The 108,067-nt window shown below is 41.9% G+C and overlaps 5 protein-coding genes across 7 annotated transcripts; 3 read left to right on the top strand and 2 right to left on the bottom strand.

The window, feature by feature from the left end:
* Nucleotides 1–19,383: 19,383 nt before the first annotated feature.
* Nucleotides 19,384–38,153, bottom strand: LOC142107735 (uncharacterized). 2 transcript variants are annotated; one of them, XM_075191323.1, is made up of 3 exons: nucleotides 38,069–38,153; nucleotides 23,217–23,322; nucleotides 19,384–20,980 (listed from the first exon to the last, which is right to left on the bottom strand). In XM_075191323.1, exons 2-3 carry the CDS (start codon nucleotides 23,290–23,292, stop codon nucleotides 20,010–20,012), a joined length of 1,047 nt encoding a protein of 348 aa, XP_075047424.1. In that variant the 5' UTR covers nucleotides 23,293–23,322; nucleotides 38,069–38,153; the 3' UTR covers nucleotides 19,384–20,009. The 2 variants fall into 2 exon arrangements, with proteins under 2 accessions (XP_075047424.1, XP_075047423.1); XM_075191322.1 differs by lacking the exon at nucleotides 38,069–38,153 and adding an exon at nucleotides 37,890–38,052.
* Nucleotides 38,154–40,764: 2,611 nt separating this feature from the next.
* LOC142107344 (uncharacterized) lies at nucleotides 40,765–45,617 on the bottom strand. Its single transcript, XM_075190728.1, has 3 exons — nucleotides 45,491–45,617; nucleotides 43,911–44,565; nucleotides 40,765–43,106 (listed from the first exon to the last, which is right to left on the bottom strand). Exons 2-3 carry the CDS (start codon nucleotides 44,555–44,557, stop codon nucleotides 42,062–42,064), a joined length of 1,692 nt encoding a protein of 563 aa, XP_075046829.1. The 5' UTR covers nucleotides 44,558–44,565; nucleotides 45,491–45,617; the 3' UTR covers nucleotides 40,765–42,061.
* On the top strand, nucleotides 45,073–51,870 carry LOC142107343 (interferon-inducible GTPase 5-like). 2 transcript variants are annotated; one of them, XM_075190726.1, is made up of 3 exons: nucleotides 45,073–45,141; nucleotides 47,848–48,503; nucleotides 49,135–51,870. In XM_075190726.1, the coding sequence occupies exons 1-3, from the start codon at nucleotides 45,088–45,090 to the stop codon at nucleotides 50,246–50,248; spliced, it is 1,824 nt and encodes a 607-aa protein (XP_075046827.1). In that variant the 5' UTR covers nucleotides 45,073–45,087; the 3' UTR covers nucleotides 50,249–51,870. The 2 variants fall into 2 exon arrangements, with proteins under 2 accessions (XP_075046827.1, XP_075046828.1); XM_075190727.1 differs by lacking the exon at nucleotides 45,073–45,141 and adding an exon at nucleotides 45,632–45,717.
* A 9,528-nt stretch (nucleotides 51,871–61,398) lies between these two features.
* Nucleotides 61,399–79,086, top strand: LOC142106941 (urokinase plasminogen activator surface receptor-like). Its single transcript, XM_075190002.1, has 7 exons — nucleotides 61,399–61,514; nucleotides 70,761–70,880; nucleotides 72,162–72,308; nucleotides 72,587–72,730; nucleotides 76,089–76,238; nucleotides 78,069–78,179; nucleotides 78,696–79,086. The coding sequence occupies exons 1-7, from the start codon at nucleotides 61,466–61,468 to the stop codon at nucleotides 78,881–78,883; spliced, it is 909 nt and encodes a 302-aa protein (XP_075046103.1). The 5' UTR covers nucleotides 61,399–61,465; the 3' UTR covers nucleotides 78,884–79,086.
* Nucleotides 79,087–90,040: 10,954 nt separating this feature from the next.
* Nucleotides 90,041–103,793, top strand: LOC142107068 (phospholipase A2 inhibitor NAI-like). The gene is made up of 7 exons (XM_075190209.1): nucleotides 90,041–90,118; nucleotides 96,174–96,287; nucleotides 98,970–99,119; nucleotides 99,582–99,719; nucleotides 99,816–99,959; nucleotides 101,108–101,233; nucleotides 103,243–103,793. The coding sequence occupies exons 1-7, from the start codon at nucleotides 90,064–90,066 to the stop codon at nucleotides 103,479–103,481; spliced, it is 966 nt and encodes a 321-aa protein (XP_075046310.1). The 5' UTR covers nucleotides 90,041–90,063; the 3' UTR covers nucleotides 103,482–103,793.
* The last annotated feature ends 4,274 nt before the right edge of the window (nucleotides 103,794–108,067 follow it).

The following is a 108,067-nucleotide window of genomic DNA, read 5'->3' as shown; positions in this document are numbered from 1 at the left end:
TGGGCAGAACTGGGCAAGGCTTATTTTGTCCCACTTTTGGGATTCTAAATGTTGGTATATATGCAAGAGTCCTAAACATTAAGTAAATGGGAGAGCAGGGTTAATTCTAACATCTAACGTCCCCTTGTGGGACAATAATACATTATAGAAATAATCTCACAAGCTGACGTGTAATTAAAGAACAGCCTTACCGAAAAGAATTGCAATAACATAGAATAGCATTGAATCATAAACAATAATGTAAGCCTATCCTATTAATGACACCCCTCCAGTGTGGCCTGGGGTCACTCCTGACCAGATTTGACACCTCTCTGAATTGTCTGGGAGACATCCGAAAATAGTTGATGAATTCCTGGACTCCTGAGAGTCTGGCGATCTCCCTGTCGCCTGTGCCTACCTATGCAGATGGCATCTGGAGTTATCTGAGTGCGATTCCAGCACCAAATCTACACTACTGGGTTTAATATATAAACCCAATAGTGTCATCCCTTCTATCAATCGATACCACTAACATGGGACAATATTCACACCTTGGCAAATATCTTAAAACAGAACACAGGCTTTGATTTATAAAATAATCATGAAAGTGGCTATAAATCTATTATGAATATATAACATGGAGCTACACACGGAATACAAACTGTAATGTCCGATACTTAGTCCACCAGCCTGGAGCTTCAATAGCCGGCCCTCCAGGTCTACTTCAAAGTCCTGATGGTTCCGGCTGACAGCAATACATTTATCAAGCTCGAATGCCACCCCACTTTTGGCAGGCACAAATTAAAGAAAGACGAACAGAACTGGGGAGCCACAATTTGGACCAGTTGGGTTGATGGCCCTAATCTCCTAAGGTGTGTTTTAAGGTTTGCGAATGGCCCCTAGATTGTCTAAGCCACCTACTGTGGATGGCTTTCTGTTAGCGGGAGACAAGGACATTGTACTTGTTCCCAAAGGGATCATGATTTCTCCCGATAACAATGAGTGAGGGCTCCTTCCCTTATTTTAGCCTGTTCAGTACTTTTTGGGCTGGTTGGACTTTTGGTGGGTAATAGTCACCTGATACTGACATCACGGCTTCTGTAAAAGTAGAGACTGGCAGTGGTTGGAAGTAAATAACAATACCCATAGATCACAGTGTTTGGCTGGTTAGAGCTCTGTGTAAGATACAGTATACACATACAGTAATATGGCAATGTTTAAGAAACTTCTGTGTGCCACCCAGCGCCTGATTTTTCAATAGGCCGACTAGGCTGCCATCAAGGGTAGATGGTTTTTGGGGACAAGATAAGGGTAGGTATGAGTATGAGTAGGATGGTGGCCTGATCAGATGCTTGTCTACCAGCTCCCCTTACCCAACGTCTGTCCTCAACTGCCTGTCTGTAGCCCAATGCTCACAAGGCTCTCTCTCCGAGTCAAACATCACCCTCCAAACTGCCCCCAGACCTTCCTAGCGGACTGTTCCAGCCACAGGATTTGTGGCCTACCCGCCTGGTTCGCCATCCCCACGGTACTGGCAGAATTATTCCCAGCCAGGATCTCTGTACCAAGGCTGGCGATACTTTGCATCTGGATCAGAACCACTACCTGCTGACCACATTCTGTGGTTGGTGCTGCGTTGCCTTTCCGGTGTGTCCTTCTGCCCCAATAACCAACTCCCCCCGATCCTGCTAGGAAACTAGTGGAAAGATAGCATGATTTACACTTTCTAAATGACCACCAATTGAACTTCATTCTTTGCTTGACTTCTAGGATTGATTGACATATCCTTTACACAAAATCTTTTTAGTGGATTACTCTAGCTAATCTATAAGCAAAATCCATCATGTTAAACCCCTTAATAATTTGATGCACAAAACTGATTACTAGTGAACAGATCTGAATTTATAGGACACTGCTATGCATCGGGTAAAAAGTGAGTCTATAATGTATATTATAGCCACAATTATTTTATGTTACAAAATGAATTTTTATTACAAAACAGTGCTTTATAATTCACGTGGTACTTCTGTTTGACACAACTGGGTTTAGTGGATTCATAATTGATTTTGTGCTAGAATATATGTTTGTTTGTTTTTTAATTTATTATTGTACAACATTTGCTTGATGAAATTGATTTTGTGGCCAAACTCCAAATGTTTGTGTATCCAACAAAATTATTTATGACAGCATACAAACTGAATTGTATTCCCCAGTATTATTTTTGTATTGTTGACAGAGAACATACTAATGTCCACTACACAATGCCAACCTCCAATTCCTAAGACCACTATATAATGCAGACCCACAAGTCTCTGTTGGCTTTATAATGCAGAACCCATATCCCTTCTTGCTTTACAATGCAGACCCTATAATCTTTAGAAAAGGGCTATGTAAGCTCAACAAAGTAGGCTGTTAGTGGAGAAATGTATATTTGCTGAGATGGAACATGCTACTCTGAAAAGAGATCCACCAAAAGCTTGTACTGTCAGACAAATTGGGCTTAACAAGCGTTACACAAATATTTAATGGCTTATTTGTACACTGAAATTTAAAGTTGATATATGTGTGCTACATGAAAAAACAGTCAGTATTTAACTTATGTGCAAAACAGAATACCAATTTGCACCCCTTGCATTGTAACATGGTTTTGTCCAGGAGACTGAAAAACGAAGTTTCTCAAGTTAAGATCCTTAATGAATCAGGCCTCTTGTGGAGTTCCTGCCCCAAAGAATTGAGGTTGTTCTGAGCTAAACAAATGGGAACGAATAGCTGTTACGTACATACACCTAATAAGTCACTCAGTGTATTCTTTTCCAATGTAAACAATGGTAATAGTAGTTGTTTTCATGTACACACTTTAAAACACTGTATTTTGCTAATAGTTCTCCATTAAACAGAATTTGTCCCCTACACATTGCCACAGCAACCATTGGGTCCAACCCATAATCGGCCCATCCATTCAAGGAAATTAGTGCATCCTATCTCAGTGATGTCAATAGTCCTTAGTGAATTGATAGGCTACATTCTCGTGAAAGAACAGGTGAAATGGGAAATTCGCCATACACAAAAGTTCAAGCCCCAGTAATGATTCCTTCTATAGTCCTGTCACGCGATTACATAATTATATGGCGGCTCATGCAATTGTTTCAATGATTAAGACTTTCTGTTTTTCGGTTAAGGAATATTACATGAATACGCACATTATTTGGCTAAGATATCAGCTAGAAAAAAAAAAAGGTGATTAATGTGATGCAAAGTCCAGGTAGCGGAAAGGCCAAAGCATTAGTTTTGGTACCATAAACACCCCTCTTTCTCCCTCCACCAGACATACATTTAAGTCACTCATGCTTCTCCTTACATGAATGGTACTCGCAACAAATTATCTAGATGTCTAATGAGACAATAAATTCTCATTATAATATAATTTAACGAAATGCATGAGCAGTAAACAGGAAATTAATAGGCACTATCTCATTAGCCATCATTTGGATTAGCGGTGGTGATAGCAATGTTTGTAGATGTGTCTCTTCCTGTGCTGGGAAGGGGTTGAGTTGACAAATGATTGGAATCTTGTCCTCTGCTTCCTCCATTGCACCTTCTTTTCTCTTAATTAGCGGCCTGCCCTGCTGGATTCCAAATTCTATATTGTAATGGTCTGTCTGGAATTGAACCCGTGAACTCTGTATTACAGGGCTTGGTTAGTCATTAGCCTCTAGCAGGGGGGTTTTATGAATAATGTGGGCCTGTGTGCAAGAGGAAAAAAGCCATATAACACGTCTAAAGATAAAGCTATCAAAACTTCTGAAAAGGAAAAGTGGAGGTGTTTCCCATAGCAACCAATCAGATTATAGCTATTATGTTCTAGAGTGTACTAGATATATGATAGCTAGAATCTGATTGGTTGCTATGGGCAACACCTCCACTTTTCCTTTCTAAAAGGTTTGATACATTTACCCCCTGGAATCCAGAACTCAACAATGTTGATTTCGGATGCTGGGACCACAAGTTAAGGGCCCATGTTCACTGTACACCCTTGGTAAAATACACTAGTGGTCTCCCGGCTATCTGGCCATATCCTGTGTGATCTGTTAGTATTTTCTGTCTGTCGTTCCCTGTTAACAAGCATAGGAGTAGCCTTCAGTTTTATATATGAATATTTCCTAAGCACTGTGGCTCGCTGGTACATTTTCAGGCTCTTTACTGTCTATAGCCCATTTTGCATAGAAACATAGAATTTGACGGCAGATAAGAACCGCTTGGCCCATCTAGTCTGTCCATTTTTTAACCTATGGTAACCTCAAACCCTATTTGCTCCTTAGTTCTTTGTAAGGATATCCATATCTCTTTCCCATGCTTGTTTAAATTGCTCTACTGTATTAGCCTCTACCACCTCTGATGGGAGCCTATTCCACTTATCCACTACCCTTTCTGTGAAGTAGTTTTTCCTCACATTTCCTCTGAACCCCCTTCCCCCCAGTGTCAGTGCATGTCCTCGTGTTCTAATACTTCTCTTCCCCCTCAGTGTCAGTACATGTCCTCGTGTTCTAATACTTCTCTTCCCCTCAGTGTCAGTACATGTCCTCGTGTTCTAATACTTCTCTTCCCCTCAGTGTCAGTACATGTCCTTGTGTTCTAATACTTCTCTTCCCCTCAGTGTCAGTGCATGTCCTCGTGTTCTAATACTTCTCTTCCCCTCAGTGTCAGTGCATGTCCTCGTGTTCTAATACTTCTCTTCCCCCCAGTGTCAGTGCATGTCCTCATGTTCTAATACTTCTCTTCCACCCAGTGTCAGTACATGTCCTCGTGTTCTAATACTTCTCGTCCCATCAGTGTCAGTACATGTCCTCCTGTTCTAATACTTCTCTTCCCCCCAGTGTCAGTACATGTCCTCGTGTTCTAATACTTCTCTTCCCCTCAGTGTCAGTGCATGTCCTCGTGTTCTAATACTTCTCTTCCCCTCAGTGTCAGTACATGTCCTCCTGTTCTAATACTTCTCTTCCCCTCAGTGTCAGTACATGTCCTCGTGTTCTAATACTTCTCGTCCCATCAGTGTCAGTACATGTCCTCCTGTTCTAATACTTCTCTTCCCCCCAGTGTCAGTACATGTCCTCGTGTTCTAATACTTCTCTTCCCCTCAGTGTCAGTGCATGTCCTCGTGTTCTAATACTTCTCTTCCCCTCAGTGTCAGTACATGTCCTCCTGTTCTAATACTTCTCTTCCCCTCAGTGTCAGTGCATGTCCTCGTGTTCTAATACTTCTCTTCCCCTCAGTGTCAGTACATGTCCTCCTGTTCTAATACTTCTCTTCCCCTCAGTGTCAGTACATGTCCTCGTGTTCTAATACTTCTCTTCCCCCCAGTGTGTCCCTGTGTTCTAATATGTCTCTTCCTTTGTAGAATGTTTCCCTCCTGTACCTTGTTATAACCCTGGATATATTTGAAAGGTTCTATCATGTCCCCCCTTTCCCTTCTCTGCTCCAAAACTATACATATTAAGATAGTTTGGTCTTTTTGGGTAAGTTTTGTGCTGTAGGCCATGCACCATTTTAGTTGCCCTTCTTTGTACAGTCTCTAATGTATTAATATCCTTCTGGAGATACGGCCTCCAGAACTGAACACGGTACTCTAGATGAGGCCGTACCAATGACATACACAGTGGCATTATTACTTCTTTATTTCTGCTACTGATTCCTCTCCTTATGCAACAAAGCATCTGACTTGCCTTTCTCATTGCTTTGTTACATTGCTTACCTGCCTATAAGTCACATGAAATAGTGACTCCTAGATCCCTTTCCTCCTCAGTAGTTTTCATTATAGTGCCATTAATGTTATATTTGGGTTTTTGAGACTCAAGTGCATAATTTTGCATTTCTTTGGCATTAAACTGTAGTTGCCACATTCTTGACCATTCCTCTAGTCTACCTAGATCATCAATCACTTGTTTTACCCCTCCTGGTGAGTCTACCCTGTTGCATATCTTTGTGTCATCTGCAAAAAGGCATACTCCCCTTTAATACTATTTGCAATGTCTCCAATAAAGATATTAAAAAGCACTGGTCCAAGTACAGATCCTTGGGGTACTCCTCTGGTAACCTTTCCCTCCTGTGACCGCACTCCATTTACTATAACTGTTTTCTATCCTGCAACCAAGATCTTATCCATTCAACCATCTTAGAATCCAATCCCAAACTTTCATGTTTATTTACCAGTCTGCGATGTGGGACAGTGTCGAAAGCCTTACTGAAATCCAGATAAGCTACAATTACCAGAGCCGTAACTTTAAATGTTAGTGCCTGGGACGAGAAGGAAAATTGCGCCCCCCTAGGCCTCAAATTTAATCAAATGAACCTAAAATATCCATAAAATGCGCCCCCCTTCAGTGTTGCGCCCTAGACAGTCGCCCCTCTCGCACAGCCCTAGTTATGTAATTGTCAATTACGCCCCCCCCCCCCCCCCCCATTGATCTATTACTTTAGTCACCTAGTCAACAAAGTCAAGATCTCATTAGATCGGCACATTGTCCTTGGCCGTTGCCTTGTGTTGCAGTGTCCATTATTTTTTTTTATTCCCTGTTGAGGTATGTCCTGTGTCTGCCTGGTCTCTTTATTGTCTTCTTTGGTACCATTGTTTCCCAGTTCCAGTTCTGGAGAGTGGTTCCGCCATAGCTGGAACGCCAACCATAGCATCTACAGGTTCTTGAAATCTGCTTCAAAGAAGTCACCTGTGTTAGCTGCCCCTGTGCACAAAGACCCCTCTATATATGGGGCTGATACAGGACTTTATCAGGTAAAGAACACCCCCTCATTTTTCTGAGCTTGTCCATAATATTATATAATATTATACTTACCATAATCACCGGCCATGACCTTCTAAGATGTCTGTCAGAGTGACGCGGGATAAGGACATATTACTGCAGTGGAGATTAGGTTTGCAACAGTATACTTTTACCATCCCACATCAACCAGGACGAGAGCACTGGGATAATGATGGACTGTCCTGCCCCAAAAAATGTGGCATATAATATTCATATGATGAGATTGGGATTAATCACTCTGATATTAGAGATCAATCTAGTCTTATGAGACATCGGGGGAGGTGTTTGACATAGGTAATGTATGTGGCGAATGTTTTACGGAAACTAATATATATACATATATATATATATACATATACATATACATATATATATATATCTCTATCATCATCATCATTTATTTATATAGCGCCACTAATTCCGCAGCGCTGTACAGAGAACTCACTCACATCAGTCCCTGCCCCATTGGGGCTTACAGTCTAAATTCCCTAATATAGACACACACAGACAGACCGACTAGGGTCAATTTTGATAGCAGCCAATTAACCTACCAGTATATTTTTGGAGTGTGGGAGGAAAGCGGAGCACTTGGAGGAAACCCACGCAAACACGGGGAGAACATACAAACTCCACACAGATAAGGCCATGGTTGGGAATCGAACTCATGACCCCAGTGCTGTGAGGCAGAAGTGCTAATCATTATATATATTCTAATAGTAATGCTTGTATTGGAGAAGAGTGAGGATAACTATATTGAACCTAGGAAATGTGGTGGAGGGTTTAGTTAGGGGTGCTGTAATTATGGGGAAGATTGAGTTAACTGTGAACCTCTATGGGGTCTATTTATTATAGGGGTGAAAAACCCTAGATCCTGCTTTTGCCAAATTTAGGGCTTCTATCTATTAAACAATAAGACTGACAAGTATTGCTGCTGTTCTCCTATCCTTACCAGGATCTCAGGATGGCAGCAGCTAAGGGTCATCAAAGGAAAAATTGCTTTATTAGTCAAATAAACATAAAAAAAAAAAACTTTAAAGTGCTCGAAACCAGGCTATCAATAACTGCTAATCAGTAAAACACAAAAGGCATAAAAACGGAAGCTGCAAAATAAGTATTATAAAACAAAAATATATCATAAAAGAAAATAAATGTAATAATGATACACTACAAAAACAAAATTAATCGAAAACATATGACCAGCATGTAAAACCATATATTATGTATATTGATAACTTAAATAAAAAATACGGAAGGTGAAGAACAGTCACCATTTATTTTTTTTAACAGAATTCAATTTCTCATAGTAATAGAGATTCTGTTAGGAGGGAGTGAATATAGTCAGATCTCAAATTTTATCATTCCTTTTTAGCTGCAGATAAAAGTTCCATAACGAGGTACCATATACTTTGTAACGATAACCTGTAATCAGGAATTTAGTGTATATAAATTGATAGCGATCGCCTCACTGAAGCATAGTTATAGGAATAAAAAAAGCTTAGTGTGCACATATTTCCTCCAGCGAATCATCATCGTTTATTTATTTATATAGCGCCACTAATTCGCTGTACAGAGAACTCGCTCACATCAGTCCCTGCCCCATTGGAGCTTACAGTCTAATTTCCCTAATAGACAAACACACAGACTAGAGTCAATTTGATAGCAGCCAATTAACCTACTAGTATGTTTTTGGAGTGTGGAGGAAACCAGAGCACCCGGAGGAAACCCACGCAAACACGGGGAGAACATACAAACTCCACACAGAATAAAGCTACTTTCCAATTACCCATATGCTGGGATTGTAGCTCAAACAGGGCAGTACCCAAATCTCTTTATTTGTGGCAACAATATCAGGTGGCCACTTGTAGATCTTTACCTCCGTTCGCAAGATTGCATTCAGAAACCTGACTTCACTGCAGGTAAGTATACTATAACCAATTCTACCGAACAATTAGCGACAACTCCTTCCTTCCCCTTCCAGTGCGAATGTGCGACCTGGCCGGCTGGTGGGCACATGCGCAGATTGAACCTAGACTGTCTGGCAAACAGTTGAGCCCTCTTACCGCTGCCATACCGTATTGCTGGGGAGCTAAGCATCGCTCACCTGCCCTGCAGCATTTTCTTCGTGAATTGAGCGAAAGGAGATTCCGTTACGTGTTTTTAGTTCTGCTTGTTGCAGAGCCTGCGGACAAGTTATCATTGACGCTGCACATATGCGAGGGTTTGTGAGACACTGGGGTCATCTCACTCGGAGAGGTGGTTGATGGGTTATATCACTCACACACACAGCTTGTGACCTTCAACACTGGAAAAACATAATCAAAGAGAAAAAATGAGCAGTACCCTTCCATTACTCACATGCTATATACGTTGAGGACTGCAATGATTACAGTAAGCGATAATAGTACTGAACTACCTTCTATCCTGTATGGCAATGAGCAGAACAGCCGGAAGTATCTCTGATCCACCAAACTGCAAATAAACAGTGATTTCAAGATCCTGCTGCAAATGAATTATTCAGTGGCAGGCAATTAATGTGCAGGTCTGATGTGATATACTTGGACTTCTGGTGTCCTGTGTGCTAGTTCTCATCTTCATTCCTATTCTGTATGTATGTAACAAACTACGCAGTACTTATTCTTCTGCGCTATGTGCCTGATGTCAAACTTTGTATATGTATTTTCTATGCACTGACAACTTTTCTTATTTTCTGTTCTAAATCAATAATGAGGGGAAAACACAGAGTTTATAAGGTGAATTACACATACAAATGTAAGGTAGAACAACGTATTTAATAAGCTACAACTATCACAGAATCAGTTCTAACTGTTTCACCTCACTAGGGGTAAGGAGACAAGTCAACAATGCGCAGAATTCTACATACGGACGTATGCCGATCCTCTGTACGGAAATGAGGACGTGATTTACAAAAAGGCACATCTAACGCTAAATGAGCCCCATAATGTATATTACAGCTATATAAATCTAATTTGGCCCTAACAAATATATCTCAATCCTGTCTTAGTGTAGTCTACAAACTATATTGTATAATAAATATGCAGAGTGTGGATGGGAGGCCTCTGGTGTCCATAAGTGGTACTGCAGATTTTTTTTTTTCTTTTTTAAACTTTATTCCCTTAGCGTCTGATGGTCAATATTTGTTGACTTTAGGAAATTCCCTGCACCCATACCTCTCAGTGGGTACGTAGCCTGTGACTACAGCCCCTGTGAAGAGCTAAGGAAACCAATGGCACTGCCTGAATAATATTTATGAAGCCTGACTTATAATCATGAGGTACTGGCTCCTAATGAATTTAAGAAAAAAGAATAATATAATATAATGTGACCATAACAGCCTGGTATAGCCTAGAGTTAGCGTGGGGACCCCAAGCTCATTAAGCCGCTGCTTTAGTTGTAATCAGCAGTGAGGGCACTTTATTTTTATTTAATTCATCTTTTTTTATACAGTAATAATAAGTGCTGGTGCACCAGTATTTGTACATATTGTTAACGCAATAGATAAGTCCCTTCCTAAGAGATCTGGAAGCGTGGTCAACTCTAGCTAGGCCCCATATCTAGGAGGGGTGCTGCATTTGCACAGTGGCTTAGTGGTTAGCACTTCTGCCTCACAGCACTGGGGTCATGAGTTCAATTCCCGACCATGGCCTTTATCTGTGGGGAGTTTGTATGTTCTCCCCGTGTTTGTGTGGGTTTCCTCCCACACTCCAAAAACATACTAGTAGGTTAATTGGCTGCTATTAAATTGGTGTGTGTGTGTGCGTGTATGCGTGTATGCGTGTGTTAGGGAATTTAGACTGTAAGCTCCAATGGGGCAGGGACTGATGTGAGTTATCTGTACAGCGCTGCGGAATTAGTGGCGCTATATAAATAAATGATGATGATGATTTGCCCCCCCACCCTTCCCAATCCACCTCTGCAGGAGGTAGGGGCAGCTGAATTTGCATTCAGTTTCAGCTGTGTTTACCGACCACTTCTCACCCTCAGTCTCAATGCCCACCTTCCAACAGGAGAGAATCCGGATTAGAGGTGGCCAAGTAAATCCAGGGAAGTGGAGTACTGTGATCCACAATGGGCATGATTTCAGCAGAAAAACATTGAGAGCTCTCCATGCTTAAAAGAATACAACATAACAAGACAAACATTATAATTAAACTTTCATTAAAAAAATTGTCAATTTCCTGCTACATTAGAGGTTTATACCATGTTGGTAGGTACATTATATAAGAATTGTGACAGACAGAATATTTGCAGAATAGAATGCACATGAGCAGAAATCACTATGGTATTTGTTTTATAAATTAAATAGTCCGCTTTTCGGTTACCTCAGGCAGAAGATTAGTAATATCTACCCCTGAACTCTGTGCAATCAGATTTATAACCTTTCTACAACCTCAAGGACGTGTCTGCCTTGTTACCAAATCACATCCACTGGTGCTGTTGTATGCATGCTTTCTGTGGCTTTGTACAATGACCCGAGGTACCGATCCTAATTTGCTTACAGCAAACACTTATTAAAAAGCCTTGCAAACACGTGACCCAAAAGAACTTTCTGTACCTCTGTCGTGTACCATGCAGCTTCATTACATGCAGTGAATCTATTTCGCCCCCTAGTGCTGCACTCTGATATTGCAGCATTAATTAGTAAAACGTTGTTCCTCCTTTACAAGGAACAGGCTGTATAACTAGCTATGTGCCGGATAGCCTGATCCCATAATTCATAAATTATGTATAACCTTCTATGAGACTGGCACCACAAAAAAGAATGTATATTACCATATCCAACCCCCAGTCACACAGCAAAGTGCAATAAAACCAATGTTTGCGTATTTAAAAAAAATACACCTGATCTACAGCAACTTTTGTTTAACATTTTTTATTCTACAGAGATTGAGGACTGCAAACATTGGAATTATTGGAGTTGAGGAACAACCATAGTAATATTCATACTTAAAGTGAACAATACTCATAGGACATTCGTTTTACATACCTTGGTTTGCAAGCTTTGTGGAGGTTTGTCCCACGTATAATATCCAGGCACAGAAGCAAAAACTCTGCTTTTAGGCGATACAGGATTCTGGGGTCAGGGCGTCATCTCCCAGAATCCTTTGCAGCTGGAGCAGGTCAAGGCAGAAAGGTGTACATGGTTCAGCCGTCATTAATTATAGATCAGATAGGAGATTCAGCCCCAGTCCTCCTGACACCGAGTTCTGCCTTCATGGAAGTTTGCTTATTATAAAGCTGAACGCTACGATGAGGGTTTTTATTAGACAAAATGCTTGCACAGGTACTTGGTGCACTGCTGATAATGAGTGAGTCATTGGGTAGCAGAGCGGTTTTGGGTGTGCAGCTGAAGAGGTCAGAGACCAGGGAACACATTAATAGAATGTTAGTTATTTATTGCAATCCTCCCAGGCAGTCGCTTCAGCCCAAATATTACATCTGTTTTAAAAATTCAAAGGTTTATCATGACAACCGTTTTTAAAATGCATGGCAGTGTGTTGTGATCATGTGTATAATGACCTGTAATCCCAAATGTGTATTATGCACCAAGCCGGTTTTTCAACAATCATCTGTTTGTGCATGCCAACAACTGTCCCGATTTTTTCCCACTGCCCTGATTTGAAGATGCAAAGTTGGGCAGTGAGGCCTAAATTAGGCTTAGTTTAGTTTAACAGATAATTTATATCTAAGTTTTTGCTAAAAGGACACAACGGTCCCCACCTATTCAAGCAGTTTGCATTTTTTATGCATGATTAAAAAATAAATGTGGTTCAATAATAATGAATGCGTCGGTACATAGTGTTGATGGCATTTACTACGAAACCTGTTCAAATTGAATATCAAAACGAGTGTAAATGCGTTTAATACTTTATTGTGTTACAGTGAATTACACTTAATGTATGTAAGGACCATTAAACTTTAAAGGTCTCATTTAGAGTAAGGAGCAAAGTCAAAAAAATAAATGGAGTAAACTTGCTCCTGGATAAGCCTTCTTGCAACGCATGAGCTGCAAATAAATTTGTAATTTTCTGCATATAGGGATTTAACAGCTGCTTTGGCATGTAGCAGAAATATTGCACTTTATTTTTTACACTACAATTTAGAGTTGAGCTAGACATGCCCCGTCTCAACTCTAAATCCGCACATTTTAAATTTGCCCCCTTGCAAAGGTGCGGCCTGTTTGTGCACCATTATATGAATCTGGCCTGCAGTACCTCTGTAGTACTCAGTCTATTCTCCTACCTGCAGGAGTTAACATCATTACTTTCCGATGCTTTGTTAGTATAGAGTTGATACTCAAGCACAACTACGTCTGGCATTAAGACCAAGATTTCACACAGACTGAAGGCACATCAATGGGAACCACATTTGTCCCAAGCTATGCCAACTTAATCATGAGTTTCTTGGAGGAACACTCCATATGGACAAACTCCAACTTTGGTAGTGCTACCAAGGCTCAAAAAGGTTGTATCTCGCATGGACAATATGACCGCAGCTTACAGTTCACCATTACAGTCAGTAACAAAGCCATATTTTTAGATTAAGAAACCATTATCCACCACAAATTGGAGAAAAAATATGATCACAAATTGGATTGCAACTGCTTCATCCTCACCACAAGCAACCACCACCAAAACTGGTTAAACCATATTCCAATGGGTAATTCAATAAATTAAGAAGGAAATTCTCGAAGACGCCCATATCTACCACTAGATCAAACTGGTTACCTTAATAAAAATAAAAAAAATTGAAGAATAGTTTGTAAACACATCTACTAAACCCATACAAAGCTTTAAATCCAATGTGGCTCATGAATCCTTCAAAATACATTCTAGGAATTCCTGTGGCTGCTCCTCCCTATATCAACCCTGCTATCATTAACTCAATTGTGTGTTTGCGTGGGTGTCCTCGGGGTGCTCCGGTTTCCTCCCACATTCCAAAACATAATGGTAGGTTAATTTGCTGCTAACAAATTGACCCTAGTCTGTGTGTCGGTCTGTGTTAGGGAATTTAGACTGTAAGCTCCAATGGGGCAGGGACTGATGTGAATGAGTTCTCTGTACAGCACTGCGGAATCAGTGGTGCTATATAAATAAATGATGATGATATTTATACAAATTTACTCCACCATTACAATTTGCACTTAATACTTTTTATTTACTAGAAACAGAATTGGAGAAACCCAAGAAATACAGAGTAAACCACTGAACGCTGAGGCTTCAGAAGTGTTTAACAGTAAATAATGGAAATAAATATATATATATATTATTTAAAAATCACATATTTCTTTAAGCAAAACAGGCTCAGCACTTCAAGTGAACCTGCCATGCAAAACACAATGTTCTGAATCTTTAGAGAACAGAAATGAAAGCCAAATAAAACGGCAATTTTCTTTCCCAAATACAGGAGCACCAGACCAAGATAACTGCAGGCACTGGGAGCTGTTAAGCAACTCACGTATCTGAATTCAAATGAAGGCAACGCAGCAACCAGGAGGGTAGACAAAGGTGGAAAAGTCCCCTTGACTGCTCAACGACAACAAAAATCTTTAATAGGGTTCTCCACTTTAATATTGAACTAATCCGACTCCTCTCTCCTACCTTTAAGGATACTTTGGTGGAGGTACCCCTAGAACTTTCAAGACTTTCCCATGGTGCAATCAAATATTTTTATTCTAAAATTCACTAAATAATCTTTGTACCGTATTATAATCAATAAGAAAATGTAGAGAATATACATTTTAAAAACACTTCAGGGACACCTACTGCCATCATCATCACCACTAATTTATATAGCGCCACTAATTCTGCAGCGCTGTACAGAGAGAACATTTGTCCCTCACATCGGTCCCTGCCCCATTGGGGCTTAAAGTCTAAATTTCCTAATACACACAGAGAAACTAGGGTTAATTTGATAGCAGCCGATTAACCTACCAGTATGTTTATAGAGTGTGGGAGGAAACCGTAGCACCTGGAGGAAACCCACGCAAACACGGGGAGAACATACAAACTCCACACAGATAAGGCCATGGTCTGTTGTATCTCTGTATGAAGAACGCGCACGTTATACCTTTAAATGGTCCCCCCTCAGCCCCTCAAACTACTGTTTTTATGCAAGACTTTTCCTCCCAAAGAAATAATCTCGGACTGAGGATCACCTCTTTACAGAACACAATCTAAAGACCAAGAGGCCGACTGAACAGGTGAATAAAGATAATTGCATCCATCTACTGCCAACTGTTAGATTTGCATATAGTAGCGCCCTTGTTTTATCCAACAAAACCCCTTTTTCCCCACCATGTTGGGGAGCTCCCTTTCCAATCTTTATACCATATGGGCTTCACTTTAATCATCCCTCATGAAACGTCAGACTGACTAAGACAGATCATCTCCTTAACCCTACCAAGGTGGGCATAGGCAAACCAAAGGGGGTGTTCCTAGTGCCTGGAAACCCCCCCCCCCCCAAGCCTGTGGCACTATATAATTGAGGTGGCTGGACCCTGCCCCAGCCTCACACAGCTCTGCTTAAAAAGGGAGAGCTGTGTGCACCTAACAGTAGTACACGCAGCATTGCCCATGTATATTATGGGGATAGGAAGAGTTGGAGAGTAGCCAAGCACTGTCTAATATTATAGCCACGCCCCCATGCATGCTGGTCATGCCCACTGGTGGCGTGGTGTGGAGACCCCCCTCTACAAATTCTGCGTTTGCCCCTGGTGGGGTAGTCAGTCTGACTTTCTACAAAAACTCTTCAAGGCGAGAAGATGTTCTCAAAAGTTGGCCAAACATGTTATGGTGCTTTATTGGATGGTGGCAAAATCTTTCTCATTAACTATCCGACGCTTTTCTGGAGCCTGCTCTACCTGCATTTTCTCAATGTCCTGTGCCCCCCTCCTATGAAAGCCCATAGGCACTAAGAATAAGCAGTGGATAAAATACAAAATTCTAGAATCTAGGATTTCTATATCACATCATTCAATGGAAAAGTTATGGCTGGGAAGAATGTCCTTGTGAGTTGTCTCCGGATGTCCATGTTCCTTGACGGACCTCTTATGCTGTCAGATCCCAGCAATTAGAACTGTCGACTCATCCTTCATCACATCCTACAGATGTGAGAACAGGCGTCCGGGAGTTTCACTATGATATAGAGCAACTTTAACAGCACACTATGACAATGACATTCATAGGACTTGTAATTGCTGGAATCCAGAAGTAAAGGCTCACAGCAAATCCACTGCCAAGGATGGAGATGTTGGAGGTCATTTGGACGCCATGCTATGGCGGGGGCCACATGCTGATGCACAGTGCGATGGAGGGGCGCAGGCTGATATAATAGGCTAATCATAGGCAGGGGCAAATGCAGGATTTGTAGAAGGGGGTTTCTACACCACCAGTGGGCGTGACCAGCATGCATGGGTGCTTGGCTGCTCTCAAACTCTTCCTATCCCTATAATATACATGGGTAATGCTGCCTGCACTACTGTTAGGTGCACGCAGCTCTCCCTTTTCAAGCAGAGCCGTGTGAAGCGGGGGCAGGGTCCAGCCACCTCAATTATACAGTGCCCCAGGCTTGGAGGGGGGGGGGGGGGGGTTTCCAGGCACTAGGAACACCCCCCCCCCTTGGTTTGCCTATGATTGGAGTAGTATAAGAACATAATAAAAAAAATAATTCCTAGCCATTATTAGGATTTAAGCTATGCTTCCTTTCAATATGCATCTACACACAACTTAAAAGTTGTCTGGCTTGCCAAATCTTTGCAAAGTTGCTGGCTCCTAATTTTTGGATCAGTTGTCCAGGCCTGACCTGAGGTCTCCGCTGCTCAGTCATGATAGTACTGAATGATCTGCATACATAAGTAAATGCTTTTAATGTACTTAAATGGGCAGTTTTATCTTTATACTACTACCTGGTGCCAAAGCACCACTATATTCTAATGGAAAACATATTTGGAAGGTCTGGTCACCTTGGTCTAGGACAGTTTAAAACCCTACATGCTAAACAGTGTGCAGCCGTTTCTTCTACTGTCTTAAGTTGTGTTGTGCTAATGTCACAATACAATTATATTCTGTAGTACCAGATCTTCTATGTGGTTGAGCTCGGGCCGCTTGCTTATGACCACTGTTAAATTGCACAAAGGAAGAGTTGAATATACCTTAGTTTTATCATAGTCACTGACTATGCTAGTGGGCTGGAGGACAAAACTGGCCATTATTTCATTTTAATTGTGGGCATTAACCTTTCTTAAGCAATTTCAGTTGGTTAGGAGTATTGTCATTGTGTGTTTTTAGGCTTAGTTCAACCTTTTGAAGTACAGTTCCATTGTTTACCCACTCTTCCCCAGAATCCATTTAACTCCTCACACGTCTCTCCTGTCCATCTAAATGTGTAATAATCCTCATAAGACAACAGTTTGGGGGCATCGACTAAGGTCAAGGGAAGTTTGCCAACATTGGGGGCACGGCCCAGTTCGTAGAGGTTCAAAACAGGCAAAGCTGTGGCAGACACAGCCTATCATTGTCTGATAATCTGCAGGAGGGACAAATTTATGTCTAGCATAGGTCTGGATGATGCCAAAAACATCCCCAGGATAGCGATACTAAGAAATGTATTGCAATAAATATTAATTTAGCACAAAAACATAAAAATACCCTCAAAAATATATCTGGTCTTCATTCAAAGGTAAGGTTTAACCCAGAAAAATCAAGCAGCGCGTGCCAATTTTTCACCTAGCTAGTGACCTTCACCCCAACGGCCTGAAGGCGTCACTAGCTGGCGGAAACACGGGCACTGCCCGCCAATTTTGTAGATTGAAACCAAACTTTTGGATGAAGAGCTGCAAGTTTCTCCATATATTCTACACGGCCAAAAGTGTGTGGACACACATCACATCCATACGTGCTTGTTGGACATCTCATTCCAAAACCATGGGCATTAATTTGGAGCTGGACCCCCTCTGCTGATATAACAGCGCCCGCTCTTCTGGCATGGCTTTCCAGTAGATTTTGCAACGTGGCTGCAGAGATTTGAATCCTTAATTTTCACGTGCCACTTGGCAGTCTTCAAGTGTGAGCTTGTGTGCCCGACCGCTTGTGGGTGAACGTTTGTTGCTCCTAGGTGTTTCACAAGAACAGAACTTAGACTGGGGCAGCTCTAGAAGGGCAGATATTTGACAAACTGCCTTGTTGGAAAGGTGGAATCCTATGACAGTGGCACCACGAAGCTCGCCACTGGTCACACTACCCTCTCCTGCAGTTCCCCCTAATATCTCACCTACCCCGCACTTCACCTCCTCCTATATTCCCCTTTTCAATATTCGTATCTTTGCACCACTGCAGACAGACGTACTCCTAAAGCAACATTACAGAGTTATTACATCCCAGGGAAAAGCGCGGCACTGAAAACTGCAATATCACATTACCGTCATTTACCAACAAATTACCGGTAATCACCCGTTTCTAGATATAAATCCTGTGAAGTTCATTTTCCCTTTGCTTCAAGCAATGGATGAGAAAGTACACGTTTGAAACGTCACTGGATTATATCATCCAGAAAAGGAAGTATTATCATTTCTTGTTACACTCCTAGAATGCTGCGGCGTTCTACTTACTCTGATGACATTCTAGAATGCGCTCACTATATACGCTTTGAAACGGAAAATGTTCGTTCATGGTCAAAGTGTCCTCTCAAGAAGTTTAAACCAATGAATAAAGAGTCCGAACGGACTGTAAATTATATTCGTAGGATTTCTGTCTAAATCCTTCTAGCATATAATGTGGGCATTAGTGGGTGACTGAAGCCAACGCAAGATCTCACAGCGCTACAATATACAGAAGGTAGAATGGCGATTGAATTAAGAGAAAGGTGAACAGTAAAATACAAAACGGTTTTCTTTTTCTCCCCTGAATGTCAGGACATGTTCCTTTTGTAGACACCATTTGCTTTTTAAATAAGGCACCCAATGTTATGGTATCAAATTGCCCATTCTCTCCGTTTCATTAATGTGTAATCACTGTATGCAGTGTTTATGTATCTCACTGGATCCAGTTACCAATGCTTGCGATCCATACTATAGAGAATTAGGTAATTAGTGGTAATAGTAATTACTTAATGTTTACGTTTTATGGAAAAAGTAAAAGCCAGTAGAGACTGAGAAAGATAAGTCCCAGGTAGAAAGGAAGATTGTACTGCTTGTCAGTCAACCTTTGTCTCTCCAGCTGATGTGGGGGTGTAAGAAGCAGCATGACCATCAATGTAACAGATTAGCTAGTAGGTCTAACATCAGAAATGTTCTCTATAGGCTGCAGAGTGGATTCATGCACAAGGCCAGTGATGTCCCACCAAATATAACCGACATGCTGTGCTTTGCATTGTAACTTTTTGTCCTTGATCAGATTCCATTGCCTTAAGTTAGGTGGCTTCAGCTTTCTGATATACCTGTGAAGGAATACTTTCCTTTATGCAGTGGAAGTACAGGATAAGGTTAAACAATGCATTTAGCCTACATGCATGACGTTTTAAATTTGAGGATTAAGTTGCCTTAAAAACAGGTGTTCCCTGCAATAACACAACAGTGAACTTTTTGAAACATTTTATTTTATAGAATATATCCAGTGACTTAGAAATACATACATTAAATGCTGACAACATAGCAAAGCAGTGCAGATTTCCCTCACTGCAGAATGTGTTACCTCTTTATAAAGAGCAAGTGCAATGTGGGCACAGATGTCGGTGCCATTTTAAGAAAGCCTGTTCCTGTGTGGGTCACACCCATTATCATCAATTTAAATGTCCATTGGACCCTGTAGCGTTTGACAGTCAGCTACATAGTAGACACTTGGGAATGAGGTGCAACAGCTCCCCCTAGTGACAGGAACAACATGCTATTGCAAAAATATCTCTTATCTGAGAATAGCTTACACCTTACATGGTCTATAATCACAGTACTGGTGCTGTGTAAGCAGATGAAATGGGCGAAAAAACTGCAGCACTATCAGTCAGTTTCAAAATAAATATTTGGGTGGTCATGGTTCAAGCATATCCCTGTTTGAGCTCAGATAAGCTAGTTGCTGCGTTACCTGAGCTCAGTAGGATAAAGCTAAATAAAACCATGGACCTCTCCATAAACAAAGTGGAAAACAGAGTTGGTTCTTCTCTGAAGCTAAAGGACGGACTTTCTTTGGACCACTGTACAAGTGAAGTTTATAGCTCCCCCCTGGCATGCTGTATATAGTGCGCATGGAGACCACCTTCCTGCGCGAAGCGAACGCCACACTCAATGCACTTGAAGTCTCCCTTGTCCTCCCACCTATCCCGCTCCTTCCGGTGAGTCCGCAGATGCCGCCGGTAGTTGGAAGCTTGGCTGAAACTTTTTTCACAAAGGCTACAGGGGAAAGGTCTCTTGCCAGCATGGATAGCCCCGTGCCGCTGGTAATTAGACCGCTGGTTGAATCTCTTGCCGCACTGTTGGCACTGGAAGGGCCTCTCACCTGTGTGGATGCGTAGATGACGCTTATATCGGGAGGAGAAAAAGAAAGTCTTGCCACACATGGGACAGGCCTGAGGCTTCCGTGAAACATGCAAGCTCCGGTGCTTATCGAAGGTCCGCTGGGTCCGAAACCGCCGGCCACAATCCTGACACTGATACGGTTTGGGATCCTCGTGTACCCACTGATGGACACGAAGGGTTTCTAGTTGCGTGAATGCTTGTGGGCACTCTGGGCATTGGTATGGTCTTTCCCCGGTGTGGATGCGTATGTGCCGGGACAGTTTGGTGGAACAGTTGAACGCTTTCCCACACCAGACACAAACCCTATCTTTGCGATGAGCCTGCTGATGTCTACGGAAAGCCGGCTGGCTGGCCAGTTGCTTGTTGCACTGCGAGCATTGGTAGCTCCGCTTGCCCGTGTGTTGCTGGTGATGACTGTGTAAGGCCAGCAGCCAGCAGAAGCGACGTCCGCAGTCAGAGCAGGCGTAAGGCTTCTCGCTCCCCTCCATGGCTCCGGCCCGAGCCACGTCGCAGTCCTTGCAGGTATACGAGAGATCAACGGCGTGATTGCGCTGGTGCAGGTTGCGCGCACGAAGCGTTTGAAAAGTCCGTCCACAGTCAGGGCACGGCGGCGGTGGGGAGTCCTCACGTGCCAAGCGGGTGTCCGAATTGTCCGCCAACGATTCTGCAGCATGAGTAAAGATCAGGTTTAGAGAAACGTTCCAAAATATAGACTAGGGGCCTGATTCATTAAGGATCTTAACTTAAGAAACTTCTTATTTCAGTCTCATGGACAAAACCATGTTACAATGCAAGGGGTGCAAATTAGTTTTCTGTTTTGCACATAAGTTAAATACTGACTGTTTTTTCATGTAGCACACAAATAATTGATAGCTTATTTGTACACTGCAATTTAAAGTTGATATTTGTGTGCTACATGAAAAAACAGTCAGTATTTAACTTATGTGCAAAACAGAATACTAATTTGCACCCCTTGCATTGTAACATGGTTTTGTCCATGAGACTGAAATAAGAAGTTTCTTAAGTTAAGATCCTTAATGAATCAGGCCCTTATTCATCAATTAAAATATAATTCTCATAAGTTGGATACCGTGTTGCGTTCCAACCAGAATGCAATGCGTGTATATCGCTGGGTAAGAATCGCCAGCGAGGCTTTACTGATCCCTATGCTCTGCCACGTACACTATTCACATGGACAGCAATGAAATACGTGCGCGGAAGTGACCGTAGGATGCTGACATCATAGTCTCACAGTCACTTCCAGCCATGTAGATCAGATCTGTTCATATACACGGCTTACCCGGCACATCATAGAGATCAGTAGAATCCTTGAGGGGGGTATACTTGCGGCACATTTCGTTTGGAAAGCGATGCAAATATTCGGCTGTGTGGACAAGTCTAAGAAGCAATACGGTTATATAAATACTACTGTGCACACGGACACCAGTAAAAGAAGCTCCCCTCAATCCAGTATAATCTCAGCAGTTGCTACAGACATCCAACAAACATTCTCTCCCTCCCAGAACTTCTACATAAGTACTAACGACTCTTGTTTTGTACAATTAAGAGTCTATTTCACTTCACCACATGACAGCTGGATAATTACTTGGCATTCATGGGTACATACAGCGCCTTACACCATAAATGGCAAATTGCTGGGAACGGGAGCTGCAGACAAATTTGGTCAACAAAATCTTACAATCTAGGTAGAGGGAGACAGGCAAATAGGTGAGGAAAACACCTAAAAAAAATAACAAATTAAAAATGAAAATGTAGCAGCTGCAATCCCCATTTGCCCTCTTCTGTCTATAGAATGGAAGCTGTATAGATTTTCTAATGCTTAACAGAACACCATCGCTCCCATTCACATGCTATTAGTTGCTGAACCTCTACATCACCCTCCAAGTGCTACTGTTCAGTATAAAACAGGGTGATCTAAAGCAGTTTCTTAAACCTGGTCCTCAGGACCCCTAACAGTGCATGTTTTCCATCTCTCCTTGCTTTAGCACAGGTGCATTCATTACTGACTGATACTTTGTAACAGATCTACAGGTGGTATAATTTGTAGAATTATTTCACTTGTCACCTGAAAAACCTGCACTGTTGAGGACTGTGTTTCAGAGAACACGGCTCCAACCCACCCTCTACTAGGATCTATCTTGGGTTGGATCATATCTGCATCTCCTCAGATACTAGATTTCGGAATCATCAAGGGGACCAAAGGAGCGCATGAGCTTAAAACAACAATGACTGTCCAGATTTTCTTGTAAAGGTCATATGTAAATATTTGCAAGCTATTATCCAGCTGGCTTTCAGTTTTGTGCGTTACTATACTCTGGATCAAACTGCACAGTCACTCTTACTTTGCACATTACTGCAGCATTCATCATTTAGATTAACAGAAGGCAGGTTTAAAACAACCAGGTTTTACTCCAAATTTACTATGTGTGTTGCTGCTGTATTTCATGTGCCCGTAATTGAGAAACAAAAAACTCTCCGTGATGAAATTTATAAACAAAGACGTCAATTATTGAAAACGACTTCTTTGTTTAAATGTCACTTTGGAATTAACAAGTTCCCTCTGTTGACTTCAGCCGCCAAGTAGAATTTAGCAGCAGATAATATGAACAGATTGCAATTATACTCATCAAAATGTATGACGGCAGTAGACGCGGAATTCATTAATGGTGATTAAAAGGGACTATATATATTTTGTTTTACTCTGTACCCCAGTCCGGTGAAATATCCATCAGTGGAACAGCCAAGATAATCCCACTTCACGCCGAGCTATAGGCAAAAGACTATTTGACTACTGTACATTTGTCGTGTTCATAAGATAGTGAGTGACCCAGTTCAGCAACACAATAAAACAATTCATTATAAATAGAGTGTAAGCTCACCTGGGGTGGTGTCAAGCTGCCCATTTGATTTCTCCTCCCAGTAAGATTCTGCTGTGTCCGCTATGGTAAGTGACATCTCTATGGAGTGACGGCACCGGAAGGGGCTCTAAGAAAAAAATATGGATTTCAACTCTGCTTCATGAATGTTTCTGGAATGGGGGCAAAGAGGTCTCCTCCATAGCAACAGTTAAGCATCATAACAAAGCCGTCTTACCATACTTGCCAACCTTTCACAAGTGAATTCTGGGAGATCCTGGGCAGGGGGCGTGGTTGGAGGGCGGGGCATGGTCAATCGCATCATTTTGGCCCCACCCGGCAACAAAATTACATTTTCGTTGCGGGGCCAAACTGACGCGATTCACAGAGAATCGCGTCATTTTGGCAAGTTAATTCCAGTATGCGGGATACTTGTCTGCTCTCTCGGGAGCCTCGGGAGACGTACCCGGACTTTAGGAGTCTTCCGGACATTCCGGGAGAGTTGGCCTTAACGCATGGGCATGCTGGGTAGTTGCCCAGGGGCACCACGAGTATAGGGGCTCCATAGGCTTAACAACTTTTAGTATATTATTCCGGGAGATTTATTCAGAACATTCAAACACTGTTCATTAAAATGTTAAGATCGACTAATCACATCAGTATCAGCTGTTATCTGTACAGGCAATTTTTCTGTTGCGAACACATATCTTGACTTTGACAAAAACAACGTAGTAACTGTACATAAGCAAAACAAAAATCAACACATAATATTTTGAAGCTATAATAAATTTGTTCAAATATTTTTAACAGTCCATGTCAATTGCCTCCCCCTGCCACCTACTAAACGTAAATAATGAAAAAAATGGAACACAATGAAGTTTGAAGGCTATGACAAGTCTTTTAATGTTTAAACACTGATTTTGTATCAGTATTAATAAATATAATCTCCATTTTATTGATAATTTACATTTTTATTCCTGAGTGGTTGTGTAGGTAGGGCCCAGTGCACTGCTTTGCCCTGGGGCTTATAAAGTTGTTAAGACCATGCCTTGCCAATCTGTGGCTCTCCGAGTGTTGTGAAACTACAAATCCCAGCATGCTTTGCCAGTAGACAGCCAGCCGACAGCTGGCAAGATATGCTGGGACTTGTAGTTCCACAACACCTGGAGAGGGTCTCGACTTTCCAGGAGTCCTCTTGGACCATTGTGAGGGCGGGGATTAATTAGGTGAATTTGCGCTGTTAAGCCCCTCCCCCTACTAGACAATGTCGTTACTTCTGCCATTTCCTCGCAGGGGGCAGGGCCACGGTGACTTAATGGCGTCACCACGCCCCCTAATCATCTGTCACATGACCTCCCCTCTAGGATCTCCGAAGAGGAGGTTTCAAAAGTCGGCAAGTACGATTTTGTGTCTCGTATTACCCTCATTTAATTCACGACGGTCTTCCCAGCTCATAAAATTGCCGTCTCCACTCTGTGTAGGAATCAGCAGCTCTAGAAGCCTCATTTTCATACCAATCACAAATAATATCATCATCATCATTTATTTATATAGCGCCACTGATACCGCAGCGCTGTACAGAGAACTCATTCACATCAGTCTCTGCCCCATTGGAGAGTACAGTCTAAATTCCTTAACACACACACACAGACAGACAGACAATGACTAGGGTCAATTTTGATAGCAGCCAATTAACCTACCAGTATGTTTTTGGAGTGTGGGAGGAAACCGGAGCACCCGGAGGAAACCCACGCAAACACGGGGAGAACATACAAACTCCACACATAATATTAGAATGTGTCATTTTTTGTCTTCATTTAAGATGTTAAAACGACCCCAATACCTGACATGACAGCAGTCTACAATTAAATAGAAGTAACTTTAAAAGAAAAAAGACGAAAAGCTACTACTACTTTCCTTAACGGCGTTCCATCAGGCCTCATACATGTTAGCGCTTTTAATCAGTGACAGGGTAAATTAAAACGTACAGGTGAGCGCACCAAAGAGTAGGGATCATTAACCCCTTCAGTGACTGTGCTCCATACGTGGACATTGACTGTAAACGTTGAGTGGTCTATGGATGTAAGGTCCGGCACCCAAAGACCACCCTGTATGATGCTACACCCTCTTTTCTCATGTAGCTGAAAAATGAGGCACTTACTCATAATGCCCCTGTGTATGGAGGTATTTAAGTACAGAAGAGGTAATGGCAGTGTTTTTTGCTTTATATTGTGTTATACCGGAGCTGATAATCTCAATGCACAGTATGCACCCACTTGTGTGGACGCTAAACGAAGCATTCTGGTCTGCAACACGTTCCTCCAGTCCGTGCTTAATGTGTTTAAACACTCTGTACATGTTGTAGACACAATCACTGCCAATATCACACAGTCACTTCCTCAGCCTCAATTAGTCAGGGATTAATACTCAGGGGAGGAAACAGACTCCACGGGGAGCAGTGAGAGAGCCCCGGCGAGGTGTCAGGAGGCCGGTCTGTAGCCAAGACATTACTAGACCCTCCGTGGCACGGCACAAGGCAGTTGTATATACTTCAGACACACAACACACTCAAATACAAAAAGGTAATAATGGGTTTTCTCCTCAGACTCTTGTGTACCATCAAGTTCATGGCTCTCGCTTGGACTGATGAACGACAACCGTCAGCCAATGTAGAGAAATGATATATAGAGTTTTATATGCAAAATTGTCAACAACTGTTCTGCAAAGTATTCACATCGTCAGACGGCTGCAAAATTTTAAGTGTCCCCATTAATACTCCAACCACACCAAAGAGCAGCAGCAGGAACGCACAGATCTCCTCCCAGCCACGTTCACAGATTAAAATCAGATTGTGAATTTACCAATCTACAGTTCGGAACGACTGCAAGACCGGAACACCGGGATTGTGGCACAACGTACGCACACGGCATTAACCTCACCACTTGTTTAGGGCAGAATGTTAACTCCTTATTTTCCATTTCTCAACCCATCCTAAATAATATCTAATTTTATAAAGAACAGGTCAGTAAAACACACAGAAGTGTTTACTTGCAGGCAATTAAAGTATGTATACGTGGTAATTATAACTAATATATCAGATCGGCAAACTACTTTGTATATATTGTCAGAGCTGGATTATGGGCGGAGCAAGCTGAGGGCTAACACCGTAACACCGGTGCTGAAGAAACTGCAGCAGGATCCCCACCCACAACTCTCAGTCCGGCCCTGCATATGGTTTAGTTTCCTACATGTCGTAAGAGAGCATGAGAACATGAAAGATGAAGCTTCGGCCACTGACACGAGGGAGAATCAGTCAGCAACTCCTTGGGGGGGATTCAATCAGCCGCGAAGTGTCATCATCATCATTTATTTATATAGCGCCACTAATTCCGCAGCGATGTACGGAGAACTCAATCACATCAGTCCCTGCCCCATCGGAGCTTAAAGTCTAAATTCCATAATATAGACACACACACACACACACTCACACTCACACTCACACTCACACTCACAAGACAGACAGAGAGGGAGAGACGAGGGTCAATTTTGAAATTTAGATAGCAGCCAATTAACCTACCAGTATGTTTTTGGAGTGTGGGAGGAAACCGGAGCACCCGAAAGAAACCCACGCAAACACGGGGAGAACACACAAACTCCACACAGATAAGGCCATGGTTGGGAATCGAACTCATGACCCCAGTGCTGTAAGGCAGAAGTGCTAACCACTAGGCCACTGTGCTGTCTCCGTAATGGCCGCGAGTCATCAGCGGTGGAGATTCGACAGAAATCTTCGCTCATTTTTACGCGCCACATCGCCGCCAACTGAATTCCCCCCATATCTGTGTCGCTGTCAGCTGCTGTTCCCCCAAGTCTATAATAGGCTGGGAGTGTGGCGCTTGACTATGATGTCACAAGCCGAGCGTCATATTGCCACTTTGTGGAGCAGAAGATGCTGTTCCCACCTCCAGCCTACTAATGCAAGAAGCAGTGGGGGTTTTGGTGGAAAAACACCCAATGCAGGCGCTTCCAAGGAGAAGTTGGAGCGCCACCTAGGGTACACTCGGTGCTAGCGCGGACCTGCCAAAATGCATATTGTAGTCCATAGAGGTGTAAAACTCCATATTTTACACTGTCAGAGGCTTCTCTTTCCATAACGTCACTGTCTGGACAGTATCTGAAGTGAAATTACAAAAACACAGTACTTGGCTGTTTGCATAAGTGTCTTGGTTGCAGTTTTAATTTAGTAAGTGAAATCTATCATCGCTTGAGATTTGAGAAAACAAAACCAAAACGGACATTGATTCAGGGCGAGTGTACTGTACATGAAATTTTTTTTGAACAGGTTTCGATTATTAAACTGAGAAAAGACTTTGAAGGGAATACATATATTTATGCTAAACGGTCCAGAAATAGGTGCTGCTGATCTGTAATATTTATATATTACTCTGCGTACTTATTCCACTCTGCAGTAAATGGATTAGTCCTGTATCCCTTAGGGACTGTAAGAGAAGAGAACGCTGAGTCACCCTGTTTGCATGTATGACGATTGCTGGAGAGAAGCAATTATTGACTCCTCCCCCCCCCAACTGACAGCATGTGAATGCTGCCGATTCACATGCTGTCGTTTGGATCGCAGACCCCTTTAAATGTGAAATTGCTGTTGTACCAGAAGGGATGGCAGAGGCACTTCTTGAGCTTCGATGCAATAATGAAGCACGTATTGCATTTGAAAACAAAGCAGATCTGTCATATATTTGGATGTTAACAGCTGCAAAGGCATTCAAAACTGCACATGAGGAGGCAGTCAAAAAGTTGCTGCCTTTTGCAACAACCTACCTTTGCGAACAAGGATTTTCCACTCTAACGAACATAAAAACAAAGCAGAGAAATCGATTGGACGCTGAAGACTGTATTCAAATCGCTTTGACATCAAAATGCCCCAATATTAATGCTCTAGTATCAAAAATGAAGCAACGTCATTTCTCCAAAACCTGAAGTTTTGAAGTTGAAGCTTTCAAAGAAATTTTGAATAGATTCAATAAAATTTTGAATTCCAATAATTAATAATAAATAATTTCCTTCCTTTCAAATCAAGGGGGTAACGTTGGCGTATCTAAATTTATTTTGGGGAAAAAAGGTAAACAAGTTCCCTGACCCCTGGCCTACTGGGCCCTATGCAGGAGCCTAGGTTGTCTAATGGTTGATCTGACTCTGGCACAGCCCAAAGCTCACCTACAAAGTAGTATTTCTGCTGTGAGCCCCCTTATATCTGTCCTGTATAGTTCCAGGTGAGGTCACACAGACTAGCAGTGACTCAGAATGAATCAGCTGCACTCTGGTGTGGGGTGTGAAGACATGTCTTATAGGAGAAAGATGAGGATAAGAGGCGTTAGGGGTGAAGGGAGAGGGCCCAAATCCATTACAGGGGAAGGGTATAGCTGTACACCGTATGCAACATGAAACTATCCCCTCCAGAGGTGTTTTGGGGCAACGTACACGCTTATATCCTCACACGGGCGCTTTCAAAATGTTGAGGTATGACACAACGGCAGAGAGGTTCCCATTTCCTATAGTAAAGTCTATGGGCTAGATTTACTCAACTGCGGGTTTGAAGAAGTGGAGATGTTGCCTATAGCAACCAGTCAGATTCTAGGTGTCATTCTGTAGAATGCACTAAATAAATGATAACTAGAATCTGATTGGTTGCTATAGACAACACCTACTTTTTCAAACCCGCAGTTTAGTAAATATACCCCTATGTATTTTAAATGCTAGAGTAAGTTGTTTTGAAGTACAGTCTTCCAATGTGGGCCTCAGACTAAAAAAAATGTATACACCTCTATTGTACATGATAGGTAGCAACATATTGAGAAATTAGTTATTAAACATTAAGGCCCATTCCTTCTAAGGATCCCAGTATAAGCCCAAATATAAAACACAGCTTTCCAGAACAGTGGTCACTGTATTAAGAACCGCTTAAGCTGCCTTCACCTTCTATTGAACACCGCACTAGACGCACCACCATCTGTGTCTACGTACCCTTAAATGGACCCGTCACCTACTCACAACTGCAAAGTAAAGCGATATCTGGAAAGAGTACACGCAACATAGGTTTAACGTGTGTTACAACTGTATATATTCCAATATTCATCTTTTTACATGTCAGCGGAAAATTAGACACCCTATGGGCAGCTATGAATATTCATGAGCATTAATGAGAGTGAACAGCCCATGTGCTGGCAGGAGCATGCTCAGTGTGTCCCTGAGACATCAAGCTGCCAGCTTACCGGTCATTGGTTCTGAAAGATCACATGAGCTCAGTGTGACAGGAGCTTCTGTTCATACCAAGGCCAATTTAAATAGTGTGTGGGGAATTGAGGACAGAGTAAGGGGTGCAGCCCTCTGAGGGTGTGGCCATGCTCCACCGTGATTGGTCACGCCTCCATCGCAAGATGACCACGCCCTTTCCTGCGGCCTGGTACCGAAATATTGGGCGATACGTGACAGGTACACTAAGATTAAATGATCTGTGAAATGCCGCCCAAACAATACCCCGATGTCCGACTGCATGCACTCCTTGTTCATACAGTATTAAAATCTGAGGTGCGAGCAAATACACCCATGGGTATTTTATTAAAAACAAGAACATTGATGCAAAGGCTGTTTTATTGGTTTCCTTATAAAGGATTCATTACTGATATTATAGTTCTTATGTCTTCACATCAAACAAGTCCTTTTAAAAGGAGTGGCACAAGGCATCCAGTGATGTCTAATTACAGCACAGAGATGACACATCACTACTAACTAACATTCCCAGGCTGATCTGCACAGTCGTCTGCCGGGCTGTCAATAAGGCGATAACACGGAAATCCGCTAAGCAAATGTTATCTTAACAAATGGGAAGCCGACTAATTGCTGTCATGAATCCTTTATACAAATACTTTCTGCAAAAAAGGAGCGTTCACAAAAGAAATAAAATATAGAAGTTTTCTGCATCTTTCACCTATAGTTATGTATTAACAGGATCAAGTCTGGCTGGCGCCCATTGTACCGACACTGTATATAAAAGGAAACTCGTTAACCGTCTGGCTACTATGTAAAAGAATTGTATTTATCTGAAGAATCCTACCATACACATCAGGGGGGGGGGCTTTCTGAAAACTGGTGCAATGGGAAGGTAGTGTAGCCTTAGTCTATCAGTTCTCTGGGGCAGTTTAGAGGAGGTAACAAAGTGTCCGGGGGGGGGGGCTGCTGTCGGCTCCACCACATTTTCCTCTGCACCAGTTTTCATAAATGCCCCCCGACATGTTGGATAATGGTTTGGGGACTGCGGTCCACGTTTTCATTGGGTAAGCCGTGTTAAACTATACAATATAACCATGGCTAAGATCTATAATTAGATGTTGTGATGTTAAAGAACATTGATCAGAAGCCCCCAAAAAAAAAAGGAAGACGGCGAACCAAACAATAGATTGGATGCCCAGGCTGAGCCACCCGGCAACAGCAGAGGTGGATGAGGGGCAGGAGTCACTGTAGACAAATAGCAAGTGTCTTCCTCCTTAAACAAAGGGTTATAGCAAAGGGTAGCACGGTGGCTCAGTGGTTAGCACTTCTGCCTCACAGCGCTGGGGTCACGAGTTCAATTCCCGACCATGGCCTTATCTGTGAGGAGTTTGTATGTTCTTCCTGTGTTTGCGTGGGTTTCCTCCGGGTGCTCCAGTTTCCTCCCAAAATATACTAGTAGGTTAATTGGCTGCTATCAAAATTGACCCTAGTCTCCCTCTTTGTATATTAGGGAATTTAGACTGTACGCTCCAATGGGGCTGGGACTGATGTGAGTGAGTTCTATGTACAGCGCTGCGGAATCAGTGGCGCTTTATAAATAAATGGTGATGATGATGTATTCGAGAGTCACGCTGGCCCCGGCCCTACCCTACTGTAAGGAGTTTGTAGGGGAAGAAAAGGCTGGGGATAGGTATCATTTACTTATATAGCGCCACCAATTCCGCAGCATATTTGTCACCCACATCAGTCCCTGCCCCATTGGAGCTTACAGTCTAAATTCCCTAACACAGACTAGTGTTCAATTTTTTTGGTCAGCAGCCAATTAACCTACCAGTATGTTTTTGGAGTGCAGGAGGAAACACAATGGGGCAGAGACTGATTTGAACGCTTACATATTCTCTGTACTATGCAGGCACTATATAATTGCTAATATATAATAGAAAGTTTAAATAAAACGTTAAGCTCTGACCAGTAACTTATAGATTTGTGATCATGTTACGCCTGATACATTAAGATATTATGTTCCTTAATGAATCAGGCCACTTATTACCAATTCTTATATGGGGTAATTTTTATTTTAGGCCCCATGGTAAATTAAATTAAGTCCGTCTCATTCACCACACAACAGTTAAACTACTTTGTCTGAAATCTCAGTCTGCTCCATCCCCTCCTCATCATTGACAAGCTCACCAACTTTCATCACCTAACCTTTAGATCACCTAACACTGTTGCAGTCACTCTTATAACTATTAGAACTTACTGCACTTTTGTTAGGTTTTAAACCTAACTCTATACACATACGGTTTATTATATCCAGGTGGAGCTTTAAACTTCAATTTATCAAGCTAAGATTTGTGAACCTCTGCCAAAAAGGAATATTGTGTCCGGTAAAGAGGCCAGTCTTCTTTGAGGTTAGCTGACCAGGGTAATTACAGTATTTCACGGTCCAGTCAAGCAGAAAATCTGATACAGTATCAGACGTGGCATGGTGAGGAATATATATCATTAGATTTACACTTCATCACCATAGAGAAGACATTGCCGGGACGCAGGGAAGGAGAGCTGAAGACGCCCGTTTGAAACACAAAAAGGAAACATTAAAAGGAGACGTTCACTTAGATATCACCGTATATCCCTCAAAGGTTAAAACAGAGATTATTATTCGTTTTTAAAGCTGCCCCATGATTGAAAACATTTAAAGAATAACCGTACTTAAAACAGGAGATGGTTTTCTGTAACAAACCAGAAATCAAACATTAATCCAGATTACTGCAGTCCAGCGATCTCTACACTACTGTCGGCAGCGTGTGGTCAATGGACGGAACTTCCTGTATGACCGGGAATGACCAACACGGCAGAACTGAGGACAGTCCCCTCTCCTGAAGCCAACATTTATCTAGAAATGCATCATGTTGTCCAACCACGGTTCAGCAGACATCGGAGGATCCTCCAGATCGGGTGGAATGTATAGTCTGGATTCACGATTCATTTATGGAATTCCAGCACAACTTGAATGTTCCGTTTCGGGTGCAAATAGCCTTTAATATAATCGGCTTCGCTGCTGCGCTAAACGTTACTGTCCTGCAGGGTATAGCACCATTGTTGTAACGATGTAAAGAAAAGTTACCGACACTGCATGACAAGTTCTACTGCAGCGAATCGAGAAAGAACTGGACGACAGCTCAGACACCTATCTTTTCAAACTCTTACGTGCGCTAAAAATTTTAAGCTGACGTGTGAAGTAGATAGGTTAGAAACAACTTTAATACAGGTTAGAAACAACTTTAATACAAGATACATTTCTCCTTAAAAGGTATGGGAAAAAGTAAGAATAGATGTCACACATTGCATGCTCTACCTCAATTTAGAAATCACTGGTCAGGGGTCGATACAGACTTAAAACTTAAAGTATACTCTTAGGACGGATGCAATGATAAATCCCATTATACGTTGTGGCTGACAAGCGGGCATTCAAGGCAAGAATACAGTAAAGACGGGTTCTGTGCACAAAGTCTAGATACTGTACATTGTGTAGTTAGTCTTAGTCTTCGAGTTGTCCCCACTGTAACAGGTCCTAGCGATGCCAGTAGTGAAATTTAAAGCAGCAATGTGGGGACCCCTAAGGTTAAGTGTTTAAACACTTAACCCAACATTGCCACTTTAAATTTCTATTGACAGACGTCGCGATGACATCAAGCTGCAGTGCCAAACGCTTGTCCAATCGGAATAAATAGCTGTCAGCATGGTGATCCAATCGGAGATCTCCAGCGTCGGCTTCAAGGTAAGTCTGTTTATTTTCCAATCGGTCTTTCAGAAATTCTGATTTTCTTTCTAGGGCTTGTCGATGTGGGATTAGTGGTAATCGTGAAAACGTTTATCACCAGGGCAAACTAGAGCCAGTGATGACATGATCAAAAAATGCACCTCTCAAAAGTTAGGTGCCAGCAGTATTTTTATAAGCATTGATAACCTGGTCCCAGGGTTTACCCAGCCCAACCTTATGGTAATAGGTATTTAGTATTTATTTAGTCAACTAGGGGATGTACTCACAAGTGGCTATTTATGCAGCCATTGTACATTAGCCTGTGTCTAGCAGAAGTTGAAGCAAGTGACCCTCAAAAAAGCAATGTATAGATCAATATAAGGAACGCGGTCTATACTTGCTGCACGAAGGTTGGACCAAAGATAGGACAAGCTGGGATCAATATCCAGCCAACCAAGCGTGGCTCACAGATCACTATATTGAGGTCCGCTTACACTGTTTGCCTTGCAGACACACTCACTCCATCATTTATTTATATAGCGCCACTAATTCCGCAGCGCTTTACAGAGAACTCACTCACATCAGTCCCTGTCCCATTGGAGCTTACAACCTAGATCCCCTAACACACACACACACACACAATCTCTCTCTCTCTCGATCTGTGTAAGGGCAATTTTTAATAGCAACCAATTAACCTACCAGTATGTTTTTGGAGTGTGGGAGGAAACCGGAGCACCCGGAGGAAACCCACACAAACACGAGAACATACAAACTCCTCACAGATAAGGCCATGGTTGGGAATTGAACTCATGACCGCAGTGCTGTGAGGCAGAAGTGCTAACCACTAAGCCACCGTGCACCCTGACCTTTTCCTCTTCCATCACCACCTCACTCTCGCGCCTACAGGACTTCACCCCCAAGGCTCCCCATTTTTGGAACTCCATGCCTTGCCTGACCAGACTTCCCTCCAACCTTTCGAGTGCTCCCTCAAAACTTTGCGCTTGCCCATTCTACCCATTCCACTTGTTTCCCACAAACGTCCTCGTTTGTTTCCCCCCCCTCCCTCCAGAATGTTAGCTCTCATGATCAGGGTCCTCTCTACCTCCCGTCTCCAGTTCTCACCTCCTTGTCCTCTTCTAAAGGTTTCTTCTGTTCCAAGTTGTGTTTTCTGCTATGGTTTGTGCTCTTGCTCCAATAATTATCTGTATTATGTCCTGTTTGTGTATTATTGACTGTTCTTCGCTGCGGGATTTGCGGCTCCTCATAAATGATGATGATGACATACAATTGTCTGTGAGTGCAAACCCTTATAGCTAGAGACACGCTGTGATATCGCCAGTTTACGTGGTCCCAAAATAACTGCAATAACCAATCAAAATCTACTGTATACTTATTGGGCAAGATGTAGGATGAGGACAGAAGATACAGTTGTCAATCTGTACACGCGGACCTCTTCTAGTCGTCAAGACGACCCAGCGTAAGGAGGAAGTAATTCTGTGCTTGGTCTGGCAACGAAATATCAGATCTTGTCCAATTTGGCCGCCCACATGCAAGGCCAAGTTGGACATTGACAATGTTGCTCAGGACAAGCAGCAGGAAAGGCCAATATATGGATGACTTATAGCTCAATAATGACAAGTATTCAGTATAACGTGACAGAGTATTGCTTCCATCTAAAGAGGTATGGTCACAGTTTCTGATGTCTTAATATTCAAGGGTCTCCCAATACTGTATGTACGCCAGGGAGTGGTTTGGTTGCTTGAGATGAGTGTTAAGAAGGCTGTACTGTATCAGATCATGTTGACTGGATCCGATATAGCCACAAGGAGATGTTTGGCGATCTGGCCAAACAGCCACACTCTCCCACATACGGCCACGCTTAATGATTGATGATTTAGTACAGGGCAGATTCAATTCTTACGGTATTTTAACTCTGATCTTTGCTTGTGGCTCACAGAGGTGCGAACAAAACTCATCATTGAAATTACCGTAGTATCGGTAATAGTGCGCCAGTATTACCGTAGTAACGGTAATAAGAGCGCGTGCATGCGTTAGAACAACGTGGGGAATTGAATCTGCCCCATAGTTTGATTTTGTAGGGGAAGGTCACACAAGGAGGGGGAAGGAAACATTAATTTGAGAGTGTGCTGGGGGAGACATACCAACCTGTCTTACACATTCTGACTGTTAAAGGGAACTTCCTGCAGACATTAAATTATCTGGATAACGATAAGTGTAGGGGCGCAATATAATCTGACATTTACATTGCATGTGTGTGAAGACATGAACGAGCCGCTAGACGCCTGGTGCCAATATACTACCTCCGAATCTTCCTGAATTTAATGGACTTCATTCACCAGCAAAAAATAGTTTACAATTGAAAACAATCCACACCGGGATTAGCATTTCAGGCTGTGCGATTTGGGGAAAATATGCCATCAGAGTTTCTCAAACTCCTGTGACAGTGCGCCCATACGGAATTGTGTGACATTTCTCAAGAATAGCAGTCAGCAAGACAAATGAATTTTATCGCATTTTTAGAAGGGATCTTTGTATCAGGGACGAAGCATTGGGTCATTCTGGGAGGTGTGAGCAGGTACAACAATAAAAATGATGGGTCCCCTGATATATTTTGGTCTTGAGCCCACCCCTCAATGAGAGAGGAGTTTATTTACTTCCAAAACTTGAAGCGAAGGTTCAACGGCATGCAATCTATGACGGCAAGTTGCATGCAGGTTTAGATCAGAGAGTTATGGGGGAATATTTATTAAAATGCGGGTTTGAAAAAGGGGAGATGTTGCCTATAGCAACCAATCAGATTCTAGTTGTCATTTTGTAGAATGCATTAAATAACAGCTAGAATCTGATTGGTTGCTAAAGGCAACATCTCCACTTTCAAACCATGGTCTTTAATAACACTGCAGGTCAGAAGATCAATAAAAAACTAATTTACATGAATATACTATGTAACAAGTTTGTGTATCGTTGGCGCAGAGATTTTCTCACTGAACAAATAACGCTGCTCATCGCGCTGTCCGCCGCAGTCACATGACCGGCACAAGAGAACATTAATTTCTGCGGGACCCAAACAAGTGTTCCCCTGTCTTCACCTATGAGAAGCCCTTGGTGTAGTTACAAGAATGCGCCTGCAACTATTAATAGCAATATGGTTGTGGTAACCAGAACATTAAAAAACATAAAACATTTTAGGGATAATTGTTAAAAAAAAGAAAATAAATAATTTGTCCTTGGTGAGCTCTAAAATCAAATAACCTAAGTTGAACTGAGCCAGAAAGAGCAAAAACACAATAGAGAAAAAACACATATTTGTTATGTGGTAGAAGAGGGTAAACGGTTTTACTTTTCCTTTGCGTCAATGTCAGTGCAGCCTCCTCAAAACCATTCAGAAGTTGCTCACTGCACAGTGCCACAATTCTGTTAAGTCCTTCCCATATTCAAGTATTGATTGAAAACACACACACACACACGGTTGCCTGCCCAAGTACTGAATAGCAGACTATTAAGACAACTTGGTCACACATGTAAGAGATGAAAATGCAAGGATGCAACCATTCAGTGTGAGACCAACTGCTCTGTGCTGCCCTCTATTTCCAGGTCGACTGATAGGGGTCATCGGCTGACCCAAATTTTGAGGCACTATAGTATTCCTCCAACAGTAATACAGTAATGTCTCATCGCTACTCTGCGCTACTGGGGAAAGTTGCACTATCCAACTCTGACTGCCCACTGGCCCCACTCCCCACCTCATATCATATCATATCATATCCCTGTCACAGGCAGCCCCGTCCTCTCTATCACGGCCGTGGACAGGTCACTAGGCCTCCTACAAGAGGAGTTGAAGATTAAACACATTAAGGAGCTTAGAACCTAATCAAACACCTTGAAAACCAAAGTAATCAGAGCATTCTGACGATTGTAAAATTCTCTGCCACAGCAAAGACCAAGACGGTCTGATATGATGGTGAACCCCATATATCATTTTGGAACTGGTGACATGTAGTGTATAGGTGATCCCTTATCTAACCCCATATATCATATAGGACCTGGTGACATGTAGTGGATAGGTGATCCCCATTTAGCCCCATATATCATATAGGAACTGGTGACATGTAGTGTATAGGTGATCCCCATATATCATATAGGAACTGGTGACATGTAGTGTATAGGTGATCCCCATATATCATATAGGAACTGGTGACATGTAGTGTATAGGTGATCCCTCATCTAACCCCATATATCATATAGGAACTGGTGACATGTAGTGTATAGGTGATCCCCATCTAACCCCATATATCATATAGGTACTGGTATCATGTAGCAGATAGGTGATCCCCATCTAACCCCAATATCATATAGGAACTGGTGACATGTAGTAGATAGATGATCCCCATCTAACCCCAATATCATATAGGAACTGGTGACATGTAGTAGATAGATGATCTCCATCTAACCCCAATATCATATAGGAACTGGTGACATGTAGTAGATAGATGATCCCCATCTAACCCCAATATCATATAGGAACTGGTGACATGTAGTAAATAGGTGATCCCCATCTAACCTCAGGAATAGTATCTGATGCCCTGTAACATATGTCACACGTGATGCCATGTTATATATAACCTCACCTGTCCAGACATCATGTGACCACCTCCCCGGACACGTGACTACACCTGGTCCTCACCTTCCCCTATATACCAGCAGCTGTGTCTATGGGTCACCTCCCCCCATGTTACAGCCCGGCTCACCCCAGTATTACGTCACCCGCCCTCTCAGACCGGCCTGGTCACATGACCCCACCTCTCACCTCTCCCACCGGGGCAGCCTCACAGGTCAGGGCCTCAACGCCGTTTCCATCACAACCAAATCACTGAAAGATGCCTGGGCGGTGGGAGGAGTCAGCCCCCTGACGTCACCGCGCAGCGGACAGGGGAAAGGGGCTGGGTCACGTGGCTGTCCTGTACCGGAGGACATCTTGGAGGTGGCATTTTAAATTGACACAAACGCACAACATAATAATAATGGCCCTAAAACCTCAGGTCCTCGATAATCTGCATCCTTAAACACTGTCTACGTGTAATATGTACTAGAATGTACTAATGCTGCCATTCTGGAAATGTCACACCTAAATCATTAAGTTAATATATTAATTAATAATTCATATATATATATATATATATATATATATATATATATATATATATATATAGCTATATACATAGATATATAGATGTGTGTATATATATATAGATATATATATATATATATATATATATATATATATATATATATATATATATATATATATATCTTGGGTATAGAGATTTATAAGATCCATAAAAGTGCTCCATTACTATGACTTCAGTAACACTGCAGTTTTGTACAGTTATTAAACACAATAAAATCATATGTTCAAGGACAAATAAACATTAATGATTTTGTCCCTGCATTGTACGGTCCCTCAGTGAGAGATCCTGGTGAGGTATCAGGTAACAGGGATGGCGAGCACACCCCGTAGAGGTGACATTATAACATTGCTGGGCTACCGCAGAACTCTGGCAGTGCCCATTTAGTTTATAAATCAGAAGCTGTATTACCAATTCAGCTGGTCAGACAATGGCTGAAAAGAGTGCGCTGTCGCTTTAAACAGAATGTCAAACTGCTGTCAATTGACGGGAAGGAATATGTGTATGTGTGAATTTTATTAACTCTTTTATAGGCAACTTTATATTTTCTGCCACCTAGTAAAGATTTTACTGAAGAGCCCCCCACCCTTCCCTATCACCCCTGACTGAGCCCCCCTAAATGCAGCAGTTTTTTCCAGGAGTACGCAGAACAATTTTATTCACCCACTTAAAATGGAGGCGTAGGGCGGGGACGGTGCCCAAACACAAACTTCAATCTCTTAATTCCGGTTTAAGATTGATCATCCCGCACTATCCCCCCCACTGAGACACCCCTGCATGTCCCGGGGGGCCTCTGGCTGGAAAACAGTAAAATCTTCTACTAGATAATGGTGCACCTTTAAAGGTTCATGTTAGAGCCACCCATTCATGTACTACAAATGTGTCAATCAGTTGTACATACCAATCTATGGGCCTGATTCATTAAGGATCTTAACTTGAGAAACTTCTTATTTCAGTCTCCTGGACAAAACCATGTTACAATGCAAGGGGTGCAAATTAGTATTCTGTTTTGCACATAAGTTAAATACTGACTGTTTTTTCATGTAGCACACAAATATCAACTTTGAATTTCAGTGTACAAATAAGCTATCAAGTATTTGTGTGCTACATGAAAAAACAGGCAGTATTTAACTTATGTGCAAAACAGAATACTAATTTGCACCCCTTGCATTGTAACATGGTTTTGTCCATGAGACTGAAATAAGAAGTTTCTCAAATTAAGATCCTTAATGAATCAGGCCCTATGTGATTAAACTTAGCATTTTTCGATTTGGACGCTGCCATCTTGATCTCGTTCCAAGTATATGCTGATATCAGAAAATTCCACGATGCTGGAAATGGGTTTACTTTCACTTTAAGATAACCACTGCTCGTTAGTTAAGGTCATCCCCATGTAGTTGTCAAAGTCACCTTCTTGCCCCTCCTTTTGGGATACCCACCGTTACCTCAGGATCATTGGTGTGTCACCCCTGCATATGACAGCTCTGTACCAAGGACTGGGCAGGAGAATTACATTGCCAAGACGGTAACTTGAATGTGGAAATGAATGGGACACTGGATTATACATGCCATCGGGTATCTGATTCACTGCACACCCTCCCAATTTAGCAGATTCAATCTCAAGGACGAGTTCCGATTTCCAGTATTCTCCCCCCCTCCCATCAAACCCCCCTCAGTCCAGTGGCTCCAATCAGGGAACACCGCAAATGAAGTAATCTGTCACAAAGGGCCACGTATCATTGGTGCTTTAAATGAGTCTAAAGTAGTAAAAACATGTATAAAACATAGCATTTGCTATGCAGTTTACTTAATGTCACTTTTAGGCTTTTTGGATGCATTTAAACGCGCAAATGCATGGGAGTTAAAGAAGTAGCGCTCCGAAAGACGCTACCATATTGGAACGCAACAAAAAAGCCAGTATGGAAATGCTCAAAATAATGCTTTTTCGTGTCAGGAACGTTTACATATAAACTGAATTTAAGAAATGCCAGTATATACGAGGCTTAAAAATGGTCTGTATTACCTACTAATTGAATTAGCATTTGTCTGTGGTTGTCAAACTTCCTTTAAGCATCAGCAAGGACTATTGAAAGTATCAAGAAATAAAAAAGTAATTCTATCTCTTTCACTGTAATTATAAGTCAGTGCTATGAAACAGATGGGTGACAGTACCTTTTATCCAGACCGTGGATTCAATTTTGTTTCTTCGTTATGAAACATTTCTACGCCAGCTGTAGCAGTGACAGGTTTAAATACCATAACCACACACACACACACGTGTTTAACAGCCACACAGAATGTAAACAATGCAGACATGTCAGGTATAACAGCAGCTAGTTTATTAGCTTAATGATCATGACAAGAAACATGGATATAAATAGGTTGCTCTGTCATCCGTCTATTACACCCGAGCACGCCTGTTATCTAGCGGTGCTCCTTGTAGTGACATGCAGTACATTGAGAAATAACAATTTCTTCAAGCTATCGTTTTTACACAAGTGTCACAAACTGTGAATTATCAACTTATAACAACTGTCGTGGGCAGCGGCTGTTCCCGATAGGCTAATAACAAACTATATAGTGCAAACATGTCACTATTGTCGTGCAAAATAAACCTCAGCTGACGTGTTATCATTTCACTCGACATATGTATACTTTCAGTACAATTCTGTGTTTCTTGGTTTTAGTGAAGGCAAGAAGTAGCTTGCGGGCTTGTTCGATCGGTCATTAACGTGTACACCGCAAATAGGCCCCGCCTACTGGTGACAGATCCCTTGTTTTGAAAGCATTCCGTGAAGTATGAAGACCAATACGGCTTAAAATTAGGCCGATCGATTGTAAGGATCTTATCTGTATTCAGTGTCCTCCTAACAAATCAGTAAAACTAAGTTACAAATATAAAACAATTAGGCTGCGCTGAAAAATAGGTTTAATGTGGAAGTAGTAAATTAAGGTTATAACAGTATAAGACTCATCATAAAACATTGATGCCATCCTGAGTGCCAGCGTCCTTGCCCACCAGTCCGCCTCCTGACTCTACACGATCCAGTATTTATCTTTTTATATTTCACACTTATCTCCAGTCTGTTTTATGGTTCCCCCCAGTCCTCATAATTAAAATAAGCGAGCATAAAACACCGTAAGAAAGCTGTCACTTTTTTATGGGGCAGTCTACATTTAATTAGATAAATTATACTGGAATCCATGAATGAATTTCTAGATTTGCTTTTATTTAGTAACACTTAATTACCACGTTGGCATGTATGCAGGAGATAGCTGGCGATACTGACCATGCATTAACTATACAGCAGATATTCGAAACACAGTTAGCTCAGACCAGACGCCTATAGGAAGGGAGACTAGACACCGAGCACCCTACGGACATCTCCGAGGCTTGGCGCACTGGCTTTGGTTAAATACGCCTTCCTTAGACTGAGAATACTATGAGCACTACGGTTGTAAGACTGCATGTAGTTAATTTGGTATGTGTATGTTACTTTCACACAGTTTGGGATAAAGCAAAGCCAATCCTCCAATCTAGACATAGATACACAATAAGCGTACATGTGCGACTCTATGGCCCAGCGCACTGGGCTGCTGATTGGTCAGCAGACTCACACACAAGGCCAATGGCAAATGGCAGTCCTTTCTTTCCCCACCTTGTGATTGGTGCACCCATGGAGCAGTAACCTCTCTGCATCCTCCGCCATGCCCCAAACGGCCCCAGCCAGCAGTCGGTAGGTGCGTTCTTGAGACAGTTTGGTGGGGGTGTCTTCTCCTCCTCCCCAGTGTGGTATGTAACTCCAGACTATCTCCGACAGAGAAAGAGGTTGAGATACCATTTGAAGCAGGTGTTCTGCACTTGGGTCCTGCGCTAGGTTGCACTGGACCTCGGTGCGCAAGTCCTCAGCACTGCAGCCGGTCACTTGTGACATCAGCGTTAAGGAGTCATCGTCCAGACCGAAGCGTGCGCGGAATGAGGAAAGGGCAGAGGAGAGGGTGGACACGGCTTCTGGGAGCAGACCTTGAGAAGACTTGGAGCATATATCCAGGCAGAGATCATATATCCCCATCATAAGCCTTCTGCGTTCTCTCCTTACTAGCTGAACGATGATGGAGGGGATGGCATGTAGGAGCCTCTCTCTCACTAGTTGAGGTCCTCCCTTCTCCAAAGCCACCCGCAGTCCAGGCAAATCAGTGCCAGCATGGCACTTTTTACCTCCTTCCACCTGCCCCTTGACATCATGATTATGTCTTCTGTCTCCTTCTCCACCGATCAGCATACAGTGTTTGCCAGCTGCGACCAAGGCCTCCACCAGTGTGGCGCGAGAGCTGTTGTCCATCCCCGAGCCGACAATCAAGTAGACATCGCAGGCCTCTGATTGCAGGTTCTGCAGGTACTGTTCCACGGACATGGGAGGTGTCCCAGGACCTGGGAGGGGTCTCACTACAAGACCTGATAGAGGGGGGTCACAAAGCGCACAGAGAATACCATCTTTGTCATTGCCGGTCACTCCCACCACAGCAGAAACAGGAGGGGGGTTGTCTAAGAAGATGCTGAGGAGAGAACAGAACTCCGAGAGTCCTTCTTGATCACACTGCACCTCAAACACCGACACCAGCTCTTGACAGTGAGGTGCGGCGTTGCAACTGACTGGCCTGTAAACAAACAGAGATGTCTGTAAGAAATCACTATGGTCCAGAACCGAGAAAAGTCAACATTCCCATGAAACGAGATATCATGTTAATGTTTTAAGCTTTATTGCAGTCCATAATAGTGATGTAATAATTTTTAGAGATATAAGTTCCAAATATACATGGTTTAAAAGACTTATACCAATCATTTTGAAATACGGGGACTTCAGACCTATTAATAATTTTTTTATTTCAATCTGATAATTATCGCTATTCCATTTGTTCGTAAACTAATGCTGACGTCATGTTTAGTCAACCGCTTGCTTAGCATTATGGAGACTGGCTGGGCTATGTGTTGTTGGTTAAATGAATGATGTACGGATAATGTACCCAAATCAGCCTTCTATACAAAATCTATTTGACTGGTCTGCAGACCTCCATATCCAAGCAGCCATCCTGATTCCTTCACACACTGTAATATGGTAGACAAGCTGTATGGAAACTCAGGTGTGCAGAGCTGTCAAATTCTGCCCATGCAGGCAGTTGATTGGCTTGCAGTCAGCTGGGTAAATACAGGTATGGAATCTCTTATTCAGAAACCTGTCTGCCTTTCTTGTTTTGGTCATAGGATACCTAGATAAGCAACAGATTCAATGTAGAAGGTTGTGTAGCTACTTCACAGCAATACAACTTTTTAAAGAAGTTTAAAAAAAAAAATCAATGTTTTCATGATTAACCCAATCTATGTAAATGTGGCCTCTTATAATAATATTACATGTAGACAAAGCAGGGTCAAATAATAGCTACCACCTAAATTCCACCGCTCACCTCTTCCACTGTAGAATCTCCTTCTCCATATAATCCACCATCCCTGGAAAGTCGAAGTTCTGGGGTTCCAAGGAAGATACCAGAAAGACGCTGGATTCTTGCAGCCCAGTTCCGCCAAGTTGTTCCTGTGTGACGCCCCTAAGGCTCAGAAGTGTCTGCCCTCTCCAGTAACTCTTTCCCTGCCGTCTCTTTTCGGTGTGCAGAGTTAGGTCAACGTGAGTCTGCACCACACAGAAGGGTCTCCCTAAATGTTTCAGGGCCCCTAGGAGCTGCAGGTCTGCCGGGGCGATAGACTCCCCAAACGTGACCACCAAGCACTGCACAGTATCAGGCTTGATGCCTTCTAGATACGCGGTGGAAGAGTCACCAGGTTTGTACCCTGGGTAATCAAGAAGAGTCACATTGGGCAAAGGTGGGTAAGTATACTGCCCGACTTTATGAGACCCCTCCTCTCCCTTAAAATATGAGTCCAAAAAACTAGGAGTGAATTGCTCTGTGTGCTGACAAAGAGAACGGACTAGTGTGGATTTTCCAGATCCCCGTGGTCCAATGACGGCGACGGTGAAATGGAGGGATTCCGGAGGGAGAGGTGTATCGGGGGAAGGGGGTCCGGAAGATCCGTCTGCAGGTACCTCAGCATCCGCCATGTTTATTCCTGGCAACAACAAAAATATAAACATGGAGGGATTAAAAAGATACACAGGATGAGAAAGTGAAAGTGGGACTCACCACTTATCTAATTAAATGTAAAAGAACACAGACCTCATGTGAATACAAGCTGAAAACAGAAGACACAGCGGAAAAAAACAGTGGACTATATTGAGACAGCAAAGTGAAGCGCATTAAGGATCTCAAAGACGTGTACAAAATCTCAGAAAAAAATTATGTACGGATTTAAGACACTAAACTTTACATACAATATACATACAATCATATAGAGGGGGTGACAGTGGGAACACAAAGCGAAAAAGAGCAGGGGGTCACAATGAGACTGCAGAGATAAGGGGTGGGGGGCAATGGCCTACAAGCTACAATAAACGCAGATGGAAGATAGATGAAGGGAAACCACAAAGCGGCAAGTTGGGGCCACAGGGAGGCAGCTGGGCGAAGAGGGGGCAGACATCACAACACTACAATGTTAAATGCAAACATGGGGTGGATAGGGTTAAGGGCCACAATGACACAGCAGGGTGAAGAAGCGAAGGAAAAAGGATTCCATCAAGACAGAGAGGTGATGAATAACATTGGGGTACAATGGGACAGCAGAGGGGAAGGTTATAACAAGATGGTGCTACAATGAGGCAGCATAGTGAGAATAATAATCATAATAATAATAATAACAATAACAATAATAATAACAACAATAACAATAACAATAATAATAATAATGCAGGATGATTTAAAGAGGTCACAATAAGACAAAGAGGATAAGGATCTGCAATGTGTGCAGCAGGGTGCGTAAAACGACACAGCAGAAAGGGAACTGGGGGAGTCCGGGGGCCACAGTGGTAGACACACCCGGGGGCCACAGTAAGTGGGTGAGACAATGGCATACAGGGAATACCCGGATGTAGACTTACCTGCTGCCCGATCCCGCACCAGAGGCCGGAGGTATAATGACACAGGCCGGGTACAGGGAGGAGGTATAATGACTCAGGCCGGGTACACGGAGGAGATGACACTGCAGAGAGGAGGGAGGATCAGCGGAGGAGGAGGAGGAAGCTGGAGGACATACACTGTGTATGAGCCGAGGACTGAGGACACCGAGGGGCTGACATCCCCCCAGCTGGACATCTACCTATAACCAGTGAGGAGAGGGTGACCCCGACCCCCCCCCCCATCTCTGTACGATCCATATACACCCATCACCCCCTGTGTATGATAGCTGCCCCCTGTCTATAATAGCTGCCCCCTGTGTATGATAACTGCCCTCCTGTGTATGATAGCTGCCCCCTGTCTATGATAGCTGCCCCCTGTGTATGATAGCTGCCCCCTGTGTATGACAGCTGCCCCCTGTATATAATAGCTGCCCCCTGTGTATGATAACTGCCCTCCTGTGTATGATAGCTGCCCCCTGTCTATGATAGCTGCCCCCTGTGTATGATAACTGCCCTCTGTGTATGACAGCTGCCCCCTGTATATAATAGCTGCCCCCTGTGTATGACAGCTGCCCCCTGTCTATAATAGCTGCCCCCTGTGTATGATAACTGCCCTCCTGTGTATGACAACTGCCCTCCTGTGTATGATAGCTGCCCCCTGTCTATGATAACTGCCCCCTGTGTATGACAGCTGCCCCCTGTATATAATAGCTGCCCCCTGTGTATGACAGCTGCCCCCTGTCTATAATAGCTGCCCCCTGTGTATGATAACTGCCCTCCTGTGTATGATAGCTGCCCCCTGTCTATGATAACTGCTCCCTGTGTATGATAACTACCCCCTGTGTATGATAACTGCCCTCCTGTGTATGATAGCTGCCCCCTGTCTATGATAACTGCTCCCTGTGTATGATAACTGCCCCCTGTGTATGATAGCTGCCCCCTGTGTATGATAACTGCCCCCTGTGTATGATAGCTGCCCCCTGTGTAAGATAACTGTCCCCTGTGTATGATAACTGCCCTCCTGTGTATGATAACTGCTCCCCTGTGTATGATAACTGCCCCCCTGTATGATAACTGCCCCCTGTGTATGATAGCTGCCCTCCTGTGTATGATAACTGCCCCCCTGTATGATAACTGCCCCCCTGTATGATAGCTGCCCCCTGTGTTATCCCAATAACCCATCACATCATATAGATTTTCCAAGCAATCCTCCTATAACATATATTCACCCTACTGAGTTATTCATGTCACCCTATAATATATACATCATATTCTGATGTATTCCCTGCACCTCATCCTATAATATATACACCCTATTCTGATGTATTCCTTGCACCTCATCCTATAATATATACACCCTATTCTGATGTATTTCCTGCACCTCACCCTATAATATATACTCTCTATTCTGATGTATTCCCTGCACCTCACCCTATAATATATACACCCTATTCTGATGTATTCCCTGCACCTCACCCTATAATATATACACCCTATTCTGATGTATTCCCTGCACCCCATCCTATAATATATACACCCTATTCTGATGTATTCCCTGCACCTCACCCTATAATATATACACTCTATTCTGATGTATTCCCTGCACCTCACCCTATAATATATACACCCTATTCTGATGTATTCCCTGCACCTCACCCTATAATATATACACCCTATTCTGATGTATTCCCTGCACCCCATCCTATAATATATACACCCTATTCTGATGTATTCCCTGCACCCCATCCTATAATATATACACCCTATTCTGATGTATTCCTTGTACCCCATCCTATAATATATACACCCTATTCTGATGTACTCCCTGCACCTCACCCTATAATATATACACCCTATTCTGATGTACTCCCTGCACCTCACCCTATAATATATACACCCAATTCTGATGTATTCCCTGCACCCCATCCTATAATATATACACCCTATTCTGATGTATTCCCTGCACCTCATCCTATAATATATACACACTAGGCCCTACATCCTATCCTACAATCTCATATATACAGGATCTGAATCGTCCCCTGCACCCCATTTTATAATAATATCATACAATAACCTGATTTATTCCATGCACCCTATTTTATAATACTTTCATATACATCCTATATTATGCTACCTATCCTTTGTTATTACATACTTAGTCCAATTCTGCACCCTATCTTCCCCAGATACCATTCTCCAAGAATATCACAGGGCTAAGGGCATATGAACGACTTACCAAGTCTTGTCAACCCTGCGTGTCTGTCCCAAGGTTTATGTTACTTCAAATATTATATTGCTGCACTCTAAATATCCATCTTCCCCCCCTTCCCTTACAGGTTATGGAAACCTTCAGTGAGTTGAGCTTGTCCGATGATGAACTGAAAATACCTGAAGCTAATAATGAGATATGTGATCATTCTGAAGACCTGCCTCCTGAAGACTGCTGGGATTTCTCTGTTGCTGTTGCAGGAGGCCCCGGTGTGGGTAAAACGGTTTTGATTCAGGCCCTACTAGGCCTCACCGAGAATGGTCAGCCTTCAAGAGCCACCTTCCTTCATCAGAACAGACCTGGTGGCCCCTTGCTGTACCTTCACCCTTCCCACCCAGGTCTGACTCTCTGGGAGCTGCCACTGGACGATGGGTCCCCTGAGAAGTGGATTTCAGAGGCCGATCTTCTGCTTCTGGTGACTGACGCCCAGTTCTCGCAGGTTTACGTTGACTTGGCCCGCAGCGCACTTACACAGGGTAAAAGGCTCTGCTTTGTCCGCACCAAGGTGGACTGTGACCTGCACACCCTGAAGAGAAGGATGAAGGAAGAGTACGTGAAGATGGAGGTGTTGTCGGTGTTACGCACAGTCACCCTACTGCCGTTCGATATAATGATAGAACCGGAAGCTTCGCCTCTCTTCTTGGTGTCTGGTTATGAGCCATGTAAACTGGACACTCCAGGGTTGAAGACAGAAATAGAGAAGACATCGAGAGAGTGTGGCAGGTAAGAAGCCATGTTGGTGGTTTTCACGGTGGCGATAAAGTGTAGGTTACAGCAATATGACTAATGAAGAGGTTCAATGCTTTGACTGGTGAATACATCCCTATTTTGACCGACCAAACAACAAAATCTGTCCAGCGTGACCCGTAAAGCCTCAATCTACATTTTTTCCTTATATACTCAATTTGAACCTAAATCATTAAGGAGAGCAAAGCATAAAAAGGAGTAATTTTGCACCTGGGCAAAACCATGTTGCATTGGAGGGGGGGGGGGGGGCGGTAAATTCAAAATGTGGGGACAGATTTATAGTTGGGGTAGGGCATGTCCTAGATCAACTTTGAATTTTACTGTAAATTAAAGCTATCAAGTATTTGTGTTCTAGATGCAAAAACAGACTGTATTTGACTTATGTGCAAAATAATAAACTAATTTGCACCCCTTGCATTGTAAGATGGTTTGTCCCGAAGAACATTTACTCCTTTTTTTGCCTTATGACTCAGGCCCTTTATGTTTACTGTGCCCTCCTATTTCTTTTCCCCCCTCCTAACTCAATTATCTATTTGTGTAACATTTATTTGGTACTGTATTTCATAGCTCACCTTTTTAACTAATGTTTTAACCCTTTTTTCTGCAGACCCCTGTGCCTCGCCCAGCAGGGGTACGATGTGATTGGATATGAAGAGATCGCCGAGTTGCAGTCTGCACTGGAGAGAGGAGGAATCTCAGAGATGGTCAGGTTCATCCAGAGCAGCCTGGACTCGCTGTTGGACACACGTTTTCATCTTGCACTGATGGGGGGTAATCCGGGCTTCCGTCACTCTATTCTGAATTGCCTCCACGGACTGAGAAACGGGGAGGACGGTGCAGCCCATGGCGGTAACCCAGAAAATCCGGTAGAGTATCCCAGTCTAAAGTACCCCAAGGCCAGCTTGTGGGACCTCCCCGGAATGGAGAGCCTGGAATCTCAGCCGAAAAAGTACCTGGAGAGTGTTCACATCGGCCGTTACGACTTCACGCTACTGTTCCTCACACCGTGGCAGGAGGCCTCAAGTAGTTATAGATCGCTGGTTCTAGAGATGAAGAAGGAGGGCAGAGAGAGTTTCTTTGTCCAGGATTGTGACAACGACGACGCCCCACAAGGACCTATAAATAGTGAAGTCTTTGTCCTATCTCCTGATAAACTGGCAGGGTCCGAATTTCATAGGTTATTGAGTTGCCTGGAGAAGAAACTCTCCATCCAGAAATTACGAGCGTTCGTCCTCTCGCTCCCGAACCTCTCCGCTGAAGTCATTCAGAAGAAGAAGGAGGCACTTTCCCAGGAAGTCTGGAAGGTAGCTCTACTGTCTAGCCTGGTGGCCAGTGTACCTGTCCCTGGATTGGCTATTGCGTGCGACCTTTCCTTGCTGACTGCCCGTCTAGACACCTATCGCCAAGAGCTAGGGTTGGATGCTGATTCTCTGGCCAATCTGTCCCATAAGTCAGGGGTCCCAGTTCCCACACTAATGCTAGAGATCCAGAGTCCTGCAGGAAAGGGGGTGACTCGTGGGCTTGTTGGGAAGATGCTAGGCTCGGCCACTGGTATCGGGTTAGAGGTTGCAGGAGTATTTTTGCACAGGTTCCCGCTCTTGGGTCCCTTGGCCACTGGAGGAATCGCTTTCCATGCCAGCTACTTGGTATTGAGTCGGTGTTTGGAGGCAATGTCAGACGATGCCCAAAGAGTACTAGCTAGAGCGCAACCACCTGCTTAAATTCAATTAATAAGTCGCATTGCTAATGCATTCAGTTAATATCGCTGCTAACAATTTTTAGCAATGGTAAAGGAAAATGCCATATAGAAATGCCATTTAGAGTCCTTCCATCACGAACAATGCCACCAACTGTACCTAACCACTGGCTAATCTTAACAACAGTTTGTTGGGTTAGGCCATTAAGGGGGAAGCGCACCAAATTGTTTTCAATTCATATTACCCAATTTATAATGTGACTTGCAAATCAGTTTTTATTCACCCTTATTGTTAAAATACAGCACTTTTGAGCGCTGTTTGGACCTGTTTTTCTGAATGTGGAATTCCAACACTCCTTTATCAAACGAATTTGCATAAAGTCTACTCTTGGTTTTCATACTTATAATCCTGTTCTCTCCCCTGGAGGGGGGCAGTGAAAGTACTATCTAGTCTCTTTGCAAATTCAATTGACAAAACAACTGCTGGTATTCAGAAAGGGCAAATAGCTGTAAACAGTGTTTATATGTTCTCTATTTCAGCCATAAGGCACCAGGAGAAAAAAAAAGGTTTTATTTATCTGGTTGTCAATGGGGGAGGGGGGCATTAAAATTTGAGAGCGATCAATTATTACATTACTACAACTTGCAACACCAGTTAAAGTTTAAACTAGGATTAATCGTTAATACAAGCTACCTTATTGTAACGCATATAGTTATGTCTACCAGAATGGATGTAAATCCGAGTAAATATGAGGTAGAATATTTTGATCCAAACGGAAATATAACTTAATGGTTTGTCTCATCTCGGGGAACTAAAAATGTAGTTTTGGGTGGCATTATTCTGTAATGACTAAACAAGGACATAAAGTTGATTGGACCCCAAGATTGATTTTATTTATGCTATTTATTCACTTCAAACTACTCTCCATACTATCCTCATCCATCGCCATATCGCAAAGCCTCAATCACAGAAAATCCTCTACCAATTAAAGTATATCTGGTCCCCATGAGATAGTGGAGGCAGCCATTTTGATTCCTCATGAATATTGGTTCCCTTTTACAAAATGGCCACCTCCAAGGTGGGTAAGGAAACTGTTACCATGGAGCAAAATGCTGTCCTGCACTTTATCATCTCAGGAAATAGGTGAACCTTTGTAATGAGAATAGATGAACAACGTGGCTTGGTTTATGAACAATTATTTGTTTTTTATTTGGCAATTTGTCGAATCAGTCAGCAATCCTAGGATAAGTACAATACAGCCATAATATTAAAACCCATGAGCTTTGTTGCTGGTTTTCTGCACAGTGACCAAGTTGTGCAAAATAATTATCATTATCACGCAGTAGCACGCTACGGTATTTGGTGAGACACAGTGTAGTGACAATGCAGCCATTTAACCTGTGCTATAGTGTAGTTGTGACACATGGCGCCATCTGCTGTTTTCATTTTGTATTGAGTTTATAACTTATTTATGTATTTATATAACACCACAATGCTCCGCAGCACTTGTCAACCCATTATTAAGATATACCGAAAGCTGATTCTTTGCCCTATGACAGCTCTTTATTGAAAACATATTTGCATGATTGCAAGTGTCTGATTTCATTTATTTTACTGATCGCTAAAATAAAAGAATAATTACATAAGTCTCAGAGTATTTCACTTATTTTAGATACAGTTCTTTGTTTTCTAGTATATTGTCTTTCATGCTTCAGGTATATTAGGTCATACCAGAGGGTTATTAGCCAGCATTGCTCAAAAGTTATAGGAACACATAGTAACCAATCACCAATTAGCTTTTATCTTCCTAGTGATATTTCGACAATGAAAGCCAGTGTCTGATTGGTTGCTGTAGTTATGGTGCAAATTTGCACCTTTGAGCAACTTGGCAACATACCTAGTTGATCAAATTGGCCGAGATCCGTCATTAATTGTCTGATAAAAGCTGTGAGCATAAGAATGATTTTTGCCAACCATTATAATCTTTATACCCCCATATATCGTGGCATCGTATAGGGGGGAAGCAGTGCCTGATGACGTAATTTGCATCATTTATACCACCTTGCCGGGATCCGAGAGGATGCCTACTTTCCTACCAATATTCAAGATAACACAGCCTATCAACTTACTATGACATAGTGACATCACAACACGTGCCTCAGTACTAGCGATAATTCCTAGTGAATTAAACTACTTTGTACCACAAAATAATAGGTAAGAAGAAAACTATAAGGATAGAAGATTGAGTACATTTTAGTAGCATGTTCAATTTTAATAATGAAATATCGAGACTCGCCTGTCAACGCGTGACTTGTGTTTGTAAAAGGTTCAATCAAAACAAAACCAACTGGTCTGTCTAAAATGACTAAAATCCCCCCAAATTATATCTTGCGCTGACTATCAACTCCCAGTTCTGCCACCACTAAGATTTGTTTCAAAAGCTGACACTCTTAGGAAGTCTTCAGTTAATCCCAAAATTAGAATTAATCAGGGTTACTGTAAACCACATATTGACCTGAATCTATTTATGTATTGTTTATTAAAACTAAGCCTATATGATGCATGGTTTAAGAACACAAAGACAGATCATTATTAAATTGAGTTTAATATGACAAAGGTACAATGTTTATTGGAGAAAAGGGGTGATACAAAAGTTACGTACATAAATACAAATGTAAAACAGCTTTCTTTAGAATAAAAAGAGATAGGGTCATCGCACATTCACATACGCCTGGGTAAGGTTAGAAGGTCTAGGCAGTTCATCTGTAGAAAGGACAGAGACCCAAGACCTGACAGTTTTTAGCATAATGTTAACACTTTAAAACTACTTATTTCCACCTCAACCCCCCTTCTTTGTGACCTCACTGAAAGAAGTGTGCTGATTTGTTAAAGACTGATTTATGGCTCTTCAAAAACAAGCCTAGTAATATATATATATTTTTTAACATATTTTTACTCCTCTAACTAATAGCAGAGATATGAGGATAAATCAATTAACCCAATTGTGACTTTCTGCATAAATATATAGGAAACAATGTTATTAAGTGGATCCCTTGGAAAGATATTTTATCTCTATATCTTCCTTATGAGGAGTTTTCTTCTTAGTATTTATCGATGACACATTTTACGTAGCTTCTTACCCTGATTACAAATATATTCGGCAGTATTCTCAAATATGGATTATGAAAGGTATTTTTTTTATGTATGTGATTTTTCGATTCCCCCCCCCCCCCCCCCTCCAACTGGTCACCTTGTCAAAGGAATTTCTGAAAACTTCCCTTTACAAGGCAGCGCCGCTTTAAATTTAAACTGTGAAGACGCCGATCTCCCGCGAGTTGCAAAAACCGGGGTATGATACATTTACCCCCAGGTATCTGAAATATACATCAATATACATTAATCCCTGGTTCACAGGTAGTCATAACTTTGGTAGGAATCGTGAACACTTATTATTTTTCATAATTCCTGAATACCCCATATGACAAATATGTTTAACGTATTGTTATGTAAAATATTCCCCTACATCCACTTTTAAATTATTAACAGTGATGTCTGTATGGAGGAAAGTACATTATACATAAACTATATAGACAAAAGTATTTGGCCACACCTGTTAATTATTGAATTGAGATGTTTCAATCCGACCCGTTGCCAGAGGTGTATAAAATCAAGCACCTAGCCATGCAGTCTCCATTTGCAAACATTTGTGATACAAAATGGGTAGTTCTGAGGAGCTCAGTGACTTCCAGCGCGGTACTGTGATAGGATGCCACCTTTGCAGTAAGACGGTTCGTGAAATTCCATCCTTGCTGGATATTCCAAGGTTAACTGTAAGTGATATTATTAGAAAGTGGAAGCGTTTAGGAACAACAGCAACTCAGCCAGGAAGCAGAAGACCACGTAAAATCATAGAGCGGGGTCAACGACTGCTAAGGTGCGTGGTGCGTAAAAGTCGCCAACACTCTGCTGATTCCACAGCTGAAGAATTTCAAACTTAAACTGGCATTAATGTAAGCACAAAAGCTGTGCGGCGGGAGCCTAATGGAATGGCTGAGCAGCTGCAAGCAAGCCTCACATCATCAAGATCAATGCCATGCGTCGGATGGAGTGGTGTAAAGCACACGGACACTGGACTGTGGAGCAGTGGAGACGTGTTCTGTGGAGTGACGAGTCACGCCTCTCTGTTTGGCATTCTGGGCGAGTCTGGGTTTGGCAGATGCTGGGAGAACGTTACCTGCCTGACTGCATTATGCCACCTGTGAAGTTTGATGGAAGAGGGATAATGGTATGGGGCTGTTTTTCAGGGTTTGGGCTAGGCCCCTTATCTCTAGTGAAGGGCAATCTTAATGCTTCAGCATACCAAGTAATTTTGAACAAAGCTATGTTTCCAACTTTGTGGCAACAGTTTGGGGAAGGCCATTTTCAATTCCAAAATAATTGTGCCCCAGTGCACAAAGCGAGGACTACAAAGACATGGTTTGATAAATTCGGTGTGGAAGAACTTGACTGGCCCACACAGAGACCTGACCTCAACCCCATCGAACACCTTTGGGATGAACTGGAACGGAGATTGCGAGCCAGGCCTTCTTGTCAAACATCAGTGCCTGACCTCATAAATGCTCTACAGAATGAATGGGCACAAATGCCCACAGAAACACTCCAACATCTTGTGAAAGCCTTCCAAGAATACTGGAAGCTGTTATCACTGCAAAAGGGGGACCAACTCCATATTAAAGTATATGTATTTGAATACAATGTCATTAAAGTCCCTATTGGTGTAATGGTCAAGAGTCTGAATACTTTTGTTCATATTGTGTAGTACATTTTACAATCATACCCAAGGACAGAACTTAACTAAAACACACTTTTTTCATCTTAAAATACGTCATAAGTTACCAGGCCTGGAGAAGAAGAACAGATGGGAACAACAGAATCTAACACGCAGGAAATATTATATATTTTAATGTGCAATTGGACAATAATAGAAAATAGGGACGTTTGCGATGGACAAAACAATTCAAGGGACACATCTTTAAAATCTGGGACTATTGCTGGAATTTAGGGATAGTTTGTAACTACAACGTACAACTGACATTATCATTCTGAAATATTTACTGCAGTATAGTTTTAGTTTATGAACGATTACACTGCACATGAAGGTTAGGGTTTATACATCACCCATATCTATGAAATCCCAGTAACCTTTAGAAACAGTCAATAAATAAATATCACATTCTGTTTGCAGGAGAATTCTACGTCTGTTTACTGTTATTTATTTTTTGTTTTTATTCTTTCTTTGGGGATTTGTTTCAGTCTGTCATTGTTTATTCTGCTTCATCTCTAGCACTTACTAGATTTTATATCTTGCCAGATGTACAGTAAATCGTTCATTTCAGAGACTGCTGTTTCCTGTGTAGCAAAGACCGAATAACGAGAGGATCTAGATAAAAAGTGTATTACATATTTTAAGGGAAGAGGTTTTCCTGCACTGAAGTGAATAGTAACTCTGAGACATAGCAAAATCCAGGAATTAAAGCAGACAAACAAGTGATCCTGGGTGAGCTCATACTTAGTGAAGTGCTGATGTGTTGTCATAAAGAAAAGAGAGAGGAATAAGCTGCCAACGAGCATCTATTGTGTCTTAACGACACTACCAGGAGTATAAGTATAACTGACACTTTATAACTACTAACCAATGCTGGTACCAATACCTACCTAGTCTTTGCTAATTGCTAAAACCACCGTTACTAATCTTTACAGTTACCTAATTCTACCTAACTATAATTACTAGAGATGTTCACTGACCCCTGTGTTCTGGTTTTGGTTTTGGATCTGGATTAACTTCGTGTTTTGGTTTTGACAAAGCCGCCCTCGTGTGTTTTGGTTTTGGTTTTGGATCTGTATTTTTTAGAAAAATTGATAAAATATGCTAAAATCACATAATGTTGCTCTTTTTTTGTTCCTACATTATTATTAACCTCAGTAACACTAATTTCAAGTCATTTGCAGTCAATTTTGATCACCTCACAGGTAACAAAATTATTTTCATAAACTTTCAAACAAAGACTGCAGATTTAGAAGACCAAGCCTGCCAGACCTATCATTTGTATTTCAGCAATGACAATTAGCAATGGTGCAATGAAGCTCTCCACTTTGTGTGTTACCTATATAACACAGTACAATGTGACTGCAGATTTACACCAAGCCTGCCAGACCTAAAATTTGTATTTCAGCAATGACAATTAGCAATGGAGCAATGGAGCTCTCCTCTTTGTGTGTTACCTATATAACACTGTACATTATGGGACTGCAGATTTAGAAGAACAAGCCTGCGAGACCTATTATTCTATTTCAACAATGACAATTAGCAGTGGAGCAATGAAGCTCACCTGAATGTCACTGTAGACTTTGAAGAATACTGCTACCCCCTCCTCTTTCTATTCTACCTATGGCGCTGCTCAACTGCTTTATACAGACTGTGCTACCCCTTCTGTGTCCCTCCGTGAAATGGCGCTAGATCGCCATAGAGGGCGGTACTTATAGAATCCAAAACTCCCAAGATCCGACGATGTAACAATGATGTTTTGCCTCATTTTCAATTCCAAAAGCACGTGAAAGCCGGATGGGTGCTTGGATCTGCTAAGTTCGGGTGTGTTCAGTTCTCGGGGAACCGAGCCTGAGCATCTCTAATAATTACTGCTGTATTGTCGGTTGCTATAACTGCTGCTGCTAGATTAAAAAGTTAAAGGGCCTCAATCATTAAAGAAAGTAAAGCAAAAAATATGAGTAACTTTGAACCTTCGCAAAACAAGCAACATTACATGTACATCCTGCTTTGGAAAGTCTATGGGCCTGAGTCATTAAGGACACCAGATCCTCTGGCAAATTTGAGAGAGAGGCTGCATATGAAGAGTGGCAGGGGTCCCCAAGTTTAGAGGGCCACAAGAGTCCTTATAATAATAAAGAAGAGCCCCTGAAAGAAAAAAGGTGGGACCCCAATAACTAAGGGGGGGTCACTGCCAAAGCAGTTCGGAGCCAGTTAATAGTGGCATCATTGAGAACTAGCCATATAGATCCATGTCTAGGAGGGGAGAGCATGTAAGAGACCCTATGGGGAGGGTGGCTCCAGTGGTAGAGCCCTAGGGGTGAGTGAAGAGGCTGCAAGAGGACACTAGTGAGAGCGAGGCTGAGAGTGCCCCAGCAGAGGGGGTCAGAGGCTGTGCAAAGTCGTACATCAATTTCCAAATACTGTTGACTTTCAGAGATACAACGGGTGGGTCATACCTCCCAACGGTTATAAAAATAAAACAAAAATGGAGACAAAATAAGGCTTGCACCAATTCACTAATTTCACCAAATTACACCCAGTCACTCCCAAAATCATGCGCAACTATCTGATAGTCCTCCCCGTGGCCTGAAAGCCAGGACTACCCTGCCACAAATGTACCTCTGAGAGTTATGAATGGTGTTAAAGATTGTCAAAATGCAAATGAGCAGAAACTAAACCCGCCCATAGTCCCAATTTTCAATGCCCACAAGGGGCGTGATCTACCAGGAAAAGGGGGTGTGGCATCACTAAAAATGTGCATGGTTTTGTTTTCAGAACTGGATGTGGCCTAATTCATTTTCCAATATTAGCAAGTATGGCAGTAACCCACACCAACAAAGAAGTAAATTTGCATTCGCTACAAAAGATATGTAAAATGTAATATGACTACCCATGGTGACAATATTGTCACCATGGGTAGTAACCTGCTCCAGAGCACTCTTGACCTCAGACTGGGGCGACAGTTCATCTTTAAACAGGACAACGACCCTAAGCACACAGCCAAGATATCAAAGGAGTGGCTTCAGGACAACTCTGTGAATGTCCTTGAGTGGCCCAGCCAGAGACCAGACTTGAATCCGATTGAACATCTCTGGAGAGATCTGAAAATGGCTGTGCACCGACGCTTCCCATCCAACCTGATGGAGCTTGAGAGGTGCTGCAAAGAGGAATGGGCGAAACTGCCCAAAGATAGGTGTGACAAGCCTGTGGCATCGTATTCAAAAAGACTTGAAGCTGTAATTGCTGCCAATGGTGCATCAACAAAGTATTGAGCAAAATCTGTGAATACTTATGTACATGTGATTTCTTAGTTTTTTATTTTTCATAACTTTGCAAAAATCTCAAAATAACTTTTTTCACGTTGTCATTATGGAGTATTGTGTGTAAAATTTTGAGGGGAAAAAAGGAATTTATTCCATTTTGGAATAAGGCTGTAACATAACAAAATGTGGAAAAAGTGAAAAGAAAAAAAGTACAATATGAAAAAATACATCAAATATAAATGAATGCATTGTATTATTTGACATATCGCCAAAGATGTAACAAAGCTGGCATAAAAATGGTTACATCACATATCAAATGCAACTGGCAGATACACAAATAAATGTTACATTTAATAAATGTAGGCATATTATGGCAGTGAAGCAACAAATCTATTTGGCTGATGGTACAACACATGTGAGAACAATATTACCCATTGTTATTTTATGGAAAGAAACTTTCATGTTGTTATCAGAACCTCAGCAGGGAAATAGAACAATCAACATCCATATACTCACATATCTCCGAATGCAGTGCAGGTGCATTCACTGTTTAACTTGCACAGTTGCACTTAGTAAATAACCCTGATTGCATATAAATAAATTCTGAAAACAATCTCTGAAATGTAATAAAAGCTTAGACAACAAGACAATAGTACTTGCAATACATCCTGCAGAACTAATGTGAATAATCTATCCATTTCAATAAAGAAAGTCATGATAAACACTACATGATATGAAATATATTTCAGTTTCCACATACCCTAATTATGTCTGATGTATTTCGATGGGTTAGAGTTTCGGTATTAAATTTAAGGGTCCCTCCCAATCCCTACTCTCCATTTCTCATTCAGTGCCAAGGAATAGGTAGTGTCTGTGACTCATGCCGTGTTGTGTGTAGACTCGTAATTGCCACATTTTAAATGACAGAAGAGGGGCAGGTTAGGTGCACAGAGTACATAATGTCAGGAGACAGAACTGCTATGTATCCAACATAATGGAATATATTTATCAAACCTTCCAAAATGGAATCTTGGAGGTGTTGCCCATAGCAACCAATCAGATTCTAGCTATCATTTATCTAGTGCACTATAGAACATGACAGTTAGAATCTGATTGGTTGCTATAGGCAACACCTCCACTTTTCCTGTTTAGAATGTTTGATCAATCTACACCTTTATATTAACATGTACATTATTATTAAAAAAAAAGGAAGATGTGTATTTAGCAACTATTCATGCCTTACAGAATGATCAATGGGGGAATACATATTGACTTACATCTGGGGGTAAATGTATCAATCTGCGGGTTCTTCAACACAGGCGTGTTCAGCCTCTTCCGCGATTAAATTTCAAGCGGCGCTGCATTGTAAAGGGAAGTTAACCCTTTACAATTAAAGAACCCGCAGATTGATACATTTACCCCCTGGTCTACAGTTCCTGCATTTGCTGAGTGATATTGCTGTGAGTGTTTATCATAGATAGTGTTGCTAAACTCTACTTATTGACAGGAAATAAAATGTTAGGGTAATGAAAATGTTCTGTGTTCTTTATTCAATGTGAGCTGTTCATAGGTAAACAGGTCAGGTGTAGCGTACATTACTTCTAATGGAATAAAATATTTCCCACTCTCCCATTCAACCAAACTCACATTTCATGAGGCGATACCCACTTCAGATGGCCGGCTGCACCCCTCTCTGGGTAGGTGAATGGAAGCTATTGGGGTGTATGTATTTATTCATGGCGGTTCAGCCTATAACATGGATTCCTTATCATACAAAATGGCAGCCTCACTTATTGCTTCAGTGATGTCACTGGTTCCTAGTTCTTATGCTGATTCAAAACGTAAAAAATGTCTGTCTCCATTCATCATCATCATCATCAACATTTATTTATATAGCGCCAGCAAATTCCGTAGTGCTTTACAATTGGAAACAAACATTAATAAAACAATACTGGGTAATACATACAGACAGAGAGGTAAGAGAACCCTGCTCGCAAGCTTACAATCTATGGGACAATGGGAGTTTGATACACAAGGGCATGTGCTACATCATATTGCACACTGAACCGGCTAGAATTCAAAGGTAAAAGTACTGAGTGGGCTGTGTGTGTACCAATGTTGGTCAGAGGGTTGTTGTCTTGTGTTAGCTGTGTAGAGGATGGCAATAGGGTAATTTAGGGAGATTAAGATGCTGGATGAGGAATATTGTAAGCTTGTCTGAAGAGGTGGGTTTTCAGAGAACGCTTGAAGGTTTGAAGACTAAAGGAAAGTCTTACTGTGCGAAATAGGGAATTCCACAAAGTGGGTGCAGCCCGAAAAAAAGTCCTGTAACCGGGAATAAGGAGATGTGATGAGAGTGGAAGAGAGAGGCAAATCTTATGCAGAACGGAGGTGTCGAGTAGGGAGATATTTTGAGACAAGTGAGGAAATGTATGTCGGTGCAATTTTGTTGAAGGCCTTGTATGTTAGTAAAAGAAATCTATATTGGATTTGTTGAAATACAGGCAACCAATGTAGAGACTGACAGAGTGGCTCAGCAGAGGAAGAACGGTTTGCAAGGCAAATCAATCTAGCCGCTGTGTGCAAAATAGATTGTAGGGGTTCAAGTCTAACTTTGGGAAGACCAGTAAGGAGAGAATTGCAATAGTCAATGCGGGAGATGATGAGTGCATGAATTAAGGACTTTGCGGTGTCTTGTGTCAGATATGTGCGTATTCTGGAAATGTTCTTTAGATGTATGTAACATGATTTAGATATAGAGTTGATGTGGGGAATAAATTATGCTCCATTATGCTTAGGAAGTAGCCTCACTTTAATACCTTTTTATCCATAATATTATTCCCTTCTCGATGAATGGTAATCAGCTGTTGAAGAAATATAGTCTCATTATTTATGTTCGGGTTACCGGGGACAGCCGCTACAGCTGGATTAATGATATAGTAGTTAGTCATGTTTAACCACTGTAGAACCAGTTAATGAGTGATCTGGCAGTGATGTTGGAACATCAGGCCCGGGCTTGCAGGTTTCAATAGACAACCGCCCTAGTTCCCAGCCCTGCCTGGTACTCCCATGCAGAGAGACCTATTTACATACTGCATCGCCTCAGCTTAGAGACGCATCTTATCTCAGTCCTACAGCCAGGGTAACACAATGAAGCTGCTTCTCCACGTTGGGCTCTACAGTGCCCTCCTGTGCCTGGGTAAGTGCCTTCTGTAATAACTAAATCTGATGCATTAAGATGTATTTATGTACTGGTCAGAAGTAGATGCCAATAATATAGCTCTTCAGTGGTCTACACCAGTGTCTCCAAATCCTCTTTCACCAGGTGTCATGCAGCGCAGGTTTTCTGTATATCCCTATATGACCAAAACTGTTTTAAGTGGAGTTTGTATGTTCTCACCGTGATTGCGTGGGTTAACACCGGGTGCTCCGGTTTCCTCCCACACTCCAAAAACATACTAGTAGGTTAATTGGCTGCTAACAAATTGACCCTAGTCTGTGTGTGTGTGTGTGTGTGTGTGTGTGTGTGTGTGTGTGCTAGGCAATTTAGACTGTAAGCTCCAAATGGGGCAGGGACTGATGTGAATGTGTTCTCTGTACAGCGCTGCGGAATAAGTGGCGCTATATAAATAAATGATGATGATGATGATCAACATTTACCAAGCTATATTCAGACCACCCTGTTTGAGCCACCTGTATGGAGTAGATTTTAAACCACTGCTCTAACCTTAGTTTGCCCAACACTTGTTAGAACCCTGACATATTAATTAACAAGCAATCAATTACTTAACTGCTGTTAATTACAGGAACTCTAAACAGCGTCTTGTGTCTGACTTACCAAGAGTATGTTGAGCTAGTCAGTGCTATACCTAAGGATAAACGAGGATTTCAATTTATACTTGTTGTTCTCTAGACTTTGTAGTTCAGGGTGTTTGTAGTTTACAGCGTTGCATTATTATAGCTTTATTATAATCTTGGCTGTAGAGGATAATGCTAAAGATGGGTTGTACTGCTGCCTATGACTATACAAAGACAATCGCTACCCCATTACACCCCATTGTCCCTGCAACAGATGAAGTAAACTTAGGCTAATTCAGACATGTTATTCATATATATTAGAGATGCTCATGCTCGGCTTTCTGAAAACTGAGCCCACCCGAACTAAGAGGATCCGAGTAGGCTCGCGAGCCGGCTCGGTACTTTCGTCCTCGGATCTGAATTGAGGCAAAACATCATAGTTGCGTTGTCGGATTTTGCAGGTTTTAGATTCCATAAGTACCTCCCTCTCCAGGAGATCCAGCGCCATTGCTCACACAGAACCAGGGTTAGCAGTGTTCTTGTCAATCTCCAGCCTCCAGTGCCATTGCTCAGTGCCATTGCTCACACAGAAACAGGAGGGGTAGCAGTGTTCTTGTCACTCTCCAGTCTCCAGTGACATTGCTCAGTGCCATTGCTCACACAGAAACAGGGGTAGCAGTGTTCTTGTCACTCTCCAGTCTCCAGTGACATTGCTCAGTGCCATTGCTCACACAGAAACAGGGGTAGCAGTGTTCTTGTCACTCTCCAGTCTCCAGTGACATTGCTCAGTGCCATTGCTCACACAGAAACAGGGGTAGCAGTGTTCTTGTCACTCTCCAGTCTCCAGTGACATTGCTCAGTGCCATTGCTCACACAGAAACAGGGGTAGCAGTGTTCTTGTCACTCTCCAGTCTCCAGTGACATTGCTCACACAGAAACAGGGGTAGCAGTGTTCTTGTCACTCTCCAGTCTCCAGTGACATTGCTCAGTGCCATTGCTCACACAGAAACAGGGGTAGTAGTGTTCTTGTCACTCTCTAGTCTCCAGTGACATTGCTCAGTGCCATTGCTCACACAGAAACAGGGGTAGCAGTGTTCTTGTTGCTTGACAAAAATTGACTGGAAATGAATATTATTGAGATTAATAATAATGTAGGAACAAAAAAAGAGCCAAATTATGTGATTGTAGAAAAAAATAGAAATTTTAGAAGAAAATAAAAAGGGATCGAAAACCAAAGCCAAAACCAAAACACGCGAGGGCGGTTTTGCCAAAACCAAAACCAAAACACAAAGTTAATCCAGATCCAAAACCAAAACCAAAACACGGGGGTCAGTGAACATCTCTAATATGTATTGGCTGCATGGAGGAGCCAGTGGGTGTATACATCACTTTTCATCCCCTTCTTGTTCCAAGGTGACCAGCACACCTGAAGATATAAAATCAGATGTGGACATAGCCTTATAGCAATGAAGAGCAACTGGTGGCTCTAGGGTCACACATGACCCTGCATGCCTTCACCTGCGGCCCAACTTGCTCTATTGTCAAATTTGTTTGTTATAGCTTGTAACACTTATTTAAAAACCATCGTCTGAAAAGATGGTGACTGTGTAAACTCTATGGAGATCTGTCTACACTGCTGGTGGAGACAACGTTCCATCGTTTATAGAAATTTTTTGGTAAGATGAGCTTTGGAATGATAATCGTTCATCGTGGGAGCTCACACACTATTGAGATATAGGGCCGGATGGTCGTTTATTGGGTGATTGGCCCCATAATTAGCTGAAAACACTGTTGTGTGTACCCAGCCTTAGGGTATGAGGCTGGCTGTTTATTGTACTAAACTTAGTGTCTGCGGCTGGTTGGGTATTGTTATGAACTTAAAGTGCGTGGCAGGCTGTATATTGTAATGAACTTCGGGTATGATACGTGTGCGCTGTTATTACCCAAAATGATAAGGCTTGCTTTATATATAATGTTTATTTGAAGTTGTAAACACACCCTCATAGTTTTATGTGAGCATGACAGGTGTGCTTAAAAAAATATATTTTCTTTACGTATACTTTGAACCTCTGCGATGTCAGGTTTTGACACTGCCGTATTTATAGATCCAAATATGACTCGCTTCTCTGTAAAGGTCTCTACAGCTAGACAGGAGTAAAGCAAAGCACAGCCACTATGGGAAGAGTTGGCTTACGCGTTGGTAGTGATATTCCCCATGCTTACAAAACTGACGCAGTAAATTCCGACACGTAAATAGTGATAACCAAAAAATAGACGCTAACATAATATCCGCAGCTATAATACTGACAACATGCAATCATCGACAGCAATAACTCCTGACGTATATAATGCCGATAAATATAAAAATCTAACACGTGATATTGCGACACTGACGTGTGTTCAATAACGACATACATGAAATCCTGACCACTATAATGTGTACAACTGAAAACAGCTACATCTCTGTAAAGATGACAGTCTTAATATAACGACACATATAATGCCAACTCAACCATAAAAACAAAAGTTTCTATACCGACTACAATAAATAACTACATCACAAAATGCCACCAACTTTATAAAGATGACAGATTTTACATACCGACATTACACTGAAGGATATACTATAATTGGCCTTGCCACCGTTTCTAATGTATCCGCCACCTATAGAAATAACAACATTGCGCACATTTTTTTTTCTCAGCCTTTTCTTCTTTCGGCTTATGATATACATTACGGTTCCAGTAAACAATAGCTTTACGGAAAAGGTAAATTCATAAGAAAAAGATAAATAATTAACCTAAAGCCATTTCTACTGCCATCGTGACATACATGCTGTAAGTATGTGGGATAGACTGGGTGCCAGTGAAGGGTCTTGCGTGGCCTAGATTGCCCCGTTAACCTAAACACCATTGCTGGTTTGCAGATCACAAAATATTTGGGAGCTGTACATTACCACATTCATTTCAGCGTGGTCTTGGGCAACAGGTCTACCAGCTATTAGAAAAGGCTTCCTGAGTGGTAGACTGGGTTCCAAAAGACCAGGTTGAAGTTAGAGATGCTCAGGCTCGGTTCCTCCAGAACCGAACACACCCAAACTTAGGGGATCCGAGCACAGAGTCGGCTCGGTACTGCCGCGCGCCCTCGGGATTGAAAACGAGGCAAAACGTCATCGTTACATAGTCAGATCTTGGATCTCGCGAGCTGTGGATTCCTTTTTAAGATCTAACATAACGGTGGGTGGGAGGGAGGGCGGACCCCATTTATCTTTTCTGTCACTGCTGTGTGCCAATGTTTCCTAGATGTACTAGAAACTCCCGTGTGTTTGTGTCATTGCTCTGTCGCTTACCATCCAGCCAGATCGCTGCAGTATTTGTTTGAAAGTGTATGAAAATAATATTGTGAACTGGGAGGTGGTCTAAATTGACTGCAAATGACTTGACATGAGTGTTATTGAGGTTAATAATAATGTAGGAACAAAAAAAGAGCAAAATTATGTGATTTTAGAATATTTTAGGATGTTTTCTAAAAAATCCAAAACCAAAACACACGAGGGTGGTTTTGCCAAAACCAAAACACGAAGCTAATCCAGATCCAAAACCAAAACCAGTTCACAGGGGTCAATGAGCATCTCTAGTTGAAGTGAATGTCGGCTCCTGTTTGACAGCTACAAGGTTAATATTGGGCAGCCCATGACCCAACAAGCCAACGAGAGATAGCTCAGTATATAAAAGAGATGACGGGGCACACAATGACGGTGTATCGGGACACAGGCTAGTTGGTTATTTGGGGTGCAGGCAGTTTGCGCAATGAAGTCACAGGCTGGTGTAATCGCCTGCGGGGCAAAGACTGATATTGGGTCGGTCAATGTCTTTGGTAGTGTGTAGTACAACGTGTTGGGCAGACACTTTAATACGCTGCTCATATGAGTTGTATAATATTTCCAGCAATAATTTACTGCTCATTTTATTATTATTATTATTATTATTATTATCGTTTATTTATGAGGCGCCACAAAGGGTCTGCAACGCCGTACATAGCGCATGGGACAACAGTACAGGGAGAGCTGGTGCACAGGCAAAGAGGTAAAAGTGACTACCAGTGCACAGCTAGATTGAGAAGGGAGGGAGGAAAGGAGTGTAGGCGGGAGGCTGAACCTGTGCCCACAGTTGTGGGCGCACTAACTGGATCAACACCAAGATGGAGGAGCAAAGGCAAATAAGATGAGAGACAGCGCCAGGGGATGAGTGACGAAAAGAAAAGAGAAGGGATAGGGGGCGAGGTAAAGATTAGGAAGAGGACAAGAGGATAGAGGGCCCTGCTCATTGTTAGGTATGATAGGTATCTGCAATTGTCCATGCCTGTAAAAATATTTGCAACATTTTAATTTACGAAATGATGGCTCACAAGATTTGGGAGAGAAGTATTTCATAAAGCAAACTTTTGGTTCAATACAGTATTTTTCTACACTTTTCTCCGAGTTGAACGCAAAGGGCTAGATTTACTAAGCTGCGGGTTTGAAAAAGTGGGGATGTTGCCTATAGCAACCAATCAGATTGTAGCTTTCATTTATTTAGTACCTTCTACAAAATGATAGCTAGAATCTGATTGGTTGCTATAGGCAACATCCCCACTTTTTCAAACCCGCACCTTAGTAAATCTAGCCCAAAGTGTTATATGTAGTGCAATAGGAAAGATTGACAGTCACTTGACTATTTGGCCCACCTGGGCGTACACTCTTGTAGTCTGGGTGGCACGCCGCTGGTTTCTGTGTGAGAGCCATACCCCTTATCAAGATCTACCCAGTCATTACATCGCTCCTGCACAGTGTTCAATTTAGAACACTCTTTGGGCTAATGATCGCTACCCCTATTGCCTCTCCTGAAACTTCCTATATGGCATAATGAGGAGTATTAACTAAACATATAAATGTTCACTCCCTACAGAGAAGTACCCGTGAAGTCACCGTGTGCAGGTTCTTTAGATGTTAACTAAGCAGACATCTCATCTAAAAGGTGATACTTTTGAATGCATATTTGAGAAGGTACCTACATTTTTCCTAATCAGGAGATACATGAGACTATGACTAGCAGCCTGGTATGAAATAACATATTTTCCTAATGCTGTTTCATATGTATCTGTACGGAAGTTCCTATGTTGATTGGATGTATTATATTTCTGTGATGTTCCATAGGAAAAAATCTCCTATATTATAGAATTCCTGAAGAGACATGTGTTTGAACAAAGGTCATTTAAAGGGGTTGTAAAAAACAATTAGCATACACACAGACATTGTTTTATAGACTTCACAGTGCAGTGAGGCTTGTGGGTACCAAAGAATATTTAAAAATCATGGAAGTAAGGTTAGAAATTGTCATTTCTTGGGGGTCAATCTGCTATTGAAGATCTCTCCATGTAACAGCCTCCCTCGATGCAATTAGACAAGTAGTTAGACAAGCTGTTTCTTTTATGGAACTTTTTTGCAATAATATTACTGTATGTCCTTTTGTTGTCTTTTTTATATACATTAAGCCTTGTGCCTTTCTTTGGCATATTAAACTCCATTTAATAATGTTCTGGATTTGTGTTCTTAAATAATTCAAGTTGTGATTGTATTTTGAGATAGGGAGTAATTGAAGATGTCTGCAAAGTGCCAGTTTTGTAATGAAGTCTCAGTGGTAGCAGAAGCGGGTAGATAATAGAGAGCATCATATTTTGGGGGATTTTAATATAATTTAGACAGACCAGGTGGTAGTGTTTGGATTAACCTTATCACACCCACATGTCAGTCGTGCTCAAGTGAGTCTTGTCATGACAAATTGGTGGCAGCTAGTAGGATATTTTTATTTGAGGAGTGTGAGTGATTCTTGCAAGAGAGTACAGACTAACCAAAGACATAACTCAACGCTTAAAATATTTTAAGACATTTTTTTCAAACAGTAGCTTCCCCCACCCACTACCTGTTTTTCTTTCTCTAGCTTTTTATTGTGGACAAGCTATGCTAGGATGGCAGCTGCTGCATATATGTGCCAAATAAAGGATTTACTAGTTGTGCAATGTGACAGAGAAATTTCAAGCATTGGCAAAATAAAAGATCAATTGCTAGAAGCCCTCTTGCAGGGGGATCATAGCAAAGATAGAGACGTTTGCCAGGGAGGGCAGAACCCTTCTTCAGAGATCGGCTTGGCAGTGGAAAGTATGGAAGTTTGGTTTCCACAGGATTCTAAATCTTCAACTATAGATACTGCTATGCACACTTATTTGCAAAATGCTTAAAATATTTTGGGTTTAGAAACAACACTTTCTTATTCCTTCTTTGGGAGGGTGGGAGTTAGACCGTTTTTTGGAGACAATGGCACACTGTGGTTTCATTGGCTCAAACCACCATGATTTAATCAGCTGGAAGCCTCCATGATTTTGGCTTGGCTCTCACCACTAACTGGGACATGAACGGCCCCTTTACTGATAGAGATGTAGATGTCATGACTGGAGAGTCTTTAGAACTCCACAGAAAACCAATGAAAATTAAAATAAAACATAGAAACGGTTACGTGTAGAACAGGGAGGCACATTTAAATATAGATTAAATATAGATTTTAATCAAGTGTTGGAGAATTTGAGAGATTACATTTCTTTAAATAAGATTACAATTAAAGATTAACATTAAAAGATTAAATAATGGTTGTATTAAGCGGGATGGTGTTTAACAGCAGTAGGTTTGCCGTGGGGCTAAATAGAATGAAAACACAATATACATATACAGGGGAGGAGGGAATTAAAAAGAAAAATGAAGTAAACTGAATGTAATTTGACATTTTGAGTTGCACCCAGATTTTTCTCTGATTTTATCTTTTTTATTGTTATGTTATTTATTTGTAGAGCATAGTGATATTTAGACCTCCAATACACAACTGAAATAAATACAGCCCTCTATCCACAACAAATATCTTACCACTGGTATACAAGTATTAGAGCAATACAATACACAATGTATTTCCACACTATTATCTTACTTATGTAGACTCAGCGCTCGAAAGGGTGTGGTATGTGCTGTATGACGTACCGACACTTATTCTCCCCACTTCCATTGAAGCAGCTGACATGCTTGCAGAGCATGTGAGCAAAAGATCAGGGGCGCCCAGAGAGGGGGTGGGTACTAAGCAACAGGACACGGACCGGGATGGGGGTCTATACAATGTATAAGCATGCAGTGTAATCTATATTGGGTCTGTACAATGTGTAGGAATGCAGTGTAATATATAGGTGGTCTGTACAATGTATAAGCATGCAGTGTAATGTATAAGAGGTCTGTACAATGTATAAGCATGCAGTGTAATGTATATTGGGTCTGTACAATGTATAGGCATGCAGTGTAATGTATATTGGGTCTGTACAATGTATAGGCATGCAGTGTAATGTATATTGGGTCTGTGCAATGTATAAGCATGAATTGTAATGTATATTGGGTCTGTACAATGTGTAGGAATGCAGTGTAATATATAGGTGGTCTATACAATGTATAAGCATGCAGTGTAATGTATATTGGGTCTGTACAATGTATAGGCATGCAGTGTAATGTATATTGGGTCTGTACAATGTATAGGCATGCAGTGTAATGTATATTGGGTCTGTGCAATGTTTAGGCATGCAGTGTAATGTATATGGGGTCTGTACAATGTATAGGCATGCAGTGTAATGTATATTGGGTCTGTGCAATGTATAGGCATGCAGTGTAATGTATATTGGGTCTGTACAATGTATAGGCATGCAGTGTAATGTATATTGGGTCTGTGCAATGTATAGGCATGCAGTGTAATGTATATTGGGTCTGTACAATGTATAGGCATGCAGTGTAATGTATATTGGGTCTGTGCAATGTATAGGCATGCAGTGTAATGTATATTGGGTCTGTGCAATGTATAGGCATGCAGTGTAATGTATATTGGGTCTGTGCAATGTATATGCATGCAAATATATAAACGATAATAATAATAATAATAATAGAGGAAAAGTACTTATCTGTCATTATACCTGAAATAGTTATAATACTTACCTGGCTGTCATAATAACCAAGATAATTATAGATTGAAAGTACCTAACTGTTGGGATTGTTAAAAAGCAAATAAAATGAATTTCACACTACCAAAAATCTATAAACTTTATGGGGGACTAGGTGGCCCCCAGGTCCCCGGTCATTCACTTTAATTTCCATACTAGCGCGTCTAATTTCCCACTTCGACCGTTGCTGTTTAGTAACAACAGAGTGGCAGACATTGTACTATAGAATTTATCTTCCATACTACAATGTTGTTCTTGAATAAATTTGGTACTGAGATTTTGATATCTCAATTACAGGCTCTAAGAAGGGAATTCAATTCTGCGTGCTGTGTCCCACCGAATATCAACGAGATGTTTGGCAGTGTGCAATTGCGGGAACTACTGTACCCCAAAATCACAGAATTTTCCCGCACACCTCTATGGGGTGCAAGGCAAAATACACAATCTTTCAACACTGCGGAGTGCCCCCATGACCATTCCGGAGATACTCTGCGTCACATTGAGGACAATTGAATTTCCCCTTAATAATGTTAATGGTTGTGATAGTGACGTGAATATATTCCTTTACCTACAAATCTTCTACTTACAGCCGTTAGCCTCCAATGTTATCGCTACAAAGGTCTACCAGACCAGGCCCAGCAACAACAGGTGGCAACGACTTGTGACGAGACACACACACACTGCAGCTCTACCCTCATTACATTAAGAGGTGAGTATATCTTCTTCTACTAACCTTAAAGCCTTAAGTCCAGCATTAACCTGCTCAAAACATGCATTTGTATATAAGAGTTACCCCCTGGAACTTGTAACTGGTTGCAAAGTCCCATGTCTGTGAGATGTTTAAAGAAAGAAACATGCAACGCTTAAGATATGTAAAGAAAATGTTTTACTTAGCTTCGGTTCAGAGGAATCAGCATGCAGTAATGGCAGCAAGTAGTCTAAATATGGGAGCCCCCTTCTCGGATTGAGATCCTGCAATTTGAGGATAAGAAGTCACTAAAATTAACAAATCCCAGCTACAGATCCCCACCTGTTAATTTTCCCCTGAGCGACATGGCAACAACAAAAAAAAAAGAGCGCTATAGCTCTTCGATAGAGTTCTATGGAAGAGCAATGACCTCTACTTTACTGTTTGCCATGGCACAAGCTGGCTGTCAGGTTTAGCTAACTCAATGGATTCCTGGGTATGTGCTGTGTAGGTGGGAGTGGGGGGATGTGTTAGTAAGGGGTTGTTCAAAAGTGCACAATGCCTATAAAAGGCTTTGTTGTTGTCAGACAGGAGCTTGAGTTGTTGGATATTATTAGAAATGTATTGGGAGGTTGTTTGTATTACCTGGGTGGTATATAAGGTGGAGTGGGGATGAGCTTGTCAAGGGCAAACACAGGAAGAGTTGGAGAGCAGCCAGGCACTGTCTAAAATTATAGTCACGCCCCCATGCATGCTGGTCACACCCACTGGTGGCGTGGTGTGGAAACCCCCATCTACAAAACCTGCGTTTGCCCCTGGGTGTCTGTTGGGAGTAAAGCTTTGTACGCTGATGCTGTTGCTTGCAGCGATAAACCACACTCCCTGGCTCTTCATGCCTTTCATCCAAGCTTCAATAGGATGGTGTCACACAGGAGGTCTTCTTTTGCTTTTTTTCCCCAGCTTTTTTTTAATCTGAATGACTTCCACCATGTCGATGTAAAACAAAGCAGGTTTTTTTCCTCTGACAGCTGTTACAAAGCCGCAAGCAGCGTTTAGGGCCAGCAGCAAAACAGCTCACTTTCTAGAAGTCTGTTATTTCCGCTTCACCTGTCACACGAACGATTTAAACAGCTGCTTAAAAAACATCCTGGGATTCCATGTAGAACATTTCAAGCAGCGTATTGAATAGCTGTGAAACGCTCCCCTCCTAAGATTGTCTGCAAAGGGCACCAGCAGAGATTAAGGTGACAACTGGAGCTGAAGTGCTATGTGTAACGTGTAATAACAAATTTCCACCCTCAGATTTGCTGAACGATGAGGTTATAGCAAAGGGCTGTTCTACGGGGGAAGCCTGCGACCACAATCAGACCTACACCCTCAGCAATGTCCGAATCAGTCAGAATGTGCTGTGTTGTGACACTGACCTGTGTAATGCACACTTGGTACCAGGTTAGTATTCTTCTTTATACAAGTGACACGTCTATGTCAAGTAGAATAACTGGTAATATAAGAAAAGTTTGTTATAACTCATAGCCAACAATTAGACGTTTGTCCTATATCTTCATGTTGCCCAACCTACCAACCTTCGTAATATTGCTAGAATATGCTCTATTCTTACCCAGGAAGCAACAAAAACTTTTAAGCTTTCTCTCATCCTCTCCCGCCTAGACTACTGCAACGTTCACATTTAGCCCCGCCCCTTTATTCATATTCATTTTCCTTTGCAGATCTAGGGGACGATTCCCCTACCAAGTGCCTGGCTTGTCAAGGATTGCCCTTGGCTTGTGCGGGCAACAATCTTCCAAGTCTGAGATGTGGACCCTCACAGAAATATTGTATTGAAGTTTCCATCACCACTGCACTCACCCAAGGTAGGCACGTTTGTCTCATCACACGCCTGTCCAATCGGTGTTCACTAAGGTGGGAGGGGCTTGGCGCCTGCTTTACATATTTGTGGCATGTCTTGCAGGCAGGTAAGGAGAATTGAGCCTTCACTTCGCCTGATTTCTGTCTATATAAAAATAGAGGTGACCTGAAGGCAACAGTACCTAGCCCCAGTTGAATTTGTTATTTATCAATATTTAAATGCTGCAAGTGCACCAGTGTACACAACTTTCATACTCGGTGGTTGTCTATTCGGAGGACGTATTTTTGGTCTAAAACTTGATCTCGGTCAGCACATCCTGACATCATATGGCAACGCTGCAGCCAATCAGAAGCTGTCGTCAGCTCATGAGTGACCGTTAAGTGACCGCTGGAAATGTGTGCGCTGACAATAGCAAAAGTGCGCCACCTTAATTAGATTTATCACATATTTGTTCGGGAAACTTGGGCAACAACAGGGTCAGAGCTAGGTGTAGGGCACTCAAACAGTGTGACCCACCAGGGATCTCTCCGCTACCCAGAGTACCCAGTCCGCCCCTGGTAAGGGGTTCCCCTGTTTGAAAGAGGGAGCGTCCATGCCCAAAACAGGGAACCCTTCAAATTTTTAGATGCTCTCTGAAAATCTATCTCATTATTAGAGCTAACCCTACTCTCACCGATGCTACTGACCTTAATGCACCCTCACAACTGTCCCAATCTCCACTCTGAGCCACACTCGCTCCTCTTGTTTCAGCTTTTCAGCTCTGCGGCCTTTCACTTAGAACAGTGGTCCGGGAACAGGGGTAAATTTCCCCAAATGGGGTAAAAATGAAATTCCTGGGGGTAATGCTGCCGATTCACATGCTGTCAGTTGGATTGTAGACCCCTTTAAATGTGAAATTGCTGTTGTACCAGAAGAGCCTCCAGGGTTGGCAGAGGCACTTCTTGAGCTTTGATGCAATAATGAAGCACGTATTGCATTTGAAAACAAAGCAGATCTGTCATATTTTTGGATGCCAACAGCTACAAAGGCATCAAAATTGCACATGAGGAGGCAGTCAAAAAGTTGCTGCCTTTTGCAACAACCTACCTTTGCGAACATGGATTTTCCACACTAACGAACATAAAAACAAAGCAGAGAAATCGATTGGACGCTGAAAACCATATCCAAATTGCTCTGACATCAAAATGCCCCAATATTGATGCTCTGGTATCAAAAATGAAGCAACATCATTTCTCCAAAACCTGAAGTTTTGAAGTTGAAGCTTTCAAAGAAATTTTGAATAGATTCAATAAAATTTTGAATTTCAATAATTAATAATATATGATTTCCTTCCTTTCAAATCAAGGGGGGTAACGTCGGCGTATCTAAATATATTTGGGGGTAAAAGGTAAAAAAGTTCCCTGACCCCTGACTTAGAATGTAATCTCTCTCAACCTCCCTACCCTCTGTTTTCATGCCTGCTATTATTCCGTCTACTTTGTATGTCCCTGTTGATGCATGCCCTGTTTTCCTCTCTCTGCGGTGCCTTACAAATCCACGACAATAATATGTTAATCAACTTAACACCGTTTAATTTTTGCTTTTGATATCAGTCTGCATCACAATAAGAAACAAACAAATTGCTGGTTTGCTACATTAACGTCTATTTTTTTTAGGCTGTACAATGTTTAAAGAAAATACAAAACACAAACGTCAACGAGACTGCGGTAGTGCGCTGCTCTCTGCAGCGTGAGAGCAAAGACTTCTTTGTTAGGTTTGCTCCAAATTACACTTAATAACACACTCTGTCTTGTCTAAAGTACCAGTGCATTAGCAGTGACAGTTTAAGATGTGTTTAAGAGTGGTATAATCCCCTTTAATAACCTATTGCCATTTAAAGGGTAAAAAAGCTTGATGGCAAAGAAAACACAGAGAAATGGTCATCTCTGCACTGATGTGACAGGTATATCTGGTTATACATAGCGAGTGGTCTTAATTGACATGTCATGTAAATATTACTCTTGACAAATTCATTATTCACCTTGACACCCTACTGTCACATCACAAGTGCTTTGCTATGAGGCAGCGGCCTCTGCTGGCAGCATAATATATTTGCAGATCTGTGTTCTTTTCCGTCGCAAAGGAAAAAAGAGCCACGGAGTATAATCAATGTCTGCGTCCAGATTGTCATTTTTGATATACTGACCCCAGTTCTGTCACTATTATCATTATTTATTAACATTTATTTATATAGTGCCGGGATGCTCTGCAGTGCTTTACAATTTGGAACATAACGCTAACAAAACATCATTGGGTATTAATTAGAGATGCTCACTGACCCCCGTGAACTGGTTTTGGATCTGGATTAGCTCCATGTTTTGGTTTTGTCCTTGTGTGTTTTGGTTTTGGATTTTTTAGAAAAAAAATAAATCCTAAAATATGCTAAAATCACTTATTTTTGCTCTTTTTTTTGTTCCTACATTATTATTAACCTCAATAATACTAATTTCAAGTCATTTGCAGTCAATTTTGACCACCTCACAGATCACAATATTATTTTCATACACTTTCGGACAAATACTGCAGCGACCTGGCTGGATGGTAAGCGACAGAGCAATGACACAGACACACGGCAGTTCCTAGTACATCTAGGACACATTGATACACAGCAGTGGCAGAAAAGAAAAATGGGGGTCCGACCTCCCTCCCACCCACCGTTATGTTGGATCTTAAAAAGGAATCCAAAAATTGCGAAGATCTGAGATCAGACGACGTAACGATGACGTTTTGCCTCTTTTTTAATTCCGAGGGCACGCAACAGTACCGAGCCGGCTCGGTACTCAGATCCCCTAAGTTCGGGTGTTTTCGGTTCTCGAGGAATCTAGCCTGAGCATCTCTAGTATTAATAAGCCCACCAAAAGGTAAATGTATTAAGTTTCGATTTCTGCAAGTCGCCCGGAAATCGTCAGGGGAAATTTGCCTTTACAAGCCATCGCCGCTTTAAATTTCCCCTGCAAAGTCGCCGATTTCCGAAATCAGAACTTAATACATTTAACCCCAAGTGTGTGGTGTTTTATCCAAAGCTGCTAATATTTTTAAAATATTTTATGTGTCTCCTAGAGCCTGGGAAGACTGCTATCCTCATTGTGTCATGTAGAAGACATTTATTAATGTGTATTTTTTTTTTGCATTTTAAATACTCCTTTATAGTAAATAGACTTGTAATATCTACAGAGTAGAAAAATTCCATCTGACGTGGAATAATAGGAATTCTGTTGATCATTATTGAAAAATAGGGACGACTCTTTAAAACCTGGGGCTGTCCCTCTAAATCAGGACAGTTGGCAGTCGCGGTCTGACCTCTGTCTTGTCTTTTATTTCAGACACCCAACGTACAATGATAAAAAGCTGCAGCAACTACAACTTGACTTGTCCTGGACTCTCTGCATTCAGCAACGGACAAAGCCCGGTCTCTTACTCTTCCAGCCATCTCTGCTGTAACAGCAGCCATTGTAACAGCGGGCACTTTACAGGTAAATATTTGCTGCATGTAATCTTCCCTCTTCACCCGATTCCTGTGGTTTTGCTACTGTATTGTTTATTACTTGATTCATACAACGCCGTAAGATTTCCTCCCAACATTTTGGAGCAGGGGACATGGTAGGCTTCCCTGTACTCTCCTTCTCCCAAACACCTCCATTGGACACGGCAGCCAATCACTGCTGCTCAGCTCGTTGCAGGATGAGACATATAATGAGATAAGCGCATTTTGGGGGCTTTCCCGGTTGACGTCCATCGAGCCTTTTCAGTCCTGCAAATTATCTTTGACACACACCCTCAGGGGTGCTAGAGATCGGGTATCATCACATACTTCCAAAGGCATGTCATCATCATCATCTATTTATTTATTTATATATATAGCGCCACAAATTCCGCAGCGCTGTACAGAGAACTCATTCACATCAGTCCCTGGCCCATTGGAGCTTACAATCTAAATCCCATAACATACACACAGACTGAGAGAGACTATGGGGAATTTAATTGCAACCAATTAACTTACCAGTATGGTTTTGGAGGGTGGGATGAAACCAGAGCACCCGGAGGAAACCCACGCAAACACGGGGAGAACATACAAACTCCACACAGATAAGGCCATGGTCGGGAATCGAACTCATGACCCCAGTACTGGGAGGCAGAAACGCTAACCACTAAGCCACCGTCTATTGCAGCTTATACGACAATGCAAGGTGCTTCACAAAATTGGAAAGCGTGACTGTACTAATGCGTGTGCGTGACCGTCAGATAGACATTTTTGTGCAAAAAATGACATGTGGCGTGTCTGTTACTTCTCTGGTCCGCAAATGACCCTTCGTAATTAATTTTCCCTTTGCACCTTAATCAATTATCCTTGTCGGCCATCAGCCACACATTTGTGTGTTCTTAGCCTGTCTCACACTTTATGCTGTTTTATCATTGTTTTTGGTCTGCTGCAGGATGTATTTTGTGGTGGAAAGCAACAAAACCTTTACAAAACCGCCACCTTTTAATGGATAACTAATTACATAGATATTGAAATCCTTAAGACACAAAAAAGGTCCCCTCTACAGGCTAATGGCATTTTGAGCTATGAAAGCCTGCAATATCCCTGGAAGAAAAAATCCATTAAATGTTATTATTAATGTAAAAAAGGAATGCTTCCCGCTAGATAATTGACCCTGCGTCTGCTGTACAGAGTAAGATGGTATCAGCGCTGTCTTTTGTCATCGTCTGAATTATCCGAGGAGTCAGTTGGCTTTCTACAATTCATCCTTGCAGTCATTCAGAGAGATCTTTAAATCCACTGCCACAGACAGCTTAACACGAGTTAACGCGACGCTAAATCTATTACTGTTAATACAGTAATTTTAACCCTGACTTCTGCTCGCGACTCCCTAAGCGGCGAACAAAAAACAGCGTTAAAGATTACCGTATTAACGGTAATTACGCGCACTATTACCGTAATGTCGGTAAAAGTGGGCAGGCCAGGTTACTTTTTACAGTAACGCGGCCAATTGAATTCCCCCCCTTAGGAGGCTTTGGAGTCAGAAAGCGCCTATGTTCTGCTCTGCGTTATAACAGGGCATATATTATGGATATCTGTGACTCACTGACTGGCAGATGAAACAATGATATAGCTAATATCTGTAATCTTGCTCTAACAATGCGGCGAAGCGCGTGGCTGACGTAGCTGGCCAAATGTATCTCACCAAAAGTTGGATTATCAATGGCTTCTCATTCATGAATGATATTAAAACACCCTAATTTCCACCTTCCACATTCATAGATACTAACCAAAGAAACATTTGTATTTCTCCATCTCTCAGATGTAAATCCGGGAGCAGAGAACGGGCTGGAGTGTTATAGCCGCTCGTCTCCAAAAGAGGTCAGCAAAATGCGCTGTAGGGGGCAGATGACCAAGTGTATGGACCTGATGGGTAAGAGGCTACAAAACACTCCCACCTCTACTCCTATGAAATTCCCGTTTGTTAGTAGCATTCAGTATTCTAGTATCGTTTTTTTCCTAACTCCAACTAAAACTGGGTATATGTATCCTTTAGAATGCTGCCAAGTACTCTCCAGGCCATGGAAAAAATTAATTAAGGGGTTTATTTCTGGAGAAATACTAGTAACATATGAACACTAAGGGGTAGATTTATTAAACCGTCTAAAAAGCAAAAGTGGAGGTGTTGCCCTTAGAAACCAATCAGATTCTAGCTATCATGATCAATGTTAGCTAGCATCTGATTGGTTGCTATGGGCAACACCTCCAAGTTTCCTTTTTAGAATGTTTAGTACATCTAACCCTAGGCCTCTGACCTCTCTGTATTGTCAATGAGTCACTGGCCGGCACCGAAGAAAGAATCCCAGTAACTGCGTAACACCGAAATACTGTATGTCGGATATTGGTCATTTTTGGGCACTGACACTGATCCCCATCTCTTGTGCCTCAGGTTCCTCTCCAGATGATGTGGTGATGAGTGGCTGTGCTACTGAGGCCTTCTGTCAAGGACTGTACCCACATTTTAACATTCCTGGATGGGCAAGCACCGTGTGCTGCGACCGATCGCTCTGTAACCATGGCAACCATACTATTGATCTGGGGGCACAGAAATATCCCGCCAAAGGTGGTGGTCACTGAGAATCTTTATTTTGTGAACCTCAACAGTCCTCAAGAATCACAAACAGCGCTGCAACAGTTCAAGAACTAAACTTTTTTTGTTTTTTTCAATAATGTCCCCTACACCTACTCACAGTGGAAGCGGCCATTTTGTGCCCGTGAGAATGCTGTGTATTATTTAATTAGGAAACGGTGACTTCACTGAGGTACGAACCATTTTATTACTACTGTGACCAGGGGGTCAGTACACTTTATGGACCCCTAAACCACAGAATTGAAGCCTTAAGCTATGAACCAAGAAGATAAAGTGCATTGCTCAGTATTACCTTGATATTTAATTACAGCACTGTAAATAAAGTGAGGTATTACTTCCCACTCCGTTACAGACCACTTGCATATCTTTAAGACAGATCTTTAAGATCCTAAGGGGATCAAAAAGCCGGGACTGCAGTCGTTTGAGCTTCTGTGACCTCACTGACCCAGCCCCAACCAATCAACACAGTGCATTTCAGCAAAACAAGTCTGCCAAGCTGCCAGTCACACTGTGGATACTCTGTTACACAAGCACTTGCCTCCTATCATGACTATGTTCTGCAGATGAGTGAAAGAGAGTATAGCTGACTTATTTAGTTCAGTAGAAACACTCCAGTTATTTCATGTATGTTATTCATCACAGTAATACCCAGCATTTGATTATATTAATGTTGACTATGGGCTTTACTTCCTCTTTATTCCCCCTATAATACAGATTTAAATGTTTCAGTACCAGAACCCAAATACAAATTTATATCATTCTTTTAACACAGTTACATAATCCTATTGCTGGTCGATCTTGTGTGTTATTCTGTTATCAGTAAGTTCAAACTTTTTTTGTTATTGAATAGATGTGATGTAGTACCTCTTTTCTCCAGTAGGAGCGCCCCAACGACACTATAGTGCCACACCTCACCTAAAGGATTTAAATTAAATTAAATTATCCATTGTTTACTCCACCTCATCCTCTGTCTCAATTAAATCACTTATCTGCTGTCTCAAAGGTTTATAATTGACATTGATGTTATATCCATTAGATTTTGGTAAATTTCCGCCTTCACTTAAAATATTGATTGATAATTAGGTTGCTTGAGGGAACCCACTAAAAGCGAAATGCATGTTTTTGTACAATATTTTTTGTATCCCCCTCTCTCTCCTCCTCTTTCTTTTCTGTATCCTTTCCATTCATTTACCTGATAAAAATCAATAAAAAATCAATAAAATAATGAGTTAATACAGTTCACAACAACGTATCGCCTTTATGTAATACCAAGATATCTCTACATAGAGGAGAATGTCTCCGTACAGAAGGGTTGCAAAAATATAAACTGAACAGATGTGTTGTCTCAGTCACGCTACCAAAAATCAGCACAGATCAAAATATATATAGTAAAACATAATGCAAATATCGGTGGTAAAATACTAAAAATAGCAATTGTTATTGGTGCAAAAAATAATAACCTAAATAGAAGACAAATTATTTGTAAATGCTTTGATGACGTGCAAAAATAAAAGCTGTTAAACAACGTCACAATTAAGAAGTAAATAAAAATGATCATTTTTAATTGTTAATGCTAAAAGGCAGGCATAAGAAACTAATGTAGTAACTCTGCAAAGCCAGGCCTGTTGCTCACCACTAGGGGGAGTTCTTGTCACATGCAGTCAGTTATTGTCCCTCGCCACTAGGGGGAGCTATTGTCACATGTAGTTATTGCTAGATAGACACCAGCTATTTTGCTTATATGACAAGGTAGGAAGGGATGTTGGATACTATAAGAAATCCAATGGGACCAGCAAGTTGCAGGTGACTGGTTTTGAACTAATGATCAGAGGGAGGGCTGGCAAATGCAGGTGACCCAGTGACAACCCAAGGTAACCCACTATGGGACTGGCCCAGGGGAACAGATGCCTCCACGCCCCCCAGCCCAGCTTACCACTGAATGTACAGTCTCAATGTTAGCAGAAAGAAATGGAAATCACATACATGCACTATAGAGAAACATAGTTTTTCTATGACTTCTGCAACCAGTACAAAATGTTACTCATTTCATTGACTGTGTGTATCATTTTGATAAGCCTCATAGCTTATAACTGATTTACATAATGTAATTATACTGCAGCATTCTAGAACTGGTCAAGTAAGGCTGACCTGAGTGTGTTCTGATAAGACGATCTATTTTCTCCAGTCTACCACTAGATGGAACCATCTGCTGCTCTACATCCCAACGCTGACCACAACTTATGTTTCATTTCCATTGTTCCACCACTAGATGGTGCCATTGCAAAGCAACAAGCATCCATCTGACCAACATAACTTAAGAGTTATTTAGATGAGGACACTCACACACCCTCTAGAATCTCATGTAACAGCATCTGTCACAAATATATAGTCCTGGTATTGTGGTCCCATCCTAAGGTTCCGAGTGTCCTGACCCCGTTTACCGTTACACCACATTCTTACTATCAGTCTCTGATATAAGTGCAAAGTAGTTAGACAGACTTTGCTGTGCCCTGATGCCCATGAGTGTAGTATTATACCATGCAGTGCCCAGGTACCTTCTGATTTCATCAGAGCAGATGATACAACACTGGGAACCATTATCATTCAACCCAATATCCAGCTAATAAACACTGCTTCTGGGTCCACTCCACTCTTCTCCTATACTCTCATTACTTCCATTCTTCTATTCCCTCATTACTTCCCGAAACAGAAAGTGATTGTCAATTCTGATCCCAAAAAGGTTCTATAAGAAGCGTTGACCTTTACCCTGGGTAAGAATTATTTTAAATGAATGTAGTGGGTTTAATTTTCATTTGGACTGTTTTGCATTAATTGGAGGCTTAGCTGTAACTTAGGGGTGTTCCTATTAATTTTGAATGTTTGCGGTGATGTTGGAGTACTTTACATGACTTTGCAGTGTTTACACAATTTTGACATTATTTCCTAGGTGAAGCTATTTTATTACTAAGGTGACCTTTGGTAACGTGGGATGTTAGAGGCAGTGAGTAGGATAAGGCATAGATGTGTCATCTAAAAACTCTTTTCTTACACTTGCAACAAGTATATGGGAGAAGAAACAACGGCAAAGAAGAGACACATGAAAAAGCTGAGCTGATAGTTCCATTGCCCACAATAACATACAGCGCTACGGTATGTGCTGGCGCTATATCAATAAATGATGATGATGATGATGATGATTAGTAGAGGTAGACTCTAAGGAGTAAATTTATCAAGCTGCGGGTTTGAAAAAGTGGAGATGTTGCCTATAGCAACCAATTAGATTCTAGTTATTCATTTATTTAGAACATTCTACAAGATGACAGCTAGAATCTGATTGGTTGCTATAGGCAACATCTCCACTTTTTCTAACCCGCAGCTTGTTACATTTACCCCTAATTGTCTAGTTGATGTGTGCAGGGGAATTTGAGGAAAGTCCCTGTAGGAACAATAATATAGGTTATCTCCGAACTCACACTTATCTCCCCTCCCTCCTAAATCAGCAATGCTAATCCAGGCAGTGTGCCTAAATGCAGCTGTTATTAGACAGACTTCTTCCTACATCATTTACACTGTCTCTCTGAGGTAGTAGAGCTGGTGACAGATAACCAAGTACAGTAACGTCATGGACCCAACGCCAGTCCAGGTTTATTGTAAGTATTACTATTTTGTCCTGATGCTGACGCACTGTTCCCTGACACACCCACCCCGTGGCTTTGTCTTGCCCCTCACACGGCCACATTCCACAAAGAAGGCAGTGACCTGGTTCTTCGGGTGACTTCATTCCAACAATCTCACTGTGAAATACAAATGTCAAGCTACAAGCCCTGAGGCAGCAATTTTGTGGTCATAACTGGTACTCATAAGAATTCAGAACATCCATTTACAGGGAACTAGTGATGTCATGAGATCAATATTCATGAGGTCTAAATATTATGATGAGGCACTGGCTCCTGGTGATTTGATTGACTAAATACTAAGTATTGGTTGAGCCCAAGGTGGGATTGTAGCAGGGGCTGGTAGGGTGACCGTTCGGGACCCAGGGCAATATAGGGGCCCACGGCTCCAGCCCCAACTGCCTTGGGAACCACCAACTATCTAATTTCTTTGTTTTGTGTTTTGGTTGGTGTGTTGTGCCCAGTAGGTGGTCCTTCTGGCCTCGGGGCCCCCTCTCATCCACTACAGTCATGGCCATAAATGTTGAGAATGACAAAAGTATTGGTTTTCCCAAAGTTTGCTGCTTCAGTGTTTTTAGACCTTTTTGTCAGATGTTGCTATGGTATACTGATGTAAATATACAAGCATTTCATAAGTGTCAAAGGCTTTTATTGACAATTACATTAAGTTTATGCAAAGAGTCAATATTTGCACTGTTGACCCTTATTTTTAAAAACCTCTGCAATTCACCCTGGCATGCTGTCAATCAACTTCTGGACCACATACTGACTGATGGCTGCCCATTCTTGCCTAAGCAATGCTTGGAGTTTGTCAGAATTTGTGGGTTTTTGTTTGTCCACCTGCCTTTTGGCGATTGATCACAAGTTCTCAATGGGATTAAGGTCTGGGGAGTTTCCTGGTCATGGACCCAAAATTTCGATGTTTTGATCCCCGATCCACTTAGTTATCACTTTTGCCTTATGGCAAGGTGCTCCATCATGCTGGAGAAGGCATTGTTCTTCACCAAACTGTTCTTGGATGGTTGGGAGAAGTTGCTCTTGGAGGATGTTTTGGTACCATTCTTTATTCATGTGTGTTCTTAGGCAAAATTGTGAGTGAGCCCACTCCCTTGGCTGAGAAGCAACCCCACACATGAATGGTCTCAGGATGCTGTTGGCATGACACAGGACAGATGGTAACGCTCACGTTTCCTTCTCTGGACAAGCGTTTTTCCAGATGCCACAAACAATCTGAAAGAGGATTGATCAGAGAAAATGACTTTATCCCAGTCTTCAGCAGTCCAATCCCTGTATCTTTTGCAGAATATCAGTCTGTCCCTGATGTTTTTCCTGGAGAGAAGTGGCTTCTTTGCTGGCCTTCTTGACACCAGGCCGTTCTCCAAAAGTCTTCGCCTAACTGTGCGTGCAGATGCACTCACACCTGCCTGCTGCCCTTCCTGAGCCAGCTCTGCACTGGTGGTGCCCCGATCCCGCAGCTAAATCAACTTTAGGATATGGTCCTTGCGCTTGCTAGACATTCCTGGGTGCCCTGAAGCCTTCTTCACAACTATTAAAACTCTCTCCTTAAAGTTCTTGATGATCCGATAAATAGTTGATTTAAGTGCAATCTTACTAGCAGCAATATCTTTGCCTGTGAAGCTCTTTTTGTGCAAAGCAATGATGACTGCATGTGTTTCCTTGCAGATAACCATGGTTAACAGAGAAAGAACAATGATTTCCAGCACCACCCTCCTTTTAAAGCTTCCAGTCTGTTATTCAAACTCAATCAGCATGACAGAGTGATCTCCAGCCTTGTCCTCGTCAACACTCTAACCTGTGTTAACGAGAGAATCACTGACCTGATGTCAGCTGGTCCTTTTGTGGCAGGGCTGAAATGCAGTGGAAATGTTGTTTTTGCGATAAAGTTCATTGTCATGGCAAAGAGGGACTTTGAAATTAATTGCAATTCATCTGATCACTCTTCGTGACATTCTGGAATATATGCAAATTGCCATCATAAAAACTGAGGCAGTAGACTTTCTGAAAAAAATATTTGTATCATTCTTAAAACTTTTGGCCATGACTGTAGACACCCCATTCTTGCTTCGTGATCTGTGTTGAGCACCAGTGACATCACCAGGGGCGTCATCGGCTCTCAAAACAGAGTTCCTTCCCACGCGGAGCAGCATAAGACATATGCCACAGATATATGACAATGGGAAGGAGAATGGGGATAATACCTGAGAGGATGAGAGTGGGGGTTATATTTGATAAATGGAAAGAGATTGGGGCATATAGTGCATGACAGGGTGCGGCTGGGTGCCATAATGGGACCCAGGACCAGGATAGGGACGTGTTGCAGGACAACACTACATGTAAAATCTTCATTATACAGCCCAGAGCACCGGATTATCTTAATCCACCGCTGGTTCCTCCCACAAAATGTCTGCCTGCACTGTGTGCGTGAGACACTTTATTAATTTGCTCCGAGAAATGTTTGCCCCTGGAAGTGTACATGGTACCTGGTAAGGAATTGCCGAGCACCAAGGTCTGTGCACCAGCCGACTGTCTCTGAAAGGGAACTTTTTCCGACGCTTTACAAATTGTATCTTCCGCTCAGAATGTTACGATTAATTATGTACAGATTATCTTACCTATGCTCAAAGCATTGAGGCTAAGGATACAGTGGACATGTTGCTTGCATGCAGTGGAGGTCCTTTAGAAAGCATAAAATGTCCACTGCTCAGTGCAAAGCCCCCCGCTGCGTTCTCCAATTTTTGAAAGTACGCCAAGATTTCCATCGAGCCCGTGGAGGTTGAACTAGGATATTACATTTACACTATTGCACACTGCATCTGGGGATGTCGCTGGGATCTCCTGTACGCCCCTGCTCGGAACTGGAGCATGCGTTGAAGTGGCTTCACTGTTCGTGTTCCACTACCCCATACCCCTGCACTTGTGGCAGCAATTTTGTGTATGACTCAGTATGCCAGAGAAGGCATCCTATCAGGTCACTAGGAGCTAATAACATCACTCAGACTCTGTGTTTCATCAATTTCCTGTATTATAATTCCCCCATTAAAGATCAGAAGGACATCTGAAGCCATCTTGAATTTTTGACACTATTAATACGCATTGTGTGCCTTAATATGAACTTAAAACTCTTTGGCCAGAAATGGACATGGGCGAATCGAGTGCTTTTAACGTCATACCTATCAACATTTTAAGTGTCCAAGTCGGGACACGTCCACGACTCCTCAAAAAGGTGCCGTGGTCAGGTCACGCTGTGGGTGTGTCCATCTCACAGTGGTTGTGGTCACGCCCCCAGGGGCTAGTCTAGTGTTTCTCAAGTGCTAGGCCACCCCCAAACTCCTCCCCTCCAAAATTATCCTTGGACTGATGCATGCATCATGGTGAAGGGATACCTACATCTCAAATTGCCACAAGTCGGGACAAATGTGCCGACTATAGGACGGCGGTAGAGTCAAGGCCACCTTAACAATAGTAAGGGCCCCCGGGCACAGCAGTGCACCCGGGCCCCTATATATAAATATATAAGTAAAAAAAAAAAAAGGATTTTATATATATATATATATATATATATATATATATATATATATAAAAATTAGTCACGTCTTTTTTTTTCCAATCCCCCTCTTAACTTATATATTGATAGTAGTCCCTGGGCGCATACACAAAAGTGGCATGAAAAATATACATTTATTGAAATGACCAAGAGGAAAAAATGAGTTGCAACTCTATATAATGCTGACAATATAGTCACAGTAATGGTATACAAAACCTCTTGGGTAACGTGACATAAACAACGAGCATAAAAATGCACAATTGATAAATCGAGACAATGTCCAGAATTGCCTCTGTTTATCATACTTTGTATGACATATTTGCCTGCTAGCACCCCCAGTGCTTGCTTTATTGATTGCTAGCTTGATTTATGAATGCAACTCATTTTTCCTCTTGGTCATTGCAATAAATGTGTATTTTTGTGTATGTGCCCGGGGACTACTATCAATATTTATTGTAACCGAGGGTTGAGCTACACCCCTTTGTCCCTCTCCTTCCTGTCCCCCCCCCTGTTCCCCGGTCCCAAGAGGCTGCAGATCATTCACACAACACTAGAGCGCTGAACTAAACATCCACCCCCTCTTAACTTACCTTTCAATCGCGTTGCTTCGAATCCTCTTCTGTACTTCATCACTGTGCGCCTCCATGCTGTGCTCGCAGTGAATGTCGGGCGTGATGAGGTCATTACGCCCGACATTCACTGCGAGCACATCACGGAAGAGAGGACCAGAGAGTGAGCCGGATCGTCACCTGACCTGAACGGGTGACCGCAAAAGGTAAGTTTTTTTTTTTGTTTTTTTTTTCTTTACAGGATTTTTTACAGCAGACCTGCCAGGGCCCCCTTTCCCCCTGGGCCCCCGGGCACCTGCCCATCGTGCCCAATGGGAAAGACGGCCCTGGGTAGAGTCCCATCAAATCTGGATTGTCCTGCTGAAATCGGGACATTCGGTAGGTACTGTATGCACTATGGGTTACAGTAACCTGTATTTAGGGTTTTGAGGTTATACAAAACAAAAAGACAATTGTTGTCAGCGCTTCTCCTTAACACTACACTCTGTGTGTATCTAGCAAAATGAAAACATGAGTAATTGGTTCATATTTTTATCAAAACATTTAAGCCTGCATCCCAGCATCAAGGGCACCTCATTGTATTCAGGTCCTACCCTGACCTATATGCTTTAAACACCATTAAAATGCAGTGAAAATCAGATGCACCCACCTCCAAGGTATAGGGGCTTAACATACCACTTTCCTCTGGTAGAAATAGTGGTGCAAAAACATTTATAAAATGTCATAAAGTAATTATCCTGCTTTGATAAGCTTTGCAAAATGTCACAAGAATAGAGCGTGCGTTTTCTGAAAACAAATAAAACATTTGTATAATCAAAATACGCTCAGTACCTGCGGGATCCTGGTGTCGAAAACCGTTCCAAAATAAAATTGTTTGGCGGTAATTAATCACTCATGAATAAAACAGAAGATGGATTTTCCAGCAAATGAAAACTACCCGGGGACACAATGTAACTTCCCAGAGACGGACTTTATTAAAATACAATGTTAACAAGAACCAGACAAATGAAATGGCTTTGAGGTCAGTCATAATCTTCAAAACGTAAAAGCATAATGAAGAAATAAATAAATGTGATATAACTGTACGTGCATCCATATGTAAGCAATCTGCAGGCTCTTATTATTATTATTATCTTTGACTTATAAGGCGCCACAAAGGGTCCGCAGTGCCGTACATTACATATACAGAAAACAGAGAACCAAGACACAACATGATACAACAATATATACAAACACAGGTGACAGGGTAAAGCAAATTAGATTATATCTGGGACAGATAGTAAAAGGAATGGTAGAAATCAGCGAGAAGAAGGCTGAAGCTTAAGAAAACAGGGAAAACAGGGCTAGCGAAGCAACCAAGAGGTACCGGGGGTGATGGAATAGTAGAAGGAGCACACAAGGAAAGAGGGCCCTGTCCCTGAGAGCTTACATCCTAAAGGGAAGGGGGAGACACAAATAGGGTGATACTAACTGGGGGAGAGAGCCAGGACAAGGGAGTTAGCAGGAGGACTGATAGATTTGAATAAAGAAATGAGTTTTAAGGGCACGCTTGAAGCCTTTGAGAGTAGATGCTAACCTGATGGAACGTGGAAGATCGTTCCACAGCAGGGGAGCAGCCCGGGCAAAGTCCTGAAGAGGAGAGTGAGAGGAGGTGATCAGTGAAGTAGTGAGGCGGCGGTCACAGGCAGAGCGGAGGGGAGTGTAGGTAAAGATGAGATTGGAGATGTAGGGAGGGGAAGATTGACTTATGTTCTATATCACAAACATCATCATCATTTCTTTGTAAGATGCAACAAAACAGCGCTGTACTAAATACTTCCTAGTGCACTATATCTGTGTATAAAGAACCACAGTCCTTCTATGTTCCCTCCATTTGGAAAAGAACATAGAGCAAGCCTGGCCAACCTGTGGCTCTCCAGGTGTTATCAAACTACAAGTCCCAGAATGCTTGCCAATAGATAGCCAGCTGACTGCTGAAAGGGCATGCTGGAACTTGTAGTTTCACAACACTTGGAGAGCCACCGGTTGGCCGGCTCTGACGTAGAGTATCAGGTCTCTGCTTGAGAGTTGGCCGATATTCTGCAGTATCCTCATTCCCAGGCAGCTGCTTTCCTATATCTTCCCTGTCTTGCAAACAGTCGCTGGGCAAGGGAATGGTGACGTGACGGAAAGCAAAGCGCTGGAGGGAGGAGGGTGACTGGGACCGGAGGAGTTTCTTGCATTTCCAAGCAGGAGACATGAAATGCATTGTATGTACTTTTCCATGCGAACATGAATCAGATCCATAGTGATTACCTTCAACCTTTCCCAGCATCAGGGGCAGGCTGGGCTGGGGGGCAGGGGGGCCATCTGTCCTTCGGGCCGGTCCCATTGTGAGCAAAAATTTGCCAGCTCTCCTTTGCCTTGCATAGAGTGGTATAGGATACCCAGGACCATGGTTACCCCTCCCTGCCCACAGTTAAGGCGTCTCCCCCATACACTACACAACTCCAAACCCAGAACATGCCATCTTTTGTATTGAACAATTGCTTACGCGTCATTACATTATGGGAGCAGGATCAAAAATGACGCAATTCGTCAAACACCAATCCCTCAGCCTATACCCTCTCCGGGAACTCCCAGAGGGGCACTTCACAAAGTTGGCAAGTATGTTGCATTGTAATTGCCTAAGGAGTAGCGCTGTAGTGTTTTACTGGCAGTTTTTACGTTTTAATATTTAGTAATACATTGATAGAATGTTGATGTTGTTTTTTTTACATATAGCTGCTGCCTCTCAGAAACTGCCCCCCTATGTACAAGCCTTGGTTGCCTGATCATGTGACAAGATAATAATTAGTTCTGCTCTTCTCTTTGTTCAACAAATGTTTTAATACAATGTTGATTTCAGTCCAAAATAGTTTGAATAAAATCTTTTATCTGGTGTCAGATCAGAAATCTCATGGAAACATCATTTAACCAACTACTTGTAAAACGTCAAAATAGCTGTAACAGAATAGTTCATACTATAACTATAATAACATGCACGGATAAAAAGTAATCTAGAACGGCAGGTGAAGATATATTGTATTGTAATCTCCCCATATGAAGTCCGCTGGGAGTTTTCTCCAACTAATGGCTCCTGTTTTAAAATAAAAAATTTCTAACCCTTTGTTTGTCATTTTCTTGACTTCTTTTAAGGGCAGAGTATTTCTGTCCACATTTCTAAAGCACAAAGCTGCCAAATATGTAGATTGTTCAGAAAGGCAGCAAATATCAAGTAAGGGAGGGGATGACCCCAAGGAAGACAGGCAGGAGGATCGGGTGTACAGTCACGCAGGTGGAGATCAGAGGCGAGTACAGAGAAAGTAATTACAGAAATAATGAAAATGAGCAAGCTGCTGACTCTCCTACTCTTCTGCGTAGTTCTAGCTACAGGTGAGTCATTTATACATATAACTGGGATTATATTTACAGGGGGGATAGATGTTTCCCCTAGATCTAATTAAAACATAATTGGATATTGTACCACTGTGCAGTGTCCTATAGACATAACACGTTCATTCTGTTTGCTACTGTAAAGCTTCATAGACATAGATAGTAAATTAGACATACATTGAATCCAGGAGTTGGTTTGGAGCTCAGCGAAATGCAAAGTGTTGGTAGCGAGATTTGAGTTTGGGGATTTAGTTTCCAGTGTACAAGGCATCTTTATTGCATTTAGGAGCAGAAATTAAATATACTCCTGCTTAACTGTAATGTGCAAAGTAGGGGTTGGAAGCAGTTCAGTATTTGGCAGAGTCCCTTAGATAGAGATTGTTAATCCTAAAACATGGATTTTTTGCTTCTCTAAATGTAAAGTGTAGTTTTGCTAATGATTTAAGGGGTTGTTAGAAATGTGGGTGACAATCTAATCTGCAAATGAATGCAGTAACCTGATCTGAATTCTCCTGCAGCTAAAGAGACTTTAGCCGTACGTGGACATGTAACAATAGACTAGAACACAGTTCTATATAGAATTGTAACCAGCTGCTTGTTGGACTCAGGTAAACTCTATGGAGAGCAATGGGACAGCTCCCCAAGTGGTCAGGTTATCATGGAAAATGCTAACCGGGCAATTTCTTTTACGCCAACACATCCAGCTTTACAAACAAAGGACCAGTATGCCTGTGTGGTTGTCATAGTGAAGAACTGTACTTAATAATATGCAATAGTTCAGCATACAGTAGTTTGTCTTTTAATAAATACAAATGCCTTGTGCTGATTTTATAGTTTATAGTAGGTTTAGGTAACCTGTGTCTCCATATAGGCCTATAATGTGAAGGTCTCCTTTTTTACCTGTATGCAGATTGTCTCCATATGGGTCTGTATATAGAGTGCATCCATATGGGTCTGTAATGTACAGTAGCTCTATATGGATCTGTATAATAAGTATCTCTATATGGGTCTGTATGTAGAGTACCTCTATATGGGTCTGTATATAGGGTGCCTACATATGGGTCTGTATGTAGAGTACCTCTCTATGGGTCTGTATATAAAGTGCATCCATATGGATCTGTATGTACAATAGCTCTATATGGGTCTGTCATGTAGAGTACCACTATATAGGTCTGTATGTAGAGTACCTCTATATGGGTTTGTATGTAGAGTACCTCTATATAGGTCTATATGTACAATAGCTCTATATGGGTCTGTATGTAGAGTACCTCCATATGGGTCTGTATGTAGAGTACCTCCATATGGGTCTGTATGTAGAGTACCTCTATATGGGTCTGTATGTAGAGTACCTCCATATGGGTCTGTATGTAGAGTACCTCCATATAGGTCTGTATGTAGGGTACCTCCATATAGGTCTGTATGTAGAGTACCTCCATATGGGTCTGTATGTAAAGTACCTCCATATGGGTCTGTATGTAGGGTACCTCCATATAGGTCTGTATGTAGAGTACCTCTATATGGGTCTGTATGTAGAGTGCCTCCATATGGGTCTGTATGTAGAGTACCTCTATATGGGTCTGTATGTAGAGTACCTCTATATGGGTCTGTATGTAGAGTGCCTCCATATGGGTCTGTATGTAGAGTAGCTCTATATGGGTCTGTATGTAGAGTGCCTCTATATGGGTCTGTATGTAGAGTGCCTCCATATGGATCTGTATGTAGAGTATCTCCATATGGATCTGTATGTAGAGTACCTCTATATGGGTCTGTATGTAGAGTACCTCCATATGGGTCTGTATGTAGAGTACCTCCATATAGGTCTGTATGTAGAGTACCTCTATATGGGTCTGTATGTAGAGTGCCTCCATATGGGTCTGTATGTAGAGTACCTCTATATGGGTCTGTATGTAGAGTACCTCTATATTGGTCTTTATGTAGAGTGCCTCCATATGGGTCTGTATGTAGAGTACCTCTATATTGGTCTGTATGTAGAGTACCTCTATATTGGTCTGTATGTAGAGTACCTCTATATGGGTCTGTATGTAGAGTGCCTCCATATTGGTCTGTATGTAGAGTACCTCTATATGGGTCTGTATGTAGAGTACCTCTATATGGGTTTGTATGTAGAGTACCTCTATATTGGTCTTTATGTAGAGTGCCTCCATATGGGTCTGTATGTAGAGTACCTCTATATTGGTCTGTATGTAGAGTACCTCTATATTGGTCTGTATGTAGAGAACCTCTATATTGGTCTGTATGTAGAGTACCTCTATATTGGTCTGTATATAGGGTGCCTACATATGGGTCTGTATGTAGAGTACCTCTCTATGGGTCTGTATATAAAGTGCATCCATATGGATCTGTATGTACAATAGCTCTATATGGGTCTGTAATGTAGAGTACCACTATATGGGTCTGTATGTAGAGTACCTCTATATAGGTCTATATGTACAATAGCTCTATATGGGTCTGAAATGTAAAGTACCTCTATATGGGTCTGTATATAGGGTGCATCCATATGTGTCTGTAATGTACAGTAGCTTTATATGGGTCTGTATGTAGAGTACCTCTATATAGGTCTGTATGTAGAGTACCTCCATATAGGTCTGTATGTAGAGTACCTCTATATAGGTCTGTATGTAGAGTGCCTCCATATGGGTCTGTATGTAGAGTACCTCCATATGGGTCTGTATGTAGGGTACCTCTATATGGGTCTGTATGTAGAGTACCTCCATATGGATCTGTATGTAGAGTGCCTCCATATGGATCTGTATGTAGAGTACCTCTATATGGGTCTGTATGTAGAGTGCCTCCATATGGGTCTGTATGTAGAGTACCTCTATATGGGTCTGTATGTAGAGTACCTCCATATGGGTCTGTATGTAGAGTACCTCCATATAGGTCTGTATGTAGGGTACCTCCATATAGGTCTGTATGTAGAGTACCTCCATATGGGTCTGTATGTAAAGTACCTCCATATGGGTCTGTATGTAGGGTACCTCCATATAGGTCTGTATGTAGAGTACCTCTATATGGGTCTGTATGTAGAGTGCCTCCATATGGGTCTGTATGTAGAGTACCTCTATATGGGTCTGTATGTAGAGTACCTCTATATGGGTCTGTATGTAGAGTGCCTCCATATGGGTCTGTATGTAGAGTAGCTCTATATGGGTCTGTATGTAGAGTGCCTCTATATGGGTCTGTATGTAGAGTGCCTCCATATGGATCTGTATGTAGAGTACCTCCATATGGATCTGTATGTAGAGTACCTCTATATGGGTCTGTATGTAGAGTACCTCCATATGGGTCTGTATGTAGAGTACCTCCATATAGGTCTGTATGTAGAGTACCTCTATATGGGTCTGTATGTAGAGTGCCTCCATATGGGTCTGTATGTAGAGTACCTCTATATGGGTCTGTATGTAGAGTACCTCTATATTGGTCTTTATGTAGAGTGCCTCCATATGGGTCTGTATGTAGAGTACCTCTATATTGGTCTGTATGTAGAGTACCTCTATATTGGTCTGTATGTAGAGTACCTCTATATGGGTCTGTATGTAGAGTGCCTCCATATTGGTCTGTATGTAGAGTACCTCTATATGGGTCTGTATGTAGAGTACCTCTATATGGGTTTGTATGTAGAGTACCTCTATATTGGTCTTTATGTAGAGTGCCTCCATATGGGTCTGTATGTAGAGTACCTCTATATTGGTCTGTATGTAGAGTACCTCTATATTGGTCTGTATGTAGAGAACCTCTATATTGGTCTGTATGTAGAGTACCTCTATATTGGTCTGTATGTAGAGTACCTCTATATTGGTCTGTATATAGGGTGCCTACATATGGGTCTGTATGTAGAGTACCTCTCTATGGGTCTGTATATAAAGTGCATCCATATGGATCTGTATGTACAATAGCTCTATATGGGTCTGTAATGTAGAGTACCACTATATGGGTCTGTATGTAGAGTACCTCTATATAGGTCTATATGTACAATAGCTCTATATGGGTCTGAAATGTAAAGTACCTCTATATGGGTCTGTATATAGGGTGCATCCATATGTGTCTGTAATGTACAGTAGCTTTATATGGGTCTGTATGTAGAGTACCTCTATATGGGTCTGTATGCAGAGTGCCTCCATATGGGTCTGTATGTAGAGTACCTCTATATTGGTCTGTATGTAGAGTACCTCTATATAGGTCTATATGTAGAGTACCTCCATATGGGTCTGTATGTAGAGTACCTCTCTATAGATTTGTATGCAGATTCTCCATATGGGTCTCTCTGTAGCATACCTGCCAGCTCTCATGGTCCTACCGTGAGCCTCATGGTTTAGAACCATGGATCTTGGCGATTTTCAAGTCTCAAATGGTAAACTAGCACCAATCATATTTTTCTTTCTTTATGGTGTATTAAAAGTCCTAGACTAGCACAGATATGTTTAATATTAAAGGGCCTCCCTCAGAGCCTGTAAAGCCTTGGACCTCCATCCGGGCCTTTAATGCAGATGGCCTCCATACAGGCTTGTAATACAGTGGACCTCCATACGGGCTTGTAATGCAGTGGGCCTCCATACGGGCTTGTAACACACTGGGCCTCTATATGGACCTGTAACACACTGGGCCTCTATATGGGCCTGTACGCAGAGTACCTCCATATGAACCTGTATGTATAGAGCTTATTAGTCTAGCCTGGTTAGGTTTGTTGTCTTCCAATGCATTTTCGTCAATAAATTTCAAATAGGTTTAGATATGAAAGCCAGCAGTATTTTTGTTTGTTCAATAATTCCTATTTGTAGTGCGCAATTGTTTTCTTGTAGATTTGTTTATGAGCTGAACCAAAATCAAATACTTTCAAATCTCATTCCTGTATAGTTCAAAGCTAAGCATGAAAGCAGCCAGCAATATACTTGATAATATTTTGTAAAGTAATTTCACATAAAAGAAGATTTTAGCTAATTACTACTATAGTGTTGCAGGAATCTTAATATATGTAATTAGTAGGTTTTGAAATTTTTCTTTTGGGTGTTACTGTGCGTCATTAGATAGATAACCCTGACATAATCTCTACATGAGAGTAATGGTGGGAAGCAGGGAGACCAAGAGCTGGTGCTATAATTCAGGCTGGGTACACACTACAGAAAATGTATCCCAATCCAACATCTTTATCGATATTACCAACAACAGAAAAAAAAGGTCCCAATCACCGTGCCGGTTCATGTGTACACACTGTACACGTTTTACACAAGTTACCTTCAGATCTGTGCTCTACATCTGTCATAACCATCGGTTGAAAAGATCCTGACTCACACACACTCCACAGAGATCTATGGACACTGCTGGTCCTGAGTACATACACACTGCAGAATTGGAACGACATTGTTGCATTTTCGAACGAGATTTTTAGTCCGGTTTAAAGATCAAATGAAACGACACGATGTGCTTTAGAACGATAATTGTTCATTTTTGGAGCGTACACACTAATGCAATATCAGGCAGAACGGTCGTTTATCGTCTGATTGGCCCGATAATTAGCTGGAAAAACTGTAGTGTGTACCCAGCCTTAATGCTCTGATACCGACTTTGATTTTTGTGGACATTTGGACTTTTTATTTATTAAAATAGTGAGCAAGGGTTTGAAAACTGCGTGTTTGTCTTAATTTGTTAGCCTTTTTGGTATAATGGGATCCAAATAACAACTTAAATACCTCCGTGGCCGCCCATGCGGTAGAAGGCACACTGTGCATGGGAAGTGTTTAGTCTCAGTAAAAATATTGGACAGGATCCTCCAACCACCAACTCTTAGCTGGTGCAGAATTGAAGGATGAAGCAAAGAGATGAACCGTATCCACCCCTCATTACAATAATCTCACTCCGCAAAAGGAAATCTCATTCGTCACAGGATTGGACTGATATGTGAGGCGGGTCACTTCTGGAGTAATGTGTGTTGTCATTACTGGTATTTTGGGGTATAATGTGAGATATAATGTGTGAAAAGTAATGGGGTAAATTGTAACTAAGACTTTTTCTCTAAAATTATAACCCTCTTTCTTAGGTCTATCACTGCAATGTAAACAGTGCGCCGGATTACCGTATAACTGCACGGAATCACCCCAATTGTGTTACATCAACCAGACCAGCTGTATGTCACAATCATTCACTATTGTAGGTAAGCTGTAAAAAATCTCTTCTTTACCATCCCACCTTGTGTTACACTATCGTTCACCTTCTCGAGCATCTACAGTTCTGAAGACCACTCTCTAGTTTCTTTCATGAACCATGTTCTTCTTCAACTACTTCTAAGGACCCGTATGTAAAAACTCTGTTTTGCAATCATAGCAGAGAAAGCGTTTGGTACCTGCTTAGCCAACATGACAGTGATATCACAGTACAAAATAACGTATAAATGACATTACATTGATAAGTTCATAGACATTTGCTTCTGAGACCAAAAGGCACTTTCTAAACACTTGCAGAAGAATGGACCTTTGTCTACTGAAATCTTGTAATAATGTCTTGAACTAAGCTGCATATTATAGGTTCCATGTACATAAATGTTAATGATGTAAATGAAACCTATAATTGTTAATATTGTTAATGTCAGTCAACAAGTCTTCAAGACAATCTTAACTCAAAATATTAATTTGTTTGGGATGCATAGGTTAAGAGTAGTTTTAACTACTCGTCCTCAACACAGTACTTGTGATTTAGAAAACTGACAGGATGGCTATGTAAGTGGATTATGGGAAACAGACAAAAACAATCGCAAGCTAGTAAATGGTAGGTTTTACCAGCAGTCTTAGTGCCACCTTTATCGAAGCTAAGTAAAAGTCTTCCACAAGAATACTACTCTTCCTAAGCATCCTAAACATAGTACTTTTGATTTAGAAAACTGACAGGATGGCTATGTAAGTGGATTATAGGAAACAGCCAAAAACAATTGCAAGCTAGTAAATGGTAGGTTCTAACAGCAGGCTTAGTGCCACTTTTATAGAAGCTAAGTAAACGTCTTCCACATGAATATTATTACATGCTCATCTCTAATTATTTATATTAAATAAATACAAAAGGGGAATTAAAAATAGGATTAGCGTGGTTATAATATCCTTCTGTGTGTAATAGGATTTATGGAAAATAATATGCCATCAGCCACATGTTTGTTAAAAGATAATTTCACTGTCATATATACACCATTTAAGCTTTCAAATGATCTTTTTAAAATACATTTATTCCAGCAAAGCTTCTTGAGTTTTACAGTTCAATATTGAGAATTTATCCCTTGTGCAAATCAGCAAAAGAGTTGATCCAGTGCCGCTTACTGTGTAATCCCAAAGATTTGTAGCGAACGACATATCAAACTGTCTATTTCTCCAGATGAAGATTTCTTTGCCGGCAGTATTTAAGTATAGAAACACTGAAAACATAACAATTGCATTTCTAAGCATCTATTCCGTTCATGTCGTGTTGTAAATCAAATGTTCTTCTTGCGTGAAGATATAAACGTCCAGGATTAAAGGATATTTTAATTAAAATGTTTTAAAGAAAGGCCGTAACTTCAAAACTATGTTTGTGTTCCATACAAGAATTGTTTAGTATAACCCTCAACATTTGTGACTTAAAAATTGGGACGACACCAAACATGCCTTGCGTGTAATTCAGAATAGTCTGTAAGTGATAGCCATTATTGCCTGTAGCAATACGGACGGTCTCACAAGAACACCAGACTTTTGGGAGGTATGAATTTGGCCTTGAGTTATTGTATCATATTACGTATTCCGGTTACCCTCACTTCCAATACAACAATGCAATGCTCTCCAAACACTTTCATTGCCGCGTGCAACAAAACGCAGGCAATACTTCCGTAATTTCCCACCGATATGGGACAAAACTGTCCTGATCTTTATGGTAGGACAGAGCCCTCAAATCGGGACTGTCCCACCTAAATTGGGGCGATTGGGAGGTATGCGGTTCATATGCTCGATACCACCCTTATGGGGGTCCTGTAAGAGGCCAGGGTAAAGGGGGTTGGGATCTCCAGGGCCTGTAATCACCAGGGAGCATCAAGGGCCCCCACTTATTGGTTGTGATTTATGGTTATGGCTGATGCTGATGGATACACTGTTTTTTTCTTTCCACCTTCGCAAAAGATTGATGTTAAAATAAAGCTGTGATCTCTTTTTCTCCAAAATTTATTCTCATGTCTTTGTTTCAAGGGGAAAAGTGGGGTTGGTTAACGAGGAAGAGGGGCATCAGCTGTTAGACAGTCTATGCCATTGGTAATGGGTAATCCGATGCTTTAATAACAACACTGAGTATATAGACATATATAATCCGATTGCCATAAAAGCTACCTGCTTGAAATGCTGACTTGCACTAATAGAGACATAGAACATCTCCGAAAACATTACCTTGCAGACTGCTATCAGTTCCGAACTCCCTCCACAAAACAGAGAGACATTCAGCTTTGTGAATTTAAAGCTGCAGGCTTAACCCTAACCCTTAAAATAAACTGTCAAGTTGTGGGGTCCTGCCTTTGCTGCTTTAAATTCACAGAGCTGAATGTCTCTCTGTTTTGTGTTGTAAAACTGAAGTGCCAGACAGTTCGGAATTGATAGCCGTCTGCAAGGTAGTGTTTTCGGAAATGTTCTGTGTCTCTATTAATGTAAGTCAGAATTTCAAGCAGGTCGCTTTTATGCCAATCGGATTATATATGTCTATATTCTCTGTGTCGTTATTAAAAGCATCGCAGTAACGTACCCCACCGGTTTATGCATGGGTGATCCGACGTGTTGAAATTGCCCGTCAATCAACGTATCTGGCGTTATATGACTGAATTGTCTTTCCCTTGCAGAGAATGGGCTAGTCACAGAAAAGACATATAAAGGCTGCTCCCAGGGACTTGTCTGCAATGAAACCGTGTACGTGGATCTGGGCTACAAGAAGACCTATATCAGTTCTCAGTGCTGCAATACTGACAACTGCAACACTGGCACATACTACAGTAAGGACTAAGTTAAGGCTGCCTAATGATGCCACAGGGCCATTTCTGGGGGTTCTATCCTCAATTCCCAAAATCACCTGAGTCCTCTCAGGTGATTTTGGGAAGGGGGTTATCTATAAAAGAGGCCCACACAAATAGTCCCCAGCAGTGAGAGTCCCTACATTGCATCACTTATAAATTGATTGTGCTACTCCCAATTTGTGTCCCTCTGTCTGTGAAGCATGTATGGGATCAGTAGCTGACAGAGAATACTGGTCCTTGTAGTGCCATTATAGAGGCTTTTATGGTACCTCCTGGTAAGTCAGCCCTCAGTTCACAAAAAAACAGGACTATATGACCCAATACAGGGGCTCTCATTGTTTAGAGTTAGTGTCTAAAGTCGTTCCATTCTAACGTTTTGTTCTCCCAAGAACCAGGGAGAAGACGTATCATAAAATCTGACATCTCCGGTCTCCTTTTCAGATCGAGTCCCCGTAGCTGCGCTATTTTGTCAGACGTGTCAGGGGAACAGCGGGTCCTGCGCAACCTCTAACCTGACCAGTATTCAGTGCGCTGGCGTGCAGGATCGTTGTATGACCGCCACCACCATGTATGTTAACGGTAAGATACAAGAACGGGTCTAGACCAGCACATATCTATATATGTGTTTATGCACCTTATCTTCATACTGCAAATACATTTCTCTTCTCCCTGCAGTCTCCAGCTCTGATGTTGTGATTAAAGGCTGCGGGACAGGTAACCTGTGTGGCCGGAGGCTGGAATATAACACCGGCAAAGGAAGAGTGTACACAGAGGTTTCATGCTGTGGGAGAACCAACTGCAATCAGGGTCTAAAGACAGGTACCGCAAACGTTTCACCTAAATGCAGGGTATTTATACAAAGGGCATAGTTTCCTACACTCTCGGAATGTCTGGGAGACTCCCAAATTTCTGGGAGTCTTCCCGAACTCCCGGGAGAGCAGGGCAACCTCCCAGAATCCGGCCGTTCGGTAAATTAAATGAAGGGGGCGGGGCTTAATGATGCGGTTCTTGTCATTAAGCCCCATGACCTTCCAATTCCATAACAGACAGCTGAAGGCCCTCCCACACCTTTAGGACAGGGTCCTTATGGGATCTCATCTGGGTCAAAAAAGCTTGGGTTTCTCTGACATCGCTGGCCCTGCCCCTATAAATGAATCAGCCAATCCACATTGTGCATTTCTGCAAAGAGAGTTACTCAGCTGTCAGTCACTGTCTGCTTGCTTAGATAGAGACACACCACCCTCCTGACACAGCCACCTGCTCCAGAGGAGTGAAGGAGAGCATTTGGGATATATTTAGTTAATTATAATGATATCACAACAGTTGAAATCCCTGTCAGATTTTATTAGGACAGGAAGTGGCGTCATTTGCTTGTAATGTAGTGGGGAAGCCATAGTTTGCTTTTTTTACGCCAGAGTTGCAATGTCATGTCCTGTTTATATGTTACAATGAAATTTAACTATTAACTAAATATTTTCCAGGTTAGTGGTCATTTAATACTTAGGGGGCTATTTATTAACAAATGGCGATAACGTTGTGTCTGCTGTTACACGCATGTGTGAGCCGTCTAGCTGTCTAGCTGTACACTGGAACTTGGTCTTTCAGTTCCACTTAAGGGATATTAAAAATAAAAAAAAATAATAAATATTATTAAAATAATAAAGCAATTTTGCATTAATTACCTTCTGTCATTGCTATCCTGAGATGTACTGAATTTTAAATAGGCTTCCCTATGCTTTGCTATCATTGGCAAGAGCCGGTGAATCTGACCTCCGGCATTGATTACTGCCGGTAAGAGCAGTGCTTTTACCACAGGTAACCCCTTGATGTATCGGGCGAAGCTTTTAGCCCTTTGATACATATACCACTTGGTCCATCTATTGCTCCAACCAAACCAGCTGCCCTTCCACGGCCAATCCTGTCCTCCCTAATGTCATCCGGTTTAATGAAACCTTTGTCTTCAACAGTGACAGTGAACGAGACCACCAATGATATGTCGTGTTATGCCTGTAACGAAACAGGCAAAGGAGAATGCACCAAACCAACCACAGTCAGATGTACAGGAAACATGACCACATGCCTGGATATACAAGGTATTAACGCATGCTAAGGTTACATGCTACGTCAAGCTTCTCACCTGGGAAATGTGCATATATATCATACTTGCCAGCTCTCCCTGAATGTCAGGGAGACTCCCTGAAACAGGGGTGATCTCCCTCACTCCCTGAAGAGTCTGGCATTCTCCCGGATGCTGAGCCAGTACAAGACGTGGTTGGCTTCGCCATCTGTGGCATGATTACTCAGTTCAGAAATTGTGTCCTATGTCCATGTATTGATGCCTGTGGAGGTGGCCATTTTCATGGAGGCCAAGATTTAATCAAAGACTGACAGGTAAGACACCATTACTTCAGTAATGGAGACAGAAATGTAAAAGACACTTCAGTCTCTAAAGATTCATTAGCTGCTTTTCTATAACGCATAGTTCCCTACTCTCCTGGAATGTCCAGGAGACTCATGCATTTCTGGGAGACCTCCCGGGAGAGCAGTGCAACCTCCTGGTTCTCGCCCCGCAATAGATAAGTGGTGGGGGCCGTGCTTAATGACACAAATATTGCATCATCTTAGCCCCGCTGTAATTGGCCAAAATTGTGATAATCGTTTAGGGGCGGGGCCAAAATTATGCAATTCGTCAAGCCTCACCCTGCACGCCCACCTCCCCTGGAATCTCCCTGAAGCCAACGAGGAAAAGTTGGCAAGTATGATATATATGAATGTTACATGATTACTGTTTATAGTGGATCAACTTGTATTTTAGGGAAACACAGTTATTTTTTATACTATTGTTATTAGCTTGTACTAAAGTACCACTGCATGCAGCAGCCAGGATCACAAGCTCTGGGCCTAGGGCGGCACAGTTGCAGCGGCGGTACTCTGCACACTTTGTATGTCACCGTTTGTTTTTTCACTTTGTATATTAATAATGAAATAATTTGCATGTTATAAACAATTAGCCAAGGACTCAATAAAGGATGGAGAGCAATGGCGGTGCGTAGGGGAAAGTATAGATGCACAAAGAAGATGACTTAAGGGGCAAATTAATGCAATTTGGGCTTAATTGCAGTCCTGTACAGTGGGGGGATTAAACAAATACTCCATTCGCCTTTCTGTATTTTAACTAATGTATAATCGCAAATCCAATGTATTAGAGAACGAGAGATACAAAAAGCGCCAGTGAAAGCGAACATTACAGGAAGGAACTACGAAGATAAAATACATAGATCAGTGTTACCCTGAATTTTCACTGCTGTTCTGTTATAAAGTAAAGCATACAGGCCTACTCTCCCGGACTTTCCGGAAGACTCCTGAATCACGGAGTTTCCTACCGTACTCCATCCTCCTTGGAGATTAGACCACCCTACCAGATCCTGCTTCTCTTTCTTGTGAAGTGGGCGCGTCGAGGGCTTGAGATCCGCGTGATTCACTTCTTTGAGCAGCTGTGGGTGGGGCTTAATGATGCAAATTACGTCACCATGACCCCGCCCCCGAGGGGATGCCCTAACAAGTGTGAGGTAAAGCATCAGGGCAAAATAAGTATGGCCTGATTCATTGAGTAATCTTGTGCCCAAAACTCATTAAGAAAAGCACCAAAACTTTTTTTTTTTCTTTAGTATATTAAATTATAGAAATAATTCCTTTCTAACATATACAGTACATGGATCTTCTTTGAGGAGTGATAAGGAAGCTCTCAGTCCAGCTCTCTTTCAAGTTAAGAGATAGAGGTGTACGCAGCAATCTCAAACAGAGAACAGGACATGATTCAATGCAGTAAATAGAGATAGAGAACACTGGAGAGAAGATTATGGTTAAGTCGATTCCTTTCCACTGAAATAGTTGACCTATCCATTCTCTAATGATTGCCATCCGGATATCCTGTCATCTTGCCCCATGGGGTTCTATAAGTAAACATGTTCGGCATAAACGTTCCATGAGCCGTATATGAACATCCAGTATATTTAAAATACCTACAGATTTAAAAAGTACCGATATTTATTTATCATTTATTAATATTTTTTCTCTCTCTGTCCTGGGTGTATTTCTACAGGGTTTCCTCGGGGAAACACGCTGATGCGAGGCTGCTGTTCCAAGGACGTGTGTTTGGGCCTCTCGGCATCCCTGCTAATCCAGGCCAGTCAGAAGCTTTACTGCTGCACGGGCAACCTGTGTAACACCGGGTCTGTCGCGTCATATTTCAACGCCGGCTCCACCCCAGCGGCCAGCGGTGTATTAATATCAGTCACCACTCTCTTGGTGCTTATGAAAGAGCTGTTGACATTATTATGATTGACGAGAACATGACACGGACATATAAAACACTCCGAGGGAATGACACCTTAAAGTGTACCCATTACCCACACACAGTGGGGCAGCCATTTTGTCAGATGTTCACGAGAATGCAGCCAATGAATTCTCCTCATGCCTTATACACATGTGATGTCACTTTCTGCCAGTAAGCTGATTGACCAGGCTGCATTCTCATGTACTTTGATAGAGGTGCCTCCACAGAGTATAGATGCATTGTAAAAAAGAGCTTGGATGGGAAGGGGTTCCATGGGTTCAATTCCACCTTTCCCATTCTGTAAATAAATGGAACTATCCGCATACCTGTATCTATTTTCATGCTTAAAATTGTTTCTTTTAATTTATTTTATAATAAAATTCAACTTTCAGAATTGGTCTATAGTGATTCATGACTTTATTTTTCTGCATTTAAAATTCACTGCTAGATATATATATATATATATATATATATATATATATATTAATGTGCTTGGAACAGTTGCTAGAATCCTATGTGAGTCACTATAGTTTTCTCACACTTGTCACAAGTAATATTAACTATAAGTACTATGAGTTTGTCAGGATAACTCAGTTTTCCCTCTGCAATCTTCAGTCATGTGACCTTTTAATTCATCTTCATCCCTTGTATCTAAACAGAACTAGACCTGGAGCCAGCGCTATAATGAGGCAATGGCCTAGGGAGCCAGCATTTGGTGGGGCGCCTAAAACACTGACTGAGTGATATCATTTGACTGATTTTGTGTTCTCACAGTTCTCACGAATGACCCCCCACTCCCACCCCGCAACGGGCCGTTGTCTGCCCTACAAGCTTAAATTAAACACAAGCTCATCCTTATTGGCTGACAAAGGAGAAGTCAGGGAGGGAGGTGATTATGTGAATTGCCTCTCCTGACCACTTATGGTCAGGAGAGGTGGGGAGGTCTTATTTAGACCTCCCAGCTGAATCTCCCAGAGGTCAGCTCTATAAATTTGGCAGGTATGGTTAAGCCCAGAGCTAGACACTAGAATCTCCTAAATATGTTAGCATCATATCATATATAAAGCATGCAAAAAAAAAAAATCCAAATCAGTTTGAAGCCGGCAGGTTTAGGGCACAGATCAGGGTTCACAGCTCCGGTGGCAAAGATAGACAACACTCTGCTGGCTTTAAAATATTTTGATGTCTGTGTTATATTTATATATTAATATAATCTATTATTTAAGTAACAGAAATGACTGTGCTTAGGTTGAGCTATATTATTTCAATATACAAATAATACAAATTTTATGCACATGGGCTTTGAAACCATGGAGATCTAAGCTGGTAAGGAAAGGGTGGCATGGGGTGATAAAGAAAAGGACAGTCAAAATACATTTGGTGATAAAAATTAACAATTATAGCACTTCAGGCAGCAGACATCCTATGCTTCCGTTGCTGCAGAGTATATGCACAGGTTGGTGTGAAAACATGGTCTAAGACCCCATTTCTCTTGGTGCCACTGGTCTGGGACCTAACATGTCAGTGTGCCATTGTTGTGGGACCCCACATGTCAAGATGCCATGGGACTCTAAGGGGTATATTTACTAAACTGGGGGTTTGAAAAAAGTGGAGATGTTGCCTATAGCAACCAATCAGATTCTATCTGTCATTTTGTAGAATGTACTAAATAAATGTTAACTAGAATCTGATTGGTTGCTATAGGCAACATCTCCACTTTTTCAAAACCACAGTTTAGTAAATATACCTCGAAGTGTTAAGATGCAATTGTTTGGGACCTCAAAATTGGCAGTTCGGAATAGAATAAATTCAGGGATCTGAAAAACAGATTCTAGGGTGGGAATTCAATTGCCGGCCATAATGCGCAAGGACATCGCGCTGTGCACATTGCCGGCAATTACGGTAGAAATCTTTGCTCACTTTTCTTCACACCTCTATGGGGCATGAGGGGAAATGAATTGTCTTGCAGACGTTCCAGAGAAAGTTTGCGGCTAATTGAATTCTCCCGTAAGGACTCTACTTGGGGTCCCCGCCTACACGTTGCGCACCTTTGGAATGGAGAATACATAGAGGGTAAAAAAGGGTGTCAAATTAAGGAGTATTATAATTTGGGACAGGCCAAGTTACTAAAGGATTCTCCAGTGAGCTCTGATTTTAAGTGTGTCCCTTTTGTATGTTTAGTACAAGGTAAGCAATACCTGCCAACAGTCCAACACTCCATATTTATGGCGGCCAAGAGAGGCGTGGCCTGCCAAGAAAATATGGGGCATGGGCAGATCAGGTCATGGCATGGCCGTATCAGGAACATGGTTGAGAGATAGGAGACAGTAAAGAAAAAGTGACCATATTACCCTATAAAAATACAAAAATCATATGTCAAATTATTTTTTACGTTAGGAATAAACTGTGTGGTATATAAAACAGGGACATTTGTATCCGCATTTACTGGTGGGATCTTCCTACTCTAGTTCAAGACTGAGGGACTCATACAGTGGTTCTATTAGGTATTCAGTACAGTCAATTACTTCACCTGAAAAAGATTAAAAACTGACATCTATAAATCTAAACCACATTAGAGTCATATTAACCTCTACACATCATTAATTGGCAATGAACACTCATGGGTAAATTTACTAAGGCTTCAATAAAGGAAAAGTGGAGGTGTTGCCAATAGCAACCAATCAGATCGTAGCTATCATTCTACAACATTTACTAGATAAATGACAACTAGAATCTGATTGGTTGCTATAGGCAACCCCTCCACATTTCCTTTTTAGAATCTTTAGTAAATCTACCCATGTGTCTTAAGGTCCTATGGAAGGTCAGATGTCACAGACAGGTCAAAAGATGAAAACGGACACACCTGTGATATTCTTACCTTTAAAAGTCCCAGTGCTTTGTCATACCCACAACCAGGCTAAATGCAGGACTGCTGAACCATGGCGATGTACATGAAGTGTGTCCTGGAATACAAAAGAATCTTTGCGCAGTGAGACCGGTATCTACAGTGATGAATAAAGGAAGGTTGGTGGCATTAACTCATTCACATGTCGTTAAAGGTCACTCTGTCATCTGATGACACTGAACAGATAATGAACTTAACTGACATAGATGATGTCCACAGGGGCCACCATTACAACAGTATAAATTAGTCTTGTAAAAATCCCCTGACTGATTGTGAAACTACTGCTCCCAGCATGGGGAGTGGTGCTTAGTCCTTGAAGTAGTGAATCGCTTTTGAGGGGGAGCACTGTTAGCAGCAACATAGTCACAAGATGAAAGGAGAAATTCCCTGAATGAGGGGATGGTTTATCACAGAGGAGAAGATGCCCTAAATGAGGGGATGGTTTTATCACAGAGAAGAGTCCCTGGATGAGGGGATGGTTTATTACAGAGGAGAAGAGTCCCTGGATGAGGGGATGGTTTATTACAGAGGAGAAGAGTCCCTGGATGAGGGGATGGTTTATTACAGAGAAGAGGCTCTGGATGAGGGAATGGTTTTACCACAGAGGAGGAATCCCTGGATGACAAGATGGATGGGTTGAGATGGGGTGAGAAGCTGTGAGATGCCATATAGTATGCCTGCAGAGCTGGTGAGCTAGAGAGACTGCAAAAACTTTGATTGTGAAACTACTGCTCCCAGCATGAAACATTGTATATAAATGTCCTCTATTGTAATTTGCATTGATAAAGTGCTGTTTAGAAGGAGTAAGGCGACTGGGTATTTAAAAGAAAACAATTTGACATATGCTTAAAGAACTGCCAGAGCTAAAGAGAGCAAAAGGAAGGGGGTGCATCACAATTATACCCTGACATCCCAAAGCTGCACACAGCACCACGGGGTTCACACTAGCATTGATCGTCTCATAATTTGCAAGTCTGATATACCGTTGGTTGTCTTTGTATATCACTGTTGACTGACATGTTGGCCCTCTGAGATATTCTAACAGGTGCCACAACCAAATCACCTCTTGGCTACCATTAGATGCTAAAAACATATTGGGTTGATTCATCAAGACAAGCATACAGAGCGCAACGTAAATCGGCTCTGTGCACTCCCGAATGCAACAAGGAGCAGATCTGAAGATACGTGCGCTGATGAATTTGGGAGTAGCTCTGCTCTGTTCTGTTATACAAGACACTGCAGGATACGTCCAATGCCTATGTGGAATATATATTCACAAAAGAACACACAGAATTTTTTTTTTATTGAATTTAATGTTCCCTGTTAATAATTTAGGCATCAATGACAAAACAGATAAAAAAATAGTTTTTTATATTTTGTTCTCCATGAAATATATTTATTATGATGATTTTAATGTCTACTGAACATAAAATAATAAAATACATTTTTTACAGTTGCTCCTTAACTTTGAGATGCCCAAAGCTTGCATCAGATGTGGCTCAAGTTTTTCATGCCCTTAGTGCACATTGACTACAAGCGAAAACGCCTTCCCCTTCCCCGTCCTGTTTACTCCCAGAAATCATAGGCTGTAGTAAGTGTCCTTTGCGTATGATGATGAATTGAATGTTGCTGCGCTTAGTTGCGTATGGTCCGGTTCTGGGCTTGTGCAGATTAAATTTGTGTATG

This window comes from Mixophyes fleayi, chromosome 11, assembly GCF_038048845.1.
Source record: "Mixophyes fleayi isolate aMixFle1 chromosome 11, aMixFle1.hap1, whole genome shotgun sequence".
Lineage (NCBI taxonomy): Eukaryota > Metazoa > Chordata > Amphibia > Anura > Limnodynastidae > Mixophyes > Mixophyes fleayi.
Note: the sequence above shows the minus strand (reverse complement) of the source record. Positions and strands in the feature narration are given on the sequence as shown.

Coding starts and splice junctions, on each gene's coding strand:
- LOC142107068 (XM_075190209.1), top strand. CDS start 90,064: ATGAAAATGAGCAAGCTGCTGACTCTCCTACTCTTCTGCGTAGTTCTA. Junction 99,120..99,581: donor CAACACTGGCACATACTACA/GTAAGGACTAAG, acceptor TCTCCTTTTCAG/ATCGAGTCCCCGTAGCTGCG. Junction 99,720..99,815: donor CACCACCATGTATGTTAACG/GTAAGATACAAG, acceptor TTCTCCCTGCAG/TCTCCAGCTCTGATGTTGTG.
- LOC142107343 (XM_075190726.1), top strand. CDS start 45,088: ATGACACAGCAGGGTGAAGAAGCGAAGGAAAAAGGATTCCATCAAGAC. Junction 45,142..47,847: donor GATTCCATCAAGACAGAGAG/GTGATGAATAAC, acceptor CTTCCCTTACAG/GTTATGGAAACCTTCAGTGA. Junction 48,504..49,134: donor ACATCGAGAGAGTGTGGCAG/GTAAGAAGCCAT, acceptor TTTTTTCTGCAG/ACCCCTGTGCCTCGCCCAGC.
- LOC142106941 (XM_075190002.1), top strand. CDS start 61,466: ATGAAGCTGCTTCTCCACGTTGGGCTCTACAGTGCCCTCCTGTGCCTG. Junction 61,515..70,760: donor CAGTGCCCTCCTGTGCCTGG/GTAAGTGCCTTC, acceptor TTCTACTTACAG/CCGTTAGCCTCCAATGTTAT. Junction 70,881..72,161: donor TACCCTCATTACATTAAGAG/GTGAGTATATCT, acceptor TTCCACCCTCAG/ATTTGCTGAACGATGAGGTT.
- LOC142107735 (XM_075191322.1), bottom strand. Junction 20,981..23,216: donor GCAGCTTGACACCACCCCAG/GTGAGCTTACAC, acceptor CTCATGCTGCAG/AATCGTTGGCGGACAATTCG.
- LOC142107344 (XM_075190728.1), bottom strand. CDS start 44,557: ATGGCGGATGCTGAGGTACCTGCAGACGGATCTTCCGGACCCCCTTCC. Junction 43,107..43,910: donor GAGATTCTACAGTGGAAGAG/GTGAGCGGTGGA, acceptor GTTTGTTTACAG/GCCAGTCAGTTGCAACGCCG.